Source organism: Aphelocoma coerulescens, unplaced genomic scaffold, assembly GCF_041296385.1.
Source record: "Aphelocoma coerulescens isolate FSJ_1873_10779 unplaced genomic scaffold, UR_Acoe_1.0 HiC_scaffold_77, whole genome shotgun sequence".
Taxonomy (NCBI): Eukaryota; Metazoa; Chordata; class Aves; order Passeriformes; family Corvidae; genus Aphelocoma; species Aphelocoma coerulescens.
The window spans coordinates 658,208-798,564 of record NW_027184063.1 but is presented as its reverse complement, the minus strand read 5'-3'; the positions used below and the strand labels follow the sequence as shown (position 1 = coordinate 798,564).

Sequence of the window (140,357 nt, the reverse complement as noted above, 5' to 3'; positions counted from 1 at the left end):
ACCTGTATCTTCCTTAATTTTTTGAGAGTGATTTATAAGCTGTTGAATCTCTGCATGAATAGAGCGAGAATGATCATTTAGATCCATGCAGCATAGTCCCTCAAATCCTTCACACCTGTGTCCATGAGCTAACAACAGAAAATCAATAGCAGCTCTATTTTGTAATACAGCATGTTGGACTGTGCTTAAATCATCTGCAAGCGTGGACAGTACTCTACTTGTTCCATTTGCTTGCTTCACTACCCAGCAGCTTAATCTCTCTATATTGCGATGAGCCCGAGCTGCTTTCCTTGTCTTTCTTCCGGCGTCTGTGAATGCAGTAATAGCATTGTGGATAGGCTTATCTTCTCGCAAGGGTTTTGAAATCCAGTTCCATGCTCCTATCCACTGTAATGCCTTGGGAAACAGGGGACCAGTCTGAATTTTGGCTCCTGAGGACAACAGTGCTTCCGTGAGTGATGAAGAATTTAGCAAGTACCAGTCCAAGGCAGGTTTTTCCATCGGGAGATTGATGCACTCAGGTTCTTGTCCTCCAATTTCCAGAATGCGCAAACGTCCTTTCTTAATTAAATTAGCCAAATTTTCAAGTTTTGTGGTAATAGTTTTTCGTTGCTGCAACTGTGGTGATATCCATTCTAAAACCATCAGCTCCCCCGTTTTCTTTAGCTGCGTAATTGCGCCGAGGAGGTGAGTTTCAGAATTCCAAATAGTAAGAGAGAGGGGGATGTCTGGATTGAGACGCGAAACAAAACCGTCTGTGATACAGGTGGTGATTTGTTGTAGAGCTTCTTGCTGCTGCGGCGTTAGGTGTACCGGTGTGCATGGATCTGATCCTTTTAGTAAGGGACGGAGCTGATCTAAAAGAACATTAGGGATTCCTACTATTGGCTTCAACCACTGCAGATCACCTAATAGTTTTTGAGCGTCATTTAAAGTGGTGATTGAGGCTTGGATATGCAGTTTTTGAGGCTTCACTCTTTGATTGGTGATGACCCATCCTAAATACTTCCACGGGGAGGATATTTGAATTTTGTTAGCAGCTATTACTAAGGACCATTCTTGAAGAGAGGAGGTAATAAGCTGAATTTCTGTTTGGTCAAAAGGCTCTTTCTGCGCAAACAAAATATCATCCATATAATGATAAATGATGGTCTGAGGTAACTTTTGTCGCAGTGGTTGCAACGCTGTATCGACATACAATTGACATATGGTGGGAGAGTTGCGCATTCCTTGCGGCAATACAGTCCACTCAAAACGTTTGTCTGGTTCACCACGATTGAGAGCAGGCAATGAAAAGGCAAATCGCTTTGTATCATCTGGATGTAGTGGAATTGTGAAAAAGCAATCTTTCAAGTCGATAATAAGAAGAGGCCAATCTTGTGGCAACATTGCTGGATTAGGGAGTCCTGGCTGCAGCGCTCCCATAGGCTCCATACGAGCATTGACAGTTCGAAGGTCTTGTAGCAGACGAAACGTGCCATTTTTCTTTTGGATGACAAAAATTGGGGTGTTCCATGGGCTTGTCGACGGCTTGAGATGTCCTTGTTGAAGCTGCTCATTGACTAGAGCGTGTGCTTGAAGCAGATTTTCCCGCTTTAAAGGCCATTGCTTAACCACTACAGGGTTATTGTCAGTCCATCTTAGTGGCAGCGGGAGATTCCAAGCAACGGCCCTTAGCAGAAATGGCGATCATCGGTAAGCACAAAACTCATTTGGGCCAATACATCTCTTCCGATGAGGCAGTCAACTGTGGGGGGTAGAGGGGCGATAGAAAAGGTTGCGGTAGTTTTCTTGCCCTCAATTTCCACAGTTATCAGCGGAGATTTGTGTGCTAGTTTCATTCCTCCGACACCAGTGATGGCTGTCATTGCTGGCAGAAGAGGCCAATGTGAGGGCCATGTGTTCACATCGACAATGCTGGAGTCTGCCCCTGTGTCTAGGAGGCTCTGTAACGTGATTGTTTCTCCTTTATAGGTTAGGGCACACGGCTTCCGTGGACGGCTATTAAGATCAATGGTGAGCAAGGTTAGTTCCCCAGTTGAGCCGTAGCCTGTATGAGCGTTTGGTTGAGCCTGCAAGGGTTGCATGCCTTGTGTGGCTTGAGGCAAAGGTACAAATTGAGCTAGTCTTTGGCCTTTAGGAATCCTTACAGGTGGATGAACAGTATAAGCCAGTATGAAGATATCACCTTGTGAGTCAGCGTCCACCACGCCTGGTTGAACGAACAGTCCTAGGGCAGTGGCAGATGATCGGCCAAGAATCAAGCCTCCTACTGGTGTACCATTGAGGCAGATGGGTCCTGTTAGTCCTGTAGGGATGTTATGGATTTCAGACGTCAGGAGATCACAGTCTACTGAGGCTGCCAAGTCCAGGCCGATGCTGCCACTTGTTGCTGGCTGGAGGCAGGGCAAGGGTTTGCAGCTGCTACTTGTGTCCCTGCGCGGCTGCTGGACGCGCTGCTCCGGGAGTTTCCCCGCTTCTTGTTACGGCAGGCATTCGAGTTATGCGTGTTGGATTGGCATTTGTTGCACCAAACTCCGGATGCTGAGCACTCCCGACGAAGGTGACCCGACTGGCCACATCGATAGCATCTCATTCTGTTTCCCTCTGGAGGCAACCGGGGGCGCGTGGCTGCTGCTTGGAGGGGAGCAAGGGCGGCCATTACCTGCATCTGAGCACTAGCTGCTTGTTCCTTCAATCCCTCCCCCAGCTTTTCTAACGCGTGGACTAAAAAGGCTTGAGCACCTGAGGGCAAGGTCGCAGCTTTATCTAGTAATGCCTGAGTGGTCCAATCACCAGGTATAGAGGTAATCAAAGATCTGGTGCTAGGGTTGCTATTTTGCAAAATGCACTGTTTTAAAATAGCATCTTGCATATGATCGGGTATCCCTGCCCTAGAGATAGCATCCATAACCTTATCAACAAAGGAGCTTAACGATTCATCACGACCCTGCTTGATGCTCATATATAGGGGGGTCCCTCCCGATGTCCTGACTTTATCTATTGCTCTCTTAGCTACTGCCATTGCCTCCCTAAGTTTATGTGGCCCTAGTCCAGCTTGAGCTTCAACTCTGAGATACGGGCCCTGTCCCATAAGCTCGTCTACAGTAAGGCCTGTTAAGGGGTCCCCTTGGGGTCTGGGGAGATTAGCACTACTTGCCGCTTCCTCTCTCCACCTTGCCTCAAAAAGCAATCTCTGAGAGGGGGTGTAAATGAGTTTCGTGATGGCCAGGATATCGGCAGGCAGAAGAATGTGGGCATTAAAAAGATAATCTAACATCTGCTTAGCTGGTTCACTAGACACCCCAAAGTTACTGACTGTTGCTCTCAGCTGGGACAGGAGTTTCCAGTCGAGATGGGCAAACTGCACGTTCTGACCCCCTTGCGCATTAGTAGTGAAAACAACAGGGAAAGCCATCGCTTCTTGTGCCGCTGCTAGGAGCTCGGAATCTCCCCTTTCCATGCCGTCTCGGGCAAGCGCCTGCCACAACTCTCTCCTCCTTGCTGCCATAGCCTCCGCCGGGTCAGATTCTGCCCCAGGGACAGGCTTCGTGGCATTAGAGGGGTCGGGCGGCAGCGGCGGGCATGAGGGGGTTAATGCAGAAACGGCGATTGAAGCGGAAGGCGGGGGAGCGGGCAGGGGGGTAGGCAGCGCGGGGGATTGACTGTCAGTGGGGGGTGGCTCTGGAGGAATCTCAATAGTGGCAAAGGCGGGGGGGTTGGGGGCTGTAGGGAAAACCGAGGAGTCATTATCTTGGTTACGGGAATTCGCTATCTTAAAACCTATGACTGCTTGCTTCTCTGCCTGCACTAACAGTAACTCATTATGAACTGCTTTCCAAAGTTTGCTTATTTTCTTGGCTGACTTATCATCGTCTAAAACAAGGCTAAAAAGTTGATCCCCGTACCTCCGCCATTCTGCTAATTCATGAATGCTGTGAGGGTCGGGAAAGAAGCCATAGGAACGCCGAGTGAGTTAGTAGGGAAGGGAGGTCTTTTTCTAAGTTAAAGGCTTTAAAGTAAAGCATAAGAAGAAAGACTTTAAATAAATCCTGTGCTGCTTGCCTATCCATACTTACGGTACCGTTGCTAGCCCTCCAGGCTTCGGCAGCACATATCAGCGAACCCACCGGTGTGGTCGTTCGGGCACGGAGACGGAAACACGGTTGTTCTCCGCTCTTATTGCCGTCCCTCTAGCTGCAGGACCTGAACCCAACGCACCTTTCCTTGTGGAAGTGGGGGTAGGGGGGGGTGCATGACGTGCCTTCTGTTCGGGCGTCAGATGTCGGGAAAGGCGCGGGAGACGAGCTCATGATTTCATGATCGGCAAGCCTCGATTTTATTGTCTTTTCATCTCTTATTTATACAACACTTAAACAGCTCATACATATTGCAAAACCTGAGCTCACGATTGGTCATCTTCTCTCGTGGGAACAACACACCCCGCGGTGATGGTTTCTTCATTCCAATCTGCTCTGGCTTGTGTCCTGTTGGACACCTTGTTGATAAGAAACCCCTTTTCCCACGACAGGCTAACTCCTACATCCTGCAAGGCTCTATCTTATCATGTCCTCTGCTGCGCAGCCATTCCTCAGATAAGCTCTCTACACCAGTGCAGTCGGACCTGCTGGTCCCCACACAGATGCCCTTTGCTCATTTCACCTCCCTCTATTTCCCGGTGATTGTACTTAAAATGGGCTTGAAAAATAAAATGACTTTTTGAAGGCCCCAATTTCAAAACCATTGCTCTAAACCCTTCTCCCTTTCCCTGTGCAGCTGTGGTTGCTCTGGCTCTCTGCTGCCTGCAGTTGTGCCTCCTGGCAGCTGTTTCTCTGGGTCCAAGGCTTGTCCCTGCCAGTGCTGCCAGAGCCCAGCCCAGCCCTGGGGGCTCAGCTCTGCCCTGCAGAGCCCTCCCAGCACAGGGCACTGCCCAGGGGCATCTCCCTGGCAGCAGGGCTTGAAGGGCAGCTCAGACAAAGCTGCAAGGAGATGCTGCAAGCCAAGGTGCTGCTGGTGCTGTCTGCAGGCAGAGGAGTGTGAGGAGGCACTTCCTGAGGGAGATCTGAGGCAGAGCTGCTGATCCCCAGGGTGGCAGTGCAGGAGTCTCAGTGACACAGACAAACCTGAGAGCCCCTTTCCCTTGCCTTGAGGAGAAAGCTGAGAGCAGCTCTGGCCATGCAGCACCACCTCCCCAGCAGGAGTCTGCCCTGAGGGGGGTCGCTCCTTCCACCTCCAACTCCTCCCCACAGCCCATGGGGAGCTCCCAGGCAGGCTGAGAGCTGCCCCTGGCAGGTGGCAGATGCCCTGGCCTGGCAAAGAGCCCTCAGGGCTGCAGGAGCTGCTGTGCAGGACAGCCCTGGGCACCCCTGGCTGCTGCCCACCTTCAGAGCCTGCAGCCAGCCCTGGCAGCAGGAGCCGTCCTGCCCTGTCCCTCTGACAGTGCCCAGGGCAGCCCCGCTCTGCAGCACATCCTCCCCCAAGGCAGGAAGGGCAGCAGAGCCATCCTCACAGCCATGGCAGCCGTGTCATGGGCCAGCTCTAGAGGATCCCTGCAGCCAGAGACTCACTGTGTCCCACGCTGTGAAGGTTTCTCCACGAATGAGTTCAGAGCTGTCCTTCCAGCTGCTTTAGCCAGCTCTCTGCTCACTCCTCCCAGGTACCTGCAGGCAGTGCCCTCAGCCCTGCTGGGCTGGCAGAGGAGCTGCTCCTCAGCAGAGCTGCCTCTTTGAAGCTCTCGCTGGTTGCCAGGAGCTTGAGAGTTCCCTCTGTGCCAGGAGCCCGGCCCAGCTCAGCAGCACAGCAGCAGCACAAGGACTTTAATGACCCTCTCAGGCCTTTGGCGTTGTTCACATCAGACTCAGTCCCTCAGAGCGTCTTCAAAAAACTTCTCAAGAACTCAAAGATTCAAAGTCCAAAGTTTCTTGAACTTTTAATGGGTCCCATCAGGACACGACTCACGTGAAAGTGTCCCCAGGTTCCAGTGAGAGCAGAACTCTGGAGGCAGCGATGGCAGGTGGGGACAAGCAAGGGAAAGGTGTCTCTGGTGCTGAGCAAACCTGGCTGTGTTCCCTGTGTGCAAAGGGCCAAGGCCTGAGCCCCAGCCCCTGGCAAGGCAGATCCTGTCCCTCCCTCAGTGCTCAGGGCTCTTGCCGGGGCACTGGGAAGTGGGGATGGGCAGTGCCCAGGGCAGCACCATGGGGCGGCCCCTGCCAGGCTGCTGGGCAGGGACAAGGAGGCACTGAGGCCCCAGGGCTGCAAGGGTCACTTGTCTCCTGCTGGCCTCAGGGCCAGGGCCAGCAGCCGTGGCCAAAGGGCTGCACAAGTTGGCTCTGTCAGGGCCTTGCAGCTGCTGCCCATCCCTCTGCCCTCTGCAGCCCAGGCTGTGCCACGCTGTCCCTGCCCTGCGCCTCTGTCCCTGCAGGCTGTCCTCATCCCCCCGGCTGCCCCACCTGGCTGGTCCCTTCCTTTGCCGGCAGCTCTGCGTCCTGCCTGCCTCTACCTGGGCACACAAAGCCTTGGGCTGCTCCAGGCTCCTTCTGGGGGACGTGTTGCACCCCAGCCCTGCCTGGGAGGGAAATTCCTTTCTCCTGGTGTCCACTCTGGACCTCCCCAGCTGCCCTGTCACAAAGGCCCCTCGGTTCTTTGGGGCCCAGCAGTGCCACAGTGGCCCCTTGGCTCCATGGAACGCCACAGGGTCACAATGGTTCCCTTGGTGCCACCAGCCCTGCAGGGTCACAACGGCCCCTGGGTTCCACGAGGCCACGCGGGGTCACAGTGGTCTCCAGAGGAAGGGCAGCACCGAGCCCCAGGGTTTCAGGGGCAGATGAGACACAGCCACCAGAGGCCAAGGCCAGCCACATCTGTCTGTCCTGGCAGGTTTGTCTGGGAGCAGCCCTTGGATATTGGGAATTTGGGAGGTGGAATCCCAATTTTGGCCATGGGCACCTTGTTGAGAAGGATGGGTTTATTCCACATGAAAGAAAAGCACAAAGTCCAAGAGTTTAGGAAGAAGATGAGAGGTGGCCACCATGGGTGAGGGCAGCCAGACCTGTCTCTCATGGCAGCTTTTGTCTGGGAGCAATCCTTGGATAGACAGAATTTGGGAGGTAGAATCTCAGTTTTGGCCATGGGAGCCTGGATGAGAAGGACGGTTCTTTTCCTTAGGAAGGAAAGCACGGAGCCCCAGGAGCCCCAGGGCTCCTGAGCCAGCCCCTGCTGCCCCGGGAGGGAATTTGGGGAGGGGGCAGAGGGGGTGCGCAGCCCCCGCCGGGGGATGACCCCGGCCCAGCGCCCTTCGTTCAGCACCGAGCTGGGCGTGGGGCCGCAGGAGGAAGAGGCCGATGGGAAGCAGATCCTGCAGGGGGGACAGGGCTTGGGCTCAGGGCAAGGTCCTGCCCTGCACACCTGGCTCAGGTGTGAGCCTGCCCCAGGAAGGGAGTGGGACATTCCCATCCCCACGGATCAGGGCTGGGAGCAGCACTGGGACCAGGGACATGGAAATCCTGGGAGCCACTGGGACCGCACTGGGGGGTGAATTATCCCCCCCAGCACCTTTCCAGGCCGCCCTGTGACCTGAGAAATGCTCGCTCGGCCTCAGCCTTGGCCAAGAGCCCCCGGGCTCAGCTGCTCTGAGCTCAGGCGCTGCCGGCTCCCGCAGCCCGCCCAGGGCCGCCCTGCCCGTGCCGGGGCTGTGCTGGAATTCTCTGCTGCTGCTGGGCCACTCGGGGGGTCTGGCCCAGCAGGAAAGGTGACCTTGAGCCAGGAGCTTTCCTTGGCCGCAGCAAAGCCTTAGCATGGAAAGACCTTCCCAGCGCTGTGCCCTGGGCCGGGAGGGATTGTGCCACCAGAGCTGTCCCTCCATTTCTTCTGCCAGGCAGCTCTAGGACATGGAAAGTGGAGAAGCCAGAGCTGCTTCTCAGCTTTCCGCAGTCCTGCAGAGGAATCCTGTGTGGGAAGCAGCCTGGGAACAGGGTTTAGGTGCCAGGGCAGGGGAATTCAGAGCCCTTTCCTCCCCCGTGGACCGAGGCTCTGGCCCTTGCCCTTTGCAATGGCCCTGCAGCTGCCAGAGGGGCCTTTTTGGCTCAGCTGAGAGCAGTCCTGCTGCAAGGCTGTCCTCGAGCTGCTTGGGCTGCACATGTGCCCAGGGAATGCTCATTGCTTGCAGTCTCAGGCGCTGTGGGTGTGCAGGTGTAACTACTGCAGGAGGGAACAGCTCTGCTGGGGGGAGTTCTCTTTTTCTTGGTGGTTTTTATGTTGAATGAACGTTCCCTGCCAGCTCTTCCCTGCAGAGCTCTGTAGCTGTATGTGCCACTTCTCTGTGGCACTGTGGCACAGGAGGTGGCCAAGGGGAGCTTGGCCGAGGTGTGGGCAGAGGAATGGCCATCAGGCCAGGCTGGGGGGTCAGCGGCCGGTCAGTTGCCTTGCGTGACCGCGGCTCTGGACGCTTGTGTGGGAGCGTGTGCAGGGCTGGAAGGCTGGGGCTGCCGCCGCTGTGTCGCAGAGCCGGGAAGGCCGGGGCTGGCCCGGCCCTGGCCCGGCCCCGCCAGCTCTGCCAGCTGCCGGCGGGGACACAAAGGGCAGCTCCGAGCTGCGGCCGCTGCGGTGCGGCCGCACAAACGCAGCGCCCGCAGAGCTCCAGGGCAAGGTGCTGGCCCTGGCTCGGGGCTGGGCCGGGGCCAGCGGCAGAAAATCAACTTGCAGCTCGGGCCCCGCAGCAGGGAGGAGCAGCAATTGCTGGGGGAGAGAGACTCTTGCCAAGGGCCTGCGGGGCCGGGCCCCAGGGAACGGCTTCCCGCTGCCCGAGGGCAGGCTGGGATGGGATGTGGGGCAGCAATGGTTCCCTGGCAGGGCGCTCAGGGCCTGGCACAGGCTGGCCGAGAAGCTGCGGCTGCCCCCGCATCCCTGCAAGTGTCCCAGGCCGGCTCGGCCATTGGGGCTTCCTGCCCAGGAGGGCTGGGCTGGGCTGGGGCTGCTGAGGGCGGGATGGGCTCTGGCTGAGCCAGCTGAAGGCTGCGCATGATGAGGCCAGGGGGACCCCGTTGCTGAGTGGGTTCTGGGGTATCCCACATTCCTGAAGGGATTTCAGGGTATGTCCCATTCCTGAGGCAGTTTTGGGGTCCCCCCAATGCTTCGGGAGGGGTTCTGAGAGGGTGGCTCTGGTGCTTGGAAGGGGGACCTATTGTCAGGGAGCCGGGGAGCCCATTTTGGGAAGGATGCTGCTGTTTCTGGCAATGTTGAGAGGTTCTGAATGGGCTGTGGGGCCCTGGCTCTCATTTTGGGACTTGAGGTGAGCCCATGGGCACAGCAAGGGCTGAGGAGAGGTTCCAAGCTCCCATTTGGGATGGAGGGATTGAGCGGGTGCCTCCAATAAACTCAATCCCAGCCCCAATGTGTCGATGGCAGCCCCAAATGGCTCGATCCGTCAGCCCCAAGGCCTGGCTGTGGGGAGTCAGGAGCCACAGAAGGGGAATTGGTGTCCAGGAGGGATGGGATGGGATGGGATGGGATGGGATGGGATGGGATGGGATGGGATGGGATGGGATGGGATGGGATGGGATGGGATGGGATGGGATGGGGGTGGCATCATGGGGGTGGGATGAAGTTTGGGATTGATGGGGTGGTTTGAACACTTGGAGTGGGGCACTCCAGGGAGGAAAACCAAGAGTTGCTTTTGGGGAGGCACCTGCTGCTTTTTGACAATTTTGGGGCCTCTAAGTGGATTCTGGGAGGTTGCAGTGAATTTGGGGAAGGTGCCGTAAACCCCCCCACAATTTGGGGGGCTGAGGTGAAATCCCCACATTTTGGGAGGGTGAGAGGACCCTAATTGGGAGGGGATCCTGCTGCTTTGCACCCCTTCAATGGGGTGAGAAGTGGCTTGTGAGGGACGGAAGGAATTCGGAAGGAATTCGGAAGGAATTCGGAAGGAATTCGGAAGGAAGGAATTCGGAAGGAAGGAAGGAATTCGGAAGGAATTCAGAAGGAATTCGGAAGGAATTCGGATGAAATTCGGAAGGAAGGAAGGAAGGAAGGAAGGAAGGAAGGAAGGAAGGAAGGAAGGAAGGAAGGAAGGAAGGAAGGAAGGAAGGAAGGAAGGAAGGAAGGAAGGAATTCGGAAGGAAGGAAGGAAGGAAGGAAGGAAGGAAGGAAGGAAGGAAGGAAGGAAGGAAGGAAGGAAGGAAGGAAGGAAGGAAGGAATTCGGAAGGAAGGAAGGAAGGAATTCGGAAGGAAGGAAGGAATTCGGAAGGAAGGAATTCGGAAGGAAGGAATTCGGAAGGAAGGAAGGAAGGAATTCGGAAGGAAGGAATTCGGAAGGAAGGAAGGAAGGAAGGAAGGAAGGAAGGAAGGAAGGAAGGAAGGAAGGAAGGAAGGAAGGAAGGAAGGAAGGAAGGAAGGAAGGAAGGAAAGAAAACAATGTAAGGACTGAACGAAACAAAAAAAAGATAAATAACAGAGTTCTCTTTTAAAAAATACCAATTCCCTCTGAATCCAAAGTTGCAGAAGACTTTTCACTACACATTTGGGTTTTGTTTTTATTTCTCATACTTCTTCTGGTTCTTTTCTTTTTTCTCTTGTTTTTAATAGATAACCCCTGCTAGGAAAGGAATGCAGAGCAAAATGAGACCCATTTCTGGCAGGCAATGAAAGTGTGGGCTCCTGGTCGGGTTCCTTTTGTGTGGATCCCTCATCTCTGTGGCACGGGGGGAATAGCAGTGCTGGGAGCCAGCAGCGGGCTCAGGAGCATCCCGCTCTGGCAGCTCTGAGGAGGTGGCACATGTCCTGCTCTCCTGCTGCCCTCCAAAGCACAGAATCCATGGGCAAGTTTAGGCCCAGCTCTGGGCACAGCCAGCATGGCCTGAGCACGGGAACGGGGGGCAAAGCGGACGGGATCCTTCTGCAGCTGCCTGGTGGTTTCTGGTTTCTGTGCCCAGAGTGCCAGGATGTTCTTAAGAGGTGCTTGTCCATGCAGCCCTTGGACAGGCCGTCCTTGGAAGAGCTCTTCAGTGCCCCTTGGCTGCAGGGTGTTCATGTGCCCTAGAGGATGGCAGAGACCCACAGGCACAGTGTGATCCAGGGGCCTGGCAGGTAACAGCCCCACACATCTCTTGGCAATCAGTGGCAAAGCAAAGCAGACTATTTTGTCCTGTCTGTAGCCCTGAGCAGGGAGCATCAGAAGGGAACACACAGCTCTTGAGCTGCAGCTGAGCTGGAGGCCTGCTCTGGCAAGCACTGGGGGCCACCATCCCCCCCTGGTTTTGCTTGTCTGGTTCATTGATGGCTGGGGCCCTGGGCAGAACCCTGAGAGCCTGGTGTGGCCCCAGGGAAGGAGAAGGAGCCCCTGGAGAAGCTGTAGCAGGTGGGGCTGCTGCTGCTGGAGACACCAAGGACAAGCTCAAGACTGACAACCTCTTCCTGGAGCTGGCCAGTGGCAGCTGAAGATGATGGCCTTTGATTCTGGCACTTTCTCCAAAGACACGCTCCACGGCCAGTGTGCAGGTGAGTCCAGAGCCAGGGGGATGCTGCCAGAGCTGGGCATGGCACGGCCTGGCTGGGCACCAAAGGTTCCCCCTTTGCTGGGGCGGCTGCAGGGAATTCTTCAGTGGCTGCCAAGCTGCTTTTGGGCTCTGGGCAGCTGCTGAGGAGGTGGCTGTGCCATGGCTGGCTGCAGGCTGGGCACATGTCCTGCCCTCCTGCTCTGCTCCCAAAGGCAGCAATGCTGGGCAGCTTTGGGCCCAGCTCTGAGCACGGCCAGCACGGCCTGGGCACTGCGGGCCGCTGGGACAAGGGGACAGGAGGCTTCAGCTGACGGGGGGGTTCTGGTTTCTCTCCTTACAGCCGGGCTCTGCGGATGCTGAGGCTGCTCTGGGCTCCTCCAGGGCTCTGCTGGGGCTCAGCCCCGCGCACCGCTGGGCCCGCTCTCCCCTCACAGGGCTCTGACAGCTTTGCATCAGACGAGCCCCTTGCGAGCACAGCAACGGAGCTTTCTGCTTTTGCAGGTGAGTGAGACTCTCATGCAGGCCAAGAGCTTGCAGTCAGGGACACACATCCCACTGGCAAGAAGCCAAACTCTGCACAGTCCCAGCTGAACGCCTGGATCTGCACAGGGGGTTCTGTCTGTCCCACTCTTCCTTCCTTTTGGGCTGGAATTGTGCCATTGCACTTTCTTCCTCCTCTAGAAGTGCCATGAGTGGGCCCAACCTGGCAAGTGGGCCGTGTTCCTGAGGCAGTGCAGTCTGGAGCTGATGGATGAAGAATTGCCCTTCTCCAGTGCCAAACCAGAGCAAAAAGCCCTAAGTGGGACTTGGTGTCTTTAAGAACCCCCTGACAATTTCCAAGGGAATGTGCAGCTCATTGGCAGGGTGAGAAGGAAGGGCATCTTCTCAGTGAGTTGGGGTGGGACAGAGTTTAGATTGCCAGTCCTGCTCGGAGCTGGCAGAGCACAATCAATTTCCTATTGCTTCAACCACAACTTAAAATAACAATGTTGGAAACAAAGCCCAAAATCTTTGAAAAAGGACTGCTGAGGTCAGTAAGATGGATCAATGCAATCAGCATATTTACAAATACCTGAGTTTTCTTTTTGAAAAGATCAGTTACCTCTTAATCCAGAGTTACATAAGACTTTTCACTCCACATTTGGGTTTTGGTTTTATGTTTCATAATATTTTCTAGTCTTTTTCTTTTGTTTTTTTCTATTAATTAAACCTAAAACATCCTAAATGATGGAGCAGCACTGCTGAACACGGGGACACGCAGAGGGACCAGAAGCAGCTGCCTTTGTCCCCCTGCAGCTCCAAGGCCCAATCTCAGAGCAGACAGGGCTGGCAGAGACTGGCAGGCTCCCTGCTTGCTGTGCTGCCCCACTTGTGAGCGGCCCAGCTTTGCGTGAGGCACAGGGAGAACAAGGGGCAGCTCCCTGCCAGCCCCGCAGCCCAGGCACCCCTCGGGCCCCGGGGCTTGGGGCACTGTCAGCACCCGCTGCTCCAGCGCCCGCTCCTGCTGGCACTGACAGCAACGCCCAAACTGTGGCTGATCCCGAGGGAGCAGCAGCAGGGCCTGGATCTGATCCCTGACTCTGGGGCAGGGCTGGACAAATGACCCCCGCAGCAGCAGCAGCAGCAGCAGCAGCAAATGGAGCTGACTTTCAGCACAGCCCCTGCTGCTGTTCCCTCCCGTTGGCAGCGGTGTCACAGCAGCCTGGGGCACCTGGGAGCCCTCAGTGCCAGCAGGGACTGGAGATGGCAGCCCTGGGCTCCTGCAGGGTGTGCAAGGAGCAGAGGTGGGCACTCCCTGTCCATGTGGAGCTTGCAGGTGGAAAAGGCTGCTGTGAGCAGGCAGCTCCAAGGGCAGGGAAAGGAGGGTCTCGAGCACTGGATCTGTGCCAGTGCCACAGCCCTGGGCAGCAGCCACCGAGCCCCGGGGGCACAGAGGGCACAGCAAGAGGGACAAAAGCAGTCAAGGGCAGAGACTGGGAAGGGCGAGAGCTGGGAGCAGGAAGAGCTGCTTCATTGCCCTCTTGGAGAAAGCTCTTGGCTGTTTCAAAGTGCTGAAAGGCGTGAAGGGCACAGAGGAGGCCACAGCAAACAATGCTCCTGTTTTCACAGCCTCCCCTCTCCGTGTGCCAGAAGGAATTGGATGAACTGTATTCTTCTCTCCGAGTCGTCTCGTTCAGCATGAGCAGCTCAGCACCAGGAGCTGAAGGAGCTGAAGCCTTAGGCCACAAGAACTGAGCAAGAGGAGCCTTTTTGACCAAAGCAATGCTGGTGCCATGGACCTGGCTGAATGCAGCAGACAGAATCCTGGAATTACAGAATCCTTTCTGTTAGAAAAGACCTCTGAGCTCATCAAGTTGAACCATTAACCCAGCACTGTCAAGCCCAGCACTAAACCACGTCCCTGAAGTGCCAAGGCCTGGACAAGAGGCCTGACTGAGGCCTGAACAACAGGCCCTGAGCCAAAGGTGACCTCTGGATGAGCCTTCCAACCAAAGGTTATCTTTGTATCTGCTCATTACCGAAATTTCCGTGATCATTAGCGTTGTGATTGATGTATCCTCTCGTTAGTGAAACATGTATTGACCTTTCTGTGTTTAGATGCCAGACAAGGCCATGAAATCCGACGTCTGGCCTTGTTTGGGGCTGTATGGTCAAAGTCAGCTCCCTTGGCTCCTCCTTGAGCCCTGGCCAGGCTTAGGAGGAAGCCAAGAGGAGGATGAAAGCTGATGTTCCCACACTGGAAGTGCTGTCAGGTTGTTTCTCCAGCACTGTCAAAGCTGGGCCCTCTCCCAGCGGGGTTGGAGCCTCAGCTGTGGCTGGAGGCAGCTGCAGGAATTCCCAGTGTCCGGGAGTGGCTCTCCAGTCCTTGGCTGGGACAGCTTCCCCCAGCTGATGGGTGGCTCTGGGTGATGGTAAAGTCTGAGGGTAACTGGGGCTGGATCTTGGTTAATCACTGCAGGCAATCTTTGGCACTGATGATTGGGGGCATTGCTGAGCTGCTCCTACTGTGATTCTTTGCTGCTTTGAGCTGTAGCAAATGACGCAGTTCCTTCAGTTGGTGTCTGTGTCTTTGGTGCTGGCCCTGCCCACTGGTACAACAAAATTGGCGTAGTCTGGCCGGATCACACCAAAATGTCGCTTTTTAAATGTAAATGTAAGGAATCAGTCCTGTCCAAAATCCCGGATGGGAAGAGCTTCCCTGGAGTTCGCTGGCTCTGGAGTGGGCTGAGGTCGGAGCACCGTGTGAGCAGTGGGGCAGTCGGTTAAAAGGAGCTGAAGCGCTGAATGTCTTAAAATGCATCCCGAAATTGGATATGGAAAAAGGAAAAGAGCTTGTGGGTTCGGGAAGAGGAGGATGGATTTTGTTAACAGCGTATTGGAAACAGCACCAACAGAAGGAGCAATTGTTGTTGGAATGCTCCCACATGGAGCAATAGAAGAAGTTTTTAATCTTGAGCTCAAATTTCTTTGTGCAAGTGAACTAGTATAATATCCTAGTTTATATATCTATAAAATAATATTTATATTGTATAGATAATAAATAATAATGTGAAATAGTGCTGACAATACAAATTCTTTAGCCATGGCTGCTCAGGGATGTAACACTAAATACCCTCCAGAAAATGCTTGGCCAGGACCCAAAGGTCACTGGTAAATTTTGTGAGATTGCACACAATGAATAAAGGAGGAAGGGATGGAATTGGCTGTTTTTATAGGGTTTGCTGATACTGTGATCTGGAATGCTTTGTCTGTTCCTGTGAAAAAGACAGTGATGAAGACTGCTGGGTTTTTCATATCCCAGACTATCCACAAGCTGCAGGATTGGTTGAACAGATGGAGGGGTTGTTAAAAGAGCAGCTGAAAAAATGAGGAGATGGGAACCCGTCCCGATGGAGAACCCATCTCCCAGATGTGCTCCATACCCTTAACAACGGCCCCGCTGGGGAAATGGAAACCCCTGGGTGTGCCCGGCTGCACCCAGTCTGCAAATCCACCCATGGACAGGGAGACTTGGACTTCCTGGGAAATCCTTCTGGGTGCGATGGGCCCTGACAGGGCCACCCCAGAGGCTGCAGGGCTGGGCCTTCCTGCATTAGGATTAATTGGGATAAATCAGAAGCAAGTGAGAGTTATCAATGCAGGAATAGGAATTCAGATTCCTCCAGGACACTTAGGTTTGATAACTGCTCGCTGGAGCTTGGCCCTGCAAAGCGTTCATGTCATGGGAGGAGGAATTGATGCAGATTATCAAGGAGAAATCAAAGTAATGCTGTTAAACAATAATGAACAAGATTGGATTATTTAACTCCATGACAGGCCAGCACAATTCTTGATATTGCAGTTTTATAAACAATTGTGAAAAAAGGAGATCCACCTCAAATGACCACTGTTGGTGGAGATAAAGGGTTTGGATCCAGCAATCCTAATAATGGAGCCAGAGTGTGGGTCCAGAGGCCCAATGGCCCTCCCGAGGCAGCTGAAGGAACAGCTCCGGGGAAAGACAGCACTGTTTGAATCCTGGAACCTGGGCAGAACGATGGGAATGTGTCCCTGCAGCCAAGTGTTCTGTGTGAAAACAAGGAGATGTTACAGGATATTGTTTTACAGATCCTGCCAGACCCAATCTCCCTGTTTGCCCCCAATGGCCCCCTTTGGAAAAGCCACGGGGCTCCGTGTGAAGGCTGATGTGACTCTGAGTGACTTCCACATGAATTCCAGCCAGGAGCCTGGGTGCCCCTCAGGGACTGGGACCCGGCACCTCTCCAGCCAAAGGGGAAAGGACCCACCAAGCCTTGTTACCCCTGACACCGCGGTAAAGCTGAACAGCAAAGGACCTTGGGGGCATTATTCTGGAATTAAAAAGGTGCCAGCTCCATGGACAATGGAATTATTGTTCCTAACCCGAATGAGACTGAGGAAAAAGAGTGATGCCTCCCTTTAGGGTACTTCAGCAACAAACACAAGCAAGAGTTTAATGTTAAGAGAGCATTTCCCACCCAAAGAGTGCCTTGGATTTCAGAAAGCCAAAGATTCTGGTTCACCCTGTGCCCCCCATGCGCTGCCTCGTCCTGTGGAGTTCACATTAACGAGCTAAATTGATTATTAGAAGAAGCAGCAAATGATACTGTTAAAATATCCAACAGCACATCCTGTGAGCTCCAACAAACACGAACGGGGGCCCTGCAGACCCGCATGGCCTTGGATTATCTGCTTGCTGGCCAAGGAGGAGCCTGGGCGATTCTAGGACAGGAATGCTGCACTGTTATCAGGGATGGGTTTGAAGTCCAACAGTCAGGAATCACCTTGATGGAAAGAGCAGTGGAAGAGTGGCAGAAAGAAGAAAATTCTTCTTGGTGGGATTGGCTTTGGGGCTGCCAAACTGGAGGCTGCTGCGAAATGCATTTGTGGCAGTCACTGTAATCACTGCAGTGTGAGCACTTGGTGTGTTTTGATTCCATGTTAGAGCTGTTGTGACACTTTGTGCTGGGAAATGGAGCACTGAGACTTGTCTAAAAAGAGACACAGTCTCTAGAAAAAAAGGGGATTTGATAAATAACAGAGAATAGCAACTAATGAGGCTTGTTTTAAAAGGAATGTGAATTATAGCTGTGAGTGATGACTTTGAGCAGCACTTAATTGGAGAACAAGATGCAACGCCTTTATGCCTAATACCTAAATCTAAGACTCTGTTATTGAAAGAATTGTTGTGAAGGTTGTAGTTCATCTCTAGGTCAAAGTAGCAATTGAAGTTCCAAGGTCTGAACACCAGGCCCTGAGTGAGGCCTGAACAACAGGCCCTGGGCCAAAGCTGACCTCCTGATGAACATTCCAACCAAAGGTTATATTTGTATCCCACTCATTAACTCATTAACAAAGTACTATTAACAATATGTTCTATGTACCTGTGCATTGGTGAAACATAGATTTACCTTTCTGTATGTAGAAACTGGACAAGGCCACATCTGGCCTTGTTTGGGGCTGTATGGTCAAAGTCGGCTCCCTTGGCTCCTCCTTGAGCCCTGGCCAGGCTTAGGAGGAAGCCAAGAGGAGGATGAAAGCAGATGTTCCCGCACTAGAAGTGCTGTCAGGTTGTTTCTCCAGCACTGTCAAAGCTGGGCCCTCTCGCAGCGGGGTTGGAGCCTCAGCTGTGGCTGGAGGCAGCTGCAGGAATTCCCAGTGTCCGGGAGTGGCTCTCCAGTCCTCGGCTGGGACAGCTTCCCGCAGCTGATGGGTGGCTCTGGGTGATGGTAAAGTCTGAGGGTCACTGGGGCTGGATCTTGGTTAATCACTGCAGGCAATCTTTGGCACTGATGATTGGGGGCATTGCTGAGCTGTTCCTGCTGTGATTCTTTGCTAATGATTATGTGCTTTGCTGAGCTTATGCTTTTGTAATTCTTTGCAGATTTGCATTTTATAAATTGCACAACCCCTTCAGTAGTGTCTGTGTCTTTGGTGCTGACCCTGCCCACTGGCAAAACAGGGCCCCATCCTGCCTGAGTGTTACCTGAGAAGACAAAAACCCTCACTCCAAATGTCCCCCCTTCCTCCTTGTTCCCCCATTTTATACACTGGCCATGATGTCCTGTGGTCTGGGATATCCCTGGGGTCAGTTGGGGTCACCTGTCCTGGCTGTGACCCCTGCCAAGCTCCCCCGCACCCCCACCCCTCCCCAGCGTGGCCGGACGAGGGGCAGGAAAGGCCTTGGCTCTGTGCAAGCTCAGCAAGAACAAAACCATCTCTGTGTGATCAATGCTGTGCTCAGCACAGAGCCAAACACAGCCCCACAGAAAGGCCTGGCAAGGAAATTCCCTTTGCCCCAGCCCACAGCAGCACCCCATGGCCATCCACCATCACCACGGCTCCACGGGTTCCTTTCCATGGCCCCGGCCCTGGCCACGGGACCTTGGGCTGGTGGCCACGGCAGCCGACTGTGGCCCAGGGCTCAGTGCCCGTGTCCATGGCAGCAGTGGCCGGCCACGGGCCCTGAGTGCAGGTGAGCGTGCCAATCCCCATGGCAGCGGGGCCAAGCGTTGGTGTCCGTGGCACCAAAGTGAGGAACGGGTCCCTGTGGCCGCTGCCGTGGCACCTGAGGGCATCAGCGAGTGTCAGTGCAATTGTAGCTGGCACCAGCCCCGGCACCGCTCTGTCCTGAGGGCTGCCATGGCGGCCGAGGGCAGCCACAGGTCTGCGGGCAAGTGGCCATGGACCCTGAGTGCAGCAATGGGTCCTGGGGGGGTTTCCAAGGGAACTGGAACTGATGAGGGTTGCCATGGCATCCAACCCCCTGGGATGTCACACAGCCACCCTGGGATGTCCCACAGCCACCCTGGGATGTCACAACCACTCGGTGATGTCATAGTCTGCTCTATGATGTCAGACCTCTGCCCTGTGATATCACAGCCTTATCTGCAATGTCACAGCTCACTCTGTGATGTCACATAGCAACCCTGTGATGTCATATCCACTCGGTGCTGTCACACCACCTGTGATGTCACAGTCCTCTCTCTGACATCACACAGCGACTCTGTGATGTCACAGCTGACTCTATGATGTCATACAGCCCCCCTGTGATGTCACAATCCACTCTGTGATGTCACAGCCTGTTCTGGGATGTCACATGACCACTCTGTGATGTCACACAAACACCCTGTGATGTCACAGCCCTCTGATGTCACAACTCTGCACTGTGGTGTCACACCAGCACCCTGTGATGTCACAGCCTCCTCTGTGATGTCACAATTGCTCTGTGATGTCATAGTCTGCTCAATGATATCTGACCTCTGCCCTGTGATGTCACAGCACCACTCTGTGATGTCACAGAGCTGCTCCATGATGTCACAGTAGAATCTATGATATCATACAGCCACCCTGTGATGTCACAACCCACTTCCTGATGTCACAACCCACTCTGTGATGTCACAGCCTCTTCTGGGATGGCCCAGCCCTCTCTGTGATGTCACACCAATACCCTGTGATGTCTCAGCCCACTCTGTGATGTCACACAGCCCCTTTCTGACATCACAGCTGCTCTGTGGCTCTGTGACACAGGCACAGAGGTGTTACCAACACTTCAGGGAAACAAAACCTCCTCAGCACCAGCGCAGCACGAAGCAGCAGCATTCTTTATTGGGCCGGATGCACGAGGGGAGAGCCCCTCCCAAGGTCGTGTGTGCCGAGTTCAGGAATGTTCCTGTTTGCAGACTGTGTTTCACAGACTCATTCCCAGATTGTCCCACAATAAACACACACACGATAATCATTTCCCCAAAATCATTGCATATTTCCCCCACCCCTTTGCACATCCGTTCTTCTGCCCTGGGGCTCTCTTTGGGGGTCCCTGGTGGTCGGTGACCCCAAAGCCAGCCCTGACTGCCCGGTGAACTGGTGAAAGTTGGCACACCTGGGCTGGTTGCTGCCTACAGAATCAGCCTTGTGCGGTTCCATGGCCAGTGGCTTTTGGAGAAGAAGCATTGTATGAACCCACCAGGTGCAAACGGTTTTTCATCTGGCAAATTTTCCCCCTTGGAGGGTTGGGAAGCTTCTCTTCCCTTCAAGCCTTCAGAAGCCTCACTCTGCTCCTTTACTCACATCCCACGAGTTCCTCAGCTGCTTTCACAACCATGTTCTTTACACAGCTCAAAGCGTCACAAGCACAAGTATTGCTGGGATCCCAGTTAGACTTTGCAAAAGTGAGGCCAACCATCAGTCAGAGAAAATCCAAGCCCTTTAAATATTTTATCCAAACAGTTACTGTCTAACCCTCCCCTTAATTCCCTGCTGGATGCAGCAACTGATTTTATCCTCTCACCCATATCATCCCATCCAGCATCACGTTTGGAATGTGCACACAAGTGCTGCTGTTTCAGTTCAAGAATCCACATACTCCCTGTCCATGTCACAGCAATAGGGCTAAAACAAATCTGCTCTGTAAAGTCATTTGAGCTGTGGCTGGCAATTGTTCCTTTATTTCAGCAAACCCCAAAGGAGCTGCATTCACTCAAGTTTCCATCTGCAGAGCCCAATGGTGTGTGGCTGCTCTGTTCCTAAAGGCAGATCTTTGCGGAGCAGAGATGAATTCTAAAATCCATCCCGCTGTAGTTCCCGCACTGGGATGTTTCCAAGTTCCATCCCCTTTAACCTTTCCCCACAGTCGGGTTCCCGGTGGTGACTCCTTGCACGAGGGACGGAACGTTAATACCCCCAGTGTCCATGGTGCTCCTGAGTCTCCCAGGGCCAAACGTGTGCTCCAAATTCCATCACTTCCCACCCATCCTGGGGATCCTAAGGATCTGACCGTGTCCTGCTGACACTCTGTGTCTCTCCAAGGCTTGCTGTTTGTTGGCTGAGCCCAGGTGTCACTGAGAAAGGCAGAATCATTTCTACAAACACAGCCCAGCCTCAGAGCCTGGGCCACAGCCAGGAGCCGCTGCACCTCAGGATTCCAAACAGCTCAAGTGTCTGTCCCAGGGCAATCCCACTTTTCCTTTGTCCTGGGATCCTTTGGCCTTGACCTTGTTAAATCAGGATATTTTATACCCACCTGTAAGGGGTCCTGTGGGAGGCCTGGGCTCCCTTTCCAGCCCAGACACCCCTGAACTGGCTGGAAACATTCCCATTGTCCTGTCTGAGGGCGATTCCATACTGCTGGAATTTGACAGCCCCAGGGGGTATCAGTGCAATCTGTCAGCTGATCAGTATTTCCTGAGATAATTTCCAGATCCAGTTTGGAAATGTTACAATTCTCAGCAGTATCGTTCTTATGTGTCCATGGTAAGGAATATTCTCCTTCCATCCCTGTCCAGGTGCCCTGGGTGCCATTTCCTTCCACAAGTGTTCCCAGATTTTTGTCAAATTGCTGACTGAAGCTCCCCACGGAACTGGATTTTCTGCACAGGTTGGTGTTGGCAAACAAGCTGTTACAGGGGTCACATTCTGTCATCTGCCAACATCTTGCACTGACTTTGAAAACCGCATTTCCCTTCCCAGAAGTCAGGAACATCGTTTCTCTTATTATTATAGATACACAATTATTGATCATCTTCATCTAGATCCAATAAATAGTATCCCCTTAGAAAATCCTATTCAATACCTAAAACAATAGGATTGATGTAAAACCCCAAACTCCACGGTGTCAGTCAGTCTTGTTTCTGCTGTGTTTAATGTGTGCCCGCTGCTTTTACCCGCATGTGATGAACCCCGAGTTTGATTCCTTCTACCTTGAGTGCAGGGTAGGTTACCAGGAGGACTTGAGATGGTCCCTTCCACTTTGGCTGGATTGTTCCAAAATTCCAGGTTCTGATGCACACCGCATCTCCTGGTTGGAAAGGATGTACAGGCGAGTCCAGCCCCAATGATCTGTTGAGAACCATGCACCTTTTAAGGCTTACAAGAGTTAGTCCCAGTGCTATTAAATATTCATTTCAGCAAAACTTCTGAGACTTCCCTTGTCTTGTTGGTGCCACATGGGAAAGCTTCTGGCCATCCAGAAAAAGGATCCACCAATGCCAAAATGTGCCAGTCCCCCTTCTGCCTAGGCAGTTCTGCAAAATCAGTTGGCCAAAATCACCTGGTGATTCCCATGTAACGAGCCCTGGAGGCAGCCTTCTTCCTTCAACACCAACCACATCTTTCTCAACAACTGATCTATTATCTTTTGCCATTTTTGTGCTTACTAGATGCCTTTGTAAACTGGCCACCATATTCTCCATTTCCTAATGTGTTTCCTGATGTTTTAGTTCCGTTATACATTAATTGTGGAGCTACAATTACCTGCCCACACGGGGTTACCAATCACCTGCTGGGATTTTCCGTACCTGCTGCTGATGGGGCTGACTGCCTGTCCTGATCACTGGAATCTGGTTTTTGTTGCAGAACATTCCAGTTTTTGCCAGGTATTAGTGCAAGGAGAGCTTTTTCAGCACCCTCGTGAGCTGTTTGGTCAGCCAATGGATTCCCTGGATTAACTGGGAGTCTCCAAACCCATGGGCTTTACAAGGGCATCAGGGCCACTTCTTTTGGCTTTGGCACACTCTGCAGTAGGTGACTGATTTCTTTTTGTACTCACTGGAGACCTCTGTGCCCTTTCCTTCCATGTGGCTCCCTGGGCGTCTATTACTCCAAACCCATAGTTCAAATCAGTCCATATGTTCACCCTTTTTCCTTCAGTGATTTCTAGGAAAGGTCATTCATTCTGCTTTTTGTGCTGCTGTGTTCAAAGCTAAAGCCTGGGCTTCTATGACCTGGGTTGAGGTTCCCACTGCACACCCAGCTGCCCGTTTTCCATCCGTACCACGCTGCTCCCACCAGGGTGCAGGTCCAGTGCTGGCTCCTGGATGGGATTGCTCTTGAGGTCCCAGAGTCTGCCAGAACACACTTGTTCCATGGATCCCAGGCAGCCATAGCACAAAGACTCCAACCCTTCTCTTAGAAGGGACTCGAACACTTCCCTGTTCCAGCCTTGGGTACCTTGAACCAAACCCTGCAAAGCTTTTGCTGCACCTTACAGGCAGGTCAACAGTTTACACCAGGAAAGGAAAGGGAAAGGGAAAGGAGAAGGAGAAGGAGAAGGAGAAGGAGAAGGAGAAGGAGAAGGAGAAGGAGAAGGAGAAGGAGAAGGAGAAGGAGAAGGAGAAGGAGAAGGAGAAGGAGAAGGAGAAGGAGAAGGAGAAGGAGAAGGAGAAGGAGAAGGAGCCTTTATCTTACCAGGGGTCTTTCTCTGATTTCCTTTGGAGCAGGGATCAAAGGTTGTCCCCAGAATCCTTCAGTGCTGCCTGCAGGTCCTGCCATCCCTCAGATCTGTTGAAATTCAAGAGGATGAGGCCACGGGGTGTCCCAATGGTCCCTTGGTTCCATGGGCCCCACAGTGTAACCATGGTGTCCTTGGTTCTGCAGTGTCACAATGGACCCTTCATTCCATGAGGCCCCACAGTGTGGCAATGGTCCCTTGAGTCCATGAGGCCCCACAAGGTCACAATGGTCCCTTGGTTCCATGGCCCCGCACTCTCACAATGCTCTCCTTGGCTGCACAAGGTCCCGTAGTGGCACAAGGGTCTCCTTGGTGCAGAGACCAGGGCAGAAGGGTTCCACAAGGCCCCACAGTGTCACAAGGATCTCTTTGGATCTGCAGTGTCAGAACTGACCCTTGGTTACACGAGATCCTCCTGTGTCCCAAGGGCTCGTTGGTTCCACAGGGCCTGATTCTCTGACACTTCAGAGATGGTGTAGGACAGTTTCTATTTTCCTGCAGTTTGGTGACGAAAGGAGCACGCTGGGCAGAGCACAGAGATGCTGCTGCTGTCTGCTCAGGGGAAAGGGTCCAACAAGGCTGAGGGGCTGGGAGGCTGCTGGAAGGGCCGTGCCCCACATGGTACAGCTTTCCTGGGAGGCAGGGAACAGCAGGAGAGACACGCACTGCCCCACAGAGCAGCTGGGAAGGGGGACACTGGGCATGAGGAGGAGGAAATGTCCCTCCCAGGGCAGCGCTGGGGCAGGAGAAGCATCCAGAGGGAGGATGAGCTCAGGGCATGTGTGTGTGTCCAAGACACAGAGGGTGAGGCTGGGCACAGCTCAGGCCAGGGCTGGAGGTGGCAGGGCAGAGCTGGTGGTGGGGCAGCGAGATGGGAGTGTGCAGCCTGCAGGGACACAGCAGCAGCGGTGGGAAAGCGCAGGACAAGCTGTGCTGGACATGGCCAAGGGCCCTGGCAGGGCTGGCAGTGCCCAGGAGAAGCCAAGTCTTGGTGCCCTGGGGCACAGCAGCGTCTGTGCCACCAAGGGCTGGGAGGAAACACCTTGTCCTGAGGCCCTGGGAACTCCTGGCACAGCCCCAGCAAGGCTGGGCACTGTCAGCCCCTTGTCCTGCCCTCAGCATCCCCCCACATCCCAGTGGCCTCAGGGATCTGCTGGAAGGAGTCCCTGGGGAGCCTTGGTCAGGAATGGCCCTGGGGGCTCTTGAATGCTCCCAGGGACTGCAGGGTTTTCAAAGGACTTTGGCTTTGGCTTTTCCCTGGGAGTCTCTGAGAGCTTTGTGCAAACCTGGCCCCCAATTATCTGCTCTAATGAGTCCCTGGAGATTCTTTGTCAGTAACAACACTCACTGGGGTTCATTAATGCTTTGAGATACTCCAGGGTAATTAAAGCACCTCTTTTTGACACTGAGTCTCTGAGAGGTTTCTGCAGTCATGGTCCCCAATTATCTGCTTTAATCAGTCCCTTGAGAGCCTTGGTCATTAACAACAGTTCATTAATGCTTCAAGGTACTTCTGGTTTTTCTAAGGTACTTTCCTTTTTCCACACTTGAGTCTCTGAGAGCTTTGTGCAGTCATGGTCTCCAGTCCTCTGCTTTAATCAGTCCCTTGAGTGCTTTGTACTGACACACATGTATTGGCAGCCACTGAAGAATTCCCTGCAGCCGCCCCAGCAAAGGGGGAACCTTTGGTGCCCGGCCAGGCCATGCCATGCCCAGCTCTGGCAGCATCCCCCTGGCTCTGGACTCACCTGCACGCTGGCCGTGGAGCATGTCTTTGGAGAAGGTGCCAGAATCAAAGGCCACCATCTTCAGCTGCCACTGGCCAGCTCCAGGAAGAGGTTGTCAGTCTTGAGCTTGTCCTTGGTGGCTCCAGCAGCAGCAGCCCCACCTGCTACAGCTTCTCCAGGGGCTCCTTCTCCTTCCCTGGGGCCACACCAGGCTCTCAGGGTTCTGCCCAGGGCCCCAGCCATCAATGAACCAGACAAGCAAAACCAGGGGGGATGGTGGCCCCCAGTGCTTGCCAGAGCAGGCCTCCAGCTCAGCTGCAGCCCAAGAGCTGTGTGTTCCCTTCTGATGCTCCCTGCTCAGGGCTACAGACAGGACAAAATAGTCTGCTTTGCTTTGCCACTGATTGCCAAGAGATGTGTGGGGCTGTTACCTGCCAGGCCCCTGGATCACACTGTGCCCGTGGGTCCCTGCCATCCTCTAGGGCACATGAACACCCTGCAGCCAAGGGGCACTGAAGAGCTCTTCCAAGGACGGCCTGTCCAAGGGCTGCATGGACAAGCACCTCTTAAGAACATCCTGGCACTCTGGGCACAGAAACCAGAAACCACCAGGCAGCTGCAGAAGGATCCCGCCCGCTTTGCCCCCCGTTCCCGTGTCCAGGCCATGCTGGCTGTGCCCAGAGCTGGGCCTAAACTTGCCCATGCATTCTGTGCTTTGGAGGGCAGCAGGAGAGCAGGACATGTGCCACCTGCTCAGAGCTGCCAGAGCGGGATGCTCCTGAGCCCGCTGCTGGCTCCCAGCACTGCTATTCCCCCCGTGCCACAGAGATGAGGGATCCACACAAAAGGAACCCAACCAGGAGCCCACACTTTCATTGCCTGCCAGAAATGGGTCTCATTTTGCTCTGCATTCCTTTCCTAGCAGGGGTTATCTATTAAAAACAAGAGAAGAAAGAAAAGAACCAGAAGAAGTATGAGAAATAAAAACAAAACCCAAATGTGGAGTGAAAAGTCTTCTGCAACTTTGGATTCAGAGGGAATTAGTATTTTTTAAAAGACAACTCAATTATTTACCTTTTTTTTTGTTTCATTCAGAACTTACACTGTTTTCCTTCCTTCCTTCCTTTCCTTCCTTCCTTCCTTCCTTCCTTCCTTCCTTCCTTCCTTCCTTCCTTCCGAATTCCTTCCTTCCTTCCGAATTCCTTCCGAATTCCTTCCTTCCTTCCTTCCTTCCTTCCGAATTCCTTCCGAATTCCTTCCTTCCTTCCCTCCTTTCTTCCTTCCCTAACAAGCCGCTTCCCAACCCATTGAAGGGGTGCAAAGCAGCAGGATCCCCTTCCAATTGGGGTCCCCTCACCCTCCAAAAATGTGGGGACTTCGCCTCAGTCCCACAAATTGCGGGAGGCTTACAGCACCTGCCCCAAAATCACTGCAACCTCCCAGAAACCACTTAGAGGCCCCAAAATTGTCAAAAAGCAGCAGGAGTCTCCCCAAAAGCAGCTCCTGCTTTTCCTCCCTGGAGTGCCCCACTCCAAGTGCCCAAACCACCCCATCCCATCACACAGCACCCCTCCCCATCCCATCCCACCCCTCCTGGACACCAATTCCCCTTCTGTGGCTCCTGACTCCCCACAGCCGGGCCTTGGGGCTGACGGATCGAGCCATTTGGGGCTGCCATCGACACATTGGGGCTGGCATTGAGTTTATTGGAGGCACCCGCTCAATCCCTCCATCCCAAATGGGAGCTTGGAACCTCTCCTCAGCCCTTGCTGTGCCCATGGGCTCACCTCAAGTCCCAAAATGAGAGCCAGGGCCCCACAGCCCATTCAGAACCTCTCAACATTGCCAGAAACAGCAGCATCCTTCCCAAAATGGGCTCCCCGGCTCCCTGACAATAGGTCCCCCATCTGTAGGTGACTAGGGACAGGCGTTCGGAAGATATCGCGTTGTACGGGACAGGTCAAACCCCTCCCCTCTACAGGTGATAGGTGAGCAGAAGGAAGTGACGTGGCAAACCCAGGTTATTTAACCCTATGTAATCCATGAATAAACGCCATTTTGCCACCCACCACATTGGTGTCTGTGAGCTGATGGTCCGAACGACCTGAGGTGGTCGTCGTGCCGTTCCTGAACCAGGTCGCTACGCCTCCGAGAGGCAACAAGTGGTGCCGAAACCCGGGAACCGGAATCGGGATCGGGAATTCGCCTGGACGGGTGAACGGCGGCCGGTGCGGCAGGACCAGCCCGGCGGGGAGGACGCTCCCAGACCAGCAAGGAGGATGGAAGCTCTCGCGAAGGTCGTATCTCAGATTCATAAGCAATGTGGTATCGATTGCAAACCGAAAGATTTTACACTCGCTCTTGCGAGGCTATTGGAAATTGGGGTCATAGACTGACCGGTGGATATCCTCCACCCAGAAGTATGGGACAGATGTACTACGGCTCTAGCTGATGAAACAATGTCCTCGGGTTCGGGGAAATACCTTAAATTATGGGGAAAAGTCGTGCAGGCTTTGCGTAAGGCCCTGCAAGAGCAGGAGACCTGGAAAGCCGCACGGAACTGTTTGCTGGCCACACCTCGGTTGGGAGTTGGGGCGGCCACGCAAACTACAGATGAAAGCTGCCCTGCCGAGCGCACAGACTCGCAGGAGCAAGCACCCTCTCCACGGCCCCCCAGCCCAACCCTACCTACAGAGGGAAAGGAGGGGGTGCAGTCATTCTGGGGAGGGCTGGTGGAGGAGGCCAGGGGGGCTGCCATTAAAGCGGAGTCCGAAACGGCGTGGGCGAGACCCCCGCCCTATGCCCCGCAGAATGGCCCCGACCCCGGAGGGGATGGGGGGGGCGCACATGGGGCCGGAGGGAGCGGGGGAGGTGCGCCAGGTAACACAGACGCGGCCGGAGGGAGCGGGGGAGGTGCGCCAGGTAACACAGACACGGCCGGAGGGAGCGGGGGAGGTGCGCCAGGTAACACAGACACGGCCGGAGGGAGCGGGGGAGGTGCGCCAGGTAACACAGACACGGCCGGAGGGAGCGGGGGAGGTGCGCCAGGTAACACAGACACGGCCGGAGGGAGCGGGGGAGGTGCGCCAGGTAACACAGACACGGCCGGAGGGATCAAAGAAGGTCCGCTGGATGCCGCAGACGCGCGTGAACGGAAAAGGGGGGGAAATCCCGGAGGGGGAACCAAGGCCAACCAGAGCGCTCGTCCGGAAACATGCCCTCATATAGCAAGAGCCTCCCTCAGCAGGAGGCGGGGCGAGCCCAGGGGGAAGGAGCGGCCCAATCCTAAGGGAAAGGGGCGGGGTAGGAGCCCGGGGAAAAAGCTCCGGAACCTGGAAGTATCCAGTCAGTCGACTTCCTGCTCCGAGTCGGACTATAGCTGGAGCGAGTGGCTTGACGAATGGTCCGTAACCGACTCCGACTCCGACAAAGATGATTTCAGAATAGATAAAAGCTATAACCACCGCGCTCCTACTCGGGCCAAGGGGAAATTTGAAAAAGAATGTACTCCGCTTACAGACTGGAGAAAGATAAAAACAGCCTGTGCTGAATGGGCCCCTTCAGCCACGCTAGCTTTCCCGGTCCGAGTAGGAGGGCAAGCCGGAAACCAGAGGATTTACTCACCGATAAATCCTAAAGATATACAAGCAATTGTTAAAGCACTTGCAGACAGAGGGATTAATTCGGCTATGGTTTCCACCCTCATCGACAGCGTTTTTGGAGGGGATGACATGCTCCCATTTGACATTAAACAAACCTGCAGATTAAGTTTTGATGGGGCAGGGATGATTGTTTTCAAACAAGAGTGGGAAGACAATTGCACAAAGCAATTAGCCCTAGTAACTGGGGCAGACCACCCCCTCCACGGCTCCAGCCTGCAGCGGCTAATGGGCACGGACCCGACCATGATCACCCCCCAGGCGCAGGCCGAGGGCCTACGGGCCCACGAAGTCACGGCAACTACCCGTGCCGCTAGAGAAGCTATCCGCTCTGCTTCCAGAGTTATTGCTAGACCATCGCCATGGTCCACAATAAAGCAGAGCAAGAACGAAAGTTTCACACAGTTTGTGGACCGCCTCCAGGCAGCTGTCCGCACTGCGATAACCAGTGTAATGGCATGCTTTAAGTGTGGCCAGGCAGGCCACGCTGTAATGAATTGCCCCCAATTAGAGCCTCCATCAACAGCAGTTCCCCCACGCCAGACGCGACCTAGAGGGCCATGCTGGGCATGTGGGAAAAAGGGACATTTTGCCAGAGAATGCAGATCCAAGCTCCAGGGAAACGGGAGGGGGAGGGGGCATCCGGGCTGCACACAGCTCCCTCCCAACTCGGGACATGAAGCGGCCCAGCTATGCCAATCCTCAATGGGCCGTGGAGCTCCCGCACCCACTGCCCCCCCGGGAAATGACCAATTCCACAGCTCAACCGATGGCTCAGTTAAACCTGTCTGCACTCCAGGCACAGCAGGAACAACCCCCTGGGAGCGAGATCCCTGGGTGGCTTTGGCCATGAAAGTGGGCAGCCACCCGCCGATAGTGTGGGGAGTTTGCTGTCTCCATAACAACCCAGGTGACTCTGCTATTCGTCTCCCCTTTTTGATTGATACAGGATCAGATGTTACCGTCATCCCAGAAACGTACTGGCCTTTACATTGGGAACTGGAGGAGGCCCCCATGGTGGGTGGAGTTGGGGGATTATCTCGGGCCCAAAAAAGCACCCAACTGATAGCGATAACGCTCTGCACCGAAAAAGGACCGGAGAAAACTATCGCCCTTTTCCCATATGTTATGCCAAAATGTCCACCCTTGTTGGGGAGGGATGCCCTTGCCCTGCTGAAAGTCAGGGTGACAAATTTATTCTAAGGGCCACTGCCGCATACCCACCGCCGCCCATCAAACTGGCATGGAAATCGGTTGACCCGGTGTGGATCGAGCAGTGGCCCTTGTCAAAGCCTCGAATGACCGCCCTCCTCGAGCTCGTTAGCCGTGAGCTACAGCGGAACCACACAGAGCCCTCCACAAGCCCATGGAACACCCCGGTTTTCGTAATACCCAAACGATCTGGCGAGGGCTTCCGCCTCCTGCACGACCTGCGGGAGGTGAACAAGAAAATCCAACCAATAGGTCCAGTCCAAACCTTGCTGCCCATGAACTCGATGATACCAAAAGGGCAGCCCTGCGTGGTGCTTGACATTAAAGACTGTTTCTTTTCCATACCCCTGCATGATGAAGACAAAGAGCGGTTTGCCTTTTCCATCGTCTTCCCAAACAGTCAACGGCCTAACCTGCGCTTCCAGTGGAAGGTATTGAGGTATTGCCCCAAGGAATGGTCAACTCCCCCACCATCTGCCAAATCACGGTTGACCGAGCACTAGCACCAGTCCGCCACAGCGACCCAGCCGCGACCATTATTCAGTACATGGATGACATCCTGATTGCCGCGCCATCAGCGAGCCAGGTAGACCGACTAGTGTCAACAGTCTCAGAGACCCTGAAAACAAATGGCTTTGAAATCGCGAGCGCGAAAATAAAAAAGGGACCATGTGTAACCTTTCTAGGAGAAGGAATTACAAGCTCCTACATAACCCTGCTCCAGATAAAAATCTGCAGGGATATCAAGACGCTCCATGATATGCAGCAGCTGGTGGGATCTCTACAATGGCTCCGTAACATCATCCTGATTGCTCCTGAGGTCATGGACCCCTTAAATGACCTCCTGAGAGGAAAAAACTCATGGGAACAGAAAGCTCTGACACCAGAAGCGACAAGCTCGCTCGACTTTATCGAGCAGCAAATGTCTGTGAGTACGCTTGCTAGGTGGGACCCGGGAGCACCACTTGATTTATATGTACACTTTACAAAGAAAGGAGGGGTAGGAGCGCTAGCCCAGGGACCCCTGACAAAGCCCAGCCGATACAGTGGGTAGTCTTGGGAAAGCCATCACGTGCATTCTCCCCGGGAGTTGAGTGTCTTGGCAACCTTATCATGAAAGGGAGAAGACTTGCCCTAAGGCACCTGGGCACGGAGCCCGCCAGGATATACCTACCCTTCCGCAAGCAGCTCTCCGCGCAATCGCCGACAATATCAGAGCTTTTAGCCATAGCCCTCGCTGGTTTTGGAGGAGAGATTCCCTATGCTGCAAAACCCCCATGGACCCAGCTCCTTGCGATCATCGACATCGATCTCCCGCCAAAAGTCATCGACTGACCGCTACCAGGACCGACAGTCTTCACAGACGCATCGTCACTGACCTCAACTGCAGCAGCGGTATGGCAGTCGGGAGAGCAGTGGCAGTGCATCAAAGCAACCGACCCTACGCTTTCGGTCCAGCAACTCGAAGCAGCCGCCGTAGTGCTGGCGTGTGGACTGTTCCCGGAGGAGCACCTCAACATTGTAACTGACTCTATGTTTGTGGCTAAGCTTTGCCTAGCCATGTCAGGGCCTGGCGTGTCAGTGTCCACGGTGGCTGTGATGCTTGAAGAAGCACTCTCTTCGCGGAAGGGCACCATATCTGTCATGCACGTTAACAGCCATAATCCGGTTAAAGGATTCTTTCAAATCGGAAACGACAAAGCAGACGCCGCCGCAAAAGGACTGTGGACACTGAGAGATGCCCGTCAGCTACACGAGTCTCTCCACATCGGAGCTAAAGCACTGGCAAAAAGGTGTGGGATTTCAACCACTGATGCGAAACACATCGTAGCCACGTGCCCCCACTGTCAAAAATCACCGCTGTGGTCCAGTGGAGTCAACCCCAGAGGCCTTAAAGCCTCAGAAATATGGCAAACAGACTTTACACTATGTCATCTACTGAAACCCCGAGCATGGCTTGCTCTGACTGTGGACAGCTACAGCAGAATGATCATGGCCACACAACACCTAAGAACTGATTCTAAAGCAACCATCCAACATTGGCTGACAGCTATGGCGTGGCTCGGCGTTCCGAAGCAGATCAAGACAGACAACGGCCCGAACTTTATTTCAAAATCAAGCCAAACATTTGTTTCAAAGTGGGGTATCACTCTGGTACATGGCATCCCGTACAATAGCACCGGGCAGGCCATTGTTGAGCGGGCAAATCAAACCCTAAAAACCAAATTGGAAGTGCTAGCAAAAACAGAGGGCTTTAGCAATTCTATTCCCCCAGGGGACCAGGCGCTCATACTGGCAACTGCCCTGCTAGCACTGAACCAATTCCCTAGGGGGGATGAGACAAATAGTCCCGCACAAAAACACTGGGCCACTCGAGCACTAGACGAAGGCCCGCAAGTTGTAATCAAAAATGAGTTGGGGAAATGGGAACAGGGCTGAAGACTAGTGCTCACGGGGCGAGGGTACTCAGCTGTTAAAAAAGATGGTAGAGTCAAATGGTGTCCACTTAGGTCAATCAAACCTGACCTTCAGAATAAGACTAATGAAAACTGCGAGGTTTTGTTTGCAGGACTGGATCTTTGGACGCCTCCATGACCGATACATCCCAGTGCGCGAAGAAAGCGACAAGTCATCGAGCAGCCCAACAGCGCCCGAGAATCCTACACCAGTGAAATCCAAACAACAACGTTTTAATTGTTCCTAGAGTCCTGTATCACCAAGAAGAAGAAATGTACCACCTTCTTGAAGAACCTAGCCGGCTCCACAAGAGAGAAATAATAACAGGCATAACCATCGCAATGCTGCTCGGCCTTGGAGCCACCGGCGCGGCCACAGGTGTTTCAGCCCTCGTGACCCAACACCAGGGACTTTCTCAGCTGCAGATGACTATTGATGAGGACTTACAAAGAATTGAAAAATCCATCTCCTTTCTAGAGAAATCTGTCTCCTCGCTCTCAGAAGTCGTCCTGCAGAACAGGCGAGGACTGGACCTCCTGCTCATGCAACAAGGAGGCCTGTGTGCCGCCTTGAAAGAAGAATGCTGCTTTTATGCAGACCACACCGGAGTCGTACGGGACTCAATGACTGAACTAAGGGAAAGGCTAGCCCAGAGGAAAAGAGAAAGAGAAGCCCAACAAGGATGGTTTGAGTCATGGTTTAACCAGTCTCCATGGCTGACCACCCTTGTTTCCACTCTAATAGGCCCCCTCACTATGTTACTCCTAACGTTGATTTTCGGGCCTTGCATACTAAACAAATTGGTGTCATTTGTTAAAAGCCAGTTAGAAAAGGTTAACATTCTATTTGTTGGCCGCCAACAACTGCTCTAGAGCGCATCTATTTTGTGAATGTTATATCACTTTTTATAACTTGTTATGTAGGTTTTACTAGTTCTTGAAATTTTATTCCATTTATACTTTGTATGTTTCCTAATCAATCATGGGGGGGGGGAAAATGTGGGTCATTCAGGATAGAGGGGGGGGAAATGTAGGTGACTAGGGACAGGCGTTCGGAAGATATCGCGTTGTATGGGACAGGTCAAACCCCTCCCCTCTACAGGTAATAGGTGAGCAGAAGGAAGTGACGTGGCAAACCCAGGTTATTTAACCCTATGTAATCCATGAATAAACGCCATTTTGCCGTCCACCACATTGGTGTCTGTGAGCTGATGGTCCGAACGACCTGAGGTGGTCGTCGTGCCGTTCCTGAACCAGGTCGCTACGCCTCCGAGAGGCAACACCCATCCAAGCACCAGAGCCCCCCTCTCAGAACCCCTCCCTAAGCATTGGGGGGGACCCCAAAACTGCCTCAGGAATGGGACATACCCTGAAATCCCTTCAGGAATGTGGGATACCCCAGAACCCACTCAGCAACGGGGTCCCCCTGGCCTCATCATGCGCAGCCTTCAGCTGGCTCAGCCAGAGCCCATCCCGCCCTCAGCAGCCCCAGCCCAGCCCAGCCCTCCTGGGCAGGAAGCCCCAATGGCCGAGCCGGCCTGGGACACTTGCAGGGATGCGGGGGCAGCCGCAGCTTCTCGGGCCAGCCTGTGCCAGGCCCTGAGCGCCCTGCCAGGGAACCATTGCTGCCCCACATCCCATCTCAGCCTGCCCTCGGGCAGCGGGAAGCCGTTCCCTGGGGCCCGGCCCCGCAGGCCCTTGGCAAGAGTCTCTCTCCCCCAGCAATTGCTGCTCCTCCCTGCTGCGGGGCCCGAGCTGCAAGTTGATTTTCTGCCGCTGGCCCCGGCCCAGCCCCGAGCCAGGGCCAGCACCTTGCAAGAACTGCCCCCAGCAGAGCTGTTCCCTCCTGCAGTAGTTACACCTGCACACCCACAGCGCCTGAGACTGCAAGCAATGAGCATTCCCTGGGCACATGTGCAGCCCAAGCAGCTCGAGGACAGCCTTGCAGCAGGACTGCTCTCAGCTGAGCCAAAAAGGCCCCTCTGGCAGCTGCAGGGCCATTGCAAAGGGCAAGGGCCAGAGCCTCGGCCCACAGGGGAGGAAAGGGCTCTGAATTCCCCTGCCCTGGCACCTCAACCCTGTTCCCAGGCTGCTTCCCACACAGGATTCCTCTGCAGGACTGCGGAAAGCTGAGAGGCAGCTCTGGCTTCTCCACTTTCCATGTCCTAGAGCTGCCTGGCAGAAGAAATGGAGGGACAGCTCTGGTGGCACAATCCCTCCCGGCCCAGGGCACAGCACTGGGAAGGTCTTTCCGTGCCGAGGCTTTGCTGTGGCCAAGGAAAGCTCCTGGCTCAAGGTCACCTTTCCTGCTGGGCCAGACCCCCCGAGTGGCCCAGCAGCAGCAGAGAATTCCAGCACAGCCCCGGCACGGGCAGGGCGGCCCTGGGCGGGCTGCGGGAGCCGGCAGCGGCTGAGCTCAGAGCAGCTGAGCCCGGGGGCTCTTGGCCAAGGCTGAGGCCCAGCGAGCATTTCTCAGGTCACAGGGCGGCCTGGAAAGGTGCTGGGGGGGATAATTCACCCCCCAGTGCGGTCCCAGTGGCTCCCAGGATTTCCATGTCCGTGGTCCCAGCGCTGCTCCCAGCCCTGATCCGTGGGGATGGGAATGTCCCGCTCCCTTCCCGGGGCAGGCTCACACCTGAGCCAGGTGTGCAGGGCAGAACCTTGCCCTGAGCCCAAGCCCTGTCCCCCCTGCAGGATCTGCTTCCCATCGGCCTCTTCCTCCTGCGGCCCCAAGCCCAGCTCGGTGCTGAACAAAGGGCGCTGGGCCGGGGTCATCCTCCGGTGGGGGCTGCGCACCCCCTCTGCCCCCTCCCCAAATTCCCTCCCGGGGCAGCAGGGGCTGGCTCAGGAGCCCTGTGGGCAGGGAAAAGGGGGTGACACCGGGATGAGGGGGGTCACACACGCTCTGGGGGGACACACACGGCCCCTGGGGACCCCCCTCACCTTCTCCTGCAGTGCCAGGAGGATGAACCCCAACATGGAACCCCCCACCCCCAGCAGCATCTTGGGGGTGAGGTCTGGTGGCAGCTTTGGGGGTCTGGAGAGGTCACATCTGCCCTAAAACCACCTCCCAGCCCCACAGCTGCTCCTGGATGCCTCAAACCACCCCACAGCTCCCAGCCAGGACTCCCCCAACCACTCCCTGCAATAGAAATGGCTCCAAGAGCCACCAAATCCCCTTCCCATCTCCCCCAACACCCACCCAAATTCTCTTAAAGCCACAGAGCCATGCCAGGACCACAAAACTCCCTCACAGACTGCCCCAAAAGCCCCCCAAATCCCCTCCCACCCAGTTCCCCCAGACCCCCTCCCAGACCCCATGGCACTGACCAGGACAGGTTGGTGGACAGGAACATCCACAGCCCAGAGTAGCTCGGGCACTTCAGCAGCAATTTGGGCACTTTGGAGGTCACACCCCAAAGGGGGAGACCCAGGGCAGGGACTGGGACAGACAACCGGAATTCCTGGAGAACAGATGGGCTCAGGTGGACACGTTCTGCCAGCACAACTACGAGATTGTGGCTCCAATCTGCCTGGCTTTGCAGCCCTGCAACACTCAGATCCTCCCAAATATTTCCCTGAACCACAAATTCATCCCCAAATTCCAGGAAAATGGTGGAGCTTTAGATCTCTTTGTTTAATTTCTTCATTTTTACCCCAATTTTGATTGTTTTGACAGGATAAACATGGAAATTACTTAGGCTGGAAAAGACCTCCAAGATCATCCAGGGTGGCTTGATGCCAGCAGAAGAAACATTTGGACAGAGTAGATGACATTTTTTAGGGTGTAAAGTTAAAAAATCAGCTCTTCCCAATGAATTTCCAATGTTGATCTGAGTCCCGATGGATGTTCCTGCCCCTGCGTTCACCCAGGTGCCTATAGGGATCCAGGAGAACATGGAGAGCACCAGCCAGGGGTCTTCCCAACACGGATCACAGGGAATGTGGGTCACCAGGGCTCTGCCAAACGTGGCTCCTCTGATGGGAGATGGAGCTGGAGCAGAGGACAAAGCTCTTCCCGCAGCTGGGGCACTCGCAGGGCTTCCTTAGCGGTGCCTCCGTTGGTGTCGGGTCAAGTTGGAGCTGTCTGAGCAGCTCTTCCCACACTGGGGACACTCGTAGGGCCTCTCCCCAGTGTGGATGCACCGGTGGGTGACGAGGGTGGAGTTTTGCTTGAAGCCCTTCCTGCAGTCGGGGTAGCGGAAGGGCCTCTCATCCGTGTGAATCCGCTGGTGCCGGAGGAGACTGGAAAGAGGTGTGAAACCTCTTCCCACACTCAGAACACTCGTAGGGCCTCTCCCCAGTGTGGATGCGCTGGTGGATATACAGGCTGGATCTCTGTGAGAAGCTCTTCCCACACTGGGGACAGTCGTAGGGCCTCTCCCCAGTGTGGATCCTCTGGTGGCAGAGCAGGTGAGAGCTGTGGCTGAAGCTCTTCCCACATTCCCCACACTCATAGGGCCTCTCCCCAGTGTGACTCCTTTGATGGACAATCAGGTTGGAGCTCCACCTGAAGCTCTTCCCACATTCCCCACACTTGTGGGGCTTCTCCCCATTGTGAAGCTGCTCATGAACCACCCGCTCTGACCTCTGGCTGGATCTCCGGCCGCCTTCCCGGCACAGGGTGGGTCTTTCCTCCTCAGAGCACCCTGGGCTGCGTTCGCAGCCCCTCCTCCTGCGGGATCTCCAGGGCTTTTCCTCCCTGTTGGATTCCTGCACCGTGGAGCCGCTCAAAACGGCCTCTTCCACCAGGTTCTGCCGCGGGGATTTGTCCTCCCTGGGCTCCGAGCTCAGCTCCTTGTCTGGGGGAGGAAGGACAAGGAGACGATGGGATTTGCCTCCATGCCACAGGGAAGGGGAAGGAGATCCCCCCAGTCCGTCCCCGGCAGGACGGCGTCGGCAGCGGGGTTGTCCTGCAGCCGGGGGCGATGCTGGGCTGGGAGATGGAGCAGGAGAGAGGGGGAAAGGGGCAGGGACTTCCTCCTCACCTGCCTGGGGCTCCCGGGGTATCTTCCTCTTCCTCACAGCCTCCTCCTCCATCTGGCCACGGGTTGGGAATGGGAAATCCTGGTTTGGGGAAAACAAGGAATGAGCACATTGAGTTTGAAGGTCCCTCTGCCCAAGTCCATCTCTAGAAGTCACTGGGCACTGTGTGTCCATAAAAATCTGCTCTGAAAAAGCCTCTCAGGAGTTCCCTGTCTCTGGTCTCTCCCCTTTGGTGTTTGGGGGTTCCCCCTGTCCCAGCTGCTGGGGGTCCCTCTTTTATCGGGGTCCCCCTCTCTACTTGGTCTCCACCCTCCCCAGGCTGCTGGGAGTCCAGGAATCCAAAAGCTCCCCCTTTGGTCTTCCTACTTAGGGATGCTGGGGGTTATGGGATCCCCAGGTCCCTTCTCCCCTTATTCTCTGCTTTGGGGTGCAGGGGGTCCAAGGAGTCCCCCCTCCCCCTCTCCAGGCTGTTGAGGGTCCCGCGAATGGCGGCGCTCCCCCCTCTCTGGGCTCCCCACTTTGGGGTCCTGGGGGTCACAGGGGTCTGCTCCTCCAGACTGCCGGGGCTCCCCTGGTCCCGGTACTGCCCCTCTCTGCTCGTCCCACTCTGGGGGTCGCGAGGTTCCCCCTCCGGCTCTCCCAAGGGGTCCCGCAGCCCCCTGGCTCTGGGCTGGAGGTGGCTGTGCCTGACCCGGGCAGACCCAACCCCCACCACGGGGCGTACCCCACATCCCCCTGCCCGCTGCCAGGGCTCTGCTGGCACCGCCACAGGGACCCCCAAAAACACCTCCTGGGGACCCCCAATGTCCTCACAAGGGGCATTTTCTGCTCAGCTTTGGAGTTCTTCATTCTCCAAACATCCCCCCCAAAAAAACCCAACCCAGGGAACCTCCCCGGGATATCTGGGCCGAGCTCCCCCTCCCCGGGCACCTGCGGGATGGGGGGCGATGATCCCACGGGTGGGGGGCTGTGAATTCAGGGAGCCCTCGACCTCATGTGGGGAGTGACTGGGTCTGAACTGGGGGCAACTGGGTTCAACTGGAACCACACTGGAAGATAATGGGAGCAGCTATGCCCATGCTGGGGTCATACTGGGATCCTATTGGAAGTGACTGGGATCATACTGGGAGTATCTGTGATCATACTGGAATCAGACTGGGAGGGACTGGAAAGGTGCTGGACATGACTGGAACCACACTGGAGGTGACTGGGAGCAACAGAGACCATGCTGGGAGCAAATGGGATCGTATTTGGAGTAACTTGGAGTGACTGGATTCATACTGGGAGCAACTGGGCCCACACTGGGAGTGACAGGGAGTCACTCTGGGCATGACTGGAATAATACTGGGAGTATCTGGGAGTGACTGGGGTCATACTGGAAACATGTAACCATGCTGGGGGTGATTGGGTGCAACTGGGATCATACTGGGAGTGACTGAAAGCAACTGGGATCATACTGGCATTGAGAGGGAGCAGTTGGGATCACATCTGGGGACACTGGGACCATACTGGAAGTGACTGGAACCATACTGGGAGTGACTATGGGTCCTACTGGGATCATCCTGGGAACCACTGGGATTACAGCAGGCGTGAATGGAACCTGACTGGGGGTTACTGGGAGCTGCTGGGCCCATGTTGGGAGGAAAATGTGGACACATTGGGAGCAACTGGGATCAACTGGAAGGTACTGGAACCATACTGAGGGGACTGAGACCACAACTGAGACCACAACTGGCATCATACTGGGAGCAACTGGGACCACACTTTGGGAAACTGACAGAAACTGGGATCATGCTGGAGGACCCTGGAAGTAACTGGGAAAGACTGGGATCATCCTGAGGTAACTGGAACCTTACTGGGGCAACTGGGAGTGCCTGGGAATGACTACAAGCATGCTGAGGCCAACTGGGATATACTGGGAGTGTCTGTAACCATCCTGGGGGTGACTGGAACCGCACTGGGAACAGCTGGGATCATGCTGGGGGGAAATGGGACCATGCTGGGGGCACCTGGGAGCAACTGGATCTATGCTGGGGGCAACTGGGCATGACTGGGACTATTCTAGGGGCAACTGGGATCATACTGGGAGAAACTGGGAACAACTGGAACTATGCTGGGGGCAACTGGGATCATACCAAATCACAGTGGGTCCATGCTGGGCGAGACTGGGATCATACTGAGGGTGACTGGAATCATACTGGGATTGACTGGGAGTGGCTGTGAGCAACTGGAATCGTGCTGAAAGCAACTGGGAAGAAGTGGGAGTGACTGGGAGCATGCTGGGGGTGACTGGGATATACTGGGAGAGACAGGGAGTCACGGGGGCTCATGCTGGCATTGACAGGGAGCAACTGGGATCACACTGGGGGTCACTGGCATCATATTGGGAGTGACTGGGGCCTTGCTGGGATTATAGTGGGTGTCAATGGGGGTTACTGGGAGCTACCAGGCCCATGCTGAGAGCCTACTGGGGATGCACTGGGAAAAACTGGGAATGATAGGATGCATGCTGGTGACAACTGGGATGTACTGGCAGTGACTGGGATAAATCTGGGGGCAACTGATCCAACTGATGCTAAGGTAACTGGGAGTGCCTGGGAATGAGCATGAGAATGGTCAGGGCAACTGGGATATACTGGGAGTGTCTGAGAGTATGCGGGTGGTGACTGGGACCACACTGGGTGTGACTGGGAATGTGCTGGGGAGAACTGGGACCACGCTGGGGGCAAATGTGAGTGACTGGGGCCCTGCTGGGAGAGACTGGCCTCATACTGGGAGTGACTGGACTATGCTGGGGCAACTGGGAGAACTGGGAACACACTGGACAAAAGTGGGAAGAACTGGGAGCAACTGAGACTGTGCTGGGGGCAAATTCCATCATAATGGGGAGTGACTGGGAGTGACTGGGTTCATACTGGGAGCAACAGGGATTCTGCAGGGAGTGAGGGGAAATGACCAGGATCATACTGGGATCATACTGGGCTCATACTGGGAGCAGCCCTTTCCGGCCCCGGGACCCCCGAGCCCCTTTCCCGGCCATGCCGCCCCTGCAGCCCCCAGATCCCCCGACGGGGTCCCGGCAATCCCAGGGGTCCCCCCTCTCGGGGGCCCCGCTTTGGGCTTCTGGGGCTCTCCTCTCTCCGGGGTCCCGCTTAGGGAAGCCGCGGCTCTCCCGGGGGTCCCCAAAACCGGTGTCCCCCCGGCCCCGCCGGCCCCGCGCCGTCCCCACGGGGCCCCGGCAGAGCTCGGAGGGCCCGGCCCGGGAAGCCCAACAGCCACCGCGGGGGGACCCGCATCCCCCCGCCCCCGCCGCGGCTCTGCCGCCACCGGGACCCCCAAAAACACCTCCCGGGACCCCCCGATATCCGCCCGAGGGGCATCTGCGGCTCGCCTTTGGAGTCCCGCAAGCTCCAAACATCGCGCCCGCCCCGACAGAGAGGATGAAAACAGCGAGCCCCAAATAGATTTCCTGGGAGCTCCAAATATCCCTCCCCCCTCCAAAAGCACCGCCCGGGATGTTTGGGCAGAGCTCCCCCTCCCCGGGCACCTGCGGGATGCGGGGCGGGCGATGCTCCCGGCCCGAGCGGCTGCGGATGCAGAGAGCGCTGCCCGCACGTGGAGCCTCCTCCGCCTGCTCCGCCTCCTCCTTCTTCCCCCCGGCCCTCCTCTTCCTCCTCCTCTGTCCCGCCTCCTCCTCCTCCTGCCCTTCCTCCGTCGCAGCGGCCGCGGCCCGGGAGCTCTCGGGGCAGCGGGGCCGGGCCGGGCCACGATGGGAAAGGGCTGGGTCAGCCCAGGGCGAGCTGGGGCAGCGGAGGTTTGGGGCAACAACGGGAAAGGGGTGGGAGAGGGGGGATCCGGGGAGGTGGGGCAGCGGGAAAGGGGTTCCAGTGGGGTCCCCCAGTTAACCCCAGCACCCCCAAACCCCGTCCCAGCCCTCCCCGTTCCCTCCCCACCTCCGGCTGAGTGGGGGGCTCAGCCCAGGACCCGTCGCCGTTCGGGGCTCCCCCGAGTGCAGCAAACGGGAGAGTGCCCCCCGAGTGAATTTTTTGGGGTTCGCTCTACCATCGGCGCTTTAAGATGCCCTGGTAAAGTCGGTGCCCACTATAACTCCCGTTAAAAGGGCAACACCACTCCCGTTGATTCCGGCAGCAGAGCCCCGGGGGGGTTTGGGGGTCCCGGCAGGGTTTGGGGGCCCGGGGAGGGTTTGGGGGTACCTGGGTGGTGCCGATGATGTCTATGGGGACCCCGTGCCGGCTGTGAACATTCGCGAGGGACTCTTAGGGGGTTTTTGGGGTCCCGGGGGTTTTTGGCGGTTCCTGAGGGGGGTTTTCAGGCATCTCAAAGCGAGGGTTTGGGTGATCCCGGTGGGAATATTTGGGGGTCCCAAGGCTGTTTTGGGGTCCCTGCCGGTGATGGAGATGGGGACTCCGTGCTAGGTATAAACCTTCTCAAGGGGGTTCTGGGGGTGTTGGGAGGTGCCGTGGAAATTTTGGTGTCCTGAGAGGGTTTTGGGGGGTCTGTATGGGGCTTTGCGGTCCTGGGGAGTTTTTGGAGGGTCCCGGGGATATTTTCGGGGTCCCAGGAGAGGTTGGGGTTCCCCGGGGGGGTGTTGGGGATTCCCGGGAGGTTTTGGGGTACCTGGGCGATGCCGGTGACAGAGCTGGGGACCCCGTGCCGGGTATGAACCTTCTCGCTGCGCACGGGCAGCGTCAGCGTGTTCAGGGAGATCCTGGGGGGCCCGGGGGGTTCACCCCCAATCCCGGGGGACCCCAAATGCTGAGGGACCCCCTGAACTCCCCTCACCGCTGGATCTGCTGCAGGCAGGGGGGCACCAGCACTCGGCCCCCACCCCCACTCTCCCGGGGGGCTGCAGAAGAAATCTGGGGGGCACAGACGGGTGAATGGGAGCTGGGGGTCCAGGCCTGGGAGCCGAGGGCTGGTGGTTCCAGAGCTGGGTGAGGGGGCTGGGCAGGTCCAGGGCTGGATGCTGGGAGCTGGGGGGATCCAGGGCTGGATGCTGGGAGCTGGGGGCATCCAGAGCTGATGCTGGGTGTGAGGTGCTCAATGGATGCTGATTCTGGTTGCAGATTCTACTTCACTCTGCATCAGGAAGACTCTCGAGCTGATAGTTTCTTCTGTCACTTCCCTACCTACAAGTCCCTGGCCCCGCCTCCCAGCAGATTCAGAGGGTCTGTTTGCAGAGACACATTCATCACATTCCTTTCAATGTTTCCCTGAAATCGCTGTATTGTTACACTGAATTCAACAAACCTCTGCTTTTGGTGGATGCCTTTTTCTTGGAATGGACAAGAGACCTTCATGTGTGCAAGCCGTGTGCCTTCCTGCTTGCTCTGCTCTGAGGGCAAAAGTCGCTTTCTCTGTTCAGCTGTGCTGCTCCTTTCCACTGTGGTGGCTCCAACAATGGACACTGGCACTTCAAACCAGTGGGAGGAGTTGGAAAATTTGAGTGAAAATAGATTATCCAGAACCCCCCTTGATCTGTCCTCGATCACTCACTGGGCTTGAGGAGATCCTTGATAAGTGCTGCCCGGGAAGCCTGTGAAAACAGGAGTCAATCTGATTTTACCACCCGTGTGCTGTAATGCAGCCTCCAAAAGGAGCGATGCTTTTCTGCACCTGTGCATGCACGTGTCTAAAGCACGTGAATCCTCCATTAGTTCCACATTCATTCTGAGGCTTTGCACCCAACTGTTGATTTGGTCCTGATGTTGCTCATTTTAGCTTCAATGCCCGTAAAACAAAGCAGATCAGAGGAAACAAGAAATTTAAAAACTCAAGAACAACCTCTGATGAAAATGCAGAAGAAAGATTTTATTACAGCATAGTTTTTCTTTTATTAAATCTTTTGTCAGTAGATATGTTGTGCCCAACTACTTCTTTATGCCTTTTGAGCCACAGGTATTTATCATTATTCTTTTTAGTATTTTGAACACCATGTACAACTGACTGATGCAATCTCAAGTAGTTTTCTGTCCAAAGAGATCAAAAATCACGTTTCTTCATCCCAAAGAGACTAAAGCCGGTGTGTTTGGTGTCCCATCTCCCACAGCCGGTCCCGGTGTCTCCGCAGGGGATTTCTGCCCTGGGGCAGCCCCGTGGCCATGGTGACACCCTGAAACACAAATTTAAAAGAAACATAAAGATTTTTGTTATAGGCTAGCTGTGTTGAAATGAGTTAGAATAAGAAAGAAGTTGAGCTGGACTAGAGTTAATTAAAATAATTAATAAGAGATTTGAAATGGTTTTTAAGATGTTAGTAATTGATTACAGAATACTTGATGATCTGTCATTTGTATGTTTGTTTAGCTGTGCTTAGAATTAGAACGGGGAACAGAAATATTGATCAGTTGGTGTAGGGAACAAGGACAATTCCCAATTTCCTCCCTCTGTGGGAACCTATTCAAAAGTCAGGCAAGAGGAAATTTGGAGGTCACTAAAGTAATTAAGATTGTTAAAGTTCAGAGAGGCAAAAAAGGTCCAAGTGAGGGAGATGAACTTACTTTATCTGTCTGGGACCACCAACCCAATTCGAGAGCAGCGACTCAATTCAGAGCACGCACTGCGCATGCTTAGTGACATTAAAGCTCATTTCCATACGAAGCGGAGAACGGCAGGGGTCACTGTTATAAATATGTATTTGTAGTTTGGATATTCATCACTTTTGTGGCTAAATGAACTCTGTAACCGTTCATACCTGGGCACTGCGCATTAGGAAGCTGTTCCACGCCGCTGTCCGGCGCCAATAAAACATTCACTTTCTACTCTAAACTGTTAGCTTTTGTCTGTGTCAGCTGGATATCGATATGAGATCGATATTCACATCTTGGTAAATCAAGCCCCGAGCACGGACACTGGGGCCGGTGTGCGAAGGCGTTTGGGACTGCACGGACGTTCTTTAGCAGCAATGTTTGTGTTTATTCTCTCTGTCTTTATTCCCTCTCTCTTTACTCTCACTCCATTCTCTTTCTTCTTATCGTGTCTCTCTTTTACCCCCTCTCTTTATCCCCTCTCTCTTTACTCTCACTCTATTCTCTTTCTTCTTATCGTGTCTCTTTTCCCCCCTCTCTTTATTCCCTTTCTCTTCACTCTCTCTCTTTATTCTCCCTCTGAAGAAAATGAATACAAAACCTACATATTTTAGCAATATAATATTGAACATTTATTAGTAGAACAAAGGCAAATCACAGCGCTGGGGCGCTTGGCAATATTGCCAGAGGCGCCCTCCATTCATTTTACTGTGGGCTTAAGGACTCTCTTAAACTGTTCCATATTCATTAAGCCCACAAAGTCATTTACACTTCACTCACCTTTCCCCCTCTCCGGTCTCTGCCCCTTCCCCCAGCACGCCGCCGCCTCGGTGCTCGGGATCGCTTCAGAACTGAAGGCAGGCACCCCCCTCCGGTGCCTCCCCAGTCTCCAGCCTCATTTGCAGCTGCCAGTTCCCTTGGGAGGGGTGAGTTCTGAGGAGAGAACAGTCTTCCTGGGATGCACGCGGTTTGTCTTCTTTGTTCCTCTAAGATATCTCGGTTCCTGACTCTGTAGTTTCTCAGCTCAAAAGACATTTATTACCATGTGTTTATAGAGAAAAAAAACGAGGTACTAGAAGGAAAAAAAAAAAACCTAAAAGTAAAATAGATTTTACAGTAAAATAGCATAAAATGATTATGGGAAAAAGAAGAAAATAACGGCAGAGGTCATTCTGTTGGGACTTTGGGTCTCTTCTCCGAGCTCCGAGCTGGGTCTGAGCCAAGAACCGGTGGGCTGGGACAGACATCGCTGCTGAGGGGCTGAATATTTCCGAAACTGTCTTGGGGTGACCTTATGATGCGTATCCCATATCGCTGCCTATGCCCAGAAATTAACTTTGTGCCTTTCTATGCCTCTAAACTGAGCCTGAGAGGGGGAAGGAAAAACTGAGCAAAACTTTTTCAAAGCAGTTTGCAGCTTGTTCAAGGTCACATAGAGATAGCAGGCTTTTTTTTTTCCCCCTAGCTGTGGCAGGGGAGTGAGGAAGCACCCGGCTTGCTGCTTTCCAGTCAGCTTTTGGCCAGTTGTTTCAGTTTCTTGTTTTCTGGAGAGAGAGACTGAGAGTTGGACTTTGCTTTTGCTTCCCTGGAATTCCGGATTTTCTCCCTTTACTACTGGACTGCTTTCAACCTCAGAGCACATCGGGAGGACTTTCCACTGGGCACAGAGGGCCTGGCCCTGGCCCAAGCCCCAGCTCCGAGGAGACCAAAGGGAGGACTCTGACACTTTCCCAGGTTTTTCCTCTACAGCGAAACATTTCATTATTTAGCATTATTTTCCTTTTCCTGTGATTTTGGTAAAGAAATAGATTTATCTCCTTCACTTCCCTTCAAGGAAAACTTATTTTTTCCCGAATCTGGGGGGGGAGTGGGGGGGGAAGGGGTGGTTGTGCCTTCTCTCAGAGGATATATTTCTAAATTTGGCCAAACTGGAACAAATTTAGTGGTGCCCAACTGCGTGGCTCGAAGGAAAGTGAAAAATAACCCTGTGCTAATTACATTTTGGTTTGAATTTACTTATTCTGTGTTGGGGTAAAGTAGTCACCATGCTGGTTGAGTTCATAATGTCTCTCTGGATCAATGTACTCATGTCTTTCTGGTCCTTAGGCTTCATTGAGGTACTAGTGCTTTTTTGGTCCCTAGGGTTGTTTGCCTATCCACAACTTGCTCCAATCTTGTCCCTGATATGTAAATTTTACAGAGCAGGGAGACGAATCAGGATTTCTATTTTGCTGTGCTCGGTGATAATGATTTATAAGAAGCTGACAGAGGCACAGGCAGCTGTTCGAGGTGTGTATGATAAGTGGTTTCTCCGTCCTAACCCCAGTCCTAGCTTCGGTAGCCTGTTTTGGGAATTTATTAGTAATTGCAGCCAGATTGTTAGAGGAGGAGGAGACGGGATTTCCCTTCCCTTTAAATTTGATAGGTTATCTTTTGAGAATGTTCAGTATCCCCTGGATGTTAAAGAGACCACCTTCCTGGCATTTAATCTGATAAGCTTCCTCTATGTGCTCTGTATGTCTCGCAGCTTGTCTAGAATGAGAGCTCAGATTTCCAGGGTGACTGCTGAGACACCTGACCCAGAGGTGGAAAATCCTGAGTGGTGTGGGGAATGGGAGGACATCGGCCAAACCCTAAAGAAATTCTCTGACCCGATAGTTTGGGATTTCCCATCTGAACAAATTCAGAAACCAGCTGAGGTGGGGAAATATCTGAAAGAGAAATACAATGACAATTGCAATGAGAACAAGCTCCTTGCAATATGTTGGGCTTTGGCATATGCCTATTGCACGCTGCAGCAGGTAATGGTAGAGAGGCAGGAAGATCAATCAGCAAAGCCTGCAGATACCCCAGTCACTCAGGCTGCAGATAAACCAGACAGCCAGCCCAAACCAGATGGAGAGTCTAAGCCACTGACAGTGGCTCCTGTCACGAGGAAAAAGCACACAACCAAAACTGATCGCCCAGTGAAAGATGATGATGATGCAGGGGAAGGAACCTCAAAAGATGCAGGGGAAGGAACCTCAAAACCACCAACGGAGTCAGGCACAGAAACCATTACTGAGTCCATGTCCATAAAGGACCTTCACAGCCTAAGAAAGGATTACACCCGACAGTCAGATGAATCCATAGTAAGTTGGATGGTCCGTATTTGGGATGCAGCAGGTGATGATGTGATGCTGGACGGTGCTGAAGCGAGGCATTTGGGATCCCTGTCACATGATCCAGTGATCAACCAAGCGATGAAAAGGGGGGCTGACTCTACCAGTGTCTGGAGACGGGTTCTGACAGGCGTGACTGAAAGATACATGTGCGGAGATGATCTCTACATGCAGCAAACCCCGTGGAAGACCACAGAACAAGGGAGAGAACTAAGGGTGGGAGAGGTTATCTTCGCAAATGACCCAGGATTGAAAAGTCCAGACCAGGCCAGAGTTATTCCATACATGTGGCAAAAACTCATACAACTTGGGCCACCAGAATACGCTTCTGCTTTAGCAATAATGAAACTGGACTACGATGCGAATGAGACCGTGAGGGATATGGCAGTGAAGCTCTGAGCATCTGCAGACTCTGTGCATGGCCCAACACATGCAAGAATCGCAGCTGTGGAAACACATATGCAGAAAATGGAAGATGAAATGAAGAAGAGTCTCCAGGAGATTAAAGAGTGCCTTCTCCAGAGAGAAGGTACATCCCATGAAGTGAGCTGTGGAATTTCCTGTGTGACAGTGGGGAAAACATGAGGAAGTGGGGTGGACAACCCACTTCTGCTCTGGCAGCACGAGTGAGTGAACTGAAGGAGCGCACGTCTCAGAAAGGAGGATCTGCCAAAAAGGAAGTAGCTCCAGTTGCCTGTAGCCAAACTGCCAGAAATGATGGAAAAGACGATGGCATGTCCAATTCCCATGAAGGAACCTCTAAGATACAGGCCCAGGGAAAGAAGGATAACCAGGCATAGAGGGGCCCTGCCTCTAGCCAGGTAGAGGTCAGGGAAAACCGTGGTTTTTGGACTGTGTGGATTCGTTGGCCTGGTACATCAGAACCACAAAAATATGATGCCTTGGTTGACACTGGTGCGCAGTGTACAATAATTCCATCGCAGCATGTGGGGGTAGAATCTGTTTCTATTGCTGGTGTAACAGGTGGATCACAAAATTTGACCTTGGTGGAAGCTGAGGTGAGCCTGACTGGAAATGAGTGGAAGAAACATCTCATTGTGACTGGCCCAGAGGCCCTGTGCATTTTGGGCATAGACTTCCTCCGGAACGGGTATTTTAGAGACTCAAAGGGACTCAGGTGGGCTTTTGGAATAGCTGCTGTGGAGACAGAGGGCATTAAGCAATTGAACACTTTGCCTGGGCTGTCAGAGAACCCATCTGCAGTCGGCCTTCTGAAGGTGGAAGAACAAAGAATACCAAGTGCTACCTCAACAGTGCATCGCCGACAGTACCGGACAACTTGAGATGCTGTGATCCCCATCCACAAGATGATCCGTGAGCTGGAGAGCCAAGGGGTGGTCAGCAAGACCCACTCACCCTTCAACAGCCCCATTTGACCTGTGCGCAAGTCTGATGGGGAATGGAGATTGACTGTGGACTATCGTGCTTTGAATGAAGTGACTCCACCGCTGAGCGCTGCTGTGCCGGACATGTTGGAGCTCCAGTACGAGCTGGAGTCCAAAGCAGCAAAGTGGTATGCCACTATTGACATTGCCAATGCATTTTTCTCCATTTCTTTGGCAGCAGAGTGCAGGCCTCAGTTTGCTTTCACCTGGAGGGGTGTGCAGTACACCTGGAACCGACTGCCCCAGGGGTGGAAGCACAGTCCCACCATCTGCCATGGACTGAGCCAGGCTGCACTGGAAAAGGGTGAGGCCCCAGAACATCTGCAGTACATTGACGACATCATTGTGTGGGGGAACACCTCGACAGAAGTGTTTGAGAAAGGAGAGAAAATCGTCCAAATTCTCCTGGAAGCTGGATTCGCCGTCAAGAAGAGCAAAGTCAAGGGACCTGCCCGAGAGATCCAGTTCCTGGGAGTAAAGTGGCAAGATGGACGGCATCAGATTCCCACTGAGGTTGTCAATAAGATCAAAGCAATGTCTCCACCGACCAACAAGAAGGAAACACAAGCTTTCCTAGGTGCCATAGGCTTTTGGAGGATGCATATTCCTGAGTACAGCCAGATTGTGAGCCCTCTCTACCTGGTTACCCGCAAGAAGAACGATTTCCACTGGGGCCCCGAACAGCAACAAGCTTTTGCCCAAATCAAGCAGGAAATCGCTCACGCCGTAGCCCTTGGCCCAGTCAGGACAGGACCCAAAGTGAAGAACGTGCTCTACTCTGCAGCTGGGAGCCATGGTCTGTCCTGGAGCCTTTGGCAGAAGGTGTCTGGTGAGACTCGAGGTCGACCACTGGGATTTTGGAGCCGAAACTACAGAGGGTCTGAAGCCAACTACACCCCAACAGCGAAGGAAATCTTGGCAGCCTATGAAGGAATCCAAGCTGCCTCAGAAGTAATCGGCACTGAGGCACAACTCCTCCTGGCGCCTCAACTATCGGTGCTGGGGTGGATGTTCAAAACAGAGGTTCCCTCTACCCACCACGCCACTAATGCCACATGGAGCAAATGGATTGCTCTCATCACACAGTGCGCCCGTATCGGAAAACTGAATCGCCCTGGGATTTTGGAAATAATCACAAACTGGCCTGAAGGTGAAAACTTTGGTCTCGCTGATGAAGAAGAACAAGTGACACGTGCTGAAGAAGCTCCACCGTACAACCAACTGCCATCAGAAGACACACGCTACGCTCTTTTCACCGACGGTTCTTGTTGCATCATAGGGATGAAACGAAAGTGGAAAGCAGCCGTATGGAGTCCCCCATGATGGGTTGCAGAAGCTACTGAAGGAGAAGGTGGATCAAGCCAGCTGGCTGAACTCAAAGCTGTTCAACTAGCCCTGAACATTGCTGAAAGAGAGAAGTGGCCAAAGCTCTACCTCTACACTGATTCATGGATGGTAGCCAATGCTCTGTGGGGATGGCTGGAAAAGTGGGAAAAAGCTAATTGGCAGCGTAGGGGAAAACCAATCTGGGCTGCTGAAGAGTGGAAAAACATCGCTGCCCGAGTAAGAAAGCTGGTTGTGAAAGTCTGCCATGTAGATGCCCATGTCCCCAAGAGTAGGGCTAATGAGGAACACCAAAACAACAAGCAGGTAGATCAGGCTGCAAAGATAGAAGTGTCACAGATAGATTTAGATTTGGAAATGTAAAGGAGAGTTGTTCTTAGCTCGATGGGCCCATGATGCCTCAGGCCATCAGGGCAGAGATGCCACCTATAAGTGGGAACGAGATCGAGGGGTGGATCTAAGCATGGACAGTATCTCCCAGGTGATCCATGATTGTGAGACATGCGCTGCGATCAAGCAGGCCAAGCTGGTGAAGCCCCTGTGGTATGGTGGGCGGTGGTCCAAATACAAGGATGGGGAGGCCTGGCAGATTGATTCCATCACACTGCCTCAAACCCGCCAAGGCAAGCGCTGTGTGCTCACAATGGTAGAAGCCACCACAGGATGGCTGGAGACCTACCCTGTGCCTCACGCTACTGCCCGGAACACCATCCTGGGCCTGGAAAAGCAAGTCCTTTGGAGGCATGGTACCCCTGAGAGAATTGAATCTGACAATGGGACTCATTTCAAGAACAGCCTTATAAACACCTGGGCTAGAGAACATGGCATTGAGTGGGTGTACCACATCCCTTACAATGCACCAGCTGCAGGCAAAATGGAACAGTGCCATGGATTGTTGAAAACCACCTTGAAGGCACTGGGTGGGGGAACTTTCAAAAATTGGGAGCAGCATCTGGCAAAGGCCACCTGGTTAGTTAACACCCGAGGTTCCACCAATAGAGCTGGTCCAGCCCAATCTGAATCCCTGCATACAGTAGATGGAGATAAGGTCCCAGTAGTGCATGTCAGAGGCCTGTTAGGAAAGACTATGTGGATAAATTCTGCCTCGAGTACAGACAAACCCATCTGTGGGGTTGTCTTTGCTCAGGGATCTGGTTGCACGTGGTGGGTAATGCAGAAAGATGGAACAACACGTTGTGTACCGCAGGGAGATCTGATTGTTGTGTGAAAACCATCTGTAATGTGGAATGCCTGTGTACCACTGCTTGCTGATTGTCTCTGTCACTGTTCGTACATAGCTGTGTATATGTATATGTATATGTATATGTATATGTATATGTATATGTATATGTATATGTATTGATGTGGGTGTGTAGAGTTAGAATATCTTAGTTTGGGCATTGAGCCAATGATATGGGATAAGGGGTGGAATGTCTTGGGGTGACTTTGTGATGTGTATCCCGTATCACTGCCCTATGCCCAGAAATTAACTTTGTGCCTTTCTATGCCTCTAAACTGAGCCTGAGAGGGGGAAGGAAAAATCTGAGCAAAACTTTCTCAAAGCAGTTTGCAGCTTGTTCAAGGTCACACAGAGATAGGGACTTTCTTCTTCCCAGCTTGCTGCTTCCCTGGTCAGCTTTTGGCCAGTTCTTCAGCTTCTTTTTCTCCAAAGGGAGACTGAGAGCTGAATTTTTTTTCATTCCCTGGAATTTTGGATTTTCTCCCTTTTCTGATGGGCTGCTTCAATATCAGAGCACATTGGCAGGACTTGCCACTGAGCACAGAGGGCCTGGCCCTGGCCCAAGCCCCAGCTCCGAGGAGACCAAAGGAAGGACTCTAACATTTTCTCAGGTTTTCCCTCCACACTGAAAGATTTTATTATTTAGCATTATTTTCCTTTTCCCGTGTGTTTGTTAAATAAATAGTTTTTATCTCCTTCACTTTCCTTTGAGGAAAACTTATTTTTTCCTGAACCAGGTTCAGGGGAGGGGTGGTTGTGCCTTCTCTCAGAGGATATATTTCTAAATTTGGCCAAACTGGCACATATGCAAATGAACCAAACTTACAAAACTGTGAAGAACTCCTGACCTGTTGTCCATCTTGGGGTCCCTCTTGGCAGTAGCCTCTGGCTACCCTGGGTGTACCTTTGAAGGCCTTGCAAATAAATACCTACCTTTATTCCCTTATTCTGGTCTAGCCTCTGTTTTTAGGTGGCCTCTCAAGGCATCAGCAGGGGCTGCGATTCCACACTTGTGGAGACCAGAACCGCCCCCAGGATCCCAACACTGCCTGACAGCGCTCCGGACACCGGGATGGTCGCGCGTCCGAGTCTTGGCCACTGTGCTGCTGCTTCGTTTGCTCGTAGGCAAACACCCAGAGGCCACTGTTAAGCCCGGATGGTCTCTGCTTCTGCCCTCTTCCTGATCCCGTGCAGGGATGGAGCACTGCTGTGCTTTCAGGAAGCTGCTCTTGAAAGCTTCCAGCATTCCAAGCTCCTTTGCCCTCCGTGGAGGCTTGCCACGGAATCCCTCACAGCTGCCTCCAGAGCATACTCCTGTTGGCTGTTCTAAAATCCAGGGCGTATCAGGGTGCTCAGCAAGACCTCTGACTCCACAGTGTTGTGGAACTGGACCTTCAGGACAGGGACCTTTCCAGCCTGAGCTGCCCTCGTTCCTCTGTGTCTCTGCACAAAACATGGCATGGTGTGGATACAAAAATGCTGCTAGCAAGGATTTTCTTGCTATTTTCTAAGCCCGTGAGAGACTTTTCTCTCTCACAGAAGAGGCAGCAGAGTTATGTAAACAACCAAACACCTGCAGCTTTGAAAAGTCTTGTTTATAGTACAGTAGAAAAATATTTTGACAATGGATGCTTTAGGATTTTAGCCAATCACGCCAAGGGGTGGCTGATCCTTTGTCCAATTAGACTATGAAGAAAAAAGTCTATGAAAGAGTTTGTAAAATAATTAAATAAATCAATCTTGCTGCACAATTCCTGCCTGCTGGATCTTCTCTCCTCCTTCCTACGGCTGCAGGACACGGTGATATACCCTAGGGTTGCAGTAATAGCACGGAAGAGAGCGGCAGGAGGGGCCTGTGTGTCCCAGGGCTCAGGTTTTGCGCCGCTTCAGCACCGCAGAGATGCAGGTCAAGTGAAGAAGCCAAACTGTTTATTAATAGGAGGCGAAGCAAAGGGGATGAGCTGGGAGGAAAAAAGGGGATGGGCAGGGTCTGAGGGCTGGAGGGATGGAGCTGTCAAAAGGGAGGGAGAGGGCAGAAGCTATGGGAGCTTTCCACAGGCTCAGCTGTGACCAGCATCAGCTGTGCCTGGAGCTCCAGCTGCTCTACTCTGTCTCCAGATGGTCTCATCTTCCAGGATATCTGGACATCTTAAAGGGACTCTGGTTCTGAGCCAGCAGATGAACGTAGTTCTGCAGCTCTTTTGTTGAATATTTCCTGAACTACGATGTTTGTCTGGGAAGGGCTGTCGTCTCTCCTCAGGGCTTGAAGGGCTGGAAGAGACAGGAACAGAGCCACGGTCAGAGCCTGGATCTGCGGGAATCCAAGCAGACCTTCCTGCCAGGGCCATCTCGCCCAGCTCCTGCCATGGCCAGAAGACAGCAGGGGCCAAGGAGATCAGCCAGAAGGTGCTGGCCATGAAGCTCCCCACCGTGTCCCTGAAACCTCTCTGTGCTCTGCCCACGTCACCCCGAGTCCACACATGGAGCAAAGCCCCCCACAGCCAGGGCAGGGATTGCAGCTCCCGAGCCAGGCATTGCAGCTCCCCCCGCCAGCCCCCGCTGACAGCCCGCTGCCCTCACTCACCCTCACTGAGGACCTGGAGCTCTTCCTTCTGCCCCCTCAAGAACACCCTGGCAGTCCCTGGGAGCACAGAGGCGGTCACGGCCCCGCGGCACAGCTCCCTCGCAGCGGCGCTGCCAGCCCCGTGGCCACACGCTCTCCTGCCCCGGCAGGGCTCAGCCCGGGCCCGTGCCGCATCCTGACGCCCGAGGGCACGGCTGCGAGAGGGCGGCAGCGGCCCCGAGGGCAGGCGGGGCTCCACGGCCCCGGGCACGGCTGCGAGAGGGCGGCAGCGGCCCCGAGGGCAGGCGGGGCTCCACGGCCCCGGGCACGGCTGCGAGAGGGCGGCAGCGGCCCCGAGGGCAGGCGGGGCTCCACGGCCCCGGGCCCGGATGCCGCTGCCGGGGCAGCAGCCGGGGCCGGGGCCGAGCTGCGGCGGGGCGGGGAGGGGCCCCGGGCTCGTGGCTCACCGATGAACCTGACGGCCGCCTCTCGCAGGGACTGCTGTGGGCTGTCCACGAACGGCAGGGCCTGGTGCAGGCGCTCGGCCGCTCGGCTCCTGTCCTCTGCCAGCTGCAGAGAGCGCCAGGAGGGAAGGGTTGGCGCGGGCTCAGCCCCTTGGCCGGGCTCTCTGCGCCCAGCCCTGGCCTCCCCTGCCCGCACGGCCCCGAGGCCCGGCCAGCAGCCGCTGGCGCCGGGCTCTGGAGGGGGCCGAGGGCCGGCTGCTGCCCGGGGAGCCGCGGTGCCGCCCCACGCCACGGCCCAGCGGGGCCGGGGCTCCATCGGCAGCCGGCTCGGGGCCACAGGAGCCTGGAGAAGAGCCCAGGCAAGGGAGCGGCGTGTGGGGCGCAGGCTGGCGCCCCTGGTGCAGCACTGGGCAGGGGCACAGCTGCCAGCCCCACACACTGGGCTTCTCCAGGCTGTGGCTCAGGCTTCTCTGGTCAGGCTTTACCAGGCACTCGGCAAACATCGACAGCTGCTTCTTCTTCACCAGTTGCATGAGATTCGTCCTCTTCAGGAACCCGGCCGCACAAAGAAGAGTTTCCATGGAGGCCTGGAGAGCAGCAGAGGCACAGAGATGACACTGCATCCCAGGGCACAGGACTCATGTCCCTGTTCCAAGGCCAGGAGGATGCTGGAGCCCAGGAGGTACCAGGGCAGGAGGCAGCTGAGCCCCGTCCTTGTGATGCAGCAGCATCACACAAAACCTCACCTCTGCCACGTGCCGGTTCTCCTCATGGCAGTGCAAGAAGAGTAGGAGCATGCTCTGGCTCACAATCTTCTTCAGGGGCTTTTTTCCCTCCTCCACTACCAAGTCCATCACCTTGCAGAAGAGGTGAATGGAGAAGAGCTGCACATGGCTGTTGTCCTGGTGGAAAAGGATAAGACCCTATGACCAATTACTCCAGGTCCACCTAGGAAAAGGCCTGAAAATCCATAAGGCTTGAAGTTTTGCAGGTAGCACCCAGTGCCTATGGCTGGGGCACAGAGCCTTACATTTTCAAAGAGTGGCAGGAGCGCCTCAGCCAGTTTCGGGGCGGTGGTGCTGGATACCAGGATGTCTTTGTTCTCGAGCGCGTTCATGAACACAGAGAGGGACATCCTGACCACCTCTCCATCTGCATCATCCAGCAGCTCCACAAGCCGTTGGGACAGGCTGCCCATCCTTCTGGCCTGTGTGGAACACAAGGCTGTGCTGTGAAGCCATGAACGGCTGCACTGCCTACACCACCGTGGCCCTGCAAGCCCACCCTGCTGCCGCAGGGCCCAGAGGCCAAAGGCCTGTCCCAAAGCACTGGGGCAGCTGAGCCGGGAGGCAGGAGAGCTGGGAGCAGCTGCCTCAGCTCCTGAAGCCCAGCCAAGCCCATGTGACTGCTTTCCCCAGCGCAGCTTCAGCCGCTGCCGCCTTCTCACCATCGCGGGATCCTTGCTGAGCACCAGGAGGCCTCTGAGTGCCAGGCGACATCTCTGCCTGCACTCGCTCAGCAGGTACCTGGACATGATCTCCAGGACACTGTCACCGCATTCCCTCAAGTCCAGGCACTCGAGGACCTGAAAGGCACAGGGCAGTGACAGGGGAGCCGGCCGGCAGGAGCCCGGAACCGCCCAGGGCTGGGCCCAGGCAGCAGCGCAGGGCGCGGGCACCGTCCCAGGCAGCTGCGGCTACGAGAGGGCAGAGAGGCGGGAGGCAGCTCAGCGAGGCAGTGCTGGCCGTCAGGCTCACCTCCACAAGGAATGCCAGGAAGGGCAGATCCCAGCCTGGCTCCTTCCTGCTCAGCAGCCCAAGCAGGAGGAGTGCAATCCCAGAACACATGGGGAGGGAGACCCGGCGCATCTCTCTGGCAGAGGGAAAACGGCATCAAGGCTGTGAGCTGGGGGGGCAATCATCTCCCAGGACTGACTCACAGAGGTCTGGTCTTTCCCCAGCATCCCTGCAGGGGATGTGGGTGCTCTGGGAGGTGGCTGCTCCTGAGCACCCTTCTCCAGCCTTTTCCAGTGCCCTTGGCCATCCCTCATTGACCAGGCCCTCTGGCCCATGGCCACAGGGGCTGTGTGGGGCACCTCGGGCACAGGGCACAAGTGCCGGGGGCAGTGGGGAGAAGGGGGTCTCACCTGGCCAGCAGACCCACTGCATAGTGCTGGGTGTCAGCACACAGCAGCGTGTCCCAGCCACGCTTGCGCTCCATAGCCACCACCTCATTGTCACAGCGCAGTTGACAGAGCAGAGCCTTCATGGCCTGCACTGCAAACCTGTGTGCAGAACAAAGCCCAGGTCACACTGGGAGCACTGGCGCTGGCCACAAGGGCATGGGAAGGACAGGAGGACTGGGACCTGTTGGAGTTGGTGGGAAGGCGGTGTTCCTCCCGGCACGCTCTCCAGAAGCGATCAACTTCCTCTGGCATCTGCTGTGTGGTGATGACAACATGGGAGAGCAGAGCCACAAAGATGCGGGAGGAGTAAAGGTTCATTGCCTCGTGGCACCGAGGCACCTGGACAATCACCCACAGTGCCAGAGTTGCCTGAAAAAGAAGCAGCCCAAGACAGCGCTCAGTGCTGAGCTGTCCATGTGGCAGGGCCTGAGGGGAGACGCAGGGGGAGCACCGGGCCTGGTGCCCCCTGAGCCTGCCCCTAGCTCAGGTTTCAGCCCAGCGCCTGAGGCAGGGAGAGGATGGAGAGCTGCTGGAGCGGCAGCTTGGGGGCAAGCAAAGGCCAGTTCCAGAAACTCACAGCCAGGGCAAAAATGTCCTTGTTGTCCCCATCAGAGGTGGACATGCTGTGCAGAGGCCAGTCCTCCATCACACAGAGCAGTGTTGGCAGCACCTTCTCCAGTGTGCTGCCTGACAAGCCTATGAGTCTCCACATCATTGTGGCAGCTCTGTGGGATCAGAGCTCTAAGTCAGGGGCGTCTCAGTCACAGTACCATGCCCTGTGCAGCTGTGGGGGCCCAGGTGACAGAGCCCCGGTGCCCTGAGGGGCAGGGAGGGAGCATGGCAGCAGGCTCAGGAAACAGAGGGGCCCGAGGGTCCTGGAGCTCTCCGCCTGTCTGGCAGACCCCATTGGATAGGCGGCACAGGGCAATGGGCCCTAAGGGCTGGTGAGCCCTGAGCTCTCAAGGCAGCTGGGCCCCGTACCTGTCGCACGATGGGGCACAGCGCAGGAGGGTCAGCACCACATCAGCGGGGTGCTCTTCAGCCAGCCTCAGAACGTTAAAGCCCAGCCTGGGATCCACAGTGACATGGGACCCGAGTCTCTGGTGAATGTTCCTCACCATGGCTGGCACCTGGAGGAGGCATGGGGAAGACTTGGAGCACTGTCCAAGGGAGCAACTTCCCCAGCTGCCCCCAAGAAATGCTTCCCTTCTCGACTCACTGTTCTGGTCTCAAAGGCTGAGGGGGCCCAGCAGCTGTGGCTTGAGGGGGCACAAGATCCTTGGAGTGTCCAGCCCTGGCCCCAGGCTGCTTACCTGCTGCTGAGAAGAATCAGCACTCTCCTTGAAATAACCCAGTTTGGGAGCATGAATCCCAGTGGGAATGGGCATAGTGTCAGTATTTGGGATGCCCTGAGTCTCTCCGGTGTCGGTGTTTGTGATGGCCATGTCCTCAGTCCCTGCCATGAGAGTCTTCGCCGTGTGATCATTCATTGGACTGTCAGAGTCTTCTGAGGGTGCAGTGATATCTGTGCTGACACCAGGCTCTGCCTGGAGCTCGGTCAGCCCAGAGTCAGGCTCAGCTGTGCCCTCAGTTGCTTTGGTGCTGGTCTTTCCACGCCGAATGCGCATGAACTTCCGGAACATCTGCAGGAGAACAAAGGACAGGGAAGAGAGGGATGTTCCAAGGGGTGCTCCAGGAGCGGTGCTCGGCTGAGCAGCGACAGCAGGCCCAGCCCAGGTGGGGATGGCTGCAGGTACCTGCACTGTTCTCCGGAAGCGGCCATGGGCACGGTCCTTCTTTTGTGTCCGGTCCAGGGCTGCATCTGGCAAAGAGCGAGCGCAGCCAGAGCTGAGGGGCTGCGGGAGAGGCCGGAGAACGCAGCCCAGCCCTGCGCTCCCCAGGCAGGGACAGCCCCGGGATGCCCAGGGGATGGAACATGACTGCTGCAGGGGGTCTGGCCTGGCCCCTCTTCCGTCCTATCCATGGGCCTGTTCTCCAGGGATGGGATGGGATGGGATGGGATGGGATGGGATGGGATGGGATGGGATGGGATGGGATGGGATGGTGCCAAGCTGGCTGCCGCCATCAGCCCTGTGGCCCAGCTCTGTCACTCACTGTCCTGCCGTGGCTGGAACTGCTCCAGCTCTTCAGGCTGTTGTGCTGGGGCAGCTCCAGGGCCTTTTTTCCCCCTGAACACTTTGAACAGGCCACGGAATCTGCCCGCCATGCCGCAGTCTGGCCTCAAGGGCACCTTCAAGAGAGATGCCTGGGGAAAGCTCTGAGTGAACAAGTCCTGCACTTGTGCCTTGAAGGCACCAGCAGCAGAGAAGCCTCAGGAAGGCTACAGGACAGCAAGTCCTGCACCCTGGTCTCAGAGGGCTCCTGCCACAAGGACAGGAGACTCCTCGTCAAGGATTGTGGTCAGCAAAGCCAAGGGTCTGGCCTTGAGGGCACCGGCCACAGGGATGGGAGATGCCTCGGAAAAGCTCCGGGGCACCAAGTCCCACGGTCTGCCCTTGAGGGCACCTGCAAAAGAGAAGCCTCGAGAAGGCCACAGGTCACCAAGTCCTGTGGTCTGGCCTCGAGGTCACCTGCAGGAATAACGCCTCGGAAAAGCTCCGGGTCAGCGAGGAACGAGTGCGCTGTGCGGGGGCTCCTCACGGCACCGCTCTGTCCCGTCCTGTCCCGTCGCGTGCTCCGAGCACTGTGGCGTGGCCGCGTCGCCGCCAGCCCCTATGTCAGCACGTGTCACAAAGGGCCCTGGGACACCCTGTCCCGTTCCACCCCACGGTGACCGTGCTGCACCATGTCACAAAGGGCCCTTGCACACGCTGCCACCTGCCCTGGGGCCACCCCCAGCCCACCCCAAGTGGCCCAGGTTGGAAGGAATGCCCTGCCCCAAGTGTCCAAGGCAGCCCAACAGGAATTTTAGCATCGGCTCCAACCATAAGCAAATGCTCCCCTGCTCTGTGGGCTCGGGGCAGCACCAGGAGCCCCCACGGCTGCCGCCGCAGCCGCCGCGGGAAGGGCTCGGGGTCTTCCACAGAAGCTGGCACGGCCTCCTTGGGACACGTCCCGGCCGGTGGCCATCCTAAAGCCGGGGCTGTGACACAGACAAGGAACGTGTGGGCCAGGGCACGAATGCTGCTCTGACCCCTGAGGCCCAGGGAGCGCTGAAATCAGCAGGTGTGGCAGAGTCCCCTCCGAAGCAGACCTGCCACCCCTGAGCCCTGGCAGCGCTGGTGCCCATCTCCTGCCCCCGAGACCTGTGCCCCCAGGGGCTTCTCTGCCAGAGGGCAGCCAAAGCCAAGGTGCATTGGGGTCTGTGCTCCTTCCTACAGGGGGCTGTTGGCAGGAGCAGCTGGAGTGACTGGGGGCAGCGCTTGGTATCCAACAGGAGATGTTGCTCCTTCCTGGAGTGAATTTTTTCATGGAAGGGATTAGCAGTAGCGCCAGAACAGCATCAGCTGCTGAGTTTCACAGGGCAAAGAGATTCTACAGAGACACTGTGACGTTTCCTTGTGCTTTTCTGTCTTTCTTGCATTCTGGAAATGAAAGAATTGGCCCAGCCTCTGATATTCAACATTCCCGTTGCTGCGTGTCTGGCTGTGGCAGCTCACGTCCAAACACAACTGCGTCCCTGCTGAGCAGGGCAATGGACGGCCACAAACAGGGAGGCTCCCCAGGGAACATCAAGGGAGACACCTGGGGAAGTGCAGAGGATAGGGATAGCTGTGGGAGGAGAAGCTGTTCTGTGTCTCTGATGATGGTGCCAGCACCCTGAAGGAGCAGCCAAGACAGGCGCTGGAAGCACACAGGTCCCACCCTTTTCTGCTGTCACATGGACTCGGGACACACTTGTTGCCACAGGTCCAGCAGCCGTGATGCAGGAACAACGGAGGGCCATGCATTGGTAGGGAATGGCCTCCAGCAAGAGCAAAGCAGGATCCTCTGGCAGCAAAGCCTGAGCTTGTGAACCGGGCCATCTCCTCTGCACACAGCAAAGTGCTTCCCTCCGCCCCTGAACGTCTGCCAGCTTTTCTTTAGTGCCGGCTGCATCTTCCTTTGTTCCAAGCAAGTCCAGGATTTAGTTTGGAAGCTCATGTACGTGTCTTTAAGGGGCCTGCATGCAGGAGAGGGATGGCACCTGCAGTGCAGGGCTTGTGTCCCATCAGAGTCTCTCTCTCACGATGGCACCAATGCTGCCGCCTTGGGACGCCTGACTGTGGAAGGCGAGTCTGCCCTCAAGCACGGCCACTGAAGTCAGTCAGGGGCACAGGCTGCAGCTGAAGCTGCCAAGCGTCACTGTGAGGCTGGCAAGGCAAGAGGAAGCCATTGTGGCCAATTCTGCTGGAGCCTTTTGCCCAGCCACGTGCAGCTGTGCCCACAGTATGGCCCCGTTTGGCGTCCCGGCTGGTGCGGATGCCTTGTTGAGCTGGTGCCGGCATTGGGGCTCCTGCTGTTCCTGTGCACGCTCTGGTGCTGTTTCTGTGGCGTCCAGAGCTGTTTCGGCAGCAGCGACTCGGCAGCCCTGCTCGAGGAGACATCGCCGCCCTCCCCATGGTGGCAGCAGCTGTGCGGGCCCAGAGCTCTGTGCCAGGGGGGCCTCGGTCACAGCCCCGTGGCCTGGGCAGCCGCGGGGGCCCGGGCTGGCCGCCAGCCCTGCCTCTGCCCACTGCCCCTTCTTGGCAGCAGCCAGGGGCCGTGCCCCAGCAGGGCTCCCCGCCCTCCTTGTCCCCAGCCAGCCCAGCCTCGGCACCTCGGGGTGCTCCCCACCCTCCTGCTGAGGCCCGGCCTTGAGGGCTTCTGCCGCAGGCCTGGGAGATGCTTCGGGGAAGCGCCAGAGCAGCCGGGCGGCAGGAACGAGGCGGCTGCCTGGAGGCTGCTTATGGCCTCTGACAGCCACTTCCTCGGGCCTTCCCACCACCCCAGCCCCTCAGGGGCCTCCTGTTGTTCTGCCAGGGGGCAGAGGCGATTTAAAGGACACAGCACCGGGAAGAATGCTCTTATTTTACTGTGAAATTAAGGAACCGCAAATGTAAAACGATACATTCAATAAAACTAGGGGCTTGGATTTAGCAACAAGCAAAAATAAGCAAGGCAATGCACCTAATTATTACTATCCAAGAGAAAGGAGAGTGATTTAGAAAGATGCATCACCAATTGCCTAAATACCTTGCCATCATCCAGATCCGCAGTCGTTGGGGAGCCCCGTTTTGCAGCAAGGAGCTGGAGAACCCTTCCTGTCAATTGGGAGAATCCTATGGGTGCATCTACCCGTATGTGAGGCCTCCAAATTTGCCCCAAATGTGGATCCAGCTTTTAGAGGCCCAAATCAGGAAGTCCAAGCGACTTGATTGTGTTTTTAGTCTGGAAACACCTGGGTCTGATGGCACACTTTGCAACCAGCAGGGGCCACAGCTTGGCCAGTGCCCAGGCCTTGCCTGGGAGGGTTTCCCCTCAAACACCCTGCAAACAAACCTTTATTCATGTCAGCTGGGGAAAGTTTCTTAAATTATCCATTTCTTGCAGATAACTGTACACGATTATGGGAAAGTTTCTAAAGCAGCCCGTTTGGCATTAAACAGCTAGCATAAGCATCTTTGTCATCTGTTTTTAGCTGAATAATACTGATGGTGTTAGTCACAGATTGGCCAGGGTTCATCTTGTAGGTCAGCTCCGGCTGAGGCCTGCTGCTCAGGCCTCAGCACATCAGTCGCTCCTCTGACTTACAGGATGAATCATGGTTGTCAGATTGCCTCTGCAGTTGTTGCATATGGGGTTGGTGGATCTTGAGGTGTAGCTGCGAGCTGCCTTCCCTGTACTGTGTGCTGGATGAGTCGTACAATACAAGGAACAAAACAAGGAATAAACAGGAAGGTAGCAGCTGCACTGTTCCAGTTTGGCCAAATTTAGAAATATATCCTCTGAGAGAAGGCACAACCACCCCTTCCCCCCCCCCCCCCCCAGCATTAATTTCTGGGCACAGGCAGCGATATGGTATACACATCATAAGGTCACCCCAAGACATTCACAAAGGGAAAGGAGAAAGGGCCCCTTTGAGCCACAGACTCCCTGGCAGCCACAAGAATATATCTGGTTCCCAACATTCCCATGTCTGGGTTGGTACATGGGCTAATTTTCTCATCTCCCGAGTTGTCTGTTTTCCTACTTTTCCATTGTCATCAATTTGTAAGTGACAGTTGGATTCATTTTCTTTCCTGCAAACTCCTCCTTCTTCTGCCGGTAGTCTAAAACCCCGCGATGCTGGAAAATCGCATTCCGCGTTTGTGTGGATTGGTCGGCCATAAGGTCAGGGGCGGCAGCCCTCTGGTTAGTTATTATCTCCGAGACAGCTTGCAGTCTTCTTATCCAATTCAGATTATAGGCAGGTTCTCTGGCCCCTGACACCAACTGGCTAGGGCTCCATGGAGCCGCTCCATAATGTTGTAGAACTCTCTCAAGTGGCCATTCATCATGTCCCCATCTTTGGGAGCTTCCCTTACTTAGGGAGGTGTCAAGAGACCATGTTTCTCTGACCAAATCATGATATACTTTGATTCTGAGCGCTGTCCCCTGACTTTGTGTCCGTGTCCCTGATGGGCCTATTGTTAAGGATGTGCAGTGCATCAGTGAGATGGGTTCTCCACCAGGACAGGTGCCCATCTCCCAGGTTTCTCCACTGCTCTTTCAACAGCCCATTCATTCGCTCAGGTAATCCCACAGCTTGGGGATAATATGGTGTGTGAAAACCCCACTGAATGTTTTTCTGCTCAGCGTACTGCTGAATGAATTTGTTCTGGAAATGAGACCCATTATCTGTTTGACTGGGTAATGGCATTCCGTAATACAGAATTATTGTGTCTATAGTACAGATGGTGCTGTGCTGAGCGGCCTTCTCACAAGGATGGGCAATCAAATACCCAGGATATGTGTCTATGGCAGATATATTTACACCCTCGGTCCTGGGGTAGAGGTCCAATGTAATCCATTTGCCAAGTTGGTCCAGGCAATTTTCCTCTCCCCAGCTGTCCTTTTACAATGTTTGGCACCGGGCGTTTGTACATATGTTGGCACATGGGGCATTGAGCAATTCTAGTTCTACTCATATCGAGTGACATGGCAATGCCGTGCTCTTGAGCCCACCTGTAAGGGGCTTTTTGTCCAAGGTGCACACATTTTTGGTGTGCACATTTTGCCAGGCCTTCGTGATCCTCCTTTGGAGGGAACTCCGGTCTGGCTTGGGAAATCTTTGCCCGGTTGCCTGCAACAGAGTTATAAAGTCACTCTAAAGTGTCTGTGTCACTATGGACATCAACATGAATCACAGTCACATCAGTTCTTTGCACCATTTCCCAAAGGTCACTCCACAGTTCCTTTCCCCAGACCTCTTTGGAGTAGATTTTCCAGGCTCTGCCCACCCATGTTGGTAGCCACGGAGCGAACCCATTTAGCTACCGACCAAGAAGCAGTATAGGAAAGGCATTCTCCTAGATCTTCTTGTTTTAAAGCCATATCAATTGCATAGAATTCAGCATATTGACTGCTTTTCCCCTCTCTGGTCATTTCTAAAAACTTTTCTGAATGAGGATGGTCAGCTACTGCTTTCCAAAACCTTTTCCCTCCTATATATTTAGCTGACCTGTCGAGAGAGGCGCGGGAGACAAGCACCACGATATCATGATCAGCAAGTCTCAACTTTATTGTCTTCTCATCTCATATTTATACAGCACTTAAACAGCTCATACATATTGCAAAAGCTGAGCTCATGATTGGTCATCTTCTCTCGTGGGAACAACACGCCTTGCGGCAACAGTTTCCACATTCCAGTTTGCTCCTTCTGCGGGGCTGGCTGGTTTCGTATCCTGTTACACATCCTGCTGATAAGAAACCGCTTTTCCCAGGATAAGCTGACCTTTACATTCCGCAAGGCTCTATCTTATCATGTCCTCTACTGCGCAACCATTCCTCAGATAAGCTCTCCACACTGACCCATCCGTAAACCAACCATGTTCTTTCACCTGTGGCGTTAGTTGATTTGAAGGCTTTTCCCACTTCCCTGGAGATTCTCTCTCAGCTGTGAAGTTGGCACTCACCTCTTGGTCCCTCCCGGGGGCAGCTGCTATTGGCTCATGAAGAGTGGCTATCCGCCCCGTTCCCACCTTGGCCCAATCCCGAATATACCACTTCCACTTTACAGTACCACACTCCGGAGCGTGCCCAATCCAATGGGCTTTTGGGGACCTTCTGACCCACTGCACTATAGGAATTTCCGGATGAAGAGCCACTTCATACCCTATGGTAAGTTGTTCTGTTTCCATCAGTGCCCAATAACCTGCCAATAACTGTTTCTCAAAAGGTGTGTAGTTGTTTCCTGCTTCTGGCAGCTTCCTCCCCCAAAACCCCGGGGGAACCTTTTTCTTTCCCTGTTTCTGCCAGAGGCTCCCATCAGTATGTGACCCATTTACAGGTACATTTAACTCAACTTCTCCCTTTTGCATAGGCCATAGATCTAAAGGCCTTTTTGGCTAATAGCCTCTTTGGCTAATTCAAAGGCAGCCTGCTGCTCACTTCCCCATTCCAATTCCCTATTTCCCCTGGTTACTTTATGCAGAGGGGTTGAGATTTGTCTCAGATGCAGAATATGTTCTCTCCAAAAGACGAATAATCCAATAAATCTTGGTGCCTTCTTTTTATTTGGTGGCACAGCAAACTCTAAAATTTTCTGTTGGGCTTTGGGGAAGATTTCCTGATGCCTGCATTGCCACTGAATTCCCAAAAATTTCACTTGAATTTTGGTAGGGTTAATTTCCCAGTCTTTCTGTTTCCTATGATCCACAACTAATTCAAGGACTTGTTGCATTTCCTCCTCATTGCTGCCCTGGACCAAGATGTCATCTATATAATGAATGAGTTGTGTATGAGGAGTCAGTTTGATTTCATCCAAGTGTTCAGCCGCTGTTCCATGACAAAGCATTAATGAGCCCCAGTAAGTGTTGTTACTGACAAAGGCTCTCCAGGGACTCATTAGAGCAGATAATTGGGGGCCAGGATTGCACAAAGCTCTCAGAGACTCCCAGGCAAAAGCCAAAGCCAAAGTCCTTTGAAAACCCTGCAGTCCCTGGGAGCATTCAAGAGCCCCCAGGGCCATTCGTGACCAAGGCTCCCCAGGGACTCCTTCCAGCAGATCCCTGAGGCCACTGGGATGTGGGGGGATGCTGAGGGCAGGACAAAGGGCTGACAGTGCCCAGCCTTGCTGGGGCTGTGCCAGGAGTTCCCAGGGCCTCAGGACAAGGTGTCTCCTCCCAGCCCTTGGTGGCACAGACGCTGCTGTGCTCCAGGGCACCAAGGCTTGGCTTCTCTTTGTCCCCCGTCCTCCCTGCCTCCAGTTCTCTGCTCTGACTGCAGCCTGGGGACACTTTCTCAGTCGTGTCCCTCACTGGGACCCATGAAAACTTCCAGAAACTTTGAAGTTCAATTCTGACTTGAATTCTCGAGAGGTTTCTGCCAGTCCCTGCCAGGGACTGATGTTCAGGGCCTCAGCACCAAGGCCCGAGAGGGTCATTCCAGTCCTTGTGCTGTGTCTGTGCTGCTGAGCTGGGCTGGGCTCCTGGCACAGAGGCAGCTCCAGACAAGCGGCAGCGCTGCAGAGAGACAGCTCTGGCCAGGAGCAGCTCCTGGGCACAGCCCAGCAGGGCTGGGGCACTGCCTGTAGCCAGCCCGGGCACAGCACAGAGGCACACAGGGCTTCAACTCAGCCGGGGCTGGGAAAGGGCTGGGAAGTGACTGCGGGAGAATCACTCCCAGCCCCTGGCCCAGGAAGCCTCTGGCTGCAGGACACGGCAGCTGCAGCTCCTGGAGGGATCTCCTAAAGCTGCAACATCCCCGTGCCTACGGATTCTGTGAGTACAACTCAGAGCATCTCGAGTGCAGGGGAGGTGAAATGCTCATGAGGCTCTGATGGGCTGAGGGTTTCTGATCACTCCCAGAATATTTCCAATTCAAGGATTTTGATAGAAATGAGGACATTTCCTGAGACTTTGTTTTCAGTTTCCTGCCACTGGAGAATGGTGGGGAGGGAGGATAAATATTAAAGGTATTATGAATTTTGTCAGGTCCCTGGGACATCTGAACTGTTCCTTTTAGTGATCAGCAGGTGCACAGGAGATCCCTCCTGTGCTTTCAGCCACTCCTGTGCCCATGGACAGCACCAGCATCACCTTGGCTGGACCCATCAGGCTCAGTCTGAGCTGTCCTTTCTCCAAGCTGCAAGCAGAACCTGTCCCAGCCAGTGCCCTGCACACAGGCAGGTTTCTGTAGGGCCAAGGAGAGTGCACAGAGATTTGGGGTCTGTGAGTGCTGGCAGGGAGAGATCAGGAACAGGGAAACAGCTCCAGGAGGAAAATGCCCCGGAAGCAGAGATGAGATCAGGGAAGGAGAGAAAACAAACCCAGCAATGTGTCAGGGAGAGTTTAGAGATCCCCACAGGATCCCCTCCAGTGCAGCCCCTCCCTCTGAAGAAGCCCCCTCCCTGCTGTGCCCCTCAGCCAAGCCTCTGCCCTCAGGGCCGGGGCTCCAAGGCGTGAAGCCCCTCCTGTGCAGGCAGAGCTGCAGCAGAGCCGTGGGGCAGCTCTGCAGCCCCGGGCCCAGTTCCCTCTGCAGAGCACAGGGCTGGGAGCAGCTGCCCGGCCCTGGGGGCTCTGGGAGGGGGCACAGGTGGCTCAGGGTGACGCTGGCCCCAGTGCCCGGCTCTGGGCAGGGCTGTCAGTGCAGCCAGGGCAGCAGCTCAATCTCCCTTCATCCAGTGCCAGCTCTGGGACTCTTGGCTCTCTCCCCAAGGTTTCCTTCCAAGCTGGGAGTTCCCTCCAGGATGCAAATCTGTCCTGTAGCATCTTTGTGCTATCTGAAAGCCTCAGACAGAGGAGAAAAGCAGAGATGCTACAAGTGTGAAAATGCTGTAGGGTTGGTGAAATGAGCCAGGGGTGTCCTCGGCTACGAATGTGGTGCTGAGACCTTGAGAGAGGGACGGACATTTGGGGATCTGTGGTGGATCCATCTGCTCCCAGCAGCACCTGGTGATCTTTAAGGGAAACATGGGAGGGTGAACCTTCTGCATTTGAGAAAAGTGAAACAGAGAAACTCTGAACAGGTCAGAATGACAGAGCACCTCCCCTGAGTCTCCACTCATCATCTTGCCTTGCAAAAGTTGCTCTGTTCTCCCTGAGTGCAGCAGAAAGGTTGAGGATTTCTGATATCCAAGAATACCAGGAGAGATATGGGGGGAGCTTAAAAACAGAAAACTCAGAACTCTTAAACACAAAAGGGTGTCTGTGTGTGTTCCAGGGAGGATGTACAGAAAATGGCTTTGATTGTGCTTACAGATCTCCTCTAACTCTTCACTGTCTTTTTCTCCGTGGCAGAACCCAATGCCCGGACACAGCCAATGTCCAACAGTAGCTCCATCAGCCCCTTCCTCCTGCTGCCATTGGCAGACATGCGGCAGCTGCAGCTCCTGCACTTCTGCCTCTTCCTGGGCATCTCCCTGGCTGCCCTCCTGGCCAACGGCCTCATCATCAGCGCCGGAGCCTGCGGCCAGCACCTGCACAGCCCCATGTTCTTCTTCCTGCTCAGCCTGGCCCTCACCGACCTGGGCTCCATCTGCACCACTGTCCCCAAAGCCATGCACAATTCCCTCTGGGGCACCAGGCACCTCTCCTACTCAGCATGTGCTGCTCAGGTGTTTTTCTTTCTGTTCTTCATCTCAGCAGAGCATTCCCTCCTCCTCATCATGTGCTACGACCGCTACGTGTCCATCTGCAAAGCCCTGCACTACGGGGCCCTCCTGGGCAGCAGAGCTTGTGCCCACATGGCAGCAGCTGCCTGGGCCAGTGCCTTTCTCTACACTCTCATGCACATGGCCAATACATTTTCCCTGCCCCTGTGCCAGGGCAATGGCCTGGGCCACTTCTTCTGGGAAATCCCACACATCCTCAAGCTCTCCTGCTCCAAATCCCACCTCAGGGAACTTGGGCTCATCGCTGTCAGTGTCTGTTTGGTATTTGGCTGTTTTGTGTTCATTGTTTTCTCCTATGTGCAGATCTTCAGGGCCGTGCTGAGGATCCCCTCTGAGCCGGGCCGGCACAAAGCCTTTTCCACGTGCCTCCCTCACCTGGCTGTGCTCTCTCTGTTCCTCAGCACTGGCTTTTTTGCCTACCTGAAGCCCCCTCCATCTCCTCACCATCCCTGGATGTGGCCCTGTCAGTTCTGTACTCGGTGGTGCCTCCAGCCCTGAACCCCCTCATCTACAGCCTGAGGAACCAGGAGCTCAGGGATGCCCTGAGGAAAGTGATGACTGGATACTTTTCACAAGGTAAAATCTTTCTATTTCCTTCTGCCGTGCAAGGAAAATGATGACTAGGATGCTTCTCAGAAGCAATAAACTCTCTCTTTTCTGCTCCAGAACCTTCAGAATGTAACTCTACAATCTTGGCCTTTTTTTTCTCTTTGTCCATATTTTCACTGGTGCTTTTCCTTATTCTTTTTCTGGTGTTATTCTGCTTTTTATAAAGTATTGTAGTACTACTCCTAGCATTTCTACATGAACATCTACCTTTCTTTTGAAACACAAAGACTTCCAGGAGGCTTCTCCTCTGTGCATTTGAATAAAAACAAGGGGCTGCCCTGACCTTTGTGTCCAAGGTTTGTTCCTCAGCCCTTCTCTGGCTCTGCAGGGGCAGTGCCTGTGGGCAGAGCTGGAGGGAAGAGACTCCCAGCACAGCAGCACGGCCAGGGACAATGGCCCTGCCTCTTCCCACCTCTGCTCTTCCCAGCTCCACACTCCCTTTCCCAGCCCTTCTGGGGGTGCAAGGCCGGAGTGCTCGGGCAGCTCGGTCACTGTCCTGCTGCTTGTCCGTGCTGTGACCACAGGCAGGGACAGGCCACGGGCACTGCTGGGACACAGCCGGGCTCCAGCACAGCAGCTCCATCAGCAAAGGGCATCTCCTGAGGGCAGGGGAGGAAGGCTTCGCTCTCCTCCAGAGCTGCTGTCAGGAATGTGCCCCAGGAATGCCCTGGCAAAGCAAACCCCAGTGCCCAGGGGCAGGGGGGAGTGTGCAGGGGGGGCACGCAGCAGTGTCCTGGCCCAGCCAGAGCTCCTGGGATGGACCTGAGGGAGCAGCAGAGCAGGGCCTGGGCTGGGCCTTTGTTCCGGGGAAAGCCTGGGAAGGTGCCCAGGGCAAGTGTCCCACAGCAGCCCCTGCCACCACCAATCCCAGCACTGGCCTCTGCCCTCACCTGCAGGAGGTTGTTTGTCCCTGCACGGAGGGACACCAAGTGCCCAGGCCAGCAGTCCGTGTTTGCTCTGTCCTGAGGAGCCTTCAGCAGTGCATCGAGTGGGTGTGGGGAGATGAACCCGAGTGAGCACAAACACCATCAGCAGCACTGGGGGCTGGCACAATTCCAGGGGCACAAACAGTGCCCTGAGGCCACTTCACCCCCAGAGTAATGTCCTCTGGGAAACCATCTGAATTCTTTGCTGGGCTGTGCTGAGAACTGCATGGAGAGAAACGTCCAGGGCAGGGAGGCTCCAGGGAAAGTGCTCAGGACAGCCAAGGGCTGCACAGAGAGACACCGGAGTGGTGGGTCTGTGGGGAGAAATCACAGCTGCCTCCCTTTGGAATCACCCCCAGGACCTGGACAGGCCTGTGCTGTGTTCTGGGCACTGACCTGGAACTGAGGGATGTGGAAAAGGCCTTTGGTGTCAGGGATGTTGGGAAGGCTGGGCAGGCACTGGCATTTGTCCCTCAGGGATTCCATGAGGGTCCTGCCAAGATGAGCTCTGCTCCTCCTTGAAGCCCTTCATGGGCACAGAGGGCTGGGAGACCTTTCCAGGACAGGCTCAGGCCAAGGAGTCCTTGAGTCTCTCAGCCCCACGTCGGTGCCTGCTGGAATTCAATCCCCGTCCCCATCCCGCAGCAGCCCCGCATTTCCCTCCTCCAGCCTTGGTCTCCAGCACAGCCACAGGGGCTCTTGGGGCTCTTGGCTTTTCCTGCAGCCACCGAGGCCGGCTGAGCTCTGCCTTCCCCACACTCAGCCCTGCCCAGCGCAGGCAATGCACAGAAATTCCCTGTCTGTCCCTGGCCTTGCTGCCAGCCCCGGCAGCGGCTCCGCGGCCCCTCTGTGCCCCGCTGCCCCAGCCATGGTGCCACAGCCCCTGTGCAGGCCCAGCCCAGGACAGGAGCGCTGCGGGTGGGAACGGCCCCTGGGCCCTGCTGCCCACAGCAGCCTTGGGGCTCTGCGCTGCTGAGCTTTTGACGGGGTACCCTTCCTTCCCGGAGCAGGGTGAGAGAGCAGAGGAGGCTGCTGTTCTGCTGAGCTCTTTATTTCATAGTCTCACAGCTTTCTTGAAGGCAGAGTTCGAAGGGGGTTACATGAAAAAGGCAAGCAGTGACAGCAAACAGCAGGCAAACACAGCTGCTTCTTCTTCTGTATGCTCTGTATGCTCTATACTCTATATGCTCTATACTCTATATGCTCTGTACTCTAGACTCTATATTTTTTCTTACAGAAGTATGGATTATATTTGTTAATTGTGTTAACACACAATTCTAGTTTTCCTTTTCTTAACCTATCCTGGTCTAATTCTAACAGTCGTAAGCCTTACACCAGTGTTACACAGGTATTACACAGATTTGTGGATGCAGTTTCTATCAGCTCTTATTGTTTATGTGAACACTCCATCTAAAAAATGTGAACAGGGTAATTCTATCCATATTTTGTCTAAAGTAAAGAATTCTGTGAAAAGGTAACACTGCTGCAGTAACAACTGTGTTTAAGGTCTCTGCTACAGCTTTTCAATGTTTAAGGCACTTAGCATATATTTCTACTAAAGGGTAAAAAATCTATATTTCTATTTCACTTTGGTGTGACTTCATGTATCTCAGCTTGTCCAAAGGTTTTAATTCAACCCCTGTGCTTTGGCTTCCCTCTGGGCCTGGGTCCAGAGGAGCTTTCACTCCAACAAAACAGAACACTACAAGAAAAGTAAATGGAGTGGGACCTCATGAGAGATTGAATTTTCTCTGATTCAACTCAAGGATTAATGCCATAGACTTCTGAGTGGAAGAATAATTAATTCATTCTCCTTAAGACAAAAAAGCAAGAGAATAAATTAGACTTTTGTATCAGGTCTGAGGGAGTAGATTGCATCCAACACAAGTTTGTCCTGTAGGATTTTTATTTTATTTTTTATTTTCTCAGGAGGTTGTATCAAGGCAGAAGAATTAAATTCAAGATATTTGTAGCAAAGAGATCTCTGCTGAACTGATTTTCCCAAATAAACATATCCCTTACCCCATATTCCATGACAGTAAGATTTTTAAATTTTGGACTCTAGTATATTGTACTGTATGTGTATTCAGAATACTTTGCAACAGTTAAATTTGCTTAAATTTAATTTCAGACATTTACTTAATTTTAAGAATTCACCTAATTTCAGCCATCTTTTAAAAAAGTGTTTTCACACTTTTTTTTTTTTTTGTCTGTTACCTTTTCTGTGAGGAGGATCATCATTTGGGTTTTCTCCTGGTACCTCACTAATGCACTCTGAGAGCCATGCTCTGTGTTATTAATGTAGTAGTGATCCGGGGTTCATGGATGGCTACTGCAGGAAACTTGATGGCCAGTAGTGAAAACAGCAAACATAATGATGAGAGGAGCCACAGACGTTCTGCTGTCTGAGAACTGTGAACTGCCAAAATCAAAAGGTCAGTGCTCTTCTGGTTCAGAATGCCCTTCAGTTGGAGCTGGAACATTGGGCTAAGAGCCTGAGCACAAGAGGCTGTAGCACCTCCTTTGTTGAGCAGTTCCCTATTTCCCTACTCCATACTCCACTGCATTCCAGCATGTGATTTGCTGAGCTGCAGAATGTCCCTGAGTGGTGTGATTGCCTGGAATGCTCGAAAATTTGGCTTCACCTTCCTCAGTTTCTTTTCAGCATTTTCTCTGTTCCCCTCGTTGCCTCACACCAGCCCCTGTTTTACTTCTAGATGGAGAACAAGGTTACAAAATACAACTTCTCTTCCTGTGTACTTAGAGGGGTTCTCACCTGTAATAATAAATGAAATAGCTTTCATTCCTTTTGATTCCTCCTGGTATGATGCAAAGAAAGGAAAGGTAGCTGGAACTATGGCTTTTTGGGGTGGCTGTTATACCAGAGCCCTGGATCTGTATTAGGGATATTCGTGTTGTCCAGACTGTCTTAGCAGAAAGAGGGAGGAGTGGAATGTTAATGTCAGGAGCTCATCCCTATCCGTGATTTATTAAAAGAAGCCTGGCTTCATGTCTTAGACCCTGAATTAAATACCTGCAGTTTGGCTGCATGAGTTTGTATCAATGTATCCCACTTCTGTGCAATGTCTGAAGGCCAGGGAACTGCCTTTGTTACCTCTCCTACTGGCACTGCTACAGGAGAAGAAAGAAATCCAACTAATTTTTAATCATCTAACATGTCCCTTTTGGATACAGAATTCACTGAGAGCCATAAATACAGTGCATGGCTTTAATAAAGCACAAACGTGAATTTTAAACCACACCTGGAGCTGATGTTGCTTGGACTGAATGTGTGCACAGCCCAATGTTTCTCCTCATCGTCCCTATTATGAATTTCTGCCATTTTGCCGCTTCATTCCTGTCTGAACAAAAGCAGACTCTGTGCCACTGAGTTGAGAACATCCTTCTCAGGCATCAGGAAACTGCCCCATCTCTTTGTTCACCATCTCGAGTGCTTTTCTCACTCAGAGAGGATGGCAACACCACCGGGATTCGTGTACTGACTGTGAGCAGCAAACTTTGGCCCTGGTGAAGCTGAAGGACCATAAGGCAGGGCAGGAATTTGTTAGGAAGTTCTCACTAATCCCTGGATTTGAAGGAATGATGGAATAAACTGCAAACCTTTTGCTTCAGGCACTGGAGCAGATGATTTTTCTAACAAATAATATTGTTTTGAGTGTTACTGAGCTCATTCACGTTGTGAGGGATTTTTTCTTTAAAAAAAACATTGATTTCTTTGTACCTGAATAGCACAGCTTTTGAACAGCTGGGTGCTTTTGTGTTCCTTCTCCCGTTGATGATGTCAGTGTGCCTTTTACTGCATATCCAAGGACAGCTTTTAATTTTTCTCATTTTTAGCTTCACTTCCTAGTTTTTACAGTTAAGTACATTTTTTATGTTGTAGGTCACCTGTCACATTTCCCTCGGGCAGTATCTGTTCACTGCAAGTAATTCAGCCTCTCTTTCTGTTTCATCTCATGCTAATGGCTGGGAGAAGTTATCTGGGTTAGCCAGGCTAAGGAACATCCTGTTCTTGCCTGATTTTCTTTAGCTGAGAATCTTCTGGCTATCTCACTGCTCCTTGGAGTATCATATTGCTCTGGGTTCTGCAGATAGTTATCTGAGGTGTGAACTGGCCAGATGAATTGCTGCCCTTTGTAAATGGCTCTGTTTAAATTTCTGTGCTATCTTGGACACCGCTAAAGGTGTTGGGTCCTTCTTGCTTCAGGTGCTGTAAATGGGAAGATGAGAAATTCCTTCCCATCACTGATGAAAGTCCTGGCCAATCTCCATATCAGGGGAGATCTGTAATGTGATGAATTTCCTTTGCTGCAGCATCTGTGCCAGCTTTTCTCCCTTGTGTTTGATTGCTTATAACATACACAGATATATGTTTTACTTCGGGAAAATTTGGGAGCATGGTGTGTTCATACCTACTCGGTAACATATTTTCAGTACATATAACACGTGAATGGAAAAAGGGAAGTGCAGCACAATGAGTGTGTTTTGGGTATCTCCTGCAGATGTTGAATCTGGCCATAAGAAGAGCTTTCTAAGAAAGTTTTATTAATGAATGTTGCATCATTGCTTTTTTTATGCTTGCAGCTGCTCAGAGGGAAGGAAAGTCCCACGTCTCTCTTACACTTGTTGAAACACAGCATGGTTTGTTGGTGTGTATAAATTTAAGCTAGCTATTTCTCATTTGACTTCATTTTGTTTTGTGCCAAGGTCTTCTGGAGTAACTGAAACAAAAGTAAAATGCCTGTTCTGATGTAATGATTGAATAAAATGTAAAAGGATAGCAACAGTCAAATTCGATCCCCTTGCTGCTCATTGCCAGGAAGAGCTGGTTCATTAAACCAAAGCAGGATGGAAGTGATGAGCAATGTGCTTGCTTAAAGGATTCCTCTCTTGAGAGGGTGATGGTGTCACCTGGATCCTTGCAATCATCATCTGCTGCTTGCTGACAGCCTCTGAGGAACAAGCCTCAGTGTCATCTGACCTGTCTGTGATCCATCGGCCTCAGGAAACAGCTGCTTTCTCTCATGCTGCACTGGTTTGGAAAAGAAGGAAGAGGCAGGAAATTTGTGACTTTCACCTGTGTGAGTGCTTTGGTGGGAACAAGATTGTGTCTTTTTATGTAAGAAAGTGTGTCTCCCTCTTGAAAAGCCTGGTGCTTGTTATTTTTGCTAAGCAATTGCAAAGAACCAATGAAATAGAGAGACAGTGTTGTGGTGGATATTAACTTTTAATGAGCTTACAGCATAGAGCCTCTCATAATTGGAATTCCTTAGCTCTACATAGATATTGAAAATAAGAATGTAGTGAAGTTGCTATATACGCTAGCAGATGATTTCCAAACACTTCAACCCAAAGGATTTAAAATTTATTCTGCTAAGAAATTGCTTGGGACATGCAACTCTTGGACAGTAACTACATTTCATGCTAAGCAGACATCATCTGGTTATGTTGAAATGTAAAGACTCAACTGGGGTCTTGCTGAAAGCAGTGGTAGAAGTACTGTTGGCTTCACTAAATGCAGACCTGGGGCAGTGGGAACGATCCTGGTGCTGGGAGACAACAAGGTCTGCACGGAGGCGGGGGTGGGGGAAATCACGGTCAGGGGTTGGCCGCAGTATTTTAAGAACTATAAAGGACTTGGAATGGCCTGGGAAATTCTGTTCCGGGTAGAGATGATGATGGGATGGGTCAGCATTTAGGAAATGCTGATTAAATGAAGGGCACGTAGGGAGTTGAAGACATTGTGTTAAGGTGAGGAACAAGACCGGGACACCGCGCTGGGGCCCCGCGCACTTTTCAAGCCCGGCCGCCCCCACGGGCCGGGCCCCGCGGCTCCCGCTGCCGCCCCCCAGCACGGGGCTGTGTCCCAGACCCCACGCTCCAGCCCGAGGTTTGGGGGCGGCAGCGGAGCTGCTGAACGGAGCTTCCAGCCCCGCCAGCCGCAGCTCCCATCCCTTGGGCCGTGACGCCGGGGACGGGTGTCCGTCGGCGCTCGGGGTCTGTCTGTCAGCTTTTGCAATCCAGAGGGAGAAACTGAGTCCCAAGGGATGTCGGTTTCCATCAATCGCTATTTCTCCTCCATGACGGATTTCACAGCGCTTCCTTTCGCCCCAGAGATTTGGAAAACAAAATTCCCGGCTGCCCCGGCATCCCTGCAGCTCTCCACAGCTCCAGCCTCGTCCCTCCTCTCCCGTTTCCTTCTCTCCAGTCTCTCCCGCCTGGCCCTGCCGGCTCGGAGGAAGGAGATTCCCCCGGCACCCGCTGCCTCCTCCTCCTGTCCCGTGGGGCGCAGTTGGTGCTTCTGGAGCCGCCTGCCCGCGCAGCCGGACCCGCCCTGCGGCCGCTCAGCGCCGGAGCCGAGGGAATGAATTGCAGGCACCGCTGGGCTGGGCTGGCCCTGGCCGGGTGCCCGGTGCCACCAAAGCCGCTCTGGCACTCTGCCCACAGCTGCAGCACACGGAACACAGAAGGAAAGGCTCGAGGGCTGGGATCGGGGCAGGGAGAGCTCACTCACTGCTCACTGCCAGGACCACAACAGACCCAAGCTGGGGAAATTAATGGAATTTATTTCCAAACCAATCACACCAGGAGAAGGAGAACTCAAACAAATCCTAAAGAAACACCTCCCCCACCCCTCCCTCCTTCCCGGGCTCCCAGGCTCCGTCCGCAGTCCCTCCTCTGCCCTCCCTGCACGGCATCTTGCCACCAGCCATGAACTTGGCTTTTGCCTCATCCCGGGATCTCTTCCCGGACACGAAGAAGTTTTCCCAGCACAGATTCAGGCCGTGGCGGCCTTTGAGGCTCAGGGTGTTTCTCCTGCAGCTCCTTGCAGGTCTCCTCTCCCCGAGCCGGCTCTCCTGCGCCACAGAACTCTGCCGGCTGCAGCTTCGCAAACGTCAGGTCCACGTCTGGATGTTCCCGCACAATTTGCTCGAGGTCCTTGGGGGCTGCAGCCGATCCATTGTTGCTCTGTTCCCCCTCGGCACGGAGCCCATGGATCTCATGGCCCCTGGCCAGGCCCTGGCACAGGAGGTGGAACCTGGGTGCTGCTGCAGCGGCGCCGGGGGAGCCCCAGGACTCGCTGTGGCCGCTGTGGCAGCCGCAGCACAGCCCGTTCCCAGCCAGGAGCCGAGGGCTCCGTGGGGCTCTGCAGGACCTCGGCCCTGGGGCTCGTCTGCATCAGCCCGGGCAGCTGGGCTGGACTTGGCTTCCTTTGTGTCTCTGGCTGCCCTGGCACAGCAGCTGCCCAGCGCCCAGGGGACAGCAATGGGAGCGGGGCAGGTCGGGGTGAGCTTCAGTGTCTGTGCCCGGTAGAAATGCCAAAGCCTTCCGTAAGGAGGAGGGAGTGCTGCCAGAGCACAGGATGATGCTGCTGCTGCTGCTGAGCACGGGACGGCCCCAGGGCTGATGCCAGACAAAGCCGGGATGGGAGCCACAAACAACAGGAGGAGGAGGAGGAGCGGGAGGAAGAGGAGGGGATAAAGGGGGAGGGGCGGGAGGAAGAGGCGGGCCAGAGGAGGCAGGAAGAGGAGCCTCCAAGTGCATGCATCGCTCTCTGTGTCCGCAGCTCTCGGCTCCGGGAGCATCGTTCCCCTCATCCCGCAGGTGACCGGGGAAGGGCAGCTCGCCTGCGGGGTATCCGCCAGCTCCGAGGGAGTTTTGGGGCACCCCTAATCCTGAGGGGGCGGTGCTGGCAGCGGTGGGACACGTGGCTCCGGCACCTCTGGCCCCAGCTGAGCCCCCCCCGCCCCCAGCGCCCCCCGGAGCGGAATTTGGGGAGGGGGAGGTGGGGGCGGCCAGGCCGGGCCCCCCCGCGCTGTCCCGGCGGGGGCCGAGTGCGGGCGGGAGCCCCGCGGGGCCCGGCCCTGCCCGGGCACGGCTGATGCCGCCCGCCCGCGCTCCGCACTGCTCCGGACTGGTGCTCCCAGTGCCGTGCGGGGCGGGGCCGCTCTGGGGACCCCCCAGGGCACAGCGCGGCTGCTTTGGGGCTGTCGGCAGCGCCCGGCGCTGGGCATGGGGCGTGTGGGGGCAGCTGGGGCCGCACTGGTGGCACTGGTGGTGCTGGGAGCCCCCCCGGCCGCGGGGTGAGCGGTGAGAAGGGGGGCGGGTCTGGGACCCCAAATTGAGCGAAATGGGGAATGGAACCCCCAAAACCAAGGCCGGGGGAGGGGAGGCGGGGATTGGGGACGGGGAAGGTGCAGAAGGGGGTGGGGGGGCGAGAGGGGGCTGAGACCCCCAAAGAAAGTGGGAGGGGGATGGGACACCCAAATTGAGCTGGAATGGGGCTGTGGATTGGGGGAACGCTGAGAAAGGGGAGGAGAGGGGAGGGAAAGGTGGGGTTGGGACAGCAGAAGAGCGGTTCCATGGGGGTGCAGCCCTGTCCCCCAGCACCTGAGCCCTGGAGCGATTCCCCGGGGCTCTGGGGAAGGGAGGGATCCACACTGGGGGGTCCCCAACCCCCCTGTCCATCCCTGGGGCTGATCGGGGGCTCCCCCCACACAGCAGCCGGTGCTGCGGCAGCCGTGGGGCAGAGCGGGTGGGAAAGGGGGGGCAGGGTGGGAGTGGAGGAGGAGCGGGAGGAAGAGGAGGGAGAGAGGAGGAGGAGGAGCTGGAGAACCACAAGGTTCCACTGCCCACCCACTGTGTCCGCAGCACCCCCAGCCCCGGTAGCATCTTCCCCCCCATCCTGCAGGTGAGCCGGGAGGGGGAGCTCACCCCAAATCTATCGGGGGGTCACCAGAGGGGTTTTATTGGAGGGGTGTTTGGAGCTTGCAGATTCTGGAATCGAGCCCAAGCTGTCCTTGCATGTCCCTGGGAGGGATTTTTTGGGCCAGAGGGGATATCTGGATCTTACAGGACTCCAAAGCTGAGCCATAATTGCCCCTTGGGGGTCTTGGGGGGTCCATGTGAGGATTGCCCAGTACTGGCAGGGTGGGACATTGGCTTTGGGGATCCCCAGGAGAGCAGGGGGCTGGAACACGGGACCCCTGGAGGGGGGAGAGCAGAGAGGGACGATACCAGAGCTGGGGGACCCCCAAGAGCCTGGAGGGGTGGGGGGGCCTGGAGATGAGTTGGGGCTGGGATCTCTCAGCCCTAAAAGGGGCGGTGAGGAGAGGGGGGAGCCCCAAGTGCCTGGAGTGAAGGGAGCGTGAAGAGGGGGACCCTGGGACCTCTGGGAGCCAAAGCAGAATCAGGAAAAAAGGGACCTGTGGGACCCCCAAAACCGCCCAGCATCCCTAAGCAGGACCCCAGAGAGGGGGGATCCCCAGGACCCACAGGACCCCCAGCAGCCCTGACAAGGGGGACCCCAGAAGCCCAAAGTGAGGAGACTGGAAAGGGGGAACTCCTGGAGGCTTTTTTTGGACTCACTGTCAATTTTTTGTTGGTTTTTATGGACACCAGGTACCGGTGACTTCTACCCAAGGTGGACTTGGGCGGTAGGAGCCCCCAACCCAACACACTCATCCCTTGTTTTCCCCAAACCAGGATTTCCCATTCCCAACCCTTGGCTGGATGGAGGAGGAGGCTGTGAGGAAGAGGAAGATACCCCGGGACCCCCAGGCAGGTGAGGAGGAAGTCCCTGCCCCTTTCCCCCTCTCTCCTGCTCCATCTCCCAGCCCAGCATCGCCCCCGGCTGCAGGACAGCCCCGCTGCCGATGCCGTCCTGCCGGGGACGGACTGGGGGGATCTCCTTCCCCTTCCCTGTGGCACAGAGGCAAATCCTAACCTCTCCTTGTCCTTCCTCCCCCAGACAGGGAGCTGAGGGTGGAGCCCAGGGAGGACAAATCCCCGCGGCAGAACCTGGTGGAAGAGGCCGTTTTGAGCGGCTCCACGGCGCAGGAATCCAACAGGGAGGAAAAGGCACGGAGATCCCACAGGAGGAAGGGCTGCAAACACAGCCCAGGGTGCTCTGAGGAGGAAAGATCCACCCTGTGCCGGGAAGGCGGCCGGAGCTTCAGCTGGATCTCCAACCTGGTGATCCAGCAGCAGCTTCACACCAGGGAGCGGCCCTACAGGTGCCTGGAATGTGGGAAGAGCTTCAGCCAGAGCTCCAGCCTCATCACGCACCAGCGCCTGCACTCCGGGGAACGGCCCTACAAGTGTGGGCAATGTGGGAAGAGCTTCAGCCAGAGCTCAACACTAGTCAAGCACCAGAGGATTCACACAGGGGAGAGGTCCTATGACTGTCTTGAGTGTGGGAAGAGGTTTCAGACCAGCTCCAATCTCCTCCTGCACCAGCGGATTCACACGGAGGAGAGGTCCTTCTGCTGTCCTGACTGTGGGAAGGGCTTCAGGCAAAACTCCCACCTCATCACCCACCGGCGCATCCACACTGGGGAGAGGCCCTACGAGTGTCCCCAGTGTGGGAAGAGCTGCTCAGACAGCTCCAACTTGACCCGACACCAACGGAGGCACTGCTAAGGGAAGCCCTGCGAGTGCCCCAGCTGCGGGAAGAGCTTTGTCCTCTGCTCCAGCTCCATCTCCCATCAGAGGAGCCACGTTTGGCAGAGCACTGGTGACCCACATTCCCTGTGATCCGTGTTGGGAAAACCCCTGGCTGGTGCTCTCCATGTTCTCCTGGATCCCTATAGGCACCTGGGTGAATGCAGGGGCAGGAACATCCATCGGGACTCAGATCAACATTGGAAATTCATTGGGAAGAGCTGATTTTTTAACTTTACACCCTAAAAATTTTCATCTATTCTGTCCAATTGTTTCTTCTGCTGGCATCAAGCCACCCTGGATGATCTTGGAGGTTGTTTTCAATCTAAGTAATTTCGATGTTTATCCCATTGAAACAAACAAAACTGGGGTAAAAATAAAGAAATTAAACAAAGAGATCTAAAGCTCCACCATTTTCCCACCATTTGGGGATGAATTTGGGGTTCAGAGGAATATTTGGGAGGATCTGAGTGTTGCAGGGCTGCAAAGCCAGGCAGATTGGGACGACAATCTCGTAGTTGTGCTGGCAGAACGTGTCCACCTGAGCCCATCTGTTCTGCAGGAATTCCAGTTGTCTGTCCCAGTCCCTGCCCTGGGTCTGCCCATCTGGGGTGTCCCCCCCAAAGTGCCCAAATCTCTGCTGAAGTGCCCGAGCTGCTCTGGGCTGTGGATATTCCTGTCCACCAACCTGTCCTGGTCAGTGCCATGGGGTCTGGGAGGGGGTCTGGGAGCTCCTTGGGACTGGGAGGGGCTTTTGTGGCTCTTGGGGCCATTTTTGGTGCTGTGATGGGGATTGGGGGGCTTTTGGGGCAGTCTGTGAGGGAGTTTGGGGTGTTGGCATGGCTCTGTGGCTTTAAGAGAATTTGGGTGGGTGTTGGGGGAGACGGGGAGGGGATTTGGTGGCTCTTGGGGCCATTTCTATTGCAGGGAGTGGTTGGGGGAGTCCTGGCTGGGAGCTGTGGGGTGGTTTGAGGGGTCTGGGAGTGGCTGTGGGGCTGGAGGGAGTTTTTGGGATATGTGACCCCCAGATCCGCAGAGCTGCCACCAGACCCCACCCCCAAGATGCTGCTGGGGGTCGGGGATTCCATGTTGGGGTTCATCCTCCTGGATCCATGGGAGAAGGTGAGGGGGGTCCCCAGGGGCCGTGTGTGTCCCCCCAGAGTGTGTGTGATCCCCCCATTCTGGTGTTACCCCCTTTTCCCTGCCCACAGGGCTCCTGAGCCAGTCCCTGCTGCCCCGGGAGGGAATTTGGGGAGGGGGCAGAGGGGGTGCGCAGCCCCCGCCGGGGGATGACCCCGGCCCAGCGCCCTTCGTTCAGCACCGAGCTGGGCTTGGGGCCGCAGGAGGAAGAGGCCGATGGGAAGCAGATCCTGCAGGGGGGACAGGGCTTGGGCTCAGGGCAAGGTTCTGCCCTGCACACCTGGCTCAGGTGTGAGCCTGCCCCAGGAAGGGAGCGGGACATTCCCATCCCCACGGATCAGGGCTGGGAGCAGCACTGGGACCAGGGACATGGAAATCCTGGGAGCCACTGGGGCCGCACTGGGGGGTGAATTATCCCCCCCAGCACCTTTCCAGGCCGCCCTGTGACCTGAGAAATGCTCGCTGGGCCTCGGCCTTGGCCAAGAGCCCCCGGGCTCAGCTGCTCTGAGCTCAGGCGCTGCCGGCTCCCGCAGCCCGCCCAGGGCCGCCCTGCCCGTGCCGGGGCTGTGCTGGAATTCTCTGCTGCTGCTGGGCCACTCGGGGGGTCTGGCCCAGCAGGAAAGGTGACCTTGAGCCAGGAGCTTTCCTTGGCCGCAGCAAAGCCTCGGCACGGAAAGACCTTCCCAGCGCTGTGCCCTGGGCCGGGAGGGATTGTGCCACCAGAGCTGTCCCTCCATTTCTTCTGCCAGGCAGCTCTAGGACATGGAAAGTGGAGAAGCCAGAGCTGCTTCTCAGCTTTTCACAGTCCTGCAGAGGAATCCTGTGTGGGAAGCAGCCTGGGAACAGGGTTGAGGTGCCAGGGCAGGGGAATTCAGAGCCCTTTCCTCCCCTGTGGGCCGAGGCTCTGGCCCTTGCCCTTTGCAATGGCCCTGCAGCTGCCAGAGGGGCCTTTTTGGCTCAGCTGAGAGCAGTCCTGCTGCAAGGCTGTCCTCGAGCTGCTTGGGCTGCACATGTGCCCAGGGAATGCTCATTGCTTGCAGTCTCAGGCGCTGTGGGTGTGCAGGTGTAACTACTGCAGGAGGGAACAGCTCTGCTGGGGGCAGTTCTTGCAAGGTGCTGGCCCTGGCTCGGGGCTGGGCCGGGGCCAGCGGCAGAAAATCAACTTGCAGCTCGGGCCCCGCAGCAGGGAGGAGCAGCAATTGCTGGGGGAGAGAGACTCTTGCCAAGGGCCTGCGGGGCCGGGCCCCAGGGAACGGCTTCCCGCTGCCCGAGGGCAGGCTGAGATGGGGTGTGGGGCAGCAATGGTTCCCTGGCAGGGCGCTCAGGGCCTGGCACAGGCTGGCCCGAGAAGCTGCGGCTGCCCCCGCATCCCTGCAAGTGTCCCAGGCCGGCTCGGCCATTGGGGCTTCCTGCCCAGGAGGGCTGGGCTGGGCTGGGGCTGCTGAGGGCGGGATGGGCTCTGGCTGAGCCAGCTGAAGGCTGCGCATGATGAGGCCGGGGGGACCCCGTGCCTCAGTGGGGAGGCTCCTGCTGCTTTTTGACAATTTTGGGGCCTCTAAGTGGCTTCTGGGAGGTTGCAGTGAATTTGGGGAAGGTGCCGTAAGCCCCCCGCTATTTGGGTGGCTGAGGTGATTTCCCCACATTTTGAGAGGGTGAGGGAACCCCAATTGGGAGGGGATCCTGCTGCTTTGCACCCCTTCAGTGGGTTGGGAAGCGGCTTGTGAGGGAAGGAAGGAAGGAAGGAAGGAAGGAAGGAAGGAAGGAAGGAAGGAAGGAAGGAAGGAAGGAAGGAAGGAAGGAAGGAAGGAAGGAAGGAAGGAAGGAAGGAAGGAAGGAAGGAAGGAAGGAAAGTAAAATGGAAGAAAGAAAAAAAGAAAGAAAGAAAGCAACAAGAAATAATAAAGAAAAAAAAGAAAGAAAAACATTTAAAAATGAAGTAAGGAAGCAAGCAAAATATAATAAAAATTAAAGGAAGAAAGAAAAGAAGAAAGGAAGAAAATCAAAAGACAGATATAAAAAAGAAAATGAAAATGATGAAAGAAGAGAAGAAAAAGAAAGAAAGACTAAATAACATGAAACCAACAAGAAAAAAATTATTAAAAAACAAAGAAAAATCATTAAAAAATGAAGCAAGCACGTTAAAAGATAATAAAAATGAAGGAAATAAAGAAAAGAGGAAAGAAAGAAAAAGAAAGAAAGAAAGGAAAAAAGAAAGATAGAAGAAAAATTAACAAGAAAATGAAAAAATGAAGAAAAAAGAAGAAAGAAACAAAGAAACAATGAAAGCAAGAGTACATAACATGAAACCACCAGGAAAATAAAAGAAAAAGAAAAAAAAAGAAGAAAGAAAAAAGCAAGGAAAAAAGAAAAAAAGAACAGAAAGAAAGACACAAGAATGAAACTAAAGAAGGAAAGAAAGCAAAAAGAGAAAGAAGGAAGACAGAAAGCAACAATAAAAATTTAAAAGAAAGAAAAAAGATAAAAGAATGAAGAAAGAAAGCTAAAAGAAATCAAATTTAAAAAGCAAAGAACAGTAAAAGATAAAAGAAAGATTCAATAACGTGAGACTAAGAAGAAAAACAACAACAACAAAAAGAAATGAAGAAGAAAGCAGCAAGAAACAATAAAAAACCAAGAAAAATAATGAAAAATTCAGAAAGAAAGAAAAAAGCAAAAAGATAATAAAAATGAAAGAAGGAAAGGAAGAAAAAAAGGAAGACTGAAAACATGAAACCAAGAAGAAAATAAATGTTAAGAAAAGTGAAAAGCAGAAAGAAAGAAACAAGGAAGAAAGAAAATGAAGAAAGAAAGACACGAGAAAAAATAAAAGTACATGAGAAACAAAGACAGCAAAGAAAGAAAGAAAGATGAAAGACAGAAAGTAACAAAAAAGAAAGAAAAAAGAAAAAAGGTAAAAAATGAAGGAAAGAAAAAAGAAGGAAAGAAAACAAAAAGAAATCAGCAAGAAAATTTAAATAGTGAACAAAAAGAGAAGAAAGAAAGACTAAGTAACGTGAAACAAAAAAACTTTTAAAAAAGGAGGAAAGAAAGAACCAAAAAAAAAGAAAAAAAAAAGAAAAAATAAAAGAAGAAAAGAAAGAGAGAAGAAAGAAAGCAACAAAAAAAATAGGAAAAAGAAAGAAAAAAGATGAAAGAAGAAAGAAAGAAAGAAAGAAAGAAAGAAAAAGAAAGCTAAGGGAAATCAAGAAGAAAATGAAAACCTTGTGCCACTACGGGACCTTGTGCAGCCAAGGAGAGCATTGTGAGAGTGCGGGGCCATGGAACCAAGGGACCATTGTGACCTTGTGGGACCTCATGGACTCAAGGGACCATTGCCACACTGTGGGGCCTCATGGAATGAAGGGTCCATTGTGACACTGCAGAACCAAGGACACCATGGTTACACTGTGGGGCCCATGGAACCAAGGGACCATTGGGACACCCCGTGGCCTCATCCTCTTGAATTTCAACAGATCTGAGGGATGGCAGGACCTGCAGGCAGCACTGAAGGATTCTGGGGAGAACCTTTGATCCCTGCTCCAAAGGAAATCAGAGAAAGACCCCTGGTAAGATAAAGGCACCTTTTCCTTTCCCGCTGTAAACTGTTGACCTGCCTGTAAGGTGCAGCAAAAGCTTTGCAGGGTTTGGTTCAAGGTACCCAAGGTTGGAACAGGGAAGTGTTCGAGTCCCTTCTAAGAGAAGGGTTGGAGTCTTTGTGCTATGGCTGCCTGGGATCCATGGAACAAGTGTGTTCTGGCAGACTCTGGGACCTCAAGAGCAATCCCATCCAGGAGCCAGCACTGGACCTGCACCCTGGTGGGAGCAGCGTGGTACGGATGGAAAACGGGCAGCTGGGTGTGCAGTGGGAACCTCAACCCAGGTCATAGAAGCCCAGGCTTTAGCTTTGAACACAGCAGCACAAAAAGCAGAATGAATGACCTTTCCTAGAAATCACTGAAGGAAAAAAGGTGAACATATGGACTGATTTGAACTCTGGGTTTGGAATAATAGACGCCCAGGGAGCCACATGGAAGGAAAGGGCACAGAGGTCTCCAGTGAGTACAAAAAGAAATCAGTCACCTACTGCAGAGTGTGCCAAAGCCAAAAGAAGTGGCCCTGATGCCCTTGTAAAGCCCATGGGTTTGGAGACTCCCCAGTTAATCCAGGGAATCCATTGGCTGACCAAACAGCTCAAGAGGGTGCTGAAAAAGCTCTCCTTGCACTAATACCTAGCAAAAACTTGAATGTTCTGCAACAAAAGCCAGATTCCAGTGATCAGGACAGGCAGTCAGCCCCATCAGCAGCAGCTACGGAAAATCCCAGCAGGTGATTGGTAACCCCGTGTGGGCAGGTAATTGTAGCTCCACAATTAATGTATAACGGAACTAAAACATCAGGAAACACATTAGGAAATGGAGAATATGGTGGCCAGTTTACAAAGGCATCTAGTAAGCACAAAAATGGCAAAAAATAATAGATCAGTTGTTGAGAAAGAAGTGGTTGGTTTTGAAGGAAGAAGGCTGCCTCCAGGGCTCGTTACATGGGAATCACCAGGTGATTTTGGCCAACTGATTTTGCAGAACTGCCCAGGCAGAAGGGGGACTGGCACATTTTGGCATTGGTGGATCCTTTTTCTGGATGGCCAGAAGCTTTCCCATGTGGCACCAACAAGACAAGGGAAGTCTCAGAAGTTTTGCTGCAATGAATATTTAATAGCACTGGGACTAACTCTTGTAAGCCTTAAAAGGTGCATGGTTCTCAACAGATCATTGGGGCTGGACTCGCCTGTACATCCTTTCCAACCAGGAGATGCGGTGTACATCAGAACCTGGAATTTTGGAACAATCCAGCCAAAGTGGAAGGGACCATCTCAAGTCCTCCTGGTAACCTACCCTGCACTCAAGGTAGAAGGAATCAAACTCGGGGTTCATCACATGTGGGTAAAAGCAGCGAGCACACATTAAATACAGCAGAAACAAGACTGACTGACACCGTGGAGTTTGGGGTTTTACATCAATCCTATTGTTTTAGGTATTGAATAGGATTTTCTAAGGGGATACTATTTATTGGATCTAGATGAAGATGATCAATAATTGTGTAGCTATAATAATAATAGAAACGATGTTCCTGACTTCTGGGAAAGGAAATGCGGTTTTCAAAGTCAGTGCAAGATGTTGGCAGATGACAGAATGTGACCCCTGTAACAGCTTGTTTGCCAACACCAACCTGTGCAGAAAATCCAGTTCCGTGGGGAGCTTCAGTCAGCAATTTGACAAAAATCTGGGAACACTTGTGGAAGGAAATAGCACCCAGGGCACCTGGACAGGGATGGAAGGAGAATATTCCTTACCATGGACACATAAGAACGATACTGCTGAGAATTGTAACATTTCCAAACTGGATCTGGAAATTACCTCAGGAAATATTGATCAGCTGACAGATTGCACTGATAGCCCCTGGAGATGCCAAATTCCAGCAGTATGGAATCACCCTCAGACAGGACAATGGGAATGTTTCCAGCCAGTTCAGGGGTGTCTGGGCTGGAAAGGGAGCCCAGGCCTCCCACAGGACCCCTTACAGGTGGGTATAAAATATCCTGATTTAACAAGGTCAAGGCCAAAGGATCCCAGGACAAAGGAAAAGTGGGATTGCCCTGGGACAGACACTTGAGCTGTTTGGAATCCTGAGGTGCAGCGGCTCCTGGCTGTGGCCCAGGCTCTGAGGCTGGGCTGTGTTTGTAGAAATGATTCTGCCTTTCTCAGTGACACCTGGGCTGAGCCAACAAAGAACGAGCCATGGAGAGGCACAGAGTGTCAGCAGGACACAGTCAGATCCTTAGGAGCCCCAGGATGGGTGGGAAGTGATGGAATTTGGAGCACACGTTTGGCCCTGGGAGAATCAGGAGCACCAAGGACACTGGGGGTATTAACGTTCCATCCCTCGTGCAAGGAGTCACCACCGGGAACCCGACTGTGGGGAAAGGTTAAAGGGGATGGAACTTGGAAACATCCCAGTGCGGGAACTACAGCGGGATGGATTTTAGAATCCATCCCTGCTCCGCAGAGATCTGCCTTTAGGAACAGAGCAGCCACACACCATTGGGCTCTGCAGATGGAAACTTGAGTGAATGCAGCTCCTTTGGGGTTTGCTGAAATAAAGGAACAATTGCCAGCCACAGCTAAAATGACTTTACAGAGCAGATTGGCTTTAGCCCTATTGCTGTGACATGGACAGGGAGTATGTGGATTCTTGAACTGGAACAGCAGCACTTGTTGTGTGCACATTCCAAACGTGATGCTGGATGGGATGATCAGGGGGAGAGGATAAAATCAGTTGCTGCATCCAGCAGGGAATTAAGGGGAGGGTTAGACAGTAACTGTTTGGATAAAATATTTAAAGGGCTTGGATTTTCCCTGACTGATGGTTGGCCTGACTTTTGCAAAGTCTAACTGGGATCCCAGCAATACTTGTGCTTGTGACACTTGCTTTGAGCTGTGTAAAGAACATGGTTGTGAAAGCAGCTGAGGAACTCGTGGGATGTGAGTAAAGGAGCAGAGTGAGGCTTACGAAGGCTTGAAGGGAAGAGAAGCTTCCCAACCCTCCAAGGGGGGAAATTTGCCAGATGAAAAACCGTTTGCACCTGGTGGGTTCATACAATGCTTCTTCTCCAAAAGCCACTGGCCATGGAACCGCACAAGGCTGATTCTGTAGGCAGCAACCAGCCCAGGTGTGCCAACTTTCACCAGTTCACCGGGCAGTCAGGGCTGGCTTTGGGGTCACCGACCACCAGGGACCCCCAAAGAGAGCCCCAGGGCAGAAGAACGGATGTGCAAAGGGGTGGGGGAAATATGCAATGATTTTGGGGCAATGATTGTCGTGTGTGTGTTTATTGTGGGACAATCTGGGAATGAGTCTGTGAAACACAGTCTGCAAACAGGAACATTCCTGAACTCGGCACACACGACCTTGGGAGGGGCTCTCCCCTCGTGCATCCGGCCCAATAAAGAATGCTGCTGCTTCGTGCTGCGCTGGTGCTGAGGAGGTTTTGTTTCACTGAAGTGTTGGTAACACCTCTGTGCCTGTGTCACAGAGCAGCTGTGATGCCAGAAAGGGGCTGTGTGACATCACAGAGTGGGCTGAGACATCACAGGGTATTGGTGTGATGTCACAGAGAGGGCTGGGCCATCCCAGAAGAGGCTGTGACATCACAGAGTGGGTTGTGACATCACAGGGTGGCTGTATGACACCAGAGAGTCTACTGTGAAATCATGGAGCAGCTCTGTGACATCACAGAGTGGTGCTGTGACATCACAGAGTGGGTTGTGACATCACAGGGCAGAGGTCAGACATCATCCAGCAGACTACGACATCACAGAGCAATTGTGACATCACAGGGTGCTGGTGTGACATCACAGTGCAGATTTGTTACATCACAGACAGGGCTGTGACATCACAGGGCACTTGTGTGATATCACAGAGTGGTCGAGTGACATCCCAGAACAGGCTGTGACATCACAGAGTGGGTTGTGACATCACAGAGTGGCTGTATGACATCATAGAGTCGGCTGTGACATCACAGAGCAGCTGTGTGATGTCACAGAGACGACTGTGACATCACAGATGGTGTGACATCACAGAGTGGATATGACATCACAGGGTGTCTATGTGACATGACAGAGTGAGCTGTGACATTGCAGATAAGACTGTGATATCACAGGGCAGAAGTCTGACATCATAGAGCAGACTATGACATCACCGAGTGGTTGTGACATCCCAGGGTGGCTGTGTGACATCCCAGGGGGTTGGATGCCATGGCAACCCTCATCAGTTCCAGTTCCCTTGGAAACCCCCCCAGGACCCATTGCTGCACTCAGGGTCCGTGGCCACTTGCCCGCAGACCTGTGGCTGCCCTCGGCCGCCATGGCAGCCCTCAGGACAGAGCGGTGCCGGGGCTGGTGCCAGCTACAATTGCACTGACACTCGCTGATGCCCTCAGGTGCCACGGCAGCGGCCACAGGGACCCGTTCCTCACTTTGGTGCCACGGACACCAACGCTTGGCCCCGCTGCCATGGGGATTGGCACGCTCACCTGCACTCAGGGCCCGTGGCCGGCCACTGCTGCCATGGACACGGGCACTGAGCCCTGGGCCACAGTCGGCTGCCGTGGCCACCAGCCCAAGGTCCCGTGGCCAGGGCCGGGGCCATGGAAAGGAACCCGTGGAGCCGTGGTGATGGTGGATGGCCATGGGGTGCTGCTGTGGGCTGGGGCAGAGGGAATTTCCTTGCCAGGCCTTTCTCTGGGGCTGTGTTTGGGTCTGCGCTGAGCACAGCGTTGCTCACACGGAGATGGTTTTGTTCTTGCTGAGCCTGCACAGAGCCAAGGCCTTTCCTGCCCCTCGTCCGGCCACGCTGGGGAGGGGCTGGGGGTGAGGGGGAGCTTGGCAGGGGTCACAGCCAGGACAGGTGACCCCAACTGACCCCAGGGATATCCCAGACCACAGGACATCATGGCCAGTGTATAAAGTGGGGGGAACAAGGAGGAAGGGGGGACATTTGGAGTGAGGGTTTTTGTCTTCTCAGGTAACACTCAGGCAGGATGGGGCCCTGTTTTGCCAGTGGGCAGGGTCAGCACCAAAGACACAGACCCTACTGAAGGGATTGTGCAATTTATAAAATGCAAATCTGCAAAGAATTACAAAAGCATAAGCTCAGCAAAGCACATAATCATTAGCAAAGAATCACAGCAGGAACAGCTCAGCAATGCCCCCAATCATCAGTGCCAAAGATTGCCTGCAGTGATTAACCAAGATCCAGCCCCAGTGACCCTCAGACTTTACCATCACCCAGAGCCACCCATCAGCTGGGGGAAGCTGTCCCAGCCAAGGACTGCAGAGCCACTCCCGGACACTGGGAATTCCTGCAGCTGCCTCCAGCCACAGCTGAGGCTCCAACCCCGCTGGGAGAGGGCCCAGCTTTGACAGTGCTGGAGAAACAACCTGACAGCACTTCTAGTGCGGGAACATCTGCTTTCATCCTCCTCTTGGCTTCCTCCTAAGCCTGGCCAGGGCTCAAGGAGGAGCCAAGGGAGCTGACTTTGACCATACAGCCCCAAACAAGGCCAGATGTTGGATTTCACGGCCTTGTCCCAGCCGCCCGCAGTGCCCAGGCCGTGCTGGCCGTGCTCAGAGCTGGGCCCAAAGCTGCCCAGCATTGCTGCCTTTGGGAGCAGAGCAGGAGGGCAGGACATGTGCCCAGCCTGCAGCCAGCCATGGCACAGCCACCTCCTCAGCAGCTGCCCAGAGCCCAAAAGCAGCTTGGCAGCCACTGAAGAATTCCCTGCAGCCGCCCCAGCAAAGGGGGAACCTTTGGTGCCCGGCCAGGCCGTGCCATGCCCAGCTCTGGCAGCATCCCCCTGGCTCTGGACTCACCTGCACACTGGGCGTGGAGCGTGTCTTTGGAGAAGGTGCCAGAATCAAAGGCCATCATCTTCAGCTGCCACTGGCCAGCTCCAGGAAGAAGTTGTCGTCCTTGAGCTCATCCTTGGTGGCTCCAGCAGCAGCAGCCCCACCTGCTACAGCTTCTCCAGGGGCTCCTTCTCCTTCCCTGGGGCCACACCAGGCTCTCAGGGTTCTGCCCAGGGCCCCAGCCATCAATGAACCAGACAAACAAAACCAGGGGGGGATGGTGGCCCCCAGTGCTTGCCAGAGCAGGCCTCCAGCTCAGCTGCAGCTCAAGAGCTGTGTGTTCCCTTCTGATGCTCCCTGCTCAGGGCTACAGACAGGACAAAATAGTCTGCTTTGCTTTGCCACTGATTGCCAAGAGCTGTGTGGGGCTGTTACCTGCCAGGCCCCTGGATCACACTGTGCCCGTGGGTCCCTGCCATCCTCTAGGGCACATGAACACCCTGCAGCCAAGGGGCACTGAAGAGCTCTTCCAAGGACGGCCTGTCCAAGGGCTGCATGGACAAGCACCTCTTAAGAACATCCTGGCACTCTGGGCACAGAAACCAGAAACCACCAGGCAGCTGCAGAAGGATCCCGCCCGCTTTGGCCCCCGTTCCCGTGCCCAGGCCATGCTGGCTGTGCCCAGAGCTGGGCCTAAACTTGCCCATGCATTCTGTGCTTTGGAGGGCAGCAGGAGAGCAGGACATGTGCCACCTGCTCAGAGCTGACAGAGCGGGATGCTCCTGAGCCCGCTGCTGGCTCCCAGCACTGCTATTCCCCCCGTGCCACAGAGATGAGGGATCCACACAAAAGGAACCCGACCAGGAGCCCACACTTTCATTGCCTGCCAGAAATGGGTCTCATTTTGCTCTGCATTCCTTTCCTAGCAGGTCTTATCTATTAAAAACAAGAGAAAAAAGAAAAGAACCAGAAAAAGTATGAGAAATAAAAACAAAACCCAAATGTGGAGTGAAAAGTCTTCTGCAACTTTGGATTCAGAGGGAATTGGTATTTTTTAAAAGACAACTCAATTATTTACCTTTTTTTTGTTTCATTCAAAACTTACACTGTTTTCCTTCCTTCCTTCCTTCCTTCCTTCCTTCCTTCCTTCCTTCCTTCCTTCCTTCCTTCCTTCCTTCCTTCCTTCCTTCCTTCCTTCCTTCCTTCCTTCCTTCCTTCCGAATTCCTTCCTTCCGAATTCCTTCCTTCCTTCCGAATTCCTTCCTTCCTTCCTTCCGAATTCCTTCCTTCCTTCCTTCCTTCCTTCCTTCCTTCCTTCCTTCCTTCCTTCCTTCCTTCCTTCCTTCCTTCCGAATTCCTTCCGAATTCCTTCCGAATTCCTTCCTTCCTTCCTTCCTTCCTTCCGAATTCCTTCCTTCCTTCCTTCCGAATTCCTTCCTTCCTTCCTTCCTTCCTTCCTTCCTTCCTTCCTTCCTTCCTTCCTTCCTTCCTTCCTTCCTTCCTTTCTTTCTTTCTTTTTCTTCCTTCCTTCCTTCCTTCCTTCCTTCCTTCCTTCCTTCCTTCCTTCCTTCCTTCCTTCCTTCCTTCCTTCCTTCCTTCCTTCCTTCCTTCCTTCCTTCCTTCCTTCCGAATTCCTTCCTTCCTTCCTTCCGAATTCCTTCCTTCCTTCCTTCCGAATTCCTTCCTTCCGAATTCCTTCCTTCCGAATTCCTTCCTTCCTTCCGAATTCCTTCCTTCCGAATTCCTTCCTTCCGTCCCTCACAAGCCACTTCCCAACCCATTGAAGGGGTGCAAAGCAGCAGGATCCCCTCCCAATTAGGGTCCTCTCACCCTCCCAAAATGTGGGGATTTCACCTCAGCCCCCCAAATTGCGGGGGGTTTACGGCATCTTCCCCAAATTCACTGCAACCTCCCAGAATCCACTTAGAGGCCCCAAAATTGTCAAAAAGCAGCAGGAGCCTCCCCAAAAGCAGCTCCTGCTTTTCCTCCCTGGAGTGTCCCACTCCAAGTGTTCAAACTACCCCATCAATCCCACACTTCATCCCACCCCCATGATGCCACCCCCATCCCATCCCATCCCATCCCATCCCATCCCATCCCATCCCATCCCATCCCATCCCATCCCATCCCATCCCATCCCATCCCATCCCATCCCATCCCATCCCATCCCTCCTGGACACCAATTCCCCTTCTGTGGCTCCTGACTCCCCACAGCCAGGCCTTGGGGCTGACGGATCGAGCCATTTGGGGCTGCCATCGACACATTGGGGCTGGGATTGAGTTTATTGGAGGCACCCGCTCAATCCCTCCATCCCAAATGGGAGCTTGGAACCTCTCCTCAGCCCTTGCTGTGCCCATGGGCTCACCTCAAGTCCCAAAATGAGAGCCAGGGCCCCACAGCCCATTCAGAACCTCTCAACATTGCCAGAAACAGCAGCATCCTTCCCAAAATGGGCTCCCCGGCTCCCTGACAATAGGTCCCCCTTCCAAGCACCAGAGCCACCCTCTCAGAACCCCTCCCGAAGCATTGGGGGGACCCCAAAACTGCCTCAGGAATGGGACATACTCTAAAATCCCTTCAGAAATGTGGGATACCCCAGAACCCACTCAGCAACGGGGTCCCCCCGGCCTCATCATGCGCAGCCTTCAGCTGGCTCAGCCAGAGCCCATCCCGCCCTCAGCAGCCCCAGCCCAGCCCAGCCCTCCTGGGCAGGAAGCCCCAATGGCCGAGCCAGCCTGGGACACTTGCAGGGATGCGGGGGCAGCCGCAGCTTCTCGGGCCAGCCTGTGCCAGGCCCTGAGCGCCCTGCCAGGGAACCATTGCTGCCCCACATCCCATCTCAGCCTGCCCTCGGGCAGCGGGAAGCCGTTCCCTGGGGCCCGGCCCCGCAGGCCCTTGGCAAGAGTCTCTCTCCCCCAGCAATTGCTGCTCCTCCCTGCTGCGGGGCCCGAGCTGCAAGTTGATTTTCTGCCGCTGGCCCCGGCCCAGCCCCGAGCCAGGGCCAGGACCTTGCAAGAACTGCCCCCAGCAGAGCTGTTCCCTCCTGCAGTAGTTACACCTGCACACCCACAGCGCCTGAGACTGCAAGCAATGAGCATTCCCTGGGCACATGTGCAGCCCAAGCAGCTCGAGGACAGCCTTGCAGCAGGACTGCTCTCAGCTGAGCCAAAAAGGCCCCTCTGGCAGCTGCAGGGCCATTGCAAAGGGCAAGGGCCAGAGCCTCGGCCCACAGGGGAGGAAAGGGCTCTGAATTCCCCTGCCCTGGCACCTCAACCCTGTTCCCAGGCTGCTTCCCACACAGGATTCCTCTGCAGGACTGCGGAAAGCTGAGAAGCAGCTCTGGCTTCTCCACTTTCCATGTCCTAGAGCTGCCTGGCAGAAGAAATGGAGGGACAGCTCTGGTGGCACAATCCCTCCCGGCCCAGGGCACAGCGCTGGGAAGGTCTTTCCGTGCCGAGGCTTTGCTGCGGCCAAGGAAAGCTCCTGGCTCAAGGTCACCTTTCCTGCTGGGCCAGACCCCCCGAGTGGCCCAGCAGCAGCAGAGAATTCCAGCACAGCCCCGGCACGGGCAGGGCGGCCCTGGGCGGGCTGCGGGAGCCGGCAGCGCCTGAGCTCAGAGCAGCTGAGCCCGGGGGCTCTTGGCCAAGGCCGAGGCCCAGCGAGCATTTCTCAGGTCACAGGGCGGCCTGGGAAGGTGCTGGGGGGGATAATTCACCCCCCAGTGCGGCCCCAGTGGCTCCCAGGATTTCCATGTCTGTGCTCCCAGCGCTGCTCCCAGCCCTGATCCGTGGGGATGGGAATGTCCCGCTCCCTTCCCGGGGCAGGCTCACACCTGAGCCAGGTGTGCAGGGCAGAACCTTGCCCTGAGCCCAAGCCCTGTCCCCCCTGCAGGATCTGCTTCCCATCGGCCTCTTCCTCCTGCGGCCCCACGCCCAGCTCGGTGCTGAACGAAGGGCGCTCGGCCGGGGTCATCCCCCGGCGGGGGCTGCGCACCCCCTCTGCCCCCTCCCCAAATTCCCTCCCGGGGCAGCAGGGGCTGGCTCAGGAGCCCTGGGGCTCCTGGGGCTCCGTGCTTTCCTTCCTAAGGAAAAGAACCGTCCTTCTCATCCAGGCTCCCATGGCCAAAACTGAAATTCTACCTCCCAAATTCTGTCTATCCAAGGATTGCTCCCAGACAAAAGCTGCCATGAGAGACAGGTCTGGCTGCCCTCACCCATGGTGGCCACCTCTCATCTTCTTCCTAAACTCTTGGACTTTGTGCTTTTCTTTTACGTGGAATAAACCCATCCTTCTCAACAAGGTGCCCATGGCCAAAATTGGGATTCCACCTCCCAAATTCCCAATATCCAAGGGCTGCTCCCAGACAAACCTGCCAGGACAGACAGATGTGGCTGGCCTTGGCCTCTGGTGGCTGTGTCTCATCTGCCCCTGAAACCCTGGGGCTCGGTGCTGCCCTTCCTCTGGAGACCACTGTGACCCCGCGTGGCCTCGTGGAACCCAGGGGCCGTTGTGACCCTGCAGGGCTGGTGGCACCAAGGGAACCATTGTGACCCTGTGGCGTTCCATGGAGCCAAGGGGCCACTGTGGCACTGCTGGGCCCCAAAGAACCGAGGGGCCTTTGTGACAGGGCAGCTCGGGAGGTCCAGAGTGGACACCAGGAGAAAGGAATTTCCCTCCCAGGCAGGGCTGGGGTGCAACACGTCCCCCAGAAGGAGCCTGGAGCAGCCCAAGGCTTTGTGTGCCCAGGTAGAAGCAGGCAGGACGCAGAGCTGCCTGTGGAAAGGTCGGGAGGGTTCGGTCGGGCCCGGCCGGAGATGGACAGACGGAGACGAGAGATCTCTATAAGCAGATCTTTGGAAGCACGCTGTTTATTGCAAAGGGTGTGGGCACAAGGGCACTGCTTAGAGCTGCCAGCTGCAGCTCCAAGCAGGCCCAGGGTGTAAGAGAGAAGGGAGAGAGGGAGAGCAAGAGCAAGAGGCTAAGAGAGTTAAGAGCGTAAGAGAGACGAATTAAGAGAGCTAGAGCAAGAGCGCGAGGTCCTTGTTACAATACAATAAATCATCTTCTGTACTGAATATTCTAATTCTCACTAGCCAATCTAATACAAGGTACAAATCCTATAGCATTTACATACAGCCTATAAGAGTTATTACATTACCATAGAGTGTTACATTTTAACTTCTAAAAACTACTCCTTGGACCCCTTCAGCTGAGCTAGTAGGGTCTGCTCTGACCCTTGGACCTGTCTGCAAGCAGAGGGTATTGTTCAATCAAGAGGGGATTACCTTCAGCCGGCTATACCATTGTTTTCCAGTTGTTCAGTAACTAAGACTTTATATCTCAAAGGTGGCTTTCATTTCGATGTCGCTTATAGTTTTCATATTCCCAAAATTTTTTGTCAGGCAATCATATTTATAAGGCTTTCCTGTTTCATCTTCCCCAACATCTCCCCCGTTCTGATGAACAACTAAGATATTAGATACAGTCCTACTCGTTATTTTTTGCACACACTGAAGTATACAAGGTACTGCTACTAAAACTATAATTATTACTACTAGAATAATCAAGCCTATTTTACAGAGTTCCCTTAGCCAAGGTGCAAAGCTCCAACCATCAAACAAACTGTCTAGCCAAGACGGGTCATCTGTTGTAATTTGGTTAGCTAGGTCAGATTTATCAATTTTAGAATTATCAATATAAGTTTGGTGTCTATGGCTGGGAGTTGGATACATGATGATCGTCATATGGCCAATACTTATCAAGAGTAACATTATCAAAACCTTCTGGAAGAGGTATTCCAACTAAACAGGTTGAAAAAGGTTTGTCAGGGCTTGTGTCATATAGACAGATGGTATCGGAGCCTGCAGATTTGGCTAAAGCAACCCAGACATTTGTCTTTGGTTGATTTACAGATAAAGCTTCACTACAAAAACTAAAACAAAAGAATAAAAGCAACATGCACGCGCACAAATGAGAAAACTCCATTCTTTTCTTGAGCTGTTTTTGGCAGGTCACTTTCTTCTGATGATTCTGCGCAGTTCAGGTCTGGGTGCTTGCTTCCTGGCTTCCACTTGCAGGGTCACTGGCTGGTGTGGAGGCGTCGGCAGGCTTTGATGCGAGGTATGGCTTCACGTTTTTTGCTGGAACCCACTTGATTCCTTCACCTGTGGAAACACACGCAAACCCCTTCCCCCACATTATAAGATTGTATGGTCCTTCTATTTTTCCTGAATCTAGATTTTTAATCAAAACTGGGGGGCGCTCTTTCAGTTTTGCTTTTTTGTTGTTCAAAAAATGTCTATAAATGGGGGGATCAGGCTCTTCTGCAGAGCTATTCAAAAAACTGTAAACATACAAAGCCTTGTTCAACCTCCTTTGAGGTGTATCCTGGGCTTCTCCCCCTTTCTGTTGATCTAAAATGCGTTTTAGGGTTTGATGTGTTCTTTTTAGGGTACTTTTTAGCAGTTGTTTAAGATACGGTGAGCAAATACCACTATCTCTTACAGCCCTTCTTAGTTCTTTAATTTCGTGAGTGGGGATGGGAACCCACGTTTTAGGACTGTCAGGCTGTTGGCTAGCTATCACAGGCTTAGCTAATAGACTTTCATCTTTACAGCTTTGGAGTCTTATTTCATGCCAATCTGTTAATTGAGAATAATCTGAGCACTTTGGAGGATTTTTTGATTCAGAAAGTAGCGCTAACAAACTCTCAGAACTCGTTTTCTCCTTATGGGTTGCAAGATCCCAGCCGCTCGCTGGCGGGACTCTGGGGCTCATTGCAAACAAATCTGGCTGCTTTTCAGGGTTTCCTGGTGTTAGATTTAAAGCATCAGCTCGGGCAGAGCGGCTCTCCGTCTTCCCTGCCACTGGAGCTGCACCACTGCCCTCCGTTCCCCCCCTGTTTGCGGCTTGTGAGGCGAGGCTGAGCTGCGCGGAGGGATGTTGCTGGGCGGCGGTAGCCGAGGGATACAGCTGCACGGTGCCGGAGGGCCCCGGCGGGGGCGGCGATGGCACGGCCGATCTCCGCGGTGGCGGGCGAGGAGGCGGCGGGGCCGCGGGGGCCTGGCTCCGTGACTCCGGCACGGCCGATCTCCGTGGCAGCGGGCGAGGAGGCGGCGGGGCCGCGGGGGCCTGGCTCCGTGGCAGCGAGCGACGGGGTGCGGGTGGCTGTATCAAAGGCGAGGTGAAAGCCGTGAGGGGCGGTGGCGGAGCTAGTTCCGTGAGCAGTGCTGTGGTTGGAGGAGTGTGAGCGTGCGTCAGGTCAACGTGGCGGGCTGTGATGGCGCCTGTCTGTGTGTCGGGCTCTCCGGGGGGAGCGGGAGGTGGCAGGGCTGCGGAACCAGGGGCTGGGGCTGCGGCCGCGGTCGAGGAAGGGGGCGACGGGACGGTCATAGATGCAGGTGGCGGTGGGCCTGCGCTGTTGAGCAGTTGAGAAGCGGGAGGCTGCGATGGAGGCGGCGCGACCCGGCCTGGGACCACGGAGGCGAGCGGCGGTGGCAGGGCTGCCCCGTCGGCAGGAGATGATCCCGGAGCGGCGGGAGGCAGGAGCGGCAGGCCGGGGCGGCGGTGCCAGGAGACGGGGCTGGAGCAGCGGCAGGCACGGGGGAGGGCAGCAGCCATCAGTGCAGGCGCTGCAGCGCTGGCACCAGGTGGCTCGTGGGGGTGGGGCGCTCCGTGTCCCAGCACGGCCGATGTTGTGCCGGGATCGGGGAATTGCGCAGGTACGCCAGCATGGACAGGAGTAAGCATAGGAGTCTGTGCCGCCGCGGGGCCGGGGCACAGGTCGGGGCGCGCTGTGTGCGTTTGCACGGCAGGGCAAGGGGGCAGGGTTCCCGCGGCGACTTGCCCAGGTGGTGCCGGGCACGGCAGCGCGGCGCCGACAGGCGTTTTCGGCACCGGGGGTTGGGGGGCGGCAGGAAACTGTGAAGACGCGGCAGCGACGGACTCGGACGGGACACTGGCAATTACCGGCGCCGTATCGGCGGCGGCGAGGAGGACCTGGGGGGCTGGAAGAAGGGTCGCCGCCTGGCTTTGCGGGGGGCCGGCTATGATGGCGGCTACAGCCAGAACAGGCGCGGCTGGGGCAGCGGTAGGACCCGTAGGTGGCAGGGGAGCAGCCGCTGGCCCCGCGGGGCTATCGGCGGGGGGGGGGGGCCACCATGATGGCAGCAGCGGGGGGCGGGGTAACAATGAGGGCAGCAGTGGGGGGTGGGGCCGCGATGACGGAAACGGGGGGGGGCACGTGGGGGCGGGGGCAAGGGGCGGGGCCGCGATGACGCTGGCGGACGGGGTGGGAGGAGCGAGGGACGGGGCCGCGAAGGCGCTGGCGGACGGGGTGGGGACCGCGGGAGCCGGGGCAGCAGGGAGGAACGGGATGGCGGGGGCGGGGATGGCGGGAGCGGTGGGGGGGGTCGTAGGGTCCGGTGGGACAGGGGTGACGGCTGCCGGGACAGCGGGGGCGGGGGGCGGGGCGGCACGAGTCAGTCGGACCGCGGGTACCGGAGCCGTGAGGTCCGGCGGCGGGGCGGGGGCCGTGCCCGGTTGCAGGCTCGCGGCGGTGAGGGGCGGGCTCGCAGCAGGAGCGGGACCCGGCGAGGTGGCTGCTGCGGGCGGCGCCTTCGCAGCAAACAGCTCCACGAGCGCTCTGCAAGCCGGGACCAGCTCCGCGGCAGCCATATCCCGGCGGGAGATATTATTAAAGAGTTTAACCCCAACTGTGTCCCAGAAGTCTCTTGTAAAGACGGCTGAACGGTCAGCATTTGGGAAATTAATCAGAGTCCATTCTAAGAGGTTTTTTAGCTCCTGTTCAGGTAATTGACTTGGACCGGAGCTTAGTAAATACTTAAGTTGCTTATAGAGATGTCTGTCATGGGCAGAGTGAGTTTGTCCCATTATTGACCAGTATGATACTCACCTAGATGTCGCAGGGGCAGGGTCCTTAGTCAGAGGTCCGTCGTGGGGGGCCGGCCAGGCTCTCCACATGGCGCTCAGGACGCTGCTGTTGGGTCCCTCCTTAGAGCTCTGGTTTTAGGCGTCGCGTGGCAACGGCTTTCCGCGCTCAGGACCTCGCAGGTGGGTCTGCACTCAGAGCTCCAGCGCGGGCGGTGCTGAGCAATACCCGCCTGTGCTCGGGCGCGCGGCTGGGTCCCTCCGTAGAGCTCCGGTCTGCACTGCTTAGCAGCGTGGCCGTGCTCGAGGGGTGCCGCGGCAAACTTCCTCAAAGAGCTCCAGGTAGCCGCTGCGCAGCAGTGGCCGTCTGTGCTCGAGGACTGCCAGGCAATTTCCTCCCTCCGAGAGCTCCAGGTAATCGCTACGAGGTAACGGCTCCCCGTGCTCGAGGGCTGCCTCGGCAGAGTTATAGAGCTCCGGCTTTTACGCTGCGCAGCAACGGTATGCCGTGCTCACGACACGTTCCAGGTGGCTATAACTGGTCTTTTAGTTACCGTCCATGGAGAAGTCTCCCACAGGTGGAAAAAGCTGAATCGGGCCTTCAGTCGCGTTGGGCGCCAGTCTGTAGAAACTCATCGGGATGGTTCGGATGGTACGGACGGAGGGACGGACGGTGACGAGGATCTCTATAAGCAGGTCTTTGGAGGCATGCAGTTTATTGCAAAGGGCGTGGGTACAAGGGCACTGCTTAGAGCTGCCAGCTGCAGCTCCAAGCAGGCCCAAGGTGTAAGAGAGAGAGAGAGTGAGCTAAGAGCTAAGAGCTAAGAGCAAGAGGCTAAGAGAGTTAAGAGCGTAAGTAAAAGAGAAGAGCTAAGAGAGACGAATTAAGAGAGTAAAGAGCTAAGACCTAAGAGAGCGAGGTCCTTGTTACAATACAATAAATCATCTTCTGTACTGAATATTCTAATTCTCACTAGCCAATCTAATACAAGGTACAAATCCTATAGCATTTACATGCAGCCTATAAGAGTTATTACATTACCATAGAGTGTTACATTTTAACTTCTAAAAACTACTCCTTGGACCCCTTCAGCTGAGCTAGTAGGGTCTGCTCTGACCCTTGGACCTGTCTGCAAGCAGAAGGTATTGTCTAATCAAGAGGGGATTACCTTCAGCCGGCTATACCATTGTTTTCCAGTTGTTCAGTAACTAAGACTTTATATCTCAAAGGTGGCTTTCATTTCGATGTCGCTTATAGTTTTCATATTCCCAAAATCTTTTGTCAGGCAATCATATTTATAAGGCTTTCCTGTTTCATCTCCCCCAACAAGCAAGCAGCAGATGATGATTGCAAGGATCTAGGTGTCACCATCACCCTCTCAAGAGAGGAATCCTTTAAGCAAGCACATTGCTCATCACTTCCATCCTGCTTTGGTTTAATGAACCAGCTCTTCCTGGCAATGAGCAGCAAGGGGATCAAATTTGACTGTTGCTATCCTTTTACATTTTATTCAATCATTACATCAGAACAGGCATTTTACTTTTGTTTCAGTTACTCCAGAGGACCTTGGCACAAAGCAAAATGAAGTCAAATGAGAAATAGCTAGCTTAAATTTATACACACCAACAAACCATGCTGTGTTTCAACAAGTGTAAGAGAGACATGGGACTTTCCTTCCCTCTGAGCAGCTGCAAGCATAAAAAAAGCAATGATGCAACATTCATTAATAAAACTTTCTTAGAAAGCTCTTCTTATGGCCAGATTCAACATCTGCAGGAGATACCCAAAACACACTCATTGTGCTGCACTTCCCTTTTTCCATTCACGTGTTATATATACTGAAAATATGTTACCGAGTAGGTATGAACACACCATGCTCCCAAATTTTCCCGAAGTAAAACATATATCTGTGTATGTTATAAACAATCAAACACAAGGGAGAAAAGCATGGCACAGATGCTGCAGCAAAGGAAATTCATCACATTACAGATCTGCCCTGATATGGAGATTGGCCAGGACTTTCATCAGTGATGGGAAGGAATTTCTCATCTTCCCATTTACAGCACCTGAAGCAAGAAGGACCCAACACCTTTAGCGGTGTCCAAGATAGCACAGAAATTTAAACAGAGCCATTTACAAAGGGCAGCAATTCATCTGGCCAGTTCACACCTCAGATAACTATCTGCAGAACCCAGAGCAATATGATACTCCAAGGAGCAGTGAGATAGCCAGAAGATTCTCAGCTAAAGAAAATCAGGCAAGAACAGGATGTTCCTTAGCCTGGCTAACCCAGATAACTTCTCCCAGCCATTAGCATGAGATGAAACAGAAAGAGAGGCTGAATTACTTGCAGTGAACAGATACTGCCCGAGGGAAATGTGACAGGTGACCTACAACATAAAAAATGTACTTAACTGTAAAAACTAGGAAGTGAAGCTAAAAATGAGAAAAATTAAAAGCTGTCCTTGGATATGCAGTAAAAGGCACACTGACATCATCAACGGGAGAAGGAACACAAAAGCACCCAGCTGTTCAAAAGCTGTGCTATTCAGGTACAAAGAAATCAATGTTTTTTTTAAAGAAAAAATCCCTCACAACGTGAATGAGCTCAGTAACACTCAAAACAATATTATTTGTTAGAAAAATCATCTGCTCCAGTGCCTGAAGCAAAAGGTTTGCAGTTTATTCCATCATTCCTTCAAATCCAGGGATTAGTGAGAACTTCCTAACAAATTCCTGCCCTGCCTTATGGTCCTTCAGCTTCACCAGGGCCAAAGTTTGCTGCTCACAGTCAGTACACGAATCCCGGTGGTGTTGCCATCCTCTCTGAGTGAGAAAAGCACTCGAGATGGTGAACAAAGAGATGGGGCAGTTTCCTGATGCCTGAGAAGGATGTTCTCAACTCAGTGGCACAGAGTCTGCTTTTGTTCAGACAGGAATGAAGCGGCAAAATGGCAGAAATTCATAATAGGGACGATGAGGAGAAACATTGGGCTGTGCACACATTCAGTCCAAGCAACATCAGCTCCAGGTGTGGTTTAAAATTCACGTTTGTGCTTTATTAAAGCCATGCACTGTATTTATGGCTCTCAGTGAATTCTGTATCCAAAAGGGACATGTTAGATGATTAAAAATTAGTTGGATTTCTTTCTTCTCCTGTAGCAGTGCCAGTAGGAGAGGTAACAAAGGCAGTTCCCTGGCCTTCAGACATTGCACAGAAGTGGGATACATTGATACAAACTCATGCAGCCAAACTGCAGGTATTTAATTCAGGGTCTAAGACATGAAGCCAGGCTTCTTTTAATAAATCACGGATAGGGATGAGCTCCTGACATTAACATTCCACTCCTCCCTCTTTCTGCTAAGACAGTCTGGACAACACGAATATCCCTAATACAGATCCAGGGCTCTGGTATAACAGCCACCCCAAAAAGCCATAGTTCCAGCTACCTTTCCTTTCTTTGCATCATACCAGGAGGAATCAAAAGGAATGAAAGCTATTTCATTTATTATTACAGGTGAGAACCCCTCTAAGTACACAGGAAGAGAAGTTGTATTTTGTAACCTTGTTCTCCATCTAGAAGTAAAACAGGGGCTGGTGTGAGGCAACGAGGGGAACAGAGAAAATGCTGAAAAGAAACTGAGGAAGGTGAAGCCAAATTTTCGAGCATTCCAGGCAATCACACCACTCAGGGACATTCTGCAGCTCAGCAAATCACATGCTGGAATGCAGTGGAGTATGGAGTAGGGAAATAGGGAACTGCTCAACAAAGGAGGTGCTACAGCCTCTTGTGCTCAGGCTCTTAGCCCAATGTTCCAGCTCCAACTGAAGGGCATTCTGAACCAGAAGAGCACTGACCTTTTGATTTTGGCAGTTCACAGTTCTCAGACAGCAGAACGTCTGTGGCTCCTCTCATCATTATGTTTGCTGTTTTCACTACTGGCCATCAAGTTTCCTGCAGTAGCCATCCATGAACCCCGGATCACTACTACATTAATAACACAGAGCATGGCTCTCAGAGTGCATTAGTGAGGTACCAGGAGAAAACCCAAATGATGATCCTCCTCACAGAAAAGGTAACAGACAAAAAAAAAAAAAGTGTGAAAACACTTTTTTAAAAGATGGCTGAAATTAGGTGAATTCTTAAAATTAAGTAAATGTCTGAAATTAAATTTAAGCAAATTTAACTGTTGCAAAGTATTCTGAATACACATACAGTACAATATACTAGAGTCCAAAATTTAAAAATCTTACTGTCATGGAATATGGGGTAAGGGATATGTTTATTTGGGAAAATCAGTTCAGCAGAGATCTCTTTGCTACAAATATCTTGAATTTAATTCTTCTGCCTTGATACAACCTCCTGAGAAAATAAAAAATAAAATAAAAATCCTACAGGACAAACTTGTGTTGGATGCAATCTACTCCCTCAGACCTGATACAAAAGTCTAATTTATTCTCTTGCTTTTTTGTCTTAAGGAGAATGAATTAATTATTCTTCCACTCAGAAGTCTATGGCATTAATCCTTGAGTTGAATCAGAGAAAATTCAATCTCTCATGAGGTCCCACTCCATTTACTTTTCTTGTAGTGTTCTGTTTTGTTGGAGTGAAAGCTCCTCTGGACCCAGGCCCAGAGGGAAGCCAAAGCACAGGGGTTGAATTAAAACCTTTGGACAAGCTGAGATACATGAAGTCACACCAAAGTGAAATAGAAATATAGATTTTTTACCCTTTAGTAGAAATATATGCTAAGTGCCTTAAACATTGAAAAGCTGTAGCAGAGACCTTAAACACAGTTGTTACTGCAGCAGTGTTACCTTTTCACAGAATTCTTTACTTTAGACAAAATATGGATAGAATTACCCTGTTCACATTTTTTAGATGGAGTGTTCACATAAACAATAAGAGCTGATAGAAACTGCATCCACAAATCTGTGTAATACCTGTGTAACACTGGTGTAAGGCTTACGACTGTTAGAATTAGACCAGGATAGGTTAAGAAAAGGAAAACTAGAATTGTGTGTTAACACAATTAACAAATATAATCCATACTTCTGTAAGAAAAAATATAGAGTCTAGAGTACAGAGCATATAGAGTATAGAGCATATAGAGTATAGAGCATACAGAGCATACAGAAGAAGAAGCAGCTGTGTTTGCCTGCTGTTTGCTGTCACTGCTTGCCTTTTTCATGTAACCCCCTTCGAACTCTGCCTTCAAGAAAGCTGTGAGACTATGAAATAAAGAGCTCAGCAGAACAGCAGCCTCCTCTGCTCTCTCACCCTGCTCCGGGAAGGAAGGGTACCCCGTCAAAAGCTCAGCAGCGCAGAGCCCCAAGGCTGCTGTGGGCAGCAGGGCCCAGGGGCCGTTCCCACCCGCAGCGCTCCTGTCCTGGGCTGGGCCTGCACAGGGGCTGTGGCACCATGGCTGGGGCAGCGGGGCACAGAGGGGCCGCGGAGCCGCTGCCGGGGCTGGCAGCAAGGCCAGGGACAGACAGGGAATTTCTGTGCATTGCCTGCGCTGGGCAGGGCTGAGTGTGGGGAAGGCAGAGCTCAGCCGGCCTCGGTGGCTGCAGGAAAAGCCAAGAGCCCCAAGAGCCCCCGTGGCTGTGCTGGAGACCAAGGCTGGAGGAGGGAAATGCGGGGCTGCTGCGGGATGGGGACGGGGATTGAATTCCAGCAGGCACCGACGTGGGGCTGAGAGACTCAAGGACTCCTTGGCCTGAGCCTGTCCTGGAAAGGTCTCTCAGCCCTCTGTGCCCATGAAGGGCTTCAAGGAGGAGCAGAGCTCATCTTGGCAGGACCCTCATGGAATCCCTGAGGGACAAATGCCAGTGCCTGCCCAGCCTTCCCAACATCCCTGACACCAAAGGCCTTTTCCACATCCCTCAGTTCCAGGTCAGTGCCCAGAACACAGCACAGGCCTGTCCAGGTCCTGGGGGTGATTCCAAAGGGAGGCAGCTGTGATTTCTCCCCACAGACCCACCACTCCGGTGTCTCTCTGTGCAGCCCTTGGCTGTCCTGAGCACTTTCCCTGGAGCCTCCCTGCCCTGGACGTTTCTCTCCATGCAGTTCTCAGCACAGCCCAGCAAAGAATTCAGATGGTTTCCCAGAGGACATTACTCTGGGGGTGAAGTGGCCTCAGGGCACTGTTTGTGCCCCTGGAATTGTGCCAGCCCCCAGTGCTGCTGATGGTGTTTGTGCTCACTCGGGTTCATCTCCCCACACCCACTCGATGCACTGCTGAAGGCTCCTCAGGACAGAGCAAACACGGACTGCTGGCCTGGGCACTTGGTGTCCCTCCGTGCAGGGACAAACAACCTCCTGCAGGTGAGGGCAGAGGCCAGTGCTGGGATTGGTGGTGGCAGGGGCTGCTGTGGGACACTTGCCCTGGGCACCTTCCCAGGCTTTCCCCGGAACAAAGGCCCAGCCCAGGCCCTGCTCTGCTGCTCCCTCAGGTCCATCCCAGGAGCTCTGGCTGTGCCAGGACACTGCTGCGTGCCCCCCCTGCACACTCCCCCCTGCCCCTGGGCACTGGGGTTTGCTTTGCCAGGGCATTCCTGGGGCACATTCCTGACAGCAGCTCTGGAGGAGAGCGAAGCCTTCCTGCCCTGCCCTCAGGAGATGCCCTTTGCTGATCAAGCTGCTGTGCTGGAGCCCGGCTGTGTCCCAGCAGTGCCCGTGGCCTGTCCCTGCCTGTGGTCACAGCACGGACAAGCAGCAGGACAGTGACCGAGCTGCCCGAGCACTCCGGCCTTGCACCCCCAGAAGGGCTGGGAAAGGGAGTGTGGAGCTGGGAAGAGCAGAGGTGGGAAGAGGCAGGGCCATTGTCCCTGGCCGTGCTGCTGTGCTGGGAGTCTCTTCCCTCCAGCTCTGCCCACAGGCACTGCCCCTGCAGAGCCAGAGAAGGGCTGAGGAACAAACCTTGGACACAAAGGTCAGGGCAGCCCCTTGTTTTTATTCAAATGCACAGAGGAGAAGCCTCCTGGAAGTCTTTGTGTTTCAAAAGAAAGGTAGATGTTCATGTAGAAATGCTAGGAGTAGTACTACAATACTTTATAAAAAGCAGAATAACACCAGAAAAAGAATAAGGAAAAGCACCAGTGAAAATATGGACAAAGAGAAAAAAAAGGCCAAGATTGTAGAGTTACATTCTGAAGGTTCTGGAGCAGAAAAGAGAGAGTTTATTGCTTCTGAGAAGCATCCTAGTCATCATTTTCCTTGCACGGCAGAAGGAAATAGAAAGATTTTACCTTGTGAAAAGTATCCAGTCATCACTTTCCTCAGGGCATCCCTGAGCTCCTGGTTCCTCAGGCTGTAGATGAGGGGGTTCAGGGCTGGAGGCACCACCGAGTACAGAACTGACAGGGCCACATCCAGGGATGGTGAGGAGATGGAGGGGGCTTCAGGTAGGCAAAAAAGCCAGTGCTGAGGAACAGAGAGAGCACAGCCAGGTGAGGGAGGCACGTGGAAAAGGCTTTGTGCCGGCCCGGCTCAGAGGGGATCCTCAGCACGGCCCTGAAGATCTGCACATAGGAGAAAACAATGAACACAAAACAGCCAAATACCAAACAGACACTGACAGCGATGAGCCCAAGTTCCCTGAGGTGGGATTTGGAGCAGGAGAGCTTGAGGATGTGTGGGATTTCCCAGAAGAAGTGGCCCAGGCCATTGCCCTGGCACAGGGGCAGGGAAAATGTATTGGCCATGTGCATGAGAGTGTAGAGAAAGGCACTGGCCCAGGCAGCTGCTGCCATGTGGGCACAAGCTCTGCTGCCCAGGAGGGCCCCGTAGTGCAGGGCTTTGCAGATGGACACGTAGCGGTCGTAGCACATGATGAGGAGGAGGGAATGCTCTGCTGAGATGAAGAACAGAAAGAAAAACACCTGAGCAGCACATGCTGAGTAGGAGAGGTGCCTGGTGCCCCAGAGGGAATTGTGCATGGCTTTGGGGACAGTGGTGCAGATGGAGCCCAGGTCGGTGAGGGCCAGGCTGAGCAGGAAGAAGAACATGGGGCTGTGCAGGTGCTGGCCGCAGGCTCCGGCGCTGATGATGAGGCCGTTGGCCAGGAGGGCAGCCAGGGAGATGCCCAGGAAGAGGCAGAAGTGCAGGAGCTGCAGCTGCCGCATGTCTGCCAATGGCAGCAGGAGGAAGGGGCTGATGGAGCTACTGTTGGACATTGGCTGTGTCCGGGCATTGGGTTCTGCCACGGAGAAAAAGACAGTGAAGAGTTAGAGGAGATCTGTAAGCACAATCAAAGCCATTTTCTGTACATCCTCCCTGGAACACACACAGACACCCTTTTGTGTTTAAGAGTTCTGAGTTTTCTGTTTTTAAGCTCCCCCCATATCTCTCCTGGTATTCTTGGATATCAGAAATCCTCAACCTTTCTGCTGCACTCAGGGAGAACAGAGCAACTTTTGCAAGGCAAGATGATGAGTGGAGACTCAGGGGAGGTGCTCTGTCATTCTGACCTGTTCAGAGTTTCTCTGTTTCACTTTTCTCAAATGCAGAAGGTTCACCCTCCCATGTTTCCCTTAAAGATCACCAGGTGCTGCTGGGAGCAGATGGATCCACCACAGATCCCCAAATGTCCGTCCCTCTCTCAAGGTCTCAGCACCACATTCGTAGCCGAGGACACCCCTGGCTCATTTCACCAACCCTACAGCATTTTCACACTTGTAGCATCTCTGCTTTTCTCCTCTATCTGAGGCTTTCAGATAGCACAAAGATGCTACAGGACAGATTTGCATCCTGGAGGGAACTCCCAGCTTGGAAGGAAACCTTGGGGAGAGAGCCAAGAGTCCCAGAGCTGGCACTGGATGAAGGGAGATTGAGCTGCTGCCCTGGCTGCACTGACAGCCCTGCCCAGAGCCGGGCACTGGGGCCAGCGTCACCCTGAGCCACCTGTGCCCCCTCCCAGAGCCCCCAGGGCCGGGCAGCTGCTCCCAGCCCTGTGCTCTGCAGAGGGAACTGGGCCCGGGGCTGCAGAGCTGCCCCACAGCTCTGCTGCAGCTCTGCCTGCACAGGAGGGGCTTCACGCCTTGGAGCCCCGGCCCTGAGGGCAGAGGCTTGGCTGAGGGGCACAGCAGGGAGGGGGCTTCTTCAGAGGGAGGGGCTGCACTGGAGGGGATCCTGTGGGGATCTCTAAACTCTCCCTGACACATTGCTGGGTTTGTTTTCTCTCCTTCCCTGATCTCATCTCTGCTTCCGGGGCATTTTCCTCCTGGAGCTGTTTCCCTGTTCCTGATCTCTCCCTGCCAGCACTCACAGACCCCAAATCTCTGTGCACTCTCCTTGGCCCTACAGAAACCTGCCTGTGTGCAGGGCACTGGCTGGGACAGGTTCTGCTTGCAGCTTGGAGAAAGGACAGCTCAGACTGAGCCTGATGGGTCCAGCCAAGGTGATGCTGGTGCTGTCCATGGGCACAGGAGTGGCTGAAAGCACAGGAGGGATCTCCTGTGCACCTGCTGATCACTAAAAGGAACAGTTCAGATGTCCCAGGGACCTGACAAAATTCATAATACCTTTAATATTTATCCTCCCTCCCCACCATTCTCCAGTGGCAGGAAACTGAAAACAAAGTCTCAGGAAATGTCCTCATTTCTATCAAAATCCTTGAATTGGAAATATTCTGGGAGTGATCAGAAACCCTCAGCCCATCAGAGCCTCATGAGCATTTCACCTCCCCTGCACTCGAGATGCTCTGAGTTGTACTCACAGAATCCGTAGGCACGGGGATGTTGCAGCTTTAGGAGATCCCTCCAGGAGCTGCAGCTGCCGTGTCCTGCAGCCAGAGGCTTCCTGGGCCAGGGGCTGGGAGTGATTCTCCCGCAGTCACTTCCCAGCCCTTTCCCAGCCCCGGCTGAGTTGAAGCCCTGTGTGCCTCTGTGCTGTGCCCGGGCTGGCTGCAGGCAGTGCCCCAGCCCTGCTGGGCTGTGCCCAGGAGCTGCTCCTGGCCAGAGCTGTCTCTCTGCAGCGCTGCCGCTTGTCTGGAGCTGCCTCTGTGCCAGGAGCCCAGCCCAGCTCAGCAGCACAGACACAGCACAAGGACTGGAATGACCCTCTCGGGCCTTGGTGCTGAGGCCCTGAACATCAGTCCCTGGCAGGGACTGGCAGAAACCTCTCGAGAATTCAAGTCAGAATTGAACTTCAAAGTTTCTGGAAGTTTTCATGGGTCCCAGTGAGGGACACGACTGAGAAAGTGTCCCCAGGCTGCAGTCAGAGCAGAGAACTGGAGGCAGGGAGGACGGGGGACAAAGAGAAGCCAAGCCTTGGTGCCCTGGAGCACAGCAGCGTCTGTGCCACCAAGGGCTGGGAGGAGACACCTTGTCCTGAGGCCCTGGGAACTCCTGGCACAGCCCCAGCAAGGCTGGGCACTGTCAGCCCTTTGTCCTGCCCTCAGCATCCCCCCACATCCCAGTGGCCTCAGGGATCTGCTGGAAGGAGTCCCTGGGGAGCCTTGGTCACGAATGGCCCTGGGGGCTCTTGAATGCTCCCAGGGACTGCAGGGTTTTCAAAGGACTTTGGCTTTGGCTTTTGCCTGGGAGTCTCTGAGAGCTTTGTGCAATCCTGGCCCCCAATTATCTGCTCTAATGAGTCCCTGGAGAGCCTTTGTCAGTAACAACACTTACTGGGGCTCATTAATGCTTTGTCATGGAACAGCGGCTGAACACTTGGATGAAATCAAACTGACTCCTCATACACAACTCATTCATTATATAGATGACATCTTGGTCCAGGGCAGCAATGAGGAGGAAATGCAACAAGTCCTTGAATTAGTTGTGGATCATAGGAAACAGAAAGACTGGGAAATTAACCCTACCAAAATTCAAGTGAAATTTTTGGGAATTCAGTGGCAATGCAGGCATCAGGAAATCTTCCCCAAAGCCCAACAGAAAATTTTAGAGTTTGCTGTGCCACCAAATAAAAAGAAGGCACCAAGATTTATTGGATTATTCGTCTTTTGGAGAGAACATATTCTGCATCTGAGACAAATCTCAACCCCTCTGCATAAAGTAACCAGGGGAAATAGGGAATTGGAATGGGGAAGTGAGCAGCAGGCTGCCTTTGAATTAGCCAAAGAGGCTATTAGCCAAAAAGGCCTTTAGATCTATGGCCTATGCAAAAGGGAGAAGTTGAGTTAAATGTACCTGTAAATGGGTCACATACTGATGGGAGCCTCTGGCAGAAACAGGGAAAGAAAAAGGTTCCCCCGGGGTTTTGGGGGAGGAAGCTGCCAGAAGCAGGAAACAACTACACACCTTTTGAGAAACAGTTATTGGCAGGTTATTGGGCACTGATGGAAACAGAACAACTTACCATAGGGTATGAAGTGGCTCTTCATCCGGAAATTCCTATAGTGCAGTGGGTCAGAAGGTCCCCAAAAGCCCATTGGATTGGGCACGCTCCGGAGTGTGGTACTGTAAAGTGGAAGTGGTATATTCGGGATTGGGCCAAGGTGGGAACGGGGCGGATAGCCACTCTTCATGAGCCAATAGCAGCTGCCCCCGGGAGGGACCAAGAGGTGAGTGCCAACTTCACAGCTGAGAGAGAATCTCCAGGGAAGTGGGAAAAGCCTTCAAATCAACTAACGCCACAGGTGAAAGAACATGGTTGGTTTACGGATGGGTCAGTGTGGAGAGCTTATCTGAGGAATGGTTGCGCAGTAGAGGACATGATAAGATAGAGCCTTGCGGAATGTAAAGGTCAGCTTATCCTGGGAAAAGCGGTTTCTTATCAGCAGGATGTGTAACAGGATACGAAACCAGCCAGCCCCGCAGAAGGAGCAAACTGGAATGTGGAAACTGTTGCCGCAAGGCGTGTTGTTCCCACGAGAGAAGATGACCAATCATGAGCTCAGCTTTTGCAATATGTATGAGCTGTTTAAGTGCTGTATAAATATGAGATGAGAAGACAATAAAGTTGAGACTTGCTGATCATGATATCGTGGTGCTTGTCTCCCGCGCCTCTCTCGACAGGTCAGCTAAATATATAGGAGGGAAAAGGTTTTGGAAAGCAGTAGCTGACCATCCTCATTCAGAAAAGTTTTTAGAAATGACCAGAGAGGGGAAAAGCAGTCAATATGCTGAATTCTATGCAATTGATATGGCTTTAAAACAAGAAGATCTAGGAGAATGCCTTTCCTATACTGCTTCTTGGTCGGTAGCTAAATGGGTTCGCTCCGTGGCTACCAACATGGGTGGGCAGAGCCTGGAAAATCTACTCCAAAGAGGTCTGGGGAAAGGAACTGTGGAGTGACCTTTGGGAAATGGTGCAAAGAACTGATGTGACTGTGATTCATGTTGATGTCCATAGTGACACAGACACTTTAGAGTGACTTTATAACTCTGTTGCAGGCAACCGGGCAAAGATTTCCCAAGCCAGACCGGAGTTCCCTCCAAAGGAGGATCACGAAGGCCTGGCAAAATGTGCACACCAAAAATGTGTGCACCTTGGACAAAAAGCCCCTTACAGGTGGGCTCAAGAGCACGGCATTGCCATGTCACTCGATATGAGTAGAACTAGAATTGCTCAATGCCCCATGTGCCAACATATGTACAAACGCCCGGTGCCAAACATTGTAAAAGGACAGCTGGGGAGAGGAAAATTGCCTGGACCAACTTGGCAAATGGATTACATTGGACCTCTACCCCAGGACCGAGGGTGTAAATATATCTGCCATAGACACATATCCTGGGTATTTGATTGCCCATCCTTGTGAGAAGGCCGCTCAGCACAGCACCATCTGTACTATAGACACAATAATTCTGTATTACGGAATGCCATTACCCAGTCAAACAGATAATGGGTCTCATTTCCAGAACAAATTCATTCAGCAGTACGCTGAGCAGAAAAACATTCAGTGGGGTTTTCACACACCATATTATCCCCAAGCTGTGGGATTACCTGAGCGAATGAATGGGCTGTTGAAAGAGCAGTGGAGAAACCTGGGAGATGGGCACCTGTCCTGGTGGAGAACCCATCTCACTGATGCACTGCACATCCTTAACAATAGGCCCATCAGGGACACGGACACAAAGTCAGGGGACAGCGCTCAGAATCAAAGTATATCATGATTTGGTCAGAGAAACATGGTCTCTTGACACCTCCCTAAGTAAGGGAAGCTCCCAAAGATGGGGACATGATGAATGGCCACTTGAGAGAGTTCTACAACATTATGGAGCGGCTCCATGGAGCCCTAGCCAGTTGGTGTCAGGGGCCAGAGAACCTGCCTATAATCTGAATTGGATAATAAGACTGCAAGCTGTCTCGGAGATAATAACTAACCAGAGGGCTGCCGCCCCTGACCTTATGGCCGACCAATCCACGCAAACGCGGAATGCGATTTTCCAGCATCGCGGGGTTTTAGACTACCGGCAGAAGAAGGAGGAGTTTGCAGGAAAGAAAATGAATCCAACTGTCACTTACAAATTGATGACAATGGAAAAGTAGGAAAACAGACAACTCGGGAGATGAGAAAATTAGCCCATGTACCAACCCAGACATGGGAATGTTGGGAACCAGATATATTCTTGTGGCTGCCAGGGAGTCTGTGGCTCAAAGGGGCCCTTTCTCCTTTCCCTTTGTGAATGTCTTGGGGTGACCTTATGATGTGTATACCATATCGCTGCCTGTGCCCAGAAATTAATGCTGGGGGGGGGGGGGGAAGGGGTGGTTGTGCCTTCTCTCAGAGGATATATTTCTAAATTTGGCCAAACCGGAACAGTGCAGCTGCTACCTTCCTGTTTATTCCTTGTTTTGTTCCTTGTATTGTACGACTCATCCAGCACACAGTACAGGGAAGGCAGCTCGCAGCTACACCTCAAGATCCACCAACCCCATATGCAACAACTGCAGAGGCAATCTGACAACCATGATTCATCCTGTAAGTCAGAGGAGCGACTGATGTGCTGAGGCCTGAGCAGCAGGCCTCAGCCGGAGCTGACCTACAAGATGAACCCTGGCCAATCTGTGACTAACACCATCAGTATTATTCAGCTAAAAACAGATGACAAAGATGCTTATGCTAGCTGTTTAATGCCAAACGGGCTGCTTTAGAAACTTTCCCATAATCGTGTACAGTTATCTGCAAGAAATGGATAATTTAAGAAACTTTCCCCAGCTGACATGAATAAAGGTTTGTTTGCAGGGTGTTTGAGGGGAAACCCTCCCAGGCAAGGCCTGGGCACTGGCCAAGCTGTGGCCCCTGCTGGTTGCAAAGTGTGCCATCAGACCCAGGTGTTTCCAGACTAAAAACACAATCAAGTCGCTTGGACTTCCTGATTTGGGCCTCTAAAAGCTGGATCCACATTTGGGGCAAATTTGGAGGCCTCACATACGGGTAGATGCACCCATAGGATTCTCCCAATTGACAGGAAGGGTTCTCCAGCTCCTTGCTGCAAAACGGGGCTCCCCAACGACTGCGGATCTGGATGATGGCAAGGTATTTAGGCAATTGGTGATGCATCTTTCTAAATCACTCTCCTTTCTCTTGGATAGTAATAATTAGGTGCATTGCCTTGCTTATTTTTGCTTGTTGCTAAATCCAAGCCCCTAGTTTTATTGAATGTATCGTTTTACATTTGAGGTTCCTTAATTTCACAGTAAAATAAGAGCATTCTTCCCGGTGCTGTGTCCTTTAAATCGCCTCTGCCCCCTGGCAGAACAACAGGAGGCCCCTGAGGGGCTGGGGTGGTGGGAAGGCCCGAGGAAGTGGCTGTCAGAGGCCATAAGCAGCCTCCAGGCAGCCGCCTCGTTCCTGCCGCCCGGCTGCTCTGGCGCTTCCCCGAAGCATCTCCCAGGCCTGCGGCAGAAGCCCTCAAGGCCGGGCCTCAGCAGGAGGGTGGGGAGCACCCCGAGGTGCCGAGGCTGGGCTGGCTGGGGACAAGGAGGGCGGGGAGCCCTGCTGGGGCACGGCCCCTGGCTGCTGCCAAGAAGGGGCGGTGGGCAGAGGCAGGGCTGGCGGCCAGCCCGGGCCCCCGCGGCTGCCCAGGCCACGGGGCTGTGACCGAGGCCCCCCTGGCACAGAGCTCTGGGCCCGCACAGCTGCTGCCACCATGGGGAGGGCGGCGATGTCTCCTCGAGCAGGGCTGCCGAGTCGCTGCTGCCGAAACAGCTCTGGACGCCACAGAAACAGCACCAGAGCGTGCACAGGAACAGCAGGAGCCCCAATGCCGGCACCAGCTCAACAAGGCATCCGCACCAGCCGGGACGCCAAACGGGGCCATACTGTGGGCACAGCTGCACGTGGCTGGGCAAAAGGCTCCAGCAGAATTGGCCACAATGGCTTCCTCTTGCCTTGCCAGCCTCACAGTGACGCTTGGCAGCTTCAGCTGCAGCCTGTGCCCCTGACTGACTTCAGTGGCCGTGCTTGAGGGCAGACTCGCCTTCCACAGTCAGGCGTCCCAAGGCGGCAGCATTGGTGCCATCGTGAGAGAGAGACTCTGATGGGACACAAGCCCTGCACTGCAGGTGCCATCCCTCTCCTGCATGCAGGCCCCTTAAAGACACGTACATGAGCTTCCAAACTAAATCCTGGACTTGCTTGGAACAAAGGAAGATGCAGCCGGCACTAAAGAAAAGCTGGCAGACGTTCAGGGGCGGAGGGAAGCACTTTGCTGTGTGCAGAGGAGATGGCCCGGTTCACAAGCTCAGGCTTTGCTGCCAGAGGATCCTGCTTTGCTCTTGCTGGAGGCCATTCCCTACCAATGCATGGCCCTCCGTTGTTCCTGCATCACGGCTGCTGGACCTGTGGCAACAAGTGTGTCCCGAGTCCATGTGACAGCAGAAAAGGGTGGGACCTGTGTGCTTCCAGCGCCTGTCTTGGCTGCTCCTTCAGGGTGCTGGCACCATCATCAGAGACACAGAACAGCTTCTCCTCCCACAGCTATCCCTATCCTCTGCACTTCCCCAGGTGTCTCCCTTGATGTTCCCTGGGGAGCCTCCCTGTTTGTGGCCGTCCATTGCCCTGCTCAGCAGGGACGCAGTTGTGTTTGGACGTGAGCTGCCACAGCCAGACACGCAGCAACGGGAATGTTGAATATCAGAGGCTGGGCCAATTCTTTCATTTCCAGAATGCAAGAAAGACAGAAAAGCACAAGGAAACGTCACAGTGTCTCTGTAGAATCTCTTTGCCCTGTGAAACTCAGCAGCTGATGCTGTTCTGGCGCTACTGCTAATCCCTTCCATGAAAAAATTCACTCCAGGAAGGAGCAACATCTCCTGTTGGATACCAAGCGCTGCCCCCAGTCACTCCAGCTGCTCCTGCCAACAGCCCCCTGTAGGAAGGAGCACAGACCCCAATGCACCTTGGCTTTGGCTGCCCTCTGGCAGAGAAGCCCCTGGGGGCACAGGTCTCGGGGGCAGGAGATGGGCACCAGCGCTGCCAGGGCTCAGGGGTGGCAGGTCTGCTTCGGAGGGGACTCTGCCACACCTGCTGATTTCAGCGCTCCCTGGGCCTCAGGGGTCAGAGCAGCATTCGTGCCCTGGCCCACACGTTCCTTGTCTGTGTCACAGCCCCGGCTTTAGGATGGCCACCGGCCGGGACGTGTCCCAAGGAGGCCGTGCCAGCTTCTGTGGAAGACCCCGAGCCCTTCCCGCGGCGGCTGCGGCGGCAGCCGTGGGGGCTCCTGGTGCTGCCCCGAGCCCACAGAGCAGGGGAGCATTTGCTTATGGTTGGAGCCGATGCTAAAATTCCTGTTGGGCTGCCTTGGACACTTGGGGCAGGGCATTCCTTCCAACCTGGGCCACTTGGGGTGGGCTGGGGGTGGCCCCAGGGCAGGTGGCAGCGTGTGCAAGGGCCCTTTGTGACATGGTGCAGCACGGTCACCGTGGGGTGGAACGGGACAGGGTGTCCCAGGGCCCTTTGTGACACGTGCTGACATAGGGGCTGGCGGCGACGCGGCCACGCCACAGTGCTCGGAGCACGCGACGGGACAGGACGGGACAGAGCGGTGCCGTGAGGAGCCCCCGCACAGCGCACTCGTTCCTCGCTGACCCGGAGCTTTTCCGAGGCGTTATTCCTGCAGGTGACCTCGAGGCCAGACCACAGGACTTGGTGACCTGTGGCCTTCTCGAGGCTTCTCTTTTGCAGGTGCCCTCAAGGGCAGACCGTGGGACTTGGTGCCCCGGAGCTTTTCCGAGGCATCTCCCATCCCTGTGGCCGGTGCCCTCAAGGCCAGACCCTTGGCTTTGCTGACCACAATCCTTGACGAGGAGTCTCCTGTCCTTGTGGCAGGAGCCCTCTGAGACCAGGGTGCAGGACTTGCTGTCCTGTAGCCTTCCTGAGGCTTCTCTGCTGCTGGTGCCTTCAAGGCACAAGTGCAGGACTTGTTCACTCAGAGCTTTCCCCAGGCATCTCTCTTGAAGGTGCCCTCGAGGCCAGACTGCGGCATGGCGGGCAGATTCCGTGGCCTGTTCAAAGTGTTCAGGGGGAAAAAAGGCCCTGGAGCTGCCCCAGCACAACAGCCTGAAGAGCTGGAGCAGTTCCAGCCACGGCAGGACAGTGAGTGACAGAGCTGGGCCACAGGGCTGATGGCGGCAGCCAGCTTGGCACCATCCCATCCCATCCCATCCCATCCCATCCCATCCCATCCCATCCCATCCCATCCCATCCCATCCCATCCCATCCCATCCCATCCCTGGAGAACAGGCCCATGGATAGGACGGAAGAGGGGCCAGGCCAGACCCCCTGCAGCAGTCATGTTCCATCCCCTGGGCATCCCGGGGCTGTCCCTGCCTGGGGAGCGCAGGGCTGGGCTGCGTTCTCCGGCCTCTCCCGCAGCCCCTCAGCTCTGGCTGCGCTCGCTCTTTGCCAGATGCAGCCCTGGACCGGACACAAAAGAAGGACCGTGCCCATGGCCGCTTCCGGAGAACAGTGCAGGTACCTGCAGCCATCCCCACCTGGGCTGGGCCTGCTGTCGCTGCTCAGCCGAGCACCGCTCCTGGAGCACCCCTTGGAACATCCCTCTCTTCCCTGTCCTTTGTTCTCCTGCAGATGTTCCGGAAGTTCATGCGCATTCGGCGTGGAAAGACCAGCACCAAAGCAACTGAGGGCACAGCTGAGCCTGACTCTGGGCTGACCGAGCTCCAGGCAGAGCCTGGTGTCAGCACAGATATCACTGCACCCTCAGAAGACTCTGACAGTCCAATGAATGATCACACGGCGAAGACTCTCATGGCAGGGACTAAGGACATGGCCATCACAAACACCGACACCGGAGAGACTCAGGGCATCCCAAATACTGACACTATGCCCATTCCCACTGGGATTCATGCTCCCAAACTGGGTTATTTCAAGGAGAGTGCTGATTCTTCTCAGCAGCAGGTAAGCAGCCTGGGGCCAGGGCTGGACACTCCAAGGATCTTGTGCCCCCTCAAGCCACAGCTGCTGGGCCCCCTCAGCCTTTGAGACCAGAACAGTGAGTCGAGAAGGGAAGCATTTCTTGGGGGCAGCTGGGGAAGTTGCTCCCTTGGACAGTGCTCCAAGTCTTCCCCATGCCTCCTCCAGGTGCCAGCCATGGTGAGGAACATTCACCAGAGACTCGGGTCCCATGTCACTGTGGATCCCAGGCTGCCCATTTACGTTCTGAGGCTGGCTGAAGAGCACCCCGCTGATGTGGTGCTGACCCTCCTGCGCTGTGCCCCATCGTGCGACAGGTACGGGGCCCAGCTGCCTTGAGAGCTCAGGGCTCACCAGCCCTTAGGGCCCATTGCCCTGTGCCGCCTGTCCAATGGGGTCTGCCAGACAGGCGGAGAGCTCCAGGACCCTCGGGCCCCTCTGTTTCCTGAGCCTGCTGCCATGCTCCCTCCCTGCCCCTCAGGGCACCGGGGCTCTGTCACCTGGGCCCCCACAGCTGCACAGGGCATGGTACTGTGACTGAGACGCCCCTGACTTAGAGCTCTGATCCCACAGAGCTGCCACAATGATGTGGAGACTCATAGGCTTGTCAGGCAGCACACTGGAGAAGGTGCTGCCAACACTGCTCTGTGTGATGGAGGACTGGCCTCTGCACAGCATGTCCACCTCTGATGGGGACAACAAGGACATTTTTGCCCTGGCTGTGAGTTTCTGGAACTGGCCTTTGCTTGCCCCCAAGCTGCCGCTCCAGCAGCTCTCCATCCTCTCCCTGCCTCAGGCGCTGGGCTGAAACCTGAGCTAGGGGCAGGCTCAGGGGGCACCAGGCCCGGTGCTCCCCCTGCGTCTCCCCTCAGGCCCTGCCACATGGACAGCTCAGCACTGAGCGCTGTCTTGGGCTGCTTCTTTTTCAGGCAACTCTGGCACTGTGGGTGATTGTCCAGGTGCCTCGGTGCCACGAGGCAATGAACCTTTACTCCTCCCGCATCTTTGTGGCTCTGCTCTCCCATGTTGTCATCACCACACAGCAGATGCCAGAGGAAGTTGATCGCTTCTGGAGAGCGTGCCGGGAGGAACACCGCCTTCCCACCAACTCCAACAGGTCCCAGTCCTCCTGTCCTTCCCATGCCCTTGTGGCCAGCGCCAGTGCTCCCAGTGTGACCTGGGCTTTGTTCTGCACACAGGTTTGCAGTGCAGGCCATGAAGGCTCTGCTCTGTCGACTGCGCTGTGACAATGAGGTGGTGGCTATGGAGCGCAAGCGTGGCTGGGACACGCTGCTGTGTGCTGACACCCAGCACTATGCAGTGGGTCTGCTGGCCAGGTGAGACCCCCTTCTCCCCACTGCCCCCGGCACTGGTGCCCTGTGCCCGAGGTGCCCCACACAGCCCCTGTGGCCATGGGCCAGAGGGCCTGGTCAATGAGGGATGGCCAAGGGCACTGGAAAAGGCTGGAGAAGGGTGCTCAGGAGCAGCCACCTCCCAGAGCACCCACATCCCCTGCAGGGATGCTGGGGAAAGACCAGACCTCTGTGAGTCAGTCCTGGGAGATGATTGCCCCCCCAGCTCACAGCCTTGATGCCGTTTTCCCTCTGCCAGAGAGATGCGCCGGGTCTCCCTCCCCATGTGTTCTGGGATTGCACTCCTCCTGCTTGGGCTGCTGAGCAGGAAGGAGCCAGGCTGGGATCTGCCCTTCCTGGCATTCCTTGTGGAGGTGAGCCTGACGGCCAGCGCTGCCTCGCTGAGCTGCCTCCCGCCTCTCTGCCCTCTCGTAGCCGCAGCTGCCTGGGACGGTGCCCGCGCCCTGCGCTGCTGCCTGGGCCCAGCCCTGGGCGGTTCCAGGCTCCTGCCGGCCGGCTCCCCTGTCACTGCCCTGTGCCTTTCAGGTCCTCGAGTGCCTGGACTTGAGGGAATGCGGTGACAGTGTCCTGGAGATCATGTCCAGGTACCTGCTGAGCGAGTGCAGGCAGAGATGTCGCCTGGCACTCAGAGGCCTCCTGGTGCTCAGCAAGGATCCCGCGATGGTGAGAAGGCGGCAGCGGCTGAAGCTGCGCTGGGGAAAGCAGTCACATGGGCTTGGCTGGGCTTCAGGAGCTGAGGCAGCTGCTCCCAGCTCTCCTGCCTCCCGGCTCAGCTGCCCCAGTGCTTTGGGACAGGCCTTTGGCCTCTGGGCCCTGCGGCAGCAGGGTGGGCTTGCAGGGCCACGGTGGTGTAGGCAGTGCAGCCGTTCATGGCTTCACAGCACAGCCTTGTGTTCCACACAGGCCAGAAGGATGGGCAGCCTGTCCCAACGGCTTGTGGAGCTGCTGGATGATGCAGATGGAGAGGTGGTCAGGATGTCCCTCTCTGTGTTCATGAACGCGCTCGAGAACAAAGACATCCTGGTATCCAGCACCACCGCCCCGAAACTGGCTGAGGCGCTCCTGCCACTCTTTGAAAATGTAAGGCTCTGTGCCCCCAGCCATAGGCACTGGGTGCTACCTGCAAAACTTCAAGCCTTATGGATTTTCAGGCCTTTTCCTAGGTGGACCTGGAGTAATTGGTCATAGGGTCTTATCCTTTTCCACCAGGACAACAGCCATGTGCAGCTCTTCTCCATTCACCTCTTCTGCAAGGTGATGGACTTGGTAGTGGAGGAGGGAAAAAAGCCCCTGAAGAAGATTGTGAGCCAGAGCATGCTCCTACTCTTCTTGCACTGCCATGAGGAGAACCGGCACGTGGCAGAGGTGAGGTTTTGTGTGATGCTGCTGCATCACAAGGACGGGGCTCAGCTGCCTCCTGCCCTGGTACCTCCTGGGCTCCAGCATCCTCCTGGCCTTGGAACAGGGACATGAGTCCTGTGCCCTGGGATGCAGTGTCATCTCTGTGCCTCTGCTGCTCTCCAGGCCTCCATGGAAACTCTTCTTTGTGCGGCCGGGTTCCTGAAGAGGACGAATCTCATGCAACTGGTGAAGAAGAAGCAGCTGTCGATGTTTGCCGAGTGCCTGGTAAAGCCTGACCAGAGAAGCCTGAGCCACAGCCTGGAGAAGCCCAGTGTGTGGGGCTGGCAGCTGTGCCCCTGCCCAGTGCTGCACCAGGGGCGCCAGCCTGCGCCCCACACGCCGCTCCCTTGCCTGGGCTCTTCTCCAGGCTCCTGTGGCCCCGAGCCGGCTGCCGATGGAGCCCCGGCCCCGCTGGGCCGTGGCGCGGGGCGGCACCGCGGCTCCCCGGGCAGCAGCCGGCCCTCGGCCCCCTCCAGAGCCCGGCGCCAGCGGCTGCTGGCCGGGCCTCGGGGCCGTGCGGGCAGGGGAGGCCAGGGCTGGGCGCAGAGAGCCCGGCCAAGGGGCTGAGCCCGCGCCAACCCTTCCCTCCTGGCGCTCTCTGCAGCTGGCAGAGGACAGGAGCCGAGCGGCCGAGCGCCTGCACCAGGCCCTGCCGTTCGTGGACAGCCCACAGCAGTCCCTGCGAGAGGCGGCCGTCAGGTTCATCGGTGAGCCACGAGCCCGGGGCCCCTCCCCGCCCCGCCGCAGCTCGGCCCCAGCCCCGGCTGCTGCCCCGGCAGCGGCATCCGGGCCCGGGGCCGTGGAGCCCCGCCTGCCCTCGGGGCCGCTGCCGCCCTCTCGCAGCCGTGCCCGGGGCCGTGGAGCCCCGCCTGCCCTCGGGGCCGCTGCCGCCCTCTCGCAGCCGTGCCCGGGGCCGTGCAGCCCCGCCTGCCCTCGGGGCCGCTGCCGCCCTCTCGCAGCCGTGCCCGGGGCCGTGGAGCCCCGCCTGCCCTCGGGGCCGCTGCCGCCCTCTCGCAGCCGTGCCCGGGGCCGTGGAGCCCCGCCTGCCCTCGGGGCCGCTGCCGCCCTCTCGCAGCCTGGCCCGGGGCCGTGGAGCCCCGCCTGCCCTCGGGGCCGCTGCCGCCCTCTCGCAGCCGGGCCCGGGGCCGTGGAGCCCCGCCTGCCCTCGGGGCCGCTGCCGCCCTCTCGCAGCCGGGCCCGGGGCCGTGCAGCCCCGCCTGCCCTCGGGGCCGCTGCCGCCCTCTCGCAGCCGTGCCCTCGGGCGTCAGGATGCGGCACGGGCCCGGGCTGAGCCCTGCCGGGGCAGGAGAGCGTGTGGCCACGGGGCTGGCAGCGCCGCTGCGAGGGAGCTGTGCCGCGGGGCCGTGACCGCCTCTGTGCTCCCAGGGACTGCCAGGGTGTTCTTGAGGGGGCAGAAGGAAGAGCTCCAGGTCCTCAGTGAGGGTGAGTGAGGGCAGCGGGCTGTCAGCGGGGGCTGGCGGGGGCGAGCTGCAATGCCTGGCTCGGGAGCTGCAATCCCTGCCCTGGCTGTGGGGGGCTTTGCTCCATGTGTGGACTCGGGGTGACGTGGGCAGAGCACAGAGAGGTTTCAGGGACACGGTGGGGAGCTTCATGGCCAGCACCTTCTGGCTGATCTCCTTGGCCCCTGCTGTCTTCTGGCCATGGCAGGAGCTGGGCGAGATGGCCCTGGCAGGAAGGTCTGCTTGGATTCCCGCAGATCCAGGCTCTGACCGTGGCTCTGTTCCTGTCTCTTCCAGCCCTTCAAGCCCTGAGGAGAGACGACAGCCCTTCCCAGACAAACATCGTAGTTCAGGAAATATTCAACAAAAGAGCTGCAGAACTACGTTCATCTGCTGGCTCAGAACCAGAGTCCCTTTAAGATGTCCAGATATCCTGGAAGATGAGACCATCTGGAGACAGAGTAGAGCAGCTGGAGCTCCAGGCACAGCTGATGCTGGTCACAGCTGAGCCTGTGGAAAGCTCCCATAGCTTCTGCCCTCTCCCTCCCTTTTGACAGCTCCATCCCTCCAGCCCTCAGACCCTGCCCATCCCCTTTTTTCCTCCCAGCTCATCCCCTTTGCTTCGCCTCCTATTAATAAACAGTTTGGCTTCTTCACTTGACCTGCATCTCTGCGGTGCTGAAGCGGCGCAAAACCTGAGCCCTGGGACACACAGGCCCCTCCTGCCGCTCTCTTCCGTGCTATTACTGCAACCCTAGGGTATATCACCGTGTCCTGCAGCCGTAGGAAGGAGGAGAGAAGATCCAGCAGGCAGGAATTGTGCAGCAAGATTGATTTATTTAATTATTTTACAAACTCTTTCATAGACTTTTTTCTTCATAGTCTAATTGGACAAAGGATCAGCCACCCCTTGGCGTGATTGGCTAAAATCCTAAAGCATCCATTGTCAAAATATTTTTCTACTGTACTATAAACAAGACTTTTCAAAGCTGCAGGTGTTTGGTTGTTTACATAACTCTGCTGCCTCTTCTGTGAGAGAGAAAAGTCTCTCACGGGCTTAGAAAATAGCAAGAAAATCCTTGCTAGCAGCATTTTTGTATCCACACCATGCCATGTTTTGTGCAGAGACACAGAGGAACGAGGGCAGCTCAGGCTGGAAAGGTCCCTGTCCTGAAGGTCCAGTTCCACAACACTGTGGAGTCAGAGGTCTTGCTGAGCACCCTGATACGCCCTGGATTTTAGAACAGCCAACAGGAGTATGCTCTGGAGGCAGCTGTGAGGGATTCCGTGGCAAGCCTCCACGGAGGGCAAAGGAGCTTGGAATGCTGGAAGCTTTCAAGAGCAGCTTCCTGAAAGCACAGCAGTGCTCCATCCCTGCACGGGATCAGGAAGAGGGCAGAAGCAGAGACCATCCGGGCTTAACAGTGGCCTCTGGGTGTTTGCCTACGAGCAAACGAAGCAGCAGCACAGTGGCCGAGACTCGGACACGCGACCATCCCGGTGTCCGGAGCGCTGTCAGGCAGTGTTGGGATCCTGGGGGCGGTTCTGGTCTCCACAAGTGTGGAATCGCAGCCCCTGCTGATGCCTTGAGAGGCCACCTAAAAACAGAGGCTAGACCAGAATAAGGGAATAAAGGTAGGTATTTATTTGCAAGGCCTTCAAAGGTACACCCAGGGTAGCCAGAGGCTACTGCCAAGAGGGACCCCAAGATGGACAACAGGTCAGGAGTTCTTCACAGTTTTGTAAGTTTGGTTCATTTGCATATGTGCCAGTTTGGCCAAATTTAGAAATATATCCTCTGAGAGAAGGCACAACCACCCCTCCCCTGAACCTGGTTCAGGAAAAAATAAGTTTTCCTCAAAGGAAAGTGAAGGAGATAAAAACTATTTATTTAACAAACACACGGGAAAAGGAAAATAATGCTAAATAATAAAATCTTTCAGTGTGGAGGGAAAACCTGAGAAAATGTTAGAGTCCTTCCTTTGGTCTCCTCGGAGCTGGGGCTTGGGCCAGGGCCAGGCCCTCTGTGCTCAGTGGCAAGTCCTGCCAATGTGCTCTGATATTGAAGCAGCCCATCAGAAAAGGGAGAAAATCCAAAATTCCAGGGAATGAAAAAAAATTCAGCTCTCAGTCTCCCTTTGGAGAAAAAGAAGCTGAAGAACTGGCCAAAAGCTGACCAGGGAAGCAGCAAGCTGGGAAGAAGAAAGTCCCTATCTCTGTGTGACCTTGAACAAGCTGCAAACTGCTTTGAGAAAGTTTTGCTCAGATTTTTCCTTCCCCCTCTCAGGCTCAGTTTAGAGGCATAGAAAGGCACAAAGTTAATTTCTGGGCATAGGGCAGTGATACGGGATACACATCACAAAGTCACCCCAAGACATTCCACCCCTTATCCCATATCATTGGCTCAATGCCCAAACTAAGATATTCTAACTCTACACACCCACATCAATACATATACATATACATATACATATACATATACATATACATATACATATACATATACACAGCTATGTACGAACAGTGACAGAGACAATCAGCAAGCAGTGGTACACAGGCATTCCACATTACAGATGGTTTTCACACAACAATCAGATCTTCCTGCAGTACACAACGTGTTGTTCCATCTTTCTGCATTACCCACCACGTGCAACCAGGTCCCTGAGCAAAGACAACCCCACAGATGGGTTTGTCTGTACTCGAGGCAGAATTTATCCACACAGTCTTTCCTAACAGGCCTCTGACATGCACTACTGGGACCTTATCTCCATCTACTGTATGCAGGGATTCAGATTGGGCTGGACCAGCTCTATTGGTGGAACCTCGGGTGTTAACTAACCAGGTGGCCTTTGCCAGATGCTGCTCCCAATTTTTGAAAGTTCCCCCACCCAGTGCCTTCAAGGTGGTTTTCAACAATCCATGGCACTGTTCCATTTTGCCTGCAGCTGGTGCATTGTAAGGGATGTGGTACACCCACTCAATGCCATGTTCTCTAGCCCAGGTGTTTATAAGGCTGTTCTTGAAATGAGTCCCATTGTCAGATTCAATTCTCTCAGGGGTACCATGCCTCCAAAGGACTTGCTTTTCCAGGCCCAGGATGGTGTTCCGGGCAGTAGCGTGAGGCACAGGGTAGGTCTCCAGCCATCCTGTGGTGGCTTCTACCATTGTGAGCACATGGCGCTTGCCTTGGCGGGTTTGAGGCAGTGTGATGGAATCAATCTGCCAGGCCTCTCCATCCTTGTATTTGGACCACCGCCCACCGTACCACAGGGGCTTCACCTGCTTGGCCTGCTTGATCGCAGCGCATGTCTCACAATCATGGATCACCTGGGAGATACTGTCCATGCTTAGATCCACCCCTCGATCTCGTTCCCACTTATAGGTGGCATCTCTGCCCTGATGGCCTGAGGCATCATGGGCCCATCGAGCTAAGAACAACTCTCCTTTACATTTCCAAATCTAAATCTATCTGTGACACTTCTATCTTTGCAGCCTGATCTACCTGCTTGTTGTTTTGGTGTTCCTCATTAGCCCTACTCTTGGGGACATGGGCATCTACATGGCAGACTTTCACAACCAGCTTTCTTACTCGGGCAGCGATGTTTTTCCACTCTTCAGCAGCCCAGATTGGTTTTCCCCTACGCTGCCAATTAGCTTTTTCCCACTTTTCCAGCCATCCCCACAGAGCATTGGCTACCATCCATGAATCAGTGTAGAGGTAGAGCTTTGGCCACTTCTCTCTTTCAGCAATGTTCAGGGCTAGTTGATCAGCTTTGAGTTCAGCCAGCTGGCTTGATCCACCTTCTCCTTCAGTAGCTTCTGCAACCCATCATGGGGGACTCCATACGGCTGCTTTCCACTTTCGTTTCATCCCTACGATGCGACAAGAACCGTCGGTGAAAAGAGCGTAGCGTGTGTCTTCTGATGGCAGTTGGTTGTACGGTGGAGCTTCTTCAGCACGTGTCACTTGTTCTTCTTCATCAGCGAGACCAAAGTTTTCACCTTCAGGCCAGTTTGTGATTATTTCCAAAATCCCAGGGCGATTCAGTTTTCCGATACGGGCGCGCTGTGTGATGAGAGCAATCCATTTGCTCCATGTGGCATTAGTGGCGTGGTGGGTAGAGGGAACCTCTGCTTTGAACATCCACCCCAGCACCGATAGTTGAGGCGCCAGGAGGAGTTGTGCCTCAGTGCCGATTACTTCTGAGGCAGCTTGGATTCCTTCATAGGCTGCCAAGATTTCCTTCGCTGTTGGGGTGTAGTTGGCTTCAGACCCTCTGTAGCTTCGGCTCCAAAATCCCAGTGGTCGACCTCGAGTCTCACCAGACACCTTCTGCCAAAGGCTCCAGGACAGACCATGGCTCCCAGCTGCAGAGTAGAGCACGTTCTTCACTTTGGGTCCTGTCCTGACTGGGCCAAGGGCTACGGCATGAGCGATTTCCTGCTTGATTTGGGCAAAAGCTTGTTGCTGTTCGGGGCTCCAGTGGAAATCGTTCTTCTTGCGGGTAACCAGGTAGAGAGGGCTCACAATCTGGCTGTACTCAGGAATATGCATCCTCCAAAAGCCTATGGCACCTAGGAAAGCTTGTGTTTCCTTCTTGTTGGTCGGTGGAGACATTGCTTTGATCTTATTGACAACCTCAGTGGGAATCTGATGCCGTCCATCTTGCCACTTTACTCCCAGGAACTGGATCTCTCGGGCAGGTCCCTTGACTTTGCTCTTCTTGACGGCGAATCCAGCTTCCAGGAGAATTTGGACGATTTTCTCTCCTTTCTCAAACACTTCTGTCGAGGTGTTCCCCCACACAATGATGTCGTCAATGTACTGCAGATGTTCTGGGGCCTCACCCTTTTCCAGTGCAGCCTGGCTCAGTCCATGGCAGATGGTGGGACTGTGCTTCCACCCCTGGGGCAGTCGGTTCCAGGTGTACTGCACACCCCTCCAGGTGAAAGCAAACTGAGGCCTGCACTCTGCTGCCAAAGAAATGGAGAAAAATGCATTGGCAATGTCAATAGTGGCATACCACTTTGCTGCTTTGGACTCCAGCTCGTACTGGAGCTCCAACATGTCCGGCACAGCAGCGCTCAGCGGTGGAGTCACTTCATTCAAAGCACGATAGTCCACAGTCAATCTCCATTCCCCATCAGACTTGCGCACAGGTCAAATGGGGCTGTTGAAGGGTGAGTGGGTCTTGCTGACCACCCCTTGGCTCTCCAGCTCACGGATCATCTTGTGGATGGGGATCACAGCATCTCCAGTTGTCCGGTACTGTCGGCGATGCACTGTTGAGGTAGCACTTGGTATTCTTTGTTCTTCCACCTTCAGAAGGCCGACTGCAGACGGGTTCTCTGACAGCCCAGGCAAAGTGTTCAATTGCTTAATGCCCTCTGTCTCCACAGCAGCTATTCCAAAAGCCCACCTGAGTCCCTTTGAGTCTCTAAAATACCCGTTCCAGAGGAAGTCTATGCCCAAAATGCACAGGGCCTCTGGGCCAGTCACAATGAGATGTTTCTTCCACTCATTTCCAGTCAGGCTCACCTCAGCTTCCACCAAGGTCAAATTTTGTGATCCACCTGTTACACCAGCAATAGAAACAGATTCTACCCCCACATGCTGCGATGGAATTATTGTACACTGCGCACCAGTGTCAACCAAGGCATCATATTTTTGTGGTTCTGATGTACCAGGCCAACGAATCCACACAGTCCAAAAACCACGGTTTTCCCTGACCTCTACCTGGCTAGAGGCAGGGCCCCTCTATGCCTGGTTATCCTTCTTTCCCTGGGCCTGTATCTTAGAGGTTCCTTCATGGGAATTGGACATGCCATCGTCTTTTCCATCATTTCTGGCAGTTTGGCTACAGGCAACTGGAGCTACTTCCTTTTTGGTAGATCCTCCTTTCTGAGACGTGCGCTCCTTCAGTTCACTCACTCGTGCTGCCAGAGCAGAAGTGGGTTGTCCACCACACTTCCTCATGTTTTCCCCACTGTCACACAGGAAATTCCACAGCTCACTTTGTGGGATGTACCTTCTCTCTGGAGAAGGCACTCTTTAATCTCCTGGAGACTCTTCTTCATTTCATCTTCCATTTTCTGCATGTGTGTTTCCACAGCTGCGATTCTTGCATGTGTTGGGCCATGCACAGAGTCTGCAGATGCTCGGAGCTTCACTGCCATATCCCTCACGGTCTCATTCACATCGTAGTCCAGTTTCATTATTGCTAAAGCAGAAGCGTATTCTGGTGGCCCAAGTTGTATGAGTTTTTGCCACATGTATGGAATAACTCTGGCCTGGTCTGGACTTTTCAATCCTGGGTCATTTGCGAAGATAACCTCTCCCACCCTTAGTTCTCTCCCTTGTTCTGTGGTCTTCCACGGGGTTTGCTGCATGTAGAGATCATCCCCGCACATGTATCTTTCAGTCACGCCTGTCAGAACCCGTCTCCAGACACTGGTAGAGTCAGCCCCCCTTTTCATCGCTTGGTTGATCACTGGATCATGTGACAGGGATCCCAAATGCCTCGCTTCAGCACCGTCCAGCATCACATCATCACCTGCTGCATCCCAAATACGGACCATCCAACTTACTATGGATTCATCTGACTGTCGGGTGTAATCCTTTCTTAGGCTGTGAAGGTCCTTTATGGACATGGACTCAGTAATGGTTTCTGTGCCTGACTCCGTTGGTGGTTTTGAGGTTCCTTCCCCTGCATCTTTTGAGGTTCCTTCCCCTGCATCATCATCATCTTTCACTGGGCGATCAGTTTTGGTTGTGTGCTTTTTCCTCGTGACAGGAGCCACTGTCAGTGGCTTAGACTCTCCATCTGGTTTGGGCTGGCTGTCTGGTTTATCTGCAGCCTGAGTGACTGGGGTATCTGCAGGCTTTGCTGATTGATCTTCCTGCCTCTCTACCATTACCTGCTGCAGTGTGCAATAGGCATATGCCAAAGCCCAACATATTGCAAGGAGCTTGTTCTCATTGCAATTGTCATTGTATTTCTCTTTCAGATATTTCCCCACCTCAGCTGGTTTCTGAATTTGTTCAGATGGGAAATCCCAAACTATCGGGTCAGAGAATTTCTTTAGGGTTTGGCCGATGTCCTCCCATTCCCCACACCACTCAGGATTTTCCACCTCTGGGTCAGGTGTCTCAGCAGTCACCCTGGAAATCTGAGCTCTCATTCTAGACAAGCTGCGAGACATACAGAGCACATAGAGGAAGCTTATCAGATTAAATGCCAGGAAGGTGGTCTCTTTAACATCCAGGGGATACTGAACATTCTCAAAAGATAACCTATCAAATTTAAAGGGAAGGGAAATCCCGTCTCCTCCTCCTCTAACAATCTGGCTGCAATTACTAATAAATTCCCAAAACAGGCTACCGAAGCTAGGACTGGGGTTAGGACGGAGAAACCACTTATCATACACACCTCGAACAGCTGCCTGTGCCTCTGTCAACTTCTTATAAATCATTATCACCGAGCACAGCAAAATAGAAATCCTGATTCGTCTCCCTGCTCTGTAAAATTTACATATCAGGGACAAGATTGGAGCAAGTTGTGGATAGGCAAACAACCCTAGGGACCAAAAAAGCACTAGTACCTCAATGAAGCCTAAGGACCAGAAAGACATGAGTACATTGATCCAGAGAGACATTATGAACTCAACCAGCATGGTGACTACTTTACCCCAACACAGAATAAGTAAATTCAAACCAAAATGTCATTAGCACAGGGTTATTTTTCACTTTCCTTCGAGCCACGCAGTTGGGCACCACTAAATTTGTTCCAGTTTGGCCAAATTTAGAAATATATCCTCTGAGAGAAGGCACAACCACCCCTTCCCCCCCCCCCCCACCCCCCCCCAGATTCGGGAAAAAATAAGTTTTCCTTGAAGGAAAGTGAAGGAGATAAAAACTATTTATTTAACAAACACACGGGAAAAGGAAAATAATGCTAAATAATAAAATGTTTCGCTGTAGAGGAAAAACCTGGGAAAGTGTCAGAGTCCTCCCTTTGGTCTCCTCGGAGCTGGGGCTTGGACCAGGGCCAGGCCCTCTGTGCCCAGTGGAAAGTCCTCCCGATGTGCTCTGAGGTTGAAAGCAGTCCAGTAGTAAAGGGAGAAAATCCGGAATTCCAGGGAAGCAAAAGCAAAGTCCATCTCTCAGTCTCTCTCTCCAGAAAACAAGAAACTGAAACAACTGGCCAAAAGCTGACTGGAAAGCAGCAAGCCGGGTGCTTCCTCACTCCCCTGCCACAGCTAGGGGAAAAAAAAAAAGCCTGCTATCTCTATGTGACCTTGAACAAGCTGCAAACTGCTTTGAAAAAGTTTTGCTCAGTTTTTCCTTCCCCCTCTCAGGCTCAGTTTAGAGGCATAGAAAGGCACAAAGTTAATTTCTGGGCATAGGCAGCGATATGGGATACGCATCATAAGGTCACCCCAAGACAGTTTCGGAAATATTCAGCCCCTCAGCAGCGATGTCTGTCCCAGCCCACCGGTTCTTGGCTCAGACCCAGCTCGGAGCTCGGAGAAGAGACCCAAAGTCCCAACAGAATGACCTCTGCCGTTATTTTCTTTTTTTTCCCATAATCATTTTATGCTATTTTACTGTAAAATCTATTTTACTTTTAGGGTTTTTTTTTTTTTTTCCTTCTAGTACATCGTTTTTTTTCTCTATAAACACATGGTAATAAATGTCTTTTGAGCTGAGAAACTACAGAGCCAGGAACCGAGATATCTTAGAGGAACAAAGAAGACAAACCGCGTGCATCCCAGGAAGACTGTTCTCTCCTCAGAACTCACCCCTCCCAAGGGAACTGGCAGCTGCAAATGAGGCTGGAGACTGGGGAGGCACCGGAGGGGGGTGCCTGCCTTCAGTTCTGAAGCGATCCCGAGCACCGAGGCGGCGGCGTGCTGGGGGAAGGGGCAGAGACCGGAGAGGGGGAAAGGTGAGTGAAGTGTAAATGACTTTGTGGGCTTAATGAATACGGAACAGTTTAAGAGAGTCCTTAAGTCCACAGGAAAATGAATGGAGGGCGCCTCTGGAGAGGGGGGAAAGTTGAGTGAAGTGTAAATGACTTTGTGGGCTTAATGAATATGGAACAGTTTAAGAGAGTCCTTAAGTCCACAGGAAAATGAATGGAGGGCGCCTCTGGCAATATTGCCAAGCGCCCCAGCGCTGTGATTTGCCTTTGTTCTACTAATAAATGTTCAATATTATATTGCTAAAATATGTAGGTTTTGTATTCATTTTCTTCAGAGGGAGAATAAAGAGAGAGAGTGAAGAGAAAGGGAATAAAAAGAGAGGGGGGAAAAGAGAGACACGATAAGAAGAAAGAGAATAGAGTGAGAGTAAAGAGAGAGGGGATAAAGAGAGGGGGTAAAAGAGAGACACGATAAGAAGAAAGAGAATGGAGTGAGAGTAAAGAGAGAGGGAATAAAGACAGAGAGAATAAACACAAACATTGCTGCTAAAGAACGTCCGTGCAGTCCCAAACGCCTTCGCACACCGGCCCCAGTGTCCGTGCTCGGGGCTTGATTTACCAAGATGTGAATATCGATCTCATATCGATATCCAGCTGACACAGACAAAAGCTCTCTAACAGTTTAGAGTAGAAAGTGAATGTTTTATTGGCGCCGGACAGCGGCGTGGAACAGCTTCCTAATGCGCAGTGCCCAGGTATGAACGGTTACAGAGTTCATTTAGCCACAAAAGTGATGAATATCCAAACTACAAATACATATTTATAACAGTGACCCCTGCCATTCTCCGCTTCGTATGGAAATGAGCTTTAATGTCACTAAGCATGCGCAGTGCGTGCTCTGAATTGAGTCGCTGCTCTCGAATTGGGTCGGTGGTCCCAGACAGATAAAGTAAGTTCATCTCCCTCACTTGGACCTTTTTTGCCTCTCTGAACTTTAACAATCTTAATTACTTTAGTGACCTCCAAATTTCCTCTTGCCTGACTTTTGAATAGGTTCCCACAGAGGGAGGAAATTGGGAATTGTCCTTGTTCCCTACACCAACTGATCAATATTTCTGTTCCCCGTTCTAATTCTAAGCACAGCTAAACAAACATACAAATGACAGATCATCAAGTATTCTGTAATCAATTACTAACATCTTAAAAACCATTTCAAATCTCTTATTAATTATTTTAATTAACTCTAGTCCAGCTCAACTTCTTTCTTATTCTAACTCATTTCAACACAGCTAGCCTATAACAAAAATCTTTATGTTTCTTTTAAATCTGTGTTTCAGGGTGTCACCATGGCCACGGGGCTGCCCCAGGGCAGAAATCCCCTGCGGAGACACCGGGACCGGCTGTGGGAGATGGGACACCAAACACACCGGCTTTAGTCTCTTTGGGATGAAGAAACGTGATTTTTGATCTCTTTGGACAGAAAACTACTTGAGATTGCATCAGTCTGTTGTACATGGTGTTCAAAATACTAAAAAGAATAATGATAAATACCTGTGGCTCAAAAGGCATAAAGAAGTAGTTGGGCACAACATATCTACTGACAAAAGATTTAATAAAAGAAAAACTATGCTGTAATAAAATCTTTCTTCTGCATTTTCATCAGAGGTTGTTCTTGAGTTTTTAAATTTCTTGTTTCCTCTGATCTGCTTTGTTTTACGGGCATTGAAGCTAAAATGAGCAACATCAGGACCAAATCAACAGTTGGGTGCAAAGCCTCAGAATGAATGTGGAACTAATGGAGGATTCACGTGCTTTAGACGCGTGCATGCACAGGTGCAGAAAGGCATCGCTCCTTTTGGAGGCTGCATTACAGCACACGGGTGGTAAAATCAGATTGACTCCTGTTTTCACAGGCTTCCCGGGCAGCACTTATCAAGGATCTCCTCAAGCCCAGTGAGTGATCGAGGACAGATCAAGGGGGGTTCTGGATAATCTATTTTCACTCAAATTTTCCAACTCCTCCCACTGGTTTGAAGTGCCAGTGTCCATTGTTGGAGCCACCACAGTGGAAAGGAGCAGCACAGCTGAACAGAGAAAGCGACTTTTGCCCTCAGAGCAGAGCAAGCAGGAAGGCACACGGCTTGCACACATGAAGGTCTCTTGTCCATTCCAAGAAAAAGGCATCCACCAAAAGCAGAGGTTTGTTGAATTCAGTGTAACAATACAGCGATTTCAGGGAAACATTGAAAGGAATGTGATGAATGTGTCTCTGCAAACAGACCCTCTGAATCTGCTGGGAGGCGGGGCCAGGGACTTGTAGGTAGGGAAGTGACAGAAGAAACTATCAGCTCGAGAGTCTTCCTGATGCAGAGTGAAGTAGAATCTGCAACCAGAATCAGCATCCATTGAGCACCTCGCACCCAGCATCCAGCCCTGGATCCCCCCAGCTCCCAGCATCCAGCCCTGGATCCCCCCAGCTCCCATCATCCAGCCCTGGACCTGCCCAGCCCCCTCACCCAGCTCTGGAACCACCAGCCCTCGGCTCCCAGGCCTGGACCCCCAGCTCCCATTCACCCGTCTGTGCCCCCCAGATTTCTTCTGCAGCCCCCCGGGAGAGTGGGGGGTGGGGGCCGAGTGCTGGTGCCCCCCTGCCTGCAGCAGATCCAGCGGTGAGGGGAGTTCAGGGGGTCCCTCAGCATTTGAGGTCCCCCGGGATTGGGGGTGAACCCCGCGGGCCCCCCAGGATCTCCCTGAACACGCTGATGCTGCCCGTGCGCAGCGAGAAGGTTCATACCCGGCACGGGGTCCCCAGCTCTGTCACCGGCATCGCCCAGGTACCCCAAAACCTCCCGGGAATCCCCAACACCCCCCCGGGGAACCCCAACCTCTCCTGGGACCCCGAAAATATCCCCAGGACCCTCCAAAAACTCCCCAGGACCGCAAAGCCCCATACAGACCCCCCAAAACCCTCTCAGAACACCAAAATTTCCACGGCACCTCCCAACACCCCCCGAACCCCCTTGAGAAGGTTTATACCTGGCACGGAGTCCCCATCTCCATCACCGGCAGGGACCCCAAAACAGCCTTGGGACCCCCAAATATTCCCACCGGGATCACCCAAATCCTCGCTTTGAGACGCCTGAAAACCCCCCTCGGGAACCGCCAAAAACCCCCGGGACCCCAAAAACCCCCTAAGAGTCCCTCGCGAATGTTCACAGCCGGCACGGGGTCCCCATAGACATCATCGGCACCACCCAGGTACCCCCAAACCCTCCCCGGGCCCCCAAACCCTGCCGGGACCCCCAAACCCCCCCGGGGCTCTGCTGCCGGAATCAACGGGAGTGGTGTTGCCCTTTTAACGGGAGTTATAGTGGGCACCGACTTTACCAGGGCATCTTAAAGCGCCGATGGTAGAGCGAACCCCAAAAATTCACTCGGGGGGCACTGTCCCGTTTGCTGCACTCGGGGGAGCCCCGAACGGCGACGGGTCCTGGGCTGAGCCCCCCACTCAGCCGGAGGTGGGGAGGGAACGGGGAGGGCTGGGACGGGGTTTGGGGGTGCTGGGGTTAACTGGGGGACCCCACTGGAACCCCTTTCCCGCTGCCCCACCTCCCCGGATCCCCCCTCTCCCACCCCTTTCCCGTTGTTGCCCCAAACCTCCGCTGCCCCAGCTCGCCCTGGGCTGACCCAGCCCTTTCCCATCGTGGCCCGGCCCGGCCCCGCTGCCCCGAGAGCTCCCGGGCCGCGGCCGCTGCGACGGAGGAAGGGCAGGAGGAGGAGGAGGCGGGACAGAGGAGGAGGAAGAGGAGGGCCGGGGGGAAGAAGGAGGAGGCGGAGCAGGCGGAGGAGGCTCCACGTGCGGGCAGCGCTCTCTGCATCCGCAGCCGCTCGGGCCGGGAGCATCGCCCGCCCCGCATCCCGCAGGTGCCCGGGGAGGGGGAGCTCGGCCCAAACATCCCGGGCGGTGCTTTTGGAGGGGGGAGGGATATTTGGAGCTCCCAGGAAATCTATTTGGGGCTCGCTGTTTTCATCCTCTCTGTCGGGGCGGGCGCGATGTTTGGAGCTTGCGGGACTCCAAAGGCGAGCCGCAGATGCCCCTCGGGCGGATATCGGGGCGTCCCGGGAGGTGTTTTTGGGGGTCCCGGTGGCGGCAGAGCCGCGGCGGGGGCGGGGGGATGCGGGTCCCCCCGCGGTGGGGGTTGGGCTTCCCGGGCCGGGCCCTCCGAGCTCTGCCGGGGCCCCGTGGGGACGGCGCGGGGCCGGCGGGGCCGGGGGGACACCGGTTTTGGGGACCCCCGGGAGAGCCGCGGCTTCCCTAAGCGGGACCCCGGAGAGAGGAGAGCCCCAGAAGCCCAAAGCGGGGCCCCCGAGAGGGGGAACCCCTGGGATTGCCGGGACCCCGTCGGGGGATCTGGGGGCTGCAGGGGCGGCATGGCCGGGAAAGGGGCTCGGGGGTCCCGGGGCCGGAAAGGGCTGCTCCCAGTATGAGCCCAGTATGATCCCAGTATGATCCTGGTCATTTCCCCTCACTCCCTGCAGAATCCCTGTTGCTCCCAGTATGAACCCAGTCACTCCCAGTCACTCCCCATTATGATGCAATTTGCCCCCAGCACAGTCTCAGTTGCTCCCAGTTCTTCCCACTTTTGTCCAGTGTGTTCCCAGTTCTCCCAGTTGCCCCAGCATAGTCCAGTCACTCCCAGTATGAGGCCAGTCTCTCCCAGCAGGGCCCCAGTCACTCACATTTGCCCCCAGCGTGGTCCCAGTTCTCCCCAGCACATTCCCAGTCACACCCAGTGTGGTCCCAGTTACCACCCGCATGGTCTCAGACACTCCCAGTATATCCCAGTTGCCCTGACCATTCTCATGCTCATTCCCAGGCACTCCCAGTTACCTTAGCATCAGTTGGATCAGTTGCCCCCAGATTTATCCCAGTCACTGCCAGTACATCCCAGTTGTCACCAGCATGCATCCTATCATTCCCAGTTTTTCCCAGTGCATCCCCAGTAGGCTCTCAGCATGGGCCTGGTAGCTCCCAGTAACCCCCACTGACACCCACTATAATCCCAGCAAGGCCCCAGTCACTCCCAATATGATGCCAGTGACCCCCAGTGTGATCCCAGTTGCTCCCTGTCAATGCCAGCATGAGCCCCCGTGACTCCCTGTCTCTCCCAGTATATCCCAGTCACCCCCAGCATGCTCCCAGTCACTCCCACTTCTTCCCAGTTGCTTTCAGCACGATTCCAGTTGCTCACAGCCACTCCTAGTCAATCCCAGTATGATTCCAGTCACCCTCAGTATGATCCCAGTCTCGCCCAGCATGGACCCACTGTGATTTGGTATGATCCCAGTTGCCCCCAGCATAGTTCCAGTTGTTCCCAGTTTCTCCCAGTATGATCCCAGTTGCCCCTAGAATAGTCCCAGTCATGCCCAGTTGCCCCCAGCATAGATCCAGTTGCTCCCAGGTGCCCCCAGCATGGTCCCATTTCCCCCCAGCATGATCCCAGCTGTTCCCAGTGCGGTTCCAGTCACCCCCAGGATGGTTACAGACACTCCCAGTATATCCCAGTTGGCCTCAGCATGCTTGTAGTCATTCCCAGGCACTCCCAGTTGCCCCAGTAAGGTTCCAGTTACCTCAGGATGATCCCAGTCTTTCCCAGTTACTTCCAGGGTCCTCCAGCATGATCCCAGTTTCTGTCAGTTTCCCAAAGTGTGGTCCCAGTTGCTCCCAGTATGATGCCAGTTGTGGTCTCAGTTGTGGTCTCAGTCCCCTCAGTATGGTTCCAGTACCTTCCAGTTGATCCCAGTTGCTCCCAATGTGTCCACATTTTCCTCCCAACATGGGCCCAGCAGCTCCCAGTAACCCCCAGTCAGGTTCCATTCACGCCTGCTGTAATCCCAGTGGTTCCCAGGATGATCCCAGTAGGACCCATAGTCACTCCCAGTATGGTTCCAGTCACTTCCAGTATGGTCCCAGTGTCCCCAGATGTGATCCCAACTGCTCCCTCTCAATGCCAGTATGATCCCAGTTGCTTTCAGTCACTCCCAGTATGATCCCAGTTGCACCCAATCACCCCCAGCATGGTTACATGTTTCCAGTATGACCCCAGTCACTCCCAGATACTCCCAGTATTATTCCAGTCATGCCCAGAGTGACTCCCTGTCACTCCCAGTGTGGGCCCAGTTGCTCCCAGTATGAATCCAGTCACTCCAAGTTACTCCAAATACGATCCCATTTGCTCCCAGCATGGTCTCTGTTGCTCCCAGTCATCTCCAGTGTGGTTCCAGTCATGTCCAGCACCTTTCCAGTCCCTCCCAGTCTGATTCCAGTATGATCACAGATACTCCCAGTATGATCCCAGTCACTTCCAATAGGATCCCAGTATGACCCCAGCATGGGCATAGCTGCTCCCATTATCTTCCAGTGTGGTTCCAGTTGAACCCAGTTGCCCCCAGTTCAGACCCAGTCACTCCCCACATGAGGTCGAGGGCTCCCTGAATTCACAGCCCCCCACCCGTGGGATCATCGCCCCCCATCCCGCAGGTGCCCGGGGAGGGGGAGCTCGGCCCAGATATCCCGGGGAGGTTCCCTGGGTTGGGTTTTTTTGGGGGGGATGTTTGGAGAATGAAGAACTCCAAAGCTGAGCAGAAAATGCCCCTTGTGAGGACATTGGGGGTCCCCAGGAGGTGTTTTTGGGGGTCCCTGTGGCGGTGCCAGCAGAGCCCTGGCAGCGGGCAGGGGGATGTGGGGTACGCCCCGTGGTGGGGGTTGGGTCTGCCCGGGTCAGGCACAGCCACCTCCAGCCCAGATCCAGGGGGCTGCGGGACCCCTTGGGAGAGCCGGAGGGGGAACCTCAGGACCCCCAGAGTGGGACGAGCAGAGAGGGGCAGTACCGGGACCAGGGGAGCCCCGGCAGTCTGGAGGAGCAGACCCCTGTGACCCCCAGGACCCCAAAGTGGGGAGCCCAGAGAGGGGGGAGCGCCGCCATTCATGGGACCCTCAACAGCCTGGAGAGGGGGAGGGGGGACTCCTTGGACCCCCTGCACCCCAAAGCAGAGAATAAGGGGAGAAGGGACCTGGGGATCCCATAACCCCCAGCATCCCTAAGTAGGAAGACCAAAGGGGGAGCTTTTGGATTCCTGGACTCCCAGCAGCCTGGGGAGGGTGGAGACCAAGTAGAGAGGGGGACCCCGATAAAAGAGGGACCCCCAGCAGCTGGGACAGGGGGAACCCCCAAACACCAAAGGGGAGAGACCAGAGACAGGGAACTCCTGAGAGGCTTTTTCAGAGCAGATTTTTATGGACACACAGTGCCCAGTGACTTCTAGAGATGGACTTGGGCAGAGGGACCTTCAAACTCAATGTGCTCATTCCTTGTTTTCCCCAAACCAGGATTTCCCATTCCCAACCCGTGGCCAGATGGAGGAGGAGGCTGTGAGGAAGAGGAAGATACCCCGGGACCCCCAGGCAGGTGAGGAGGAAGTCAGTGCCCCTTTCCCCCTCTCTCCTGCTCCATCTCCCAGCCCAGCATCGCCCCCGGCTGCAGGACAACCCCGCTGCCGACGCCGTCCTGCCGGGGACGGACTGGGGGGATCTCCTTCCCCTTCCCTGTGGCATGGAGGCAAATCCCATCCTCTCCTTGTCTTTCCTCCCCCAGACAAGGAGCTGAGCTCGGAGCCCAGGGAGGACAAATCCCCGCGGCAGAACCTGGTGGAAGAGGCCGTTTTGAGCGGCTCCACGGCGCAGGAATCCAACAGGGAGGAAAAGCCCTGGAGATCCCGCAGGAGGAGGGGCTGCGAACGCAGCCCAGGGTGCTCTGAGGAGGAAAGACCCACCCTGTGCCGGGAAGGCGGCCGGAGATCCAGCCAGAGGTCAGAGCGGGTGGTTCATGAGCAGCTTCACAATGGGGAGAAGCCCCACAAGTGTGGGGAATGTTGGAAGAGCTTCAGGTGGAGCTCCAACCTGATTGTCCATCAAAGGAGTCACACTGGGGAGAGGCCTTATGAGTGTGGGGAATGTGGGAAGAGCTTCAGCCACAGCTCTCACCTGCTCTGCCACCAGAGGATCCACACTGGGGAGAGGCCCTACGACTGTCCCTAGTGTGGGAAGAGCTTCTCACAGAGATCCAGCCTGTATATCCACCAGCGCATCCACACTGGGGAGAGGCCCTACGAGTGTTCTGAGTGTGGGAAGAGGTTTCACACCTCTTTCCAGTCTCCTCCGGCACCAGCGGATTCACACGGATGAGAGGCCCTTCCGCTGCCCCGACTGCAGGAAGGGCTTCAAGCAAAACTCCACCCTCGTCACCCACCGGTGCATCCACACTGGGGAGAGGCCCTACGAGTGTCCCCAGTGTGGGAAGAGCTGCTCAGACAGCTCCAACTTGACCCGACACCAACGGAGGCACTGCTAAGGGAAGCTCTGCGAGTGCCCCAGCTGCGGGAAGAGCTTTGTCCTCTGCTCCAGCTCCATCTCCCATCAGAGGAGCCACGTTTGGCAGAGCACTGGTGACCCACATTCCCTGTGATCCATGTTGGGAAGACCCCTGGCTGGTGCTCTCCATGTTCTCCTGGATCCCTATAGGCACCTGGGTGAACGCAGGGGCAGGAACATCCATCGGGACTCAGATCAACATTGGAAATTCATTGGGAAGAGCTGATTTTTTAACTTTACACCCTAAAAAATGTCATCTACTCTGTCCAAATGTTTCTTCTGCTGGCATCAAGCCACCCTGGATGATCTTGGAGGTCTTTTCCAGCCTAAGTAATTTCCATGTTTATCCTGTCAAAACAATCAAAACTGGGGTAAAAATGAAGAAATTAAACAAAGAGATCTAAAGCTCCACCATTTTCCCGGAATTTGGGGATGAATTTGTGGTTCAGGGAAATATTTGGGAGGATCTGAGTGTTGCAGGGCTGCAAAGCCAGGCAGATTGGAGCCACAATCTCGTAGTTGTGCTGGCAGAACGTGTCCACCTGAGCCCATCTGTTCTCCAGGAATTCCGGTTGTCTGTCCCAGTCCCTGCCCTGGGTCTCCCCCTTTGGGGTGTGACCTCCAAAGTGCCCAAATCGCTGCTGAAGTGCCCGAGCTACTCTGGGCTGTGGATATTCCTGTCCACCAACCTGTCCTGGTCAGTGCCATGGGGTCTGGGAGGGGGTCTGGGGAGACTGGGTGGGAGGGGATTTGGGGGGCTTTTGGGGCAGTCTGTGAGGGAGTTTTGTGGTCCTGGCATGGCTCTGTGGCTTTAAGAGAATTTGGGTGGGTGTTGGGGGAGATGGGAAGGGGATTTGGTGGCTCTTGGAGCCATTTCTATTGCAGGGAGTGGTTGGGGGAGTCCTGGCTGGGAGCTGTGGGGTGGTTTGAGGCATCCAGGAGCAGCTGTGGGGCTGGGAGGTGGTTTTAGGGCAGATGTGACCTCTCCAGACCCCCAAAGCTGCCACC

The 140,357-nt window shown here is 54.3% G+C and overlaps 2 protein-coding genes and 1 pseudogene across 2 annotated transcripts; 2 read left to right on the top strand and 1 right to left on the bottom strand.

Moving 5' to 3' along the window:
• Positions 1–52,945: 52,945 nt before the first annotated feature.
• Positions 52,946–58,417, bottom strand: LOC138102497 (maestro heat-like repeat-containing protein family member 7). Its single transcript, XM_069000193.1, has 15 exons — positions 58,306–58,417; positions 57,948–58,012; positions 57,504–57,833; positions 57,172–57,320; positions 56,768–56,915; positions 56,372–56,559; positions 56,152–56,289; positions 55,763–55,877; positions 55,453–55,590; positions 55,036–55,212; positions 54,752–54,907; positions 54,491–54,592; positions 54,009–54,111; positions 53,563–53,619; positions 52,946–53,249 (listed from the first exon to the last, which is right to left on the bottom strand). The coding sequence occupies exons 1-15, from the start codon at positions 58,415–58,417 to the stop codon at positions 53,128–53,130; spliced, it is 2,100 nt and encodes a 699-aa protein (XP_068856294.1). The 3' UTR covers positions 52,946–53,127.
• Positions 58,418–77,062: 18,645 nt separating this feature from the next.
• LOC138102477 (zinc finger and SCAN domain-containing protein 2-like) lies at positions 77,063–139,329 on the top strand (annotated as a pseudogene).
• LOC138102494 (maestro heat-like repeat-containing protein family member 7) lies at positions 116,812–122,595 on the top strand. The gene is made up of 15 exons (XM_069000191.1): positions 116,812–116,923; positions 117,237–117,301; positions 117,416–117,745; positions 117,929–118,077; positions 118,334–118,481; positions 118,690–118,877; positions 118,960–119,097; positions 119,372–119,486; positions 119,659–119,796; positions 120,037–120,213; positions 120,343–120,498; positions 120,658–120,759; positions 121,139–121,241; positions 121,921–121,977; positions 122,292–122,595. Exons 1-15 carry the CDS (start codon positions 116,812–116,814, stop codon positions 122,411–122,413), a joined length of 2,100 nt encoding a protein of 699 aa, XP_068856292.1. The 3' UTR covers positions 122,414–122,595.
• Positions 139,330–140,357: the final 1,028 nt, after the last annotated feature.

Excerpts from the sequence above, each read along its gene's own strand:
- LOC138102497 (XM_069000193.1), bottom strand. The coding sequence starts at position 58,417 with ATGGCGGGCAGATTCCGTGGCCTGTTCAAAGTGTTCAGGGGGAAAAAA. Across the intron at positions 55,591-55,762 it reads TCCTGGCATTCCTTGTGGAG|GTCCTCGAGTGCCTGGACTT; the intron begins GTGAGCCTGACG and ends TGTGCCTTTCAG. Across the intron at positions 55,213-55,452 it reads TCAGCAAGGATCCCGCGATG|GCCAGAAGGATGGGCAGCCT; the intron begins GTGAGAAGGCGG and ends TGTTCCACACAG.
- LOC138102494 (XM_069000191.1), top strand. The coding sequence starts at position 116,812 with ATGGCGGGCAGATTCCGTGGCCTGTTCAAAGTGTTCAGGGGGAAAAAA. Across the intron at positions 118,078-118,333 it reads TGTGCCCCATCGTGCGACAG|AGCTGCCACAATGATGTGGA; the intron begins GTACGGGGCCCA and ends CTGATCCCACAG. Across the intron at positions 119,797-120,036 it reads TCAGCAAGGATCCCGCGATG|GCCAGAAGGATGGGCAGCCT; the intron begins GTGAGAAGGCGG and ends TGTTCCACACAG.